This window comes from Equus asinus, chromosome 2 (genome assembly GCF_041296235.1).
Source record: "Equus asinus isolate D_3611 breed Donkey chromosome 2, EquAss-T2T_v2, whole genome shotgun sequence".
Classification (NCBI taxonomy): domain Eukaryota; kingdom Metazoa; phylum Chordata; class Mammalia; order Perissodactyla; family Equidae; genus Equus; species Equus asinus.
Window position 1 is genome coordinate 148,597,206 of NC_091791.1, and position 114,842 is coordinate 148,712,047.

Sequence of the window (114,842 nt, forward strand, 5' to 3'; positions counted from 1 at the left end):
TTTGGTCTGTCATGTTTTGGTATTGAACTTATTCTAGTGTTGCAGAATAACTAAAGAAGAAAAAGAAAGTGTTTTATCTTGCTCTGATTAGCGATAGCTTAAATAGAATAGTAATTATCTTTTCTTTGAAAATTTAAAAGAAGTCACCTAGAAAAAATTCTTTGGGTTTTATTTTGACAATCTTTGCGTTTTATTCTGAAGTATTAGATTTTATCAGGTATTCTATTTCTTGTGTTAATTTTAGTCATTTGTATTTTACTAGAAATTGATATATTTCATTGGAATTTAAAAATTTACCAGTCTAGAGTTTTAAAGGGCGTTGTTCTCCAAAGTTGTACGATAGTTCCTTGCTCATTTGTAAATTTGAGGATTTATATTTTATCCTTTGATGTTCCTTTTTCTATGTTTTTTTTAAGCAATAGCAGCAAACAGCACTTGAGTGTATCAGCTGTACTGTTGTTGTCTTTTCTGAAAATAATAATGTCTAACTCTGAGTTAAGTATTTACCATAAAGTGCTCAGCCAGGTACTGTGCTCAGCTATTAATACACATGAGCTCATTTCCATGCAATAGCCCTCACGGGGAGATCCTCTTAATAATCCTCATGTCAGGTAGGAGAAAATAGATTCTTCAGGAGGCTGGGTAATGAGCCCTCCGCTAGTCAGCAGGGAAACAGACTCACCATCTTTCTCTCTGACTCTAGAACCTCAGCTTTTAATTGTACTTTTCTGCTTTTTTTCCCTTAATTTCTTCTTCACGTTTTCCTGTAGCTACTTTGCACAGTTTCTAACTTCTTGAGTTGAATGTTAACTTTCGTTTGTCTTCTTATTTGGATAATAATAAATAATGAAGTTATTCTGTAACTCTACCTCTGAGTCCTTCTTTATCAGCATGAAATACATTTTGTTATGTGAAGTTCTCCGTGTCATTTTTGCTAAATAGTCTAAAATTGCATTCTTTCTTTCTTTTGTGACCTGAGTTATTTTGATGCTGTTGTTTATATATTTGTAAATGATGTTAGTTTATTGTGATGACAATGTGATATTTACTGTTTCTACGTTTTAGAATTTATTGAGGGGCCAGCCCTGTGGCCGAGTGGTTAAGCTCACGCGCTCTGCTACAGTGGCCCAGGGTTTCGCTGGTTCGGATCCTGGGCACGGACATGGCACCACTCATCAGGCCACGTTGAGGCGGTGTCCCATGTACAACAACTAGAAGGACTCACAACTAAAATATACAACGATATACTGGGGGGATTTGGGGAGCAAAAGCAGAAAGAAGAAAAAAAGATTGGCAACAGTTGTTAGCTTAGCCAATCTTTAAAAAAAAAAAAAGAATTTCTTGAGTTACCTAATATATACTTTGCTTTTGTAAACATTCTATAGATTTCTAAAAGACAGTGTATTCTCCGTGGGTGAGTACTATTATACCTACTAAACCCATTTTTTTTTTACGTAGTTTGAATTCTCCTATACTTGCTCTGTCACAAGTGGTGAGGTAGGTGAGCTGTTTCCCAAGAAAATGGACTTTCTGTGACTCTCTCCTTTTGTTTCTAACAATTCTTGTATTATTTGTGTCAATACTATGCTATTTGTTTACATAAAGTTCCATTATTATAGCTATATATATTTTATAAATATAAAATGATACTCTCCTGTCCTCCCTGATTCTTTTAGTCTCAAACTTTGACATTAATATTGCCAACTCTATTCTTTTGTTTGAATGTTTCTGTATATTTTGTTTATTCTTTTGCTTTTAAACTTTTTTTTTTTAAAGATTTTATTTTTTCCTTTTTCTCCCTAAAGCCCCCAGGTACATAGTTGTATATTCTTTGTTGTGGGTCCTTCTAGTTGTGGTATGTGGGATGCTGCCTCAGCGTGGTTTGATGAGCAGTGCCATGTCCGCGCCCAGGATTCGAACCAACGAAACACTGGGCCGCCTGCAGCGGAGTGCGCGAACTTAACCACTTGGCCACGGGGCCAGCCCCTTGCTTTTAAACTTTTTAATATATAATTTAGAATATGATGCCAGCAGATAAAATAGAATTTGACTTTATTTTTTATTTATTTATTTATTTTAAAGATTTTATTTTTTTTCCTTTTTCTCCCCAAATCCCCCCAGTACATAGTTGTATATTCTTCGTTGTGGGTTCTTCTAGTTGTGGCATGTGGGATGCAGCCTCAGCCTGGTTTGATGAGCAGTGCCATGTCTGTGCCCAGGATTCGAACCAACGAAACACTGGGCCGCCTGCAGAGGAGCACGCGAACTTAACCACTCTGAAAATTAGTGATTGAATATATAGACCTGAGACTTAGGGAAGATCTGAGTTAGAAATATAAATTTGGGAGACATCAGCATGTGGTGAAAGTCAACTCACAGTAACAGGCGAGATCACCCAGAGCAGTAGTTCCAAAACCTTGCGGCTCATCAGTCTCTCTCCCAGAGATTCTAATTTAGTAGGCCTATGCTAATTTCCAAGAATCTACAACCTTTTTAAAAAGCTTCTATTGAAAGATTTCTAAAATTGAGTATTAAGGGAAGAACTTTTAAGACAATACTCCCAGCATGGTCCTATTTATAGAGAAATGTACATGGATATGTTGTAGGGATGGAGGAAGGGTCATGTGGGGGCCTGGAATTGGCTACCCCAAGATATGTCTCTTTGACCTTATCTCTAGAAATTCTTAATCAATGGGGAAGGCAAGGACTTAAATCTGCATTTGTTTATTGTGCTTGTCTGGTAACCTCCTGTAACTGACTCCCCCCACCCCCAACATCCTCCTTTGTCTTCAGCTGGATATGATATTTCAGCTGTGGTGATTTCAGCCCTTTTGGCGAGTTGCTCAGCTTGCCTGAGCAACTCCCATCTATACATCAACAAATAGAAATGGCAAGCAACAGGATGTATTGGAGTACATGAGGAAGCCATTTGGTGCAAACCTAATTTGGCCTGACTTTGCTATTTTTCCAAAAGGGCCTGACTGTGGCCATTGGGCACACATTGTATATCTGCTTTAAAACATTTACTATGGCAAGAACAAAGGCCCTTGAGATAAAGGTGCAACTTCCCTCCTGGCATTTCCTTAAGGATTAAGCATCTTTCCTTAGGCTAGGAACTGATTGCTGCGCTCACCTGTGACCACCCAGTTTGAGACAATAGACTTGCCTCCTGTTACACCCTCCGAGATAGCAGACCCCCTACCTGCTGTGTCCATCAAGTGCTGTGCCGACAGGGCAATCTTGTAACTATTGTGGGAGGGACATTTCAATCATATGTGAAACACCCTGTTTGGGGGTATATAACCACTCTGTGCACCCCACTTCTTCGGTACCCTTTCTTCCTTTGGGAAGGAAGGCCCCGGACCATGGTCCTCAGATTTTAGATAAAGCTTTGTTTAATTTTCTCCTGCTATTCTGTCTCATGTGAATTTAATTCGTTCTCCAGCCAGATGAACCCAGAGACGATAGAGGAAATGTCTTCCTCCCCTACAGTCATCAACTGAAAAAGTGATGAAGATTTTGAAGTTGTTGTGAGGAAAGGGTGGGGATGCTGATGAGAAATGTGCACAGAGTGAGGGGACAAAGAAAGTTGGACACCAATGTACTTTCTCCTTCTTGCTCAGAAAGATGAGTGTAGACACGGAGATGGTAGGAGGTTGGTTAATGGAGTTGAGTGAAGCAAATGACAAGGGCAGGACACTGAGGGCCACAAAAATTGGCTGTATCAGACCATAGCCCCTATCCTTTCAATTTTCTGCAACCCTAACCGATTCCCAATACAGCTGCTCTTGACATCAGAATCTCCAGTCCCTTGTTGCCGCCCATCCCTTTTCTCTCAGTCCATGTTCTCCTCCTTTGTTAACCTGAACCCAAGGGACATCGCTTCAGTCACTCTCTTGCCAGTAGCCCTCAGAAAATTAAGTAACTAGTTTAAGGTCAAACCAGTAATAAATGGTGAGACCAAGATCTGAACTCAGGCCAGTCTGAGGTGTTATTTTACCACTACCATGTAAGATTGACAAGGTGATGTTCCCCCCAGACCCTGTTTAATGAAGGACTTCCTGCTCCAGCAGCTGGGAGTGCTGTCAGCAGACAGACGTGCACACTCAGGCCCTTCAGGGATGCCTCAGCTGCAGAGAGCTGCCTCACCCAAGTTCCCACCCCTTCCTGGGCAGCCAGCATCCAATGATGGATCAGTGCAGGAGTATAAAGGCCTGGCCCTCTTGGCCTTGCCTGGGACTACTCTGAAGGGACTTTCTATATCCAGAGCGCCCTGTTGGGTCGGCTGAGGCTGTCCTTGGGCTTGCATCACAGCTCACCTTTTCCTTCACCCTTCCTGCTTCTGGCCCCTCCCTTCCACAGGTGTTGACCCCAAGGGAACTCCCTAATAACTCTGCTCCACGCTAAATTCTCTCTCTGGGTCTGTTTCCTAGGGAACCCAACCTGCAACAGCCTCTCAGAGAAAGAAGAGCCAGACCTTCCTCTGACAGAAGTCATATTACTTCCCATATTTCCCAGAAACCCCCTCAAGGAGAGAAATGTCAGGCCCAGATGAAGCTGGGTGCTCCTTCCCCTGGTCACCAGGATGGTGTCTAGTCATTTGGATTTCAGGTACATAGGGCTCAAGAGAGACGGTTTACTCCAGGGCTGAGATGAGTGAAATGGGCCAGGATTTGGACTAGGGACAGCCAGCTGCTTAAACTTTGCTGACTGTTGCCCTTTTACTCCCTAGTCATCCTTCTGAGCTGAGTCTGTGCTTGGAAGTCCTAATTTTGAATCCCAGTTTTAGACAACCTGAAGATGAGGTAACTAATTGAAATTTTCAGGCTCACATCTGGTGTACCATCGCACTGTGATTTGGGTGACAGAAAAGTGAAGAAAGTACAAACTAGGCCAAAGCAAACAAATTTAAAGAATGCTTTTATTTTAGGTTTATTGTTTCTCTTATATTTTATCAGTTAGAATAAACAGTCAAAACATAGCAGGAAAAAAAAATCAAACCATCCATCAGAAAAAAATTTTGTTGGTTTTTCAATGTGATTAAGCATTATAGGAATACTAACAAAGATGAAAAAAATCAATACTTGCATATTCCCAATTTTGCAAGTTTCTCCACTTAACATTTTAATTATTCTTTTAAATCCATATGATCACTATATAAAGTCACTAAGTATATGATTCAGGATATATAATAGTTTGAAAATTTGTGGTACTCAGTTTTCAACTAGACGCCTACGAAGATTTCATCTGTGCTAACCGCTTAATTAGAAAAAATATGTAAAGTAATACCATGATGGAAATTTCAAAATATTTAGTGGGAAGGACAATTAAAGTTTATATATTAAGAGTGGAATATATTTCATTTAGTTGGAATATATGTCACCTTCTAATCCAACTGATATAGTTTTCAGTACACAACAAATTAAAGCTGTACATTATCAATGATCTCACAGATCAGTCTAATTATATAATCTGTGTTACATTAAATTACCTTATTTAGGTAACTGCTTTAAACATTTTGTAGACTCAAGTACTTCTTAAAGTTTTCAGTTATTGATTTTCAAATCTTCTTTGTAGGTATAAGCCTCTCAGAAGGCCAAGCATAATCACGTTTCCAGCCCAGCTGGTCTTTTCCTTTGATGACCGCCCCTGGTGACTATACCAGCCCGTCAATAAGCATTAATGAGAACCTGCTGTGGGGCTGAGACCTGTACCAGGGCCTGGAAGCAAACAAAAGATTAGGTTTGCCTGGAGAAGCTTACAATCAAGTTGGTAGTTTTCATGAGCAGAAGCCGGCATGGGTTTGCTTAATTTTCCTGTTTATTAATAGTAATGACAAAAATGTTTTTCTAGTGCTAGCATTGGCTTTGACACCCCCTTAAGCTGATAGGGAAAAAAGCATCCGTTAACTAATAAAAAAAAAAGTGAAAGTTTATGTGGAATCCTGTAGGATAGTCTCCAGAGGTTTGCATATGCATAGATCAGATTTACAGCATAAAGTACTGTTTAAAAAGAGGCAGCAGGCCCAAAACGGAGTCATTTGCCCCCACAACAGCAAACCAAGACTTAATTGCAGTTTCGACCCCTCCCAGAAGTCAACTTGAAATTTCCTGAGTAGCAGTAGTGAGGCAATCTGCATGACAAAATCCAACCCCCCCGCCCCCCCCCCCCCCCCCCCCCGTTGCTTCCCTGCCAAATGGAATGACCTAGCCTGAAACTAACCTTTCTTTTGCTAATAACTTCCTTGCCCCACCCTCCTTCCTATGAAAACCTTCCATTTTGTACAGTTCCTCAGGGTGCACTGCTGTTTGCTAGAGGGGATGCTGCCCATTTCATAGATGATTGAATAAAGCCAATGAGATCTTCAGATTTACTCAGTGGAATATTTTGTTTTTTAACAGTACTGGAACATATTTCTTAATTATCCACATGTTAAGTTAATATGTGTTCCAGTTTTTCATGCTCTAAGAGTAAAATGTCAGGACGTTTTTGTGATTTCCTCTAACTAGCAAGACAGGAGGGAGGTTCTTCGTGAGGATTTCCAGCCAAGCCATGTACAGCCAATCAGATATAGATCCTTTTCTTGCCACTGGAAGGCTCCTGACAGCGTGGAAGAAAAACAAAAAAACGAAAGTGACTACAGGCACTGACATCACTAACATCACTAGTTCTCTGGGCTATTTAATAACCAGTGGTCTGAAACTTTTATACCCCTTCCCCCAAAATGAAAGTACTGAAATTATTTTGAAACAGATATTAAACTGATGTATTTCTCAGATAATGCAAATATCTATAAACCAGAAAAACAGACTTAGGCACTATAGAGTAGAGATAAAATACAACTATAAACGTTCACTCCTCTTTAAATAGAAAATTTGATCAACCAATACCTCTCCCCACTTTTTTGGCAGAAATTATTTTCCCCAATAGTTTAAAGCTGTTATATTTGGGAGAAAGCTCAGAAAACAGCTATTTGAATCCTAGCACCCGGTTCAGGAGAGCTTTCTACGTCTTGGATAGTCCTCCAGTCTAGACCCGGCTAAAGGCATGTTTACCTTCATACCTAGGAGGCAGGTCATGAGGATAAGTGTGAAATGGTTGGAGGTTTTCATGCTTACCTATCAATCTTTGGGTAAACAAACATTAATATTTTCAGGAGGTGCACCCCTAATATTTGTGGAATGGAGGGCAAAGAGTGGAAATGGAAAAGCCCACTGAATTTTTCTCCCACCTAGACCTCTTCCCACGTGGTAAGGACCCTCATGAATGTGCTATGAACTCCATACCTCAGGAGCAGCCACCTGGGGAAGGGGCCCATGAGCCTCTTGGTGGCCAGCATGGGGCTTGTTAGGCAGGGAATTCAAGAGTCAGGTTCCTGGAGCGTGAGGTTCCACGCTCATAGGGGAGTTGGGGTTCTAGGTGGGCACATGTGCCTGGCTCTGTGGGTGGGGCACACTTAGAGGAAAGTCCAAATGATGCCCTCTAACGCCCCTGGGCCCCAGTCGTCAGAATCTGAGGGTGATATTTATTTTCCTTCACTGTCTAAAATCCCACATCTTCTAAATTTTTAAAATCTTCCACCTGAATAGTTGTGAGCTTTTAAATTGATTAACTTACTTACCGAAGATTTCTTTGTAACGTTCTTAAACGTCTGCAATGATACTTACAGGACAATGAGATTAGCAGCTCTTGAGTGCTCCTGTAGGAGTTCATTTAGTCGAACTTGGCGATAACTCTGTGGAGGACATTCAGATTTTGTTGAGGGTGGTTCTCCCAGAATTATGAAGGACAATTTATCTTCCCTCAAATTATGAGCAAGTAGAAAAACCTCACTTTTTAAACAAAATGACAATTATTTCATTGAGGTTTGTAAATTTACAGTACTTTAAAAATTCATAAGAAATTTTATTTATTTATTTTCTTTGGTGAGGAGGATTGGCCCTAGGCTAACATCTGTTGCCAACCTTCCGCTTTTTTGCTTGAGGAAGATTGTCCCTGAGCTAACATCTGTGCCAGTCTTCTTCTATTTTGTATGTGGGATGCTGCCACAGCATGGCTTGATGTGTGTAGGTCCATGCCCAGGATTGGAACCCGTGAACCCTAGGCTGCTGAAGCAGAGCACGTGAACTTAACCACTATGCCACCAGGCTGGCCCCACAGAAGAAGTTTTGGAAGTGTAAAGAATAAGACCAGATTGTCATTGGGCTATGGTGGTTTATTAATTCTAGGGGAAAAAACAAGTAAACAACATGGATAGCAGTAAAAAAATGAGAATGTCCAGTTCTGGGGAACAGGTTTGTAGCTGAAGAAAACTAACCTCATCTTGACACCAATTTGATATTCTAAGAACATAGATCATATCCTAGTCTACCTTTTCTTTAAGCTTTTTGAATATTTTATGTGCACAGGGACTGGTTTCGACTAAAAAGTCACCGAAAGGCTCACTTGGAAAAATAACTACATTAACTATTTTGCTGTGATGAGAGTAATATTTATTATTATATTTCAGTGGTTCAGAAACCAAGGCTCAGATGTGTGATTTGCTCAATTACATGAAAAGTCTTTGTTAGAACTGGGCAGTTTATAACACACAGAGTTTATGATTCTTAGCTCAGTATTTTTTCCACTAAATTTGAAGGGCTTTTAGCATCTCTTGCTCCAAGTTCAGCTCCTAATGGAGTTTATTTAAATTTTGTAATTTAGGGGTGTAGGGGAGGAAGACATTTCCTCTACCCACTGTGGGTTCTTCTGGCTGGAGAATGAATTAAATTCACATGAGACAGAATAACAGGAGAAAATGAAACAAATCTTTATAACATGTATACATGGGAGAGGCTCAGGCAACCTGGGTAACTCGCCAAAATGGCTGAGGCCACCGCCTTAAATATCCTCCTCAGCTAAAGACACAGGAGGATGTTGGCAGTGGGCGGAGTCAGTTACAGGAGGTTATCAGACAAGTACAGTAAAAAAAGATGCAGATTTAAGTCCTTGCCTTTGGCATTGATAAGAGTTTCTAGAGATAAGGTCATCCCCCTTCTTCCTGGTACAGAGAGGGAGACACTTTTACAGATGGAGATTTCCCTTACAAATGTAAATGTCTCTTAACAAAGGGTAAGTAAATTCTACTTTTCAGTTGCTTTCCTGTCTGCAGTTTATTAAAAGTAACCAGCCCCAAACAATCCTCATGCCAAAGAGACACATCTTGGGGTGGCCAATTCCAGGCCCCCACAGGGGTTCTTGAGGTCCTTTTCCTTGAATGTCCAATCCAATTCAGACGTCAATTCTTCTGCCTAATTCTTTTGTCCCTGCCCCTTTCATTATCCTCACTATCACAACTTCATTCGGCTCAGGCCAGAATAGGGTAACTCCCATCTTACGGGCTCTCGTGAAAAGCACACCATTTTACATCCGTCCTACAGTGTGTCCATCCAACTTTCATGTTCATTGTCCCATTTTTAGTTTCTCAGATCTCTTCGTTAGTGTTCATAGCTATCTTCACCAGGCTAAAATTCTTTGTTTTGGGTTAAATCATGAGTCAATCTACCTTTATTTACTTTGCACACATATTGACTTGACTTAAATTATTTTAGACTGATGGGTCTGTCTCCTGTTCTATAAAATTAAATTTAAAAGGAGACTTCACAATATGTATCAATAACCTGTTTTTCTTACCTTTTAAAAAAGAATCGATTTTATCTTAAAAAAATGAAAAGTTTTCTAAATCTTAATATCCAGTAATATGATTGAAAAGCACTTGAAAAATGCAGAAATCCTGGGTCTTGAATAATGAAATTCTGTAATAGAACATTACCTCTTGATCTTTAAATCAACCACTGTTTTCTTTTTCAGCTAGTTAGAGAGAAAAGTGTAAAAATTAAGGAGGACAAGTCCTTACCTTTTCCTTGACTGCTTCCAGTTCTGCATCTGTAATTTTCCACGGAGTTTCTCTCTTTAATTTCTCAGCAGTCGTTAAATCTTTGCAGCTTTCATGGAGACGATATGGTTCAATCATTTCTTCAAAGACTTTCCAGCTGAAATTGGAATTATAAAGGAGCTTCACAGTGGGAAACTAACTCATTATTTCACAGATACTCCAGGTATGACTGGCACTGCTGGCTGCAGAATCAGAGCTGAATGTCATGCAAATCTTTTAAGAATTATCTTCGCTGGGGACTTACTGTGAGTAAAACCATGGCTACAGGACTGCCCCCCTGCCAACGAAAGGCTTTAACACATTTGAGGCCTTGTCAGCTTATTAGGTATTAGATCCTCAATATAAACACACAAACGTATAGATAGTAATCATTCTGCAAATGCATTTTCTGCATAGTGTAGTCAAAGACACAGTTGTAATGTAGACACTTTAGCCCATAAATGAGTTTCCATTTGCTGAGATGAGTTTCCATCTGCCTACTGTACAGACTTTAAGGGAGACATTCGTGACTGAACGTAGGAGATGAACTAGGTTCCTTGGGAATTGGCTAGGGCTGCCCTCCTCCCCTTTAGTCCACACGACAGCTCCTACTTATAGCCGGAGGCTGTGCGCAGGGAGAAGGAGAACAGCAAGTCTAATGGCTATAGAACAATTTGGATGTTTGCTGCGAATAATGCAGCCTTTGTCCTTCTGGTGTCTGCTATTGCTGCTTGAGATTTTCAGTGAATACTGTTAAGGTGCACGTTAGAGGAGGAATAAAAATCATTACTATTTTAATGTCTAAAAATCGGAGGCCATTTTAGAGCAATTAAGAAGAAATCATTGAGTAGCAAACTAGCAGCAGTATCTCAGAGTTGTGAAACATTTTGAAGATTGCTGAGAAATCTCATTCTTGTCTTTCATAAGACTCTCATAAGATTTATTTTTAAAATGAAAGTACAAACAAGGCTTATAATTTATGAGATTAGTTGTCTTCGGAATGCTACTATAAGATAATGTCAAATATGAACAATTGTCTTTGGTTTTATATAATGTAGTTTACTTATAATTTAGTAGCTTTGGAAAGAGCGATAATTAGAAACAATGTGCTGTTAGGTTAAGAAATTAAAATACGATGTGATGAGTTCAATGATTTCATCAGTTGGCCTGATTTAGGATTTGCAGATCAAAATGCAGAGATTACAAAGGAGCAGGGTGTCCCTACCACTGTGCCTTTGTTAAGGCATGAAGAGATACTTAATGCAGTAGATTTCTGAGGCATTGACTTATTTAGAACGGTGGACAATGATAGGCAGGGAATAAGACTGATATGCCCTATTCTGCTTCCAACCACACAGTACATTTATTTGCTATTCCTTCCAACAGTGCCATGCCTTCAGAGACCTTTGGTGGTAATCAGTGCAAAGGTGCTGACTTAGGAGAGGAGAGCCTGGGTTCTCGCTCCAGCTCATACATTGTCTTTCTTGACCTGGATGACCTTGCCCATAAAAGGGGGTAATGATGGCTGTTCAGAGCTGGTGTGGGGATTGGTGTGAGGGTCAGTATGACGATTTGGGTGACAGTGCTCTGAAAAGTGTGCAGTGCCCTGTAAAACAAGGCATTCATTTTACTGAACAGTCACAGGAGTAAGGCTAGCAATTGAGAGGCTATCTGTGTAAGCTCTACGTATATTATTTTGTTCAGGACAAGAGTTCTTTGCATCTCAGCCCAGGTGCTTATTAGAAAGACCAGTTCAAAAAATAGTTTCCTAAGAAATAGAAGGTGGAGTGAAGGTTGTTGGTTGTCTCCCTGGCATCCAACCTATGCTTCCCCACTGTAATTTGGTGGAATGACTCCATCCCCAGCATCAGCCAATCAGCACAATTCTATTCCTTCTGCTAGAGTGATTGCCCAGGATGGGAACATAACCCAGGCAAGCTTGGTCAACACCTAGTGTCAACATGTAGGTCGACAGGCACCTAGTGTTCCACTGATCACAATGAATGGCTCAGGTTGGTGCAACCTGAATGGAGCCCAGAACCTGAGTTCAAGACTGAGGAAGAGAAAAATTTCTCTCAACCAAACATAAATGAGCAAGTATGTAGTTTTAGTTGCTACTGGCAACCATCTTGTTTTTATAAGCTAAATCAACTTTGATTGCTGATTTTGTAATGGAAGGTAGAGTAGAGAGACTGAAAGAGAATTAGTCCTTAATTACAAATTTAACCTTCAAGTTTGCCTGAAAGCCAAAATACACTTGAACTTTTCAGTTATGTTTGATAATAATTTCCATTATTTAAGTCACTCTCAGTTAATTTTCCTTTTACTTGCAATTGAAACGTGCTAGGTGACACAGTAGGTTCTGATGAGGCTGTATTTGCCCATTTATTTTCTCTGAACTCTTACTGCTCCTTGTTCATCTTTGATTTCTTCATCCTAAGGCTCATCCTTGAGCTGGCCATTTTCCATTCTCCTAACTAGGTGATCCAAAGGTAACTCAAGATTTCTATTTTGATTCTCATTAAATCTGATTTTTCTTACATTTTTTAATTGACTCTAGAATAGCCCAAGCATTACATGCTATTGAATATAAATGAGAATTAATTCAATTTAAAAAATTAACTTTAGCTGCCCTGCCTTCCCCATCCTTGTTCCTCATACTAATAAAGTTTAAAAATTTTTTCATTGCATAAAATTTTCCCCCTAAGTTCATGTAAGATTTCTTCTCTCAGATTAATGTACTAGTTGTTTTTGTGACCACTCCAGCATCTTTAAAGTAAATTATCTAGTTAATTGCTTCTAGTTTCTCTTTGATTTCTGTATAAAGATTGTTGTCTTTTTTGCCTATGACTTTTAATTCAGTCTATATAATAAAAAATGAAATTTAACCATAAGAGCTTGTTAGTTTCTCCTAGCTCAATTATTTTCTCATTAACTTTGCTTTTGTACTCCCTTTCACCCTTGGCCCACCATCTTTATAGATAATGCTTCTATGAGAAAATGTTTCCATCAAGACTTACTAATGTTTTATGGGTAGTTGAAAGATTTATTAAAGGCAATTTAAGGGCATCTAACATTAGCCTCCAACATGGAAATCATTGACAAACTATTTTCCACATAGTGTCACTTGGCCACCAAGAAAGAACAGTGATCAGGAGATAGTTGTTAATGGTAGATAAGGGCTGTCTGGCCAAGCAGGCCCATGTGGGAGCCGAAATTGAGCCAGCACTCTGAGCTTTGGGCCCTGGGCCTGGGGCTGCAACAGCCCAGAGGAAGAGTTCTCTTTCTCTAATTGAACCGCTCAGAGGAGTTGCCTCTGTAAAATCATCACAAAGGTGCCAGATGTGCTACCAGTGGCCATCTGTGAGATTTACTGAATGACCATCCTCTATTCTAAAATTTACCTTCATATATTGGAACAGCCATTGCCAACATTCGAAATGTGACTGTTTTATTAGGTAATATGGCATCACTTATAGCAGAAGGCTGAAGAGAGGAGTATGGCACTTCAGCACACCCCTTCTTGGTGGCCTTTTGTCTTCACACCAGGGTACAGTAACTGCAAGGGTTCTTTTATTCCAGTAAGAATGGATTTTTTTTTCTACATCTTCCTCAAGACCTTGAACTATCAGAGAGAAAATCTTCGAAACTGTGAGAAGTAATTCATTTTTTTCCTGAGAAAGTAGAACTTCTCATTGCAGGATCATGAAGATATGCAAGAAACATCAAATTAAGATGGTGTCTAAAATCAAACTTAGATACCAGGACAAAAGCAAAAATGCCTGGTCCTTCATTTCTTAACTACTGTCCATAGAATTTGTTCCCTGAAAGGGGGACACCATGGCACAAAGGTCAGGAGTAGTAAGATGGAGTGTCTAGACCATGATAAGCACTCAAGAATGAAGAGAATGGTTAGTGGAAGAGGTCCGTTGACACCCTTGGTGATAGGAAGGATGGAGATCTAGGGGGTGACCCTGGCAGCTGGGCGGAGACTAGCATGAAAGAAAGGGAAGGAACAAGGACTTGGGGACAGAAAATCAGATTGATGGATGAAGAGGCAAAGGATAAAGGAACAGATTAATCAGCAAGCACAGACAGTCCTTAATTGCTGAGAAGACAAACAACAGCAAGAAGAGTTCTTTTACAAGAAGTAGGTGACTAATGTGTGCCTGGCATTGAGCCAGGGCTTAAAGAAAATCCAAAGTCAGTAGGGGACACCGTGACTACCCTCTAGACAAGAGTAAATGGCCCTCTACTTGCAGAGCACTGGCAGGCTCTGGCCTGTTGCTAAGTGGCACATCCTAGGAAAGCATTGGACCTGCTGTGTTTTGAAAGAGAATGCATGTCCACCAATTACAGTCAGAAGATGAGCCTGTTTGCTCACATCCCTACAAATGCCAAGAGGCACCAACTTAGGAATTAAACTTCTTCAAATGAAACGTGGAAGGCTACCAGAGATCATTACATGACAACGCAGCTCATAACAGAGTGCTAATTCCACTTAGCAAGGAGAATTAGAAATCTGTTCTTAATTTTCTGAAATATTTATAACTGTAGAAATATGGGAATGCAAGGGATTAGTGGTATAGATGATTTGAGGAAATATCACATGGTAATAACCCAACCCAGCTCAACTCTTTCGATTATAGCTTTCTTGTCACAGTTAAGGTGTTTTGTAAAGCCATTTTTAACACAGCCCTGCAGGAATCATGAATACCCTCAAACGACAGGAAATTTGAGGTGGTTGTTCGGTCAGTAAGAAGGCATCTTAAACAGAAATGAGAAGACGTCTGATGGGACAGCGAGGACCTAAGCTGTTCTGAGACCCTTGTGTCCCTCTGTACTCTCACCCTTGGAAGCCCCACTGCACACCAAGCCAAATGCATTAAATTGCATCCAGATGCAACAGTAAATATGATTTTGAACTGTAAACAATTGAAAACATTTTATAATTGCTAAACTATAGCTCTAAGTAGTTAATTTAATTTATAGTTGGCTAGAATTTCCAGACAATCTCCTTATACCTTTGAGAACACCTTTGAATCTCTAATCTATAAATTGTTTCCAAATATCATGAACTTGACAAATTTAACAATTAGTGAGGGTTAAAATGATGTCATGATTTAAAGACATTTATAAACGATTATTTCCATTTTGCCATTTAAAAATTTTGGAGCCAATACATTTCCTTGCCAGGATTCAGATAGTTTTAGACACCCATCAAAAGTTCATAGGCTCTAAGTGTTGGGTCCTTAGTGCCCCAAAGCTAAAATGGCCATGGAGGGTCGGTTCTGTCATTGTGCTGAGAAGACACAAGCTGTTTCCACATCTTCTCCATCAGAGCTCCCCATCCAGGATGCCCCTCCCAGTAACTTTAAATGATGAGAACTTGCCCTTATCACTCACTTCAGAGTCATCTGAACCTGCTACTCTTGCTACCACAGAAGGCAAGAACATTGAAGGGCAATTCTGAAGTGGTAACTAACCTGTGTTTCCACAATTCTCCCTCTCAAGCTCCTCTTCACTGTAAAAACTTTTCCTTCCATTAGAACATGCTTGATAGCTGTATGTCATGATTAATTGAAGTCCCTTTTTATTATATCTTATCAGAAAGCCACTGCAGTAAATACATACCATTTTTACCCTTTAATAATCAACACAAAAGAGAATGAGTACCACAGGTAAACAATGGATCTTGTTAAATGTTTCGTACCTTTCTTTGTTTGGCTTCACGTTGATGTCACCAATGATATGGATGTCTGCAAACTTTATCCTAAATTTGCTCAGAAGAGAAGCCATTCTGAAAACAAGAGAGAAACACGGGATCATCGCATATCTAACTATTTTCAGTTTTGGGTTTAAGATATCGAAAGCAATCCTGTCTTATTTCAGCTTAGCTTTCAGACAAAGGCTTTGGTTGCTGTTTGATTTTCATCATCGCACTTGATGGATTCGCTGAGTGTAGACCACGCTATTCCACTGAAGGAAAACAGCGATTACTGTAGGTGCAGACACTGAAAACAGCAAACCCAGCTCTGCATTCAGGTTTCAGGGGAGGTAATGCAGAGCTGTTCATGCTCATCATTTGAAAAAGAGAGAACAAGTTTTAGTACTGATTGATTATTACCTTGCTGATAATTTTTATAGTGTTACTGACAAATTAATAATTATTATAGATTATATTTTGGAGGTTTTCTCCCCGGCAACTGAAAATTTTGATACAATTTCAAAATTACAGAAAAGTTGCAAGGATAGTGCAGAGAAATTCCACATTCACCGACTGCTTATATTTTGCCCCATTTGATTTATCATTCTCTCTCTTTATATATAACTTCATCTATCTATATATATATCTTCATCTATCTATGCACATCTTTCTTTCCTTTTTTGTTTCTTTTTTTGCTTGCTTTCTTGCTTATTTGCTTTCTTTTTTCTACTTACTTACCTGCCTACCTACCTACCTAGCTGCCATTTTAAGTAAGTTTCAGATATAATGCCCCTTTACCTCTAAATACTTCGATGGATATTTCCTAAGAACAAAGACATTGTTTTCTATACACAGACATCATTGCCAATCTTCCTCTTTTTGCGTGAGGAAGATTGTCCCTGAGCTAACATCTGTGCCTATCTTCCTCTATTTTGTATGTGGGATGCCACAGCATGGTTGATGAGCAATGTATAGGTCCGCGCCCAGGATCTGAACCCGCAAACCCTGGGCTGCTGAAGCAGAGCACGTGAACTTAACCACTACACCACTGGGCCGGCTCCCTACAGAGTACAATTATTTTTGGGAGGAAGATTGTCCAAGAGCTAACATCCGTTGTCAATCTTCCTCCTTTTGCTTGAGGAAGATTGTTGCTGAGCTAACATCTGTGCCAGTATTCCTCTATTTTTCACATGGGATGCCGCCACAGCATGAGCGGTGCTAGATCCGCTCCCAGGATCCAAACCTGTGAACCCTAGGCCGCTGAAGTGGAGCACACGAACTTAACCACTACACCACTGGGCCAGCCCCCAGAGCACAATTTTTGAAATCAGGAAACTTAACACTGATGCCATACTATCATTTAATCCACCAACCATTTTAAAATTTTATCACATGTCCCAATAAGATACTGGACACTTTAAGAAAATATAAATTCTTATAGACATCATGTTAGTTTCCATTTTAATCTGACTCTTTAAATGGAATTGACAATATATAATATCCTCCTAAGAGGGGGGAGAAAAATGTGAAAAATTACTGAATAAAAGCCTGTTGTTATTTTGTGATTTCTGGAAGCAGTGGTTCCAGGAAGGGCTCAGAACTTAGGCGTGCCATGGGGGACCAAGGGCCGCCGAAGGTTGTTCTCCAGATTTCCACCAGAGACCTTCGGAGGCACCACATTCTCAGCATGCTTTTTGCTCTCACAACTACACACTCTCCATGTGTGTCCAGCTTTCCACGACTAAATTAATAAAAAAGATACGCACCTACACTGTGGGACTTTTTAGTTTAATTTTTCAAACTGGCAGTTTTCTCAACAGCCATCCATTTAAACTCTTTCAACTACAGATGAGAAACTGGGGACCCAGAAGTGTGTGGGGACTGTTGCTAACTCCTGCAGCTCGTTGGTGGCAGGGCTGGGACTAGGACCTGGTCCCCACAGCCTCTCAGTTCCCTGTTAAGTGTGCGTGTTCAAGGGGCTGCTGCATATTAACAGGTTTGAATCTCCCAGAAGAAACTATTGGACACAAACTCCTTAAGGCTTTTCCTTTCTTGGACACATTTACTAGTCAGAACAAAATAAACGTTATACAAGATATGGCTACTCTCATTCAAGATGTCAGGTCAAGCTTCAATGCCAGATCCCTTTTTGAAAGCATTTGTGGCAGGGGGTACAAGACTTGAAGACAGTGATTAGAAAAATTATGCAGATAATTTATTGACCAGAAAACCAAGTAAACATGAGGCCGACCACGGTGACTTTGTCTTTAAATCTATTGTGCCTCAAAGACACCTAGAATTTTTAAAATAAAAGCATGAAAACAGCAGACATCCAAAATGTTCCAACACATGAGTGATAAGTTACTTACGCAATTTTTTCTTCTTCAATGCGGTTGATCTTCCCTCCAACATAGATTCTTAATTTGCAGTCTTTCCATTTTTTTCTGAGAGTCAAGATATAGGGAATAAGGAGTGTTAACCCTGAAAGAAGAATAAATTATGACTGAAGGGATAAGTATATCTGACTGAAAGGAAATGAATGGCTTTACATCTTTATTCATTCCCACATTCGTAGCTCCTAAATAATTTAAAATCTTTGGAGAGCACAGAAATGTTACTCTTTAACTGGTATCGTTTTCATATACCTTCCCAAGCAGTTTGTTAGATTTATCAACATAGAAATTCTGCTCCCTAGTGTATATTCTGGAATTTTTTACCTCCATCATCAAACAACCACCAAACATCAATTGTGCCTTTTCCTTGCTTCTTTTTGAATTGGTTGCTGGCTTCCACCAGCTTCTGGTTGAACTCCCCGACATGCATCGACTGGATCGTGTTAATGCTGCTGTCTGTAAGGAGAGAGAAAGTAGTATATCTGTCTTTTGAGGAAAGAAACAAAACAACTTTCCAATAAATCTATTTGGGAAAATAGAGGAAGGGTCATGAACTTGTAAAGTTTTTAATACTTAAAGGTAAATAGCGAGCTCTATTCTCCAAAAAGGGGAGATAAAGGTGGAACCCCACAGTAATCTAGATGACCTTCAATAGTTCAAAGAAATTTGAGATTGGTTTTATGATTACAGTTTTCCTCAGGTCCTTAGTAATCTCTCTCTTCAGTGAAATGAATATTTAGACAATGTAACAATGCAAAATTATCTGATACAATAGTCAAAATGTCCCAATTTTTCCAAATTTCAGATATAACTCAACTTAATCATATTTTCAGATGTACTTGAAAGTGGTACATGTGGTGATCGGTTTTCTAGAGAAAAGCAATAGAATCAGAAATATTCCTTTGATAGACAATTCATTCACTTGAGCACAATTTTGGTGTCAATTCCATGAATGTCTAGATTATAAAGGTTGCCAAGGACCATATACATCTTCACTCTCTGTGACTCTTTGGTCCTAATGTCGGCCTGGCTTACTCCTGTTTTCTTTTTAAGGAATCTTGTGAAGCTAAGAAAAGCCATTTAAGCGATTTCAATCTTGGTGAATGAGATGAAAAAGCCAGGAAACATGGAAGGACAAAATTCCTTTACTTGAGTTATAATTAAGGGCACACATAAAATATTTTAAAAAAATTTTTTTAATGCAATTTCCACCCTAACATGACACAATGAAAGTGTTCTAGGGAACTATGCCAGTGTTTGAATTGGACCCTTACTCCCATTTGTCAGTAGGGGTTTCTTTGCTACACTATATATGTTATTTCTCATTTCCACGTCTTTGAAAGTAGTGACTTCATTGCTCTATTTCAAAGAAATGGTGTTATCATAGTGCTTAGAGCAGAGCTGACAGCCTCCTCAGAGCTTCCTCTCTGATCTAAGAGGTTCTAAAGATGCTTTGTTCTGTCTTTCCCTGTTTCCATGTTTTAGGTCTGTTAATTCTGAAGCAATTATCTTATATTGTTTCTAGCTCCATAGGACTGCTGAGGGAGAAAGTAAATACATTTAGGAAATGGACCAAACCCTGCCCCCACTTACATGCAAACCAAAGCATCGAGAGGACTGTGTATGAGTGCCTGAGGCAGAGTCGGTCCTGACCTAGAACTCAAAAGTTGTCAACCCACGATAAGCCCAGAGCAGTAAAGGGCCCTACTTTAGAGCTGTGTTTGAAACTTAAGGTGTTGGAAATAAAACAGCATTATTTTGTTTTTCTGAATAATGAAACATATTGACTTTCAGAGTAGTACATTTTTGCCAAAAGTATTATGACGCAAAACAGGCTTCCAGAATAAATAACAAGTCCTCCTTTCATTAGCAAGGACATTAATGCTTCTCTCCTCCCCATCAGCTAGAACATAGTATTGGGCTATGACTTCTGCATTTTCCATTGCTTTTCCAGACTGTACCAGTGAAGAGAGCAAATTCAATGGATAGTTAACTCTTCTCACGAATAAAACAAATAAAAAAGAAAGAAAGGAAAGAAAATAGTAGTTAGCACACAGATGGTTTTATTCTGGTCTTATTCTAATGTTTACACCTGAAATTCCTGAGGTACCTCCAACTTCAGATTCAAACACATCATTTTCCTAGAAAATGTCATTTTAAGGGTGGTAATACATAGCAGTCTCTCCTATAGCCCATGGAATATTCCAGGTACCTGAGGGCATCTCTAGTATTTGAAGGGGGGAAATGTTTGGAGTATCCATCATTCTATGTAAATATATAAAAATAGTATATTACGCGTGAAATTTCATCCTTGGTCTATAGCTGGAAAATAAGCAAACAGCACCAAACCTTCTCCAGGGTAGTAGACAGCTTCTTTAAAAGACTGGATTCTGTCAACCTAGACCAGGAGCCTACTACGTCTCGATTTGCATCTTGCTATTTGACTTGGAGACCCTCCCAGAGAAATGATCTTTCTTGAGCCTCACACCAGCGAATGACTTCAGTAACTATAGGATTATTTGCACATGAAGGAAATGCATGTTAACATTCCAACTTTCCACCAGCAGAGGTCGCTGTGGACCTCATTAAACTCAAACCTGCAGTGTTTTGGAAAGAAAGCGATTTTCAAAAATAAGAAAATCAGATTTTTGAATCACCTGTTTATAAAACTTATAAGAAGCTTTCTCATTCTCTAGGTCTCCATTCCCTGGATGTACCGAGACATTCAGAGAAAAGTGTATCACTCAGCCAAAATCTACAGGTAACTAGTATGGATGAAGTTCCAAGTCCAGAATTCTGGTTTGTGATAAAGATGCATTTTTGAAATAAGAATTATAGCTGGATCCCTCATTTACATGTACTTGTCTACTTTCAATCTCCTGAAATGTCTGCAAGGTATATATGTATGGAGAGGTGTGTGTGTAGATAAATTAGTTTGGGTAATCTTAAAATTCTATCCCTTTCCTTATAGAAACTAAGAAATTTGTATTTTATGGCACTCAATCTGCTCCCAAACCAAATATTATACTTTAAAATAAAGTTTTTACCATAAGATGGTACAAAGGGTTTAACATTGTTGATAAATGACAATAGCTTCTAGCTTTTACCCATATCACCTTCTCAAGGGAAATGTCTTCCAGTCCTTACCCACGCTCAGTGCCCCTGACATCTCAGATGCTGACTTCTGACCCCTAGATACTCAAGTAATGGCTCATCTCTCAATATTTCTTGAAAATTTTAAAATTACTTACCTTTTTTAGGAGTTGGCTTAGTAATGGTCAACTTGCCAGCTTTTTTAAATAAGCCTCGGATGCCTCCACTTCCTTCTTCACATTCGTTATCTTTGATAGTGGCTTCCAAAGCCAGCCTTTCCTGTTCTAATTTCTCTAATTCATCTGATGAAAGAAGACAAAATCACTTAACTCAGAGTGACAAGGTTTTTAAGAACACTCTCATAAACTATTCTTTTCCTCTTTTTTTTGAGGAAGATTAGCCCTGAGCTAACATGTGCTGCTGCCAATCCTCCTCTTATTTTTTTTGCTGAGGAAGACTGGCCCTGAGCTAACATCCATGTCCATCTTCCTCTGTTTTGTGTGCGATGCCTGCCACAGGGTGGCTTGACAAGCATAGGTCTGCACCTAGGATCCAAACCAGTGAACCCCGGGCCACTGAAGTGGAACATGTGGACTTAACCACTGCACCACCAGGCTGGCCCCCATAAACTATTTTAATGCTAAAAATGGTGTATATGCCATAAAATCATTATTTGTAATAGGATTTTTCTGAGTGATTATTAAAAGTAACGTATGCCAGGATTTGTATTCAGAAAGTAATAACTAGCTCAGGAAAATAGCTCTATGTGTTGTTGTAATCCATGAAGTCACTGGGTTTTTATTTGTGAGGGCAAAGGGGGCTATGTAATGCCATCTTTATTTACTTTTGGCAAAAAAACAAAAAGGCAGATCCACCGTACATAAGATCTTACACTGTAAACCAGTGACTTACTGACCTAAGCTACTGGGTCAGATATTTTACAAGGATAAGGGACAAAATTACAGAAGTATATGGGTATGTATCAGACACACAACCATGCCTCCTGAATTGAGACATAAAACTAGAGAGCAAGAATTAAGGAAAGATAACCAAATCTTCTAAAAAACTTTATGGGCTCCGAATACAAATTACCGTGAAAAAAATCCACCAACAATTCCTTCTGAGAAGCAAAATATTTTCTGGAGTGAGTGACCAAAGCGAAGGAAACAAAAGCTGAGATTTCTGTGTGCCTGCCATTTCTGAGAGTGCCTGTCAAAGCGCAAAGTGCTAAAAAGGGTTTCACGACACTGGAATCTGGAACAAGAGTCAAGCGGTGCGAAATTTCCTGTCCAGGGTGTAGACCCACCATCCAAGCTTTGGGGTTGCATCTGGCTGCTTTTTATCTTTTTTGGATTCTGATAGTGATGAAAAATTCCCAGCTGCTCCCGAATGCCTCATGTTCCTCTCTGACCTCAACCTGCACGGGTAAATAAGACTTTAAAAGCAGTCGTATGACAGTGCTACAGAATGATGGGCATTCCTGCTTACAGTAGGCAAGGTGGCACTCTTGTCAGCTCCTCTTATCTTATTGCCTGCTGAGAATCGAGCCTTAGAAAATGAACAGTGTTCTGAGGAAGAGAGTAGAAAAGCTAGATTCACTGTTAGAAAACACTGGTAGGGCTTCTGTAAATGTCAACTCTCCAAGGCTGTTGCCTTATCTATCTGAGAAGCGGAGCTATACAAACCCTAGACTTATCAATTATGTACTAACTAAATCTGTCAGGACAGTCACATCCCTAGACGGGGCTGTTACTCAGCTACACAGAATTGTCTGGCCCCTTTCCAGGTCTTAGCAATTAATCTTTTGCCAGTGGCATGAGATTTAAGGTCAAATCACCCATGTGATTTCCCCAAAGCTTCAAAGGTTCTCAAGATCAGCAGCTATAGAAAATCTGAGAAATTAGACTGATGGTCTTAAAGCTCGGACGGGAGTTGCTTACCCCTGACTTTCGAAAGGTGAACATAAGCTGCATCGCACGGGGGGTCATGACCGATTATAGCTCTGCCACTGGCTTTATGTGACATTAGGCAAGTCATTTACTTTTTCTATGCCTCTGATTTCCCATCTGTGAAATGGAAATGGCAACCCTTCCCCTTTCCCACCCTCCTAGCTTTGCAAAAAGAATAAACAACAGTTCCTGCAAAGTGCTTTGGAGCTTCTTAAAGGAGAAAGCAAGGAGTGCATTCTATAGGCAGTGTATTTATGCAACGTCTGGAAATGGGCTTAGTCATGCAAAGGAAATTGAGTATTTTGAGAAGCCTGGGAGTGATCTTAGTGGTTACCATGGATTGCACACTCTTTGGGTGCAAGGGACTGTGCTGCACATTATTCCTTCCCAAATAACTCTGAAATGGTTACTATTATTATCCTCATTTTGTAGACGAAGAAACTGAGGCTCAGAAAGGTTAAGTAACTTGTCTGATGTCACCCAGCAAATAACAGCGTTCAAATGCAAAGAGGTTTGCTCAACTTCAAATCCTGTATGCTTCCCACTATGAAGACTTTTTTTTTCCTGAGGAAGATTAGCCCCCTGAGCTAACATCTGCTGAGCTAACATCTCTTTTTGCTGAGGAAGCCTGGCCCTGAGCTAACATCCATGTCCATCCTCCTCTACTTTATATGAGGGACGCTGCCACAGCATGGCTTGATAAGCAGTGCTAGGTCTGCACCCCGGATTTGAACCGGCGAACCCCAGGCCACTGAAGTGGAACATGCAAACTTAACCACTGCACCACCAGGCTGGCCCCTGAAGCCCTTTTGCTTTTGGCTTATTACTCTTATTTCAGAGTTGTTTTATTAAGCTCCAACTCTTCATCATCAGATGAACCTAAACATGGCACCTGATATAATGCCAAGTTAATTCCCCCAATCCATGGCCCCTCAAACACGTCATTTTAAAGGGAGAACCCTAAAGATACAGGTACGTGAAGCAGGCTGCCCCAGAGCAACAGCATCGGAAGCATCCACTTTTTGGGGTGCTGCAGGGGTCAGCTGTGGAGTGTCCTGCACTTTGCAGTCATGTGGAAGGTACATTATTTGTGAGCTTCTTGGGGGCAACCGCAAGGGCTGTGCTGGGGAGGGAGTTCTCTGCTCTTCCTTTTCTGGCAGCCTCCAGCACACCCTGTGATTACCCATGAGCTGCCATCTTCTTTGTCTTCTAGTTTGGACAAAGGAGGAAAAAAGATAAATCCTCCTTTGTAACAGAGTCAGCTGGCTGAGTGAACCGGGAGCTACTCCAACAATTTGCTTGAAGGTATGTACACAGTCTGTCCCAGACAGAGCAAACTGCAAAATCCCAGGCCTGAGAGACAAAACCAGACTGTGCTGGAATGAGTCAGACTCAGCAGTTCCCTCCAAGACGGCAGAGACAGGCCGAAGACAGACTCCATTGTAAAGGCCAAAAGCAGCTTGCACGGCCACCTCGGATTTTCAGATCCACATAGTGGTATGATCACTTGCACAGTGATTTTGCAAATTCTTAGTAGAGTTAATTCTTAATTATTCCCTTTGTGGGTGATCTAGGGCCTCCTTCTGTGCATCTCTCCTTTCCTCATTTCAGTGCTAAGTAGAAGCGATGTTTTGATTATCTGTTCTTCTGAATTATCTGTCTGGCGTACTGCTCACCTCTGTTTCCACGTGCAATCAAAAGTAGACTTTGTCAAAACATTTCTTTCAACAGGAGGACTGGCTAGCTGACTTGCAAACGTGTACCATTAGCTGCCAGTAGGGTGAGCCAAGGCGGATGAATGGATAGATATAAACTGATTTCTACGAGGCCGAGATTAAAAATTACTCATTCCATCACGGCCACCACCACCACCAGCACCATCACCACCACCACCACGTTTATGATGTTCAGGATTCATAAAGCCCTTTCCACATAGTATCTTGTTTGATCCCAACACCAATACTGGGATGCAGGCAGAACTAGTAGTGTTCTCCCCATTTTCCTGTGAAGGAAACTAGGGTTCAGACAGTTCAAACGATTTGTCCAAGGTTGCACAGCTGGTGACCCAGGTCTTCTGATTCCAAATCTTGTCTTCCTCCCTCTTCACCCCCCTTGTTCAGTGCTGTGCTCTGCCTGCCTACATCTGCCTGTTGAAGGAATACCCAGTCTGCATTTTTTGAAGAAACCATCCCCAAATTTCTCAATCAGAGAAATTTCCATAATATTTTACACTTCTGTAATACTCTGCTTCAGCCTGTATCCCAGTAACTATAACTGTGTGACACAGAATAGAGCTTTAAGATACATGTCTATTTTATCCCCACCAGACTGCAAATTCATGGAGAGTAGCTTCTGTCATATTTCATTGCTACCATTGATTGAGAGGTTATTCTGTGCAAAGCACAATGCTAAACACTTTGCAGCCATCATATCCTTTCATCCAAATCAATACATCTGTGAGGCAGGTACTAGAATTATTCCACTCAAAAATGCGAAAAGTGAAACACAGAGAGGATGAGTAATTTGATTAAGGTCACATAGCCAAAAAGTGTCAAGGTGGAATTTGAACCCAGGTCTGTCTGATTCCAAAGCCTGTGCTTGCACTTCACATACTCCCTCTCCCAGCCTTAGTTGTGCCCACACCTGCCTGCTTTGCCTCCCACCATAATAAACACTCAAGAGGAGTTTGTTGAAATCAAAGAACAGGTCAATGCTGTTCAATGCATTTGAGAGTATTATCTCTACGAAGGAAGAAAAACAAGTGAATCGTTGTCAGGGATGGGGGTGTGTCAAGTATGTGTGTGGGGCTAGGTGCAAAAGACAATGTTTGCAAGGAGTGGAGTTAATGCTCTACCTAGAGTTAAAAAAAGAGGGGTTGATGGTATAAACCAGGCTGGAATGTGACAGAAGGTAGGACAGGCAGGATTAACAGAAGAATGAGAGGCAAAGAGAGGGGTCCTTTCCCTGGAAAGGGCCACCACCTGGGCATTAGGTGGGAATCTGTGTCTTCCGTATTAGATAATTCCATAGTGTGTCATGATTTACAAAGCCACAATGCTAGAGAGAGAGTAAAAGCCTGCCCTTCTCACGTCCCAAGATTAAGAGAATCCCTGAGGTTCTAATGATGGAAGAAAAAAGCTTAGACCTTTAGGTTCTCTCAGCTGAGTGGATTTCTAACCAATTCTTCACACGTATCCCCCAAGAGTTCTCATAATAAGAACAAAGAGTGAATCCTGAGCTGTATCTTCATGTAAATGCCAAAATTACTTGAACGGTAGTTACTCCACTTTCAAGTGCTTTATAAATTGGTTGTATGGTAACTGACTGGAGTGACTATATTTTGAAATTCAATTTAGTTGTCAAGATTGCCTCCAATGTTCTACCCCAACCTTTTTTTTTTTTTTTTAAGATGTCTTTTAGAAATAGGTAGGAGTCTACACATTACAATTCCCTTTGAATCTTAACGATAGAGGGTAGTCGATTATCTGACAACAGAAGGGAGAACGAGGGAACCCATTGAGGACTCGCATCCCCTCCCATTTCACAGCATCCTTTTTCTTTATTAATTATTAAATTATGATTCTTTCCTTGGTCAATCAACTCAAAGCTGTAAATGCTCACATGAATCAATGTGCTGAACCCCAGGTGAAGTCTAGTTGAATTGAAGGCAGGAAGCAAGCCTGCAGTGGTCGCCTTGCAATCAAGTAATTATTTACTACACTGCCATCTGTCTTTATTTTGCTAAGCCACTCCATCAGACACAGCAGAATCTCTGTGCTCTGAGATGGTCATAAATCGTGCAGTACTTACACGGAACACTTGACCGCAATATATTGCGAATCACGTTTCATCGCTTTATTTCCTACCAGTACAATTTGGACTCTTTATTGTAGTTGGCAAACTTGCTAAATACCCCTGGGAAGTCAACAATATGAAATACTGCGTCTTTTGTGTTGTCAGGCAATAAATTAATTTATTAAGAAAAACTATCAGCCGTCAATATTGGATGAATTGCTGCAGTATACAAGTTAGAATGTTATGAGCATCGATCTTCTTTATATAAAAAGTTATTCTCCTCACATAAGCCTGTGACACAGTATAGAAATAATTGTCCTTAGCTGGTAAATTACCTATAAAGCTGATTTCTATTCACTGCTTTATTAACTACAGTATATGGGCACTCTGAATTGCTAATATTTCCTTTACATTATAATCTGTGATGACACTGTGGTGCCTGTGTTGGAAAAGCTGTGATGATAATCATTAACACAGTTGTAATGCAATGCTTAAGATTTATCTGGCTCTTATTAAGCTCCATATTACAGTATAATATAATGAAACAGAAGCTTATTTCTTCCAATTCAAAATCTAATATGAGGGTTGTGTCATAAATTACATGAACTTCAAAACAATGCACGGGAATGTGGCGGAAAGTTAATTTCTATCATCACGCTGTTGTTTTTCTGCATGTTCTTCATGTATTTGTGCAATATTGCTTTCTGTTTACTCTAGATAATTGGTACTTATAATTATTTTATTAGCATCCCACTGTATTTTCCCCTTCTTGACGAAGAGGCAGAAATATTTCAAACATCAAAGTTGATATAAATTGGATACATCCCTTGGGAAATTAAAAGGGGATGCAGTTCACTGCCAGGATTCTTTCAGAAATAACACAGAATTTGCTTGCTGCATTGCTTTATAGAACTAAATTGATGGTGCATTTGGCGGATGGGGCAGCGAGGGGTGGAAGTAATAGTTCTCAGCCACATCACATCCTTCATCTTGAAGAGATCAACACAACGTACAAAGCAAATGTGTAATCTAAATACAAATTATATTTTGTATTCTCATTTTTGAGATGGAAAAACATTACAGCACAAAAGGCAAAAGAAGTTAAAGCAAAATGTGGAAAGTTAGCAACAGAACAGGTTTCTTAATACGAGGTTCTTGTCATTGTCTCAGTGTCACATCTATACTGTAGACAGGCAGGCCGTATGTTGAGTTTTTAAAGGAATGGATAAAAATAGCCTGTTTCATTCCCATATCTCAGATTTCACCATTGCCTTTCATTATGCAAGTCATTGTCCTCTCAAGCTCTCCTTTTTAAATGGTAGAAGAGTGGCTTCAAACAGACACAGGTTTGAATCTCAGCTCTACCAATTACTAGCCTTGTGAATCTTGGGTAAGCTTCCATTTTATTACCTGTAAAATGGGGACAATGACAGTACCTTCCTCACAGGGTAGTTGGGATGATAAATGTCATAATGTGAACATGAAGCTTAATATATGGCACATAATAAGTGCTCAAAGATGTTAGCTATTGTTACTATTAATGTATTATGTTATACCAGGAAGGAATACAAATTAACCATTAACACCAAGTGGGAATTAGTATATCTGATCGGGAGATATAAAAGGTCAAATAAAAGAGAAAGGGGGCATAAAAAAGGAAGGCTGAAAGCACCAAAACTAACCTTTATGCTACAATTTTGCATAGGATGGGTTCTACTCTCAGTTTTACTTTTTAAAGTTCTTCATACATAATCACAGAGTATTTGTATCAGATAGTGGTTCTCTATCCTATGCCAATGCTTGATCTCTAGTTTCTTCTTCTTTCTGCTCCTTTTCAACACACCAGAATGGGTGCATCAGAAAATCCTCCTAATACACTCATGTTCCCTTCTCTTATGATGGAAACAATCAAGAAACCTCTTCTGTTGCTAACTTTCTACATTTTACCTTAATTTTTTCTGCCTTTTGTGCTGTAATGTTTTCCATCTAAAAAATGAGAACATAAAATACCAATTGTCTTTCGATCACACATTTGCTCTCTATGTTATGTAGATCTCTTCAAGCTGAAACAGAACCTGGACCTATCGGGCATCTTACTCTCAAATCCCTCACAGGCCCTTCCTTTCTGCTGAACTCACCCAGAAAACACTGGTCTTCCTCTACCCTGGAGACCAAGTGCCTCTAAAGAAAAACTGGACAACTAGAGAAACTGCTCCAACTTCAGAGAGAGGATTGAGACTATTGTGCCTGATCTGCCTCAGTTTACGGCTCCACGTTTACAAGTCCACAGACCTCATCATCAATCCTCACTTCCTTTGCTCTAATTTCAGAAGATGAAGCATTTTTCTTCTGTTTCAGGCCAACTCTCCCATCCCTGCCCTTTCCTTGGTTCTTCTTGTTCCTCCAGGATCTTACTCCATGGGTCTTCCCTTTTTTACCTTCATCTTCAATCTTTCCCACTCTCTTGGGCCCATTTCCTCAGTGCGGAAACAAGCCTCTCTCTTCCTTTTCAAGGTCTATAGCTCTCCATATAGTAAATCTCCTCAATTTCATTCCTCTCCTTGGCATCCAGACTTCTCATAATAGTTGGCCACATCCACATTCTCTGCTTCATCATCTCTATTCTTTCCTCAACCTACTGCAATCTGGATTCTGTCAATACTGCTCAACAGAAATCATTCTCACTAAGACTGTCTGTGCCATGTCAATTACATGTCATTCACAAGCTTACTGGTATTCTCTGCTGTATTTGATACTGTTGATAATTCTTCTCATTTTGAGCACTCTGCTCCCACGGCCTCCACGACACCACAGACTCCTGGTTCCTTTTCCTTTCCGACCACTCCCTCCCTGCTCCTTCTTTGGGGCCCTATTCCTGTGCCTTGAGGCTCTTGACTACACACACTCTTTGGGTTATATTTTCCAGCGTCATGGTTCCAATTTTCGCCTTAACCATGATGCCTCCTGTATTAGTTTGGTAGGGCGGCCAGAACATATATCACAGACGGGGTGGCTTAAACAACAGAAACTTATTTTCTCAGAGTTCTGGAGACTAGAAGTCCAAGATCAAGGTGTTGGCAGGGTTGGTTCATTCTGAGGCCTGTCTCCTTGGCTTGTAGATGGCCATCTTCTCCCTTTCCTCTGTGCTTGTCTGTGTCTTGATCTCCTCTTTTTATAAGGACACCAGTCACATTGGATTAGGGCCCACTCTAGTGATCTCATTTTACCTTACTTACTTCTTTAAAGACCCTCTCTCCAAACACCTTTGGAAGTTAGGACTTCAGCATATGAATTTTAGGGGGATACAATTTGACCCATAACGTCTCCTAAATCTACATCACCAGCTCACATTTCTTCTTTAAGACCGGGACTGGCTAACTGCCTACTGGACATTCCCTGTAGGATTTCCCACAGGAGATTGTTCAAAACTGAACCAGGCATCTCTTCATTAAACCTACTCTTCCTCTCCTGCTTCCCATTTCCATTGGTAGCCCCACCATTCATTTAGCCAGCCAAGGGCTGACTCCTCCCTCTCCCATATTCCACACATCCAACCAACCCCCAAATGCTGCTTTTCCTACCTCCAAATTACTTCTGTCCTTTTCTCTCCATCCCTAGCTCTAGTTCAGGCTGTCACCTTCTCTTGCTTTGATTATTATAAAATCTTATTGATTTGTCTCTCTATTTCCATTCTGGTCCTCTTTGAGTCCATGCCCTGTGTAACTGAAAGAGTATAAGATCTAAAACCCAAACACGACCATATTACTCCCTCATTTAAATCTCTTCATCGGCTCCTCATTGTCTATAGAATATGGTCTACACTTTTTAACATGACAAATGAGGCTTTTAAAATCAGGCTGTTATATCAGCAGCCTCGTATTTCACAACTGTCTGCTTCATACCTTCCACTTCAGTAACACTAATTTCACATTAGTGTTGGTTGCCCCTACATCCCATTCCTCTGTATTCCCACGTCTTCACATCTTTGCTAACGCTCTCCTCTTTCCCAGGAATGCTGTTCCCCAAACTCTCTCATTCTTCTCTCCCCCAACATTGCCTAGTTAACTCCTACTCATCCACTAGATCTCAAACCAAAGGTCATTTCCTCCAGGAAAGCTTCTGGGAGTTCAACGCCCCTTCTCTCATTCCCATGAGGCCCTATTGATATACCTATTATTACACTAATAATATGCCCATTTCCATTACTAGGCTGTGAGTCTCTTGAGGATACAGACAGACTCTTATTAGTCTTCGTCTATCCGGCACTGACACCTATGCCATGCCTGGTACATAAGACGTACCCAATTATCCTTTTGTTCTAGTGTCATGTTGTCAGTGGACTCTATTGTGAAGTTCAGCTAAAGCCATAAGTCCTGTCCTAGTATATCAGTGACTCTTTAGATGTGTCTTTTATTTTATACACAAGAGGGTGTGTTTCAACTCTAAGACTAAACAAGTATACTAAATCCTCTATAGGGAAAAACACAGCCACTAATCTGAATTAGTGTTTCTGCCTCCGACTTAGATTAGTGATTCACAGCATGATAATTCAGACTCATTTCCACGTTAGCTGCAAACCAGATCATAGTCTCTTAAAAACAAAATACATAGTTTTCCAAGGAAAGAATTAATCTTCATTTTCTGAAACATCTTGCAGAAATTAATTCAGCAGTTCAGTTTACCAAAGCTGTTTCTTTTCAGTGATGCTGGCTTTGTGTTTTTGTGATAAGAAGAATAACTGATGACTGCCCTGGATCATTCTATATTTCTGATTAGGAGGACAAAGGCCACTTGTGTTAGCAATGGGGACAACACTGGGGGAGCGTGCACACCTCAGGTCAGCAAAAGAACAGAAGCTCTATCGTTAGGGGGCTTGGTCTGCACTGTGCACTGCTCCATTCCCCCCCTTTAGAACAATGCCAGGCATGCAGCAGGTGCTCAGTAAATATTTGTTGGTTGAATAAAGAAAGTACATACCTTGCACCTGAAGAACTTGAGAGATGTCAAACCCTTGGCTGATTCTGACTATGACCACACCAATCTCAAAATCAAAGGCATCACTGAAAGTGGAAGAAAAGTGGTTAGTGATTAAATGACTTCTTTAATCCTCAAGCTTTGGACTAATATTAAATTGCTTCTAGGATTTTAATGTAATTAAATGATAAAAATTCACTTCAGAATATAGCCAAGAACTGATGCCTTTTCTGTTAGTTTGTTTGTTCTCCCTTTACACCAGTTAAAAACATTTTCTGGGTAAAGGTAACTAGCTCATTTACTCTGGAAGCAATTTATTCAAATAATACTATCAACTAGAATTTTGATTAAGAGCTTGTTACATAATTTTAAAATAATTGCTTGTTTTCTTACGTAAACAAAACAGTCACTGAAATATTTAGAACAGAGAGTTTCCAGGCTGCAAAGACCCTTTGAAATTATCAGCCAAATTCCCCATGCTTTGAGGAGAAATCCTACAACATTTTTGAGATAAGTTCCCATTTAAAAATGTCCCCAGCTCCTCCAGGGAACTTTCGCCATTGACTGTGGACAGACCCTTTGAGGCAACACTGTTTCAGGGCAACCCTAAGCAGTTGAAGTTGGGTGCTGTGCCTTCTCCACACCCAACCCAATGGAATTAGATTATCTGGAAGGGAAAGAAAGCCTCTCTTTTATCTCTGTTCTTGTAGAATATTTTTTCTCTGGCCCTAAGTATGGAACCAAATCAATTAATACTTTGAGTTCATTTAAAATTTTCTTCTTGGGAGTTCCTCTGTTTAATCTTCCATGGACCTAAAGCCTGGACCCCTTTCCGTTGGGTGGTGACCTTCCCCCAGAAACAATGCAGTTTGTGGTTGTCTCATCATATATCCTCAACAGACACATTTCCAGTAGCCAAAGTAAACCTGGATTTTCAAATAACGATTTAAATAAGTTCAATGTTATATGAATATCTATTCAAAATTCAAACCATAGTGATCTTCATTTAACAAAATAGATGCATTGTCGTAAAAGTTACCACCAAGTAAATTCCTGATAAATCTTGTTTCTAATTGTCCTTGAATATAAAATGTAGACAATGTGTTCCACAAAAAAAATATTTGGATTCTGTATCGGGCAGAATAATGGACCTCCAAAGACATCCACGTTCTATTCCATGCAACATGTGAATATGCTACTTTATATGACAAAGGGGACTCTGTGCATATGATTAGGTAGGACCTTGGGATTATGGAGATTATCCTGGATTATCCCCCTGGGCCTAGTGTAATTACCAGGGTCCTTAAGAGTGAAATTGGGAGGAAGGAGAGGAGATCAGAGTAAGGTGATGTGAGAAGAGCTTGATCAATCAGGGGCTTTGAGATGGAGGAAGGGGTCCATGAGCAGTGGACAGCCTCTGGAACCTAGCAAAAGTGAGGCCAGAATTCTCTCCCCAAGCCTCCAGAAGGAAATACAGCCAAACCCACACCTTGATTTTAGCCCAGTGAGTTGGTGTCAGACTTTTAACCCACATAACTGCAAGCTAATAAATTTGTGTTGTTTTAAGCCACTAACTTGGAGGTAATTTGCTATGGCAGCCAGCAAAACTAATACAGATTCTAATTAAAATTAAACCATACTCAAGAATATTACAGATATGTAAAATTTTTTTTTTTTTTTGAGGAAGATTAGCCCTGAGCTAACTACTGCCAGTCCTCCTCTTTTTTGTTGAGGAAGACTGGCCCTGAGCTAACATCCATGCTCATCTTCCTCTACTTTGTATGTGGGATGCCTACCACAGCATGGCATGCCAAGCAGTACCATGTCCGCACCCGGGATCCAAACCAGCGAACCCCGGGCCGCCGAAGCAGAACGTGCGAACTTAACTGCTGCGCCACCCGGCCAACCCCTAAAATATTTTATTCAAAGGAAAATGGTAAATACTATACCATTGTAATAACACCCCTACATTAACAATAATACTGTGCTTTGCTTTAAGTCATAAAACAAAACAAAACAAAAAATTCAGAAAGAGAAATACAGTACAGTTGTTATGACTGTCTTCCTTCTGTATTGACCCCATCGTTATGGCAGTAAAGTCATTTAACTTTACCAAGCCAGCTAAGTTTTATACTAGTACAAATTTGAGCCACCTTAACATTGAAATTTATTACCAAGAAGACCAATTATCAATTTGGTATAAAAGCCAGAAGTCTCCTCAGATCCATGTTACTGAGTTTGATTATCTTGGTCTCTTTGGATTTCTAGAATGTTTGGGATGGTGGGGAGGTTGGGAGACGATCCTAGGTAATTTTGTGCCAAATAACGGACTCTCTGAAGAGTTACATATTTCTTTCTATTTGCACCACCCCTATTTTTTCCCAAAGGTGAAGGTGAATTTTTTCCCCCTCCACCTCTTTTTTCCCCAAAGGTAAAGATGAAATTTTACTGAAGAATCTGAATAAGAGACAGCAAATCTAATCCATTTCCAAGAAGGTCTGGTCAGCAGCTGACTGTGATTCTAAATATATTAAAACGCTGTCTGCTGAGCTTGGCAAAATTCTGACCCAGATCACCTGGTTTAGCCTTCACCTCCTGAACTGAAAGCATAGCAGGAGCCAGATGGCAGCATGTGGCATCCAGGCTCTGGATGCTTGGGGAGCACAATTCAGGAGAATGCACTTAACATATAGGTTTCCTACGCTGGGAAGACTGTTAAGTGAATTTCTGTTTGTTCAGTAATTATACAATTTCAGAAGATGAAAAGATTATTTTCTTATGCTTCTTTTCAATCAATAGAAGTAATATTAGAATGCTTTCGTTATGTTCCCTAAATCTCCCCCAAATGGACTTAGCTAACATTGCTCCCCTTGAGACAATTCTGGTTAAGTATTTTCAAGCCTGGAAGAAATGCTCCATTTTCTAAAATGATCACTGAGGATACTCTGTGCCTCTCCGAGAGCGTAGAATTTATTTCCTCTTATTCAGAAGGACTCAAGGCAGGTAATACTTTGGGTATGTATGTGCTTTTGGAGGCAGCATAGCATTGTGGTCAGAAGTTCAAACTTTGAATTTGGATGGTCCTGGGAATTCCAGCTCCGTCACTTACAAAACTCAGTCGTTTTCTGCATGTTACTTAGTTTTTAATATCTGTGTCTTGTAAATTGGGAACAGCAATAGCACTCACTCCAAAGCCTTCTTTAAATGGGAGAATTAAATGGGATAATTCACCTTAAGGATGTTAGCCTGGTGCCTACGAGTCCTTTAAAGACTACCATTATTATCCCATCCCAAGACTTTTCCAATATTTAGCTATTAGATGTCATGTACCACTTAAAACTCACTTTCTGTGCATAAATCAACACTGCTACATGTCAGAGGCACCTGGAATATGGGATCCTCATACCAGCAAAGGGAGATTCGAGGCTCTGGGCTAGCGACCACGTTAGCCAAGGCTCAGGAGATGACAATGACTGAATTGGGCATACCAGCCAACCCAAGATTCCACACGTTTTGAAAGAACAATTCCTTCCTTACCCAGCTGTCATCTGCTTTTAATCTTATAGATAGGTTTTAAGGTTGAACTCTTAATATTTACCCCTCTTTCTTTGACACCAAGTTGTCCGCCTCCCCAACCCCCCTACACTCTGATTCCCTCAAGTTCTATTACTGGCAGTGTTTTTTCACTTTGTTAGAATTCAGAGTACAGGGGAATGTCCTCTATCCAGGCAATTTAATCTGGTACAGCAGTGTCAGTTATGTACTGCCCTGGTTAATGCTTTATAAACACAAACACGTCTTGAAAGCCGTCACTTACTGTATGATTCCCACGTAGTTTTCAATCTCTGTCAAGGGAGCTTTCCTCCAGTTTTTTTTATATCCAATCACCAGAGTGTTTGGTTTCATTCGTCCTAAGCCCGAGGCCTAAACAGAGGAGAGAAACACACAGGCAATCCTTACCATACTGGGAAACCACCACTGCAAATGAGAAATAATGTCCAGAAGAGCACTGAAGTAATGTTCTGAAGCTCCTGAAGATTAGATTACATTTTCGTGCATGTCCTTCATGCCCGTACCCAAGCATAAAATAGAAAGATTAGTTCTAAATCATCTCAGCCATAAATGGATTTTAGATGACAGAAATGTAGCTTTTCTAAATTAGCAGTCATTTGCATTTCTTCTGACATACTCATTAAAATGGTTCAATAATTTAAAATCAAGTGAGGGTTGGTTTAACTGTTGGCATACGTGTTGTAACTTAGCGGTTCAGAGCTCATTTCCAACTGTTATATCCATAATGTCATTAGCAATAAAATCCATGTTTGGAAAATTCTTATATACAAGGATCACTGGAACTTCTCCTTATATTATTTATTGAAGAGTAACTGAGCTATGTTTCCAGAACCTAATCCTACATGACAGTATCATTAATAGCCATCTTCCATGTCAGAAGTTTCATGCCCCCATCCCCATTAGATGACAGGATATGGCTTCCAGTTAATTAAATTTAATTCGGCAATATTATCGAGCACCTATTGATTGCAAGGTGCTATGTTAGGTGCTGTGGGAGAGTAGTGAGGCATATTCTCTGGCCTTAGGGAGCTTAGAATAAGGCAAAGGAGACAAAATATACACAAATAATTTTAATTAAAGTACAAATGCAGTAGGAGCTCATATGAAAGCATAAAGGAAGAAAACTTGAATTTCAGATGAGGATTCATGGACAGCTTCATGGGAGAAGTGGCATTTGTTCTGGATCTTTCAGGTTGGTTAGATGTTGACAAGTAAAGATAAGGAGAGCAGTGGGAGTGAAGGAAAGATATCCTGGGTCATAGGAATAGTGAAACAAATGACCAGAGTCAGACATTTTAGAGGGGACAGTAGCAAGTAGGAGACAGGTATTGATGGAGGGTTCCTGAAATAAACTTTGCCTCCACTACATTTGGTGTATTGCTCTTAGAAGTGCACAGATAGCAGAAAACAGCTCTTTAGAGCTGTCATTTTGCTGTCGGCAGATACACGGCAGTGTGGATGCAGTCTTTCCTATGACTACGGTTTGAGGATGTGGTCATTCATACCATAACTTCTTAGATGCAAAGAAGCCTTTATCCAAAATGGTGCAACTGTCAATGCTCCCCTTTAAGACCACTCTGTCCTGCCCTTTTGTCATGACACTCCTGTCCTCCACTTTTCTTTGGAGAAATTCAAGCTTCATGCGTTGTCAAATTTTTTTTACAATTTCTTTTGGATTAATATAAGAATTGTTTTCTATACCTATGTCTTTTCTCTCCCTGCTCTTATTCTATATCTGTCCTCCCATTCCTAGTTGAAAATTTTATTGTTTTACCAATGTCCCATGATAATTTTACATTAAACTTGTAATCTTCCCAACGTATTTAACCAAAGAGCTACTGAAAAGTAACTGACTACTGAAAGAAAAATCAGCATCTTGCAATGACACGTATTTCCATGGTTTAGAAAATTAATGACAGATGAAAAGAGGCTCATTGGAGGTAATAGGTCTTTCAGAAATGATTTCTCTGCGTGTGCAGCTACTTTGATAGTGTTCTTTGGGGATATTAGAGACAGTAATGAATCAAATACTCTTAATCTCCAAAATATTACAGCTTAATCAATATTTTTCCTTTCCCACCTACATAAACATCAGAGTTACTTGGATGCAGTCCTGAATTTTTACATAACCTGTATATAGCAACTGTGAAAGCTAAATGCATCATCCGGTGTAGTACATAGAATCAGGACTTCTCAACCATATTAAAGCCAAATGATTACAAAGCCAAGCCCTACCATTTCTGAGGGTCTCCTGGATTGTTTTAAGAATTCTCGGGCACTCTAAATTACGAAGATCAGAAGGATTCTGTGTGCTTACTATAGAAGGGGAGGAAGAAGGAAAGAAGAAGGGAGAAAAGATGGGAGAACTGTGGGCTTTCATGTTGAACCACAGAGATTATTACATTATATTTAACATTCTGGAAGTAATTTAGGAGGATGGGCATTTGTCGCCCAGATAATCACAGGTTTATTGAGTGGAGTCTTGCAGCCGCCCTCACACCATTTGCAAAAGAAAAAAGGAAAAGAATGCCTGACTTGAGCATTGCCATGTGCAATATGAGATGCAAAAATAGTTTGAGGTTTTAATAGGATCCTGAATGTCGCCAACCATCAGAACAAATTTGCATTTCAATAAGTACGGGGACAGAATGTATGCTGGTGGCCAAAGGCAACTTTATTTTCCATTTTCAGTGTATCACTCACAGTTCATTGTAATAGAACCTTTCCGCTCTTGTTTTAGCTTTGCCTGATTCCTAGGAATTCAAAATGAACCCCTTAATCATCTGCATTGATCTCTGACGCTGGACTGCCTAACTAGAGCCGTTCACTTCAGGAGCTTTATTAACATGGAGTGCTAATTGCCTTTGCCTCCGTACTCATTCCCTCAATGCCAGCCTTACCTGAAGGAGACTTCGGACACCATCTCGGAAACAATCTGCTGCCACTGCAGCATAAAAAGCCTTAATTTTGTTCTTTATAAGCCAGGCCTGCTTTTTTGCCATGCCACTGTTCATCTCTTTAACACACAGCTTGCGTGGTCCCTGTACAGCACAATGAAATATTGGTTAGATGCCCTGCTATTACACATCGCACTGCTGTTGTTTTCTAAAGGACACAAATAGCCAGCAATGCCCCACTGGGTTAAGAACTGGGAAAGAGGGAAACACACCTCACTAAACAGGGTTCATGCAGATTCAACCTTTTGGAGGGGACCTGTGCTGCTCATATTATTCACTTTCCACACAGAATGTCTAGGTGTGTTAACACCTGCTTAATGAACTGCCTCATGCTGAATGAAAGAAAGAGCTGAGGGCATCTGGCACATGAGGAAAATACTGAAAATGTGATTGAAAAAGTTCAGGATAAATACACAATCAACCTTTCACTCAAAGGCGAGAGTTACCTTTAGGATGACCAAGGAACTCTAATCTAGAGCCCAATTTCAAGAAATGGACAGCACTCTTGGGAACCACATCCTGGAGAGCTGCAAATCGTGCCATGAACTACCACATCTTGATAATTCTATTAGGCCCATTCCTTGCTTTTTGTGTGTGGTCAAAATACCCTTGCACCACTTTTTGTTGTATAAGGTTGACATATTCCCATTCAAATAAATTAACATTTCCCTTTCACTCATTTGGTGGGAACAAAAGTTCATATACCTATGGCGCAGGAAGAACAGAAGAGGTTAAGAGAGAAGGAGGCAGGTGTTGTGGTGTTAGATGACACGTTTTATAATTTCAAGATTTGAGTTCCGGAAACTCAATTTTAACTAAAAATTCCGTTCGTTTCTCTCCTTCTTTAAAGGTCCAATCTAGCTCTTTTCTTTGTTTATTTCAAATCAATCCAAGAGGTATTTCTGATTATCTACCATGTACCTGTCAGGCACAAATCTACTATTTTCCTGGGAAATTCTTTCAATTCATGGAAGATTTGGTATTTTGTTGCATTGTCTTAGATTTCTTACAAACTGCTTGGGATCTTGATAAAATGCAGTGTGTAGGTCTGGAATAAGGCTCAAGATTTTGCATTTCTAACAAACTCCCAGGTGACATGGATGCTGCTGGTTGCCAACCAAGCTTGGAGTTGCAGTCTTAGAGGATGTTGGACTGAAGAGAAAAGATGTCAAACTGGTTTCAAATCTAAGCTTGGCCACTTTGGAGGTAATTGATTATCTCTGAGGTTTGATATGTTATTCTGAAAACAGGATAAAAATCTCTCTCCTGGAAGGCTGTTTTAAGTAGTCATAAGAAAGTGCTGAATTCGGTATCTGGAATACAGTAGGTAGTGATCCAAAGTTGATTTTTATTATTGTTTTGGTGAGGAACATTGTCCCTGAGCTAACATCTGTGCCAATCTTCTTCCGTTTTGTATGTGGGACGCTGCCACAGCGTGTCTTGTTGAGTGGTGTGTAGGTCCACACCCAGGATCCAAACCAGCAAACCCCGGGCCACTGAAGCAGAGTGCACAAACTTAACCACTATATAACCAGGTCAGCACCAATTTTTGTCATCTTAAATGAATGCTCACAATCTCAGTGAAGCCCCTGACCTAATTCTCCCACTGTGTTTGTTCTACAACAGAGCTAAAAGAACGCTGACTGGAGCCAGAGTATTGAGTTTAGATCCAGCTCTGGCATTGATCAGCTAATACCCTGGGTCATTTGTCCTCTCTTGATGTAGGTTCTACATCTATAAGAATAAGGAAATTGTCTAGGTCATCACTGCCCACTATGACAGCCCTTACCCACATATTGCTATTGAGCATTTGAAAGGTGGCTGATCCACATCGAGATATGCTGGAAAAGCAAAATTCACACTGGATTTCAAAGCCTTAGTATGGAAAAAATAATGTAAAATATCTCATTAATATTTTTATATTGATTGCATATTGAAATAATATTTTGGATTCACTGCATTAAATAAAATATATTATTAAAATTAACTTTACCTATTTCTTTTTTTAAATTGGCTACTATAAAATTTTAAATTACATATGTGGCACATATTATATTTCTATTACACAATACTAGATGCTGTATGAGATCTTTTTATTTTAATGTTATATTTAAATTGGATCATATTCTTTATGCACTTATTTTTACCAGTATATTTTCTAGAGCCTGCAGGTTTTTCAAAACAGTTTGGATGACTTACATTAAAGTTAAAAAACAAGAACCTTCAATGAAGATGGAGAAGGTAAAGTTACAGAGACAGTAGTTATTAAACCAGCAGATCTAGCCTGAAGAAAGATACGTCATTATGGATCAAATTTTGCTCAGGGTTCTAGACCGTCAATGCCTTTTGAACCATTAGTCGTTGTTGAGCATTCTAGACTTCATCAACTGCAACAGAAAGATGGAGTATTTTGTTCAAGGAAGCTCAATGGGAACAACAGCCAGGAGACAGAAGAATAACCAACAGTTAGGAAAGGTATAGGACTGTCAGTACATTGAGTTGTACCACACTGACTGTAAACCCTAGGAAAAGTGGCATTTATATAAATAAATACAGTCTAATGTATGTTTATTAGTATTACAAAAATCCAGATTAAACATTAATTGTGACAGAGATTTACTTTAATGCCTAAATTTGCCATATTGAGAAGTCATAAAAATATTTCATGCAGAATCTCTCTTTGCTAAAAGCCATTATAATATCCTTATAGCACATTTATTAATGTGAGCAAGGCTGCAATACAAATGTGGTAAGAAAAAAGTAAACTAACAAAGAAGGGATGCATACTGGAATATAATTATTCAACACTCAAGTAGCCATAGTCACAACACTGGACTTTACCACTCAATTAAAATATTGTAGAGATTAGCTCAGTTAAGATTCAAAATATGAGTACATAAATTAATTCAGGATTTGAACAAAGAAGCTCTAAAATCTTGTATATATTATAACTTTGACATTGATTGAGAGTGGGGTAAAGAAATTCTAATTATTTAGTCTGGGGAAGAAGTTGATATGATGCTACTTCAAATAAATGAATCTTATGAAAAAGAATTTGCAAAGGACTTCCAATAATCATTAGGATCAAATACAGGAATTTGGGCCAAGGACAGTGTTCTTTCCAACTTTTATTCTTCAAAACATTGAGTCTTACTGCTCTGTCTTTGCTTTCATTGCCGTTCTGGTTGGAACTGTGGGAAAGAGAATTTTTGCCTTTCTGAGTTGGTCTCACTAGGCATCCTAGTGCCCATTTCATTTCATTCTTCCTGTATTTGGTCATGTCACTATTTTATTAACATCATGACAGAGACTCACTGACTAAAGAAGAAGAGATGCATCTAAAAGAAAATGCATTTTCCTTTTGGTAGACACAAAAGTCGAGATTAAGAGGAGGTTGGGGGCCCGTCCAGTGGCGCAGCGGTTAAGTTTGCAGTTCTGCTTCCCAGAGGCCTGGGTTTTGTCGGTTCAGATCCCGGGTGCGGACATGGCACCGCTTGGCAAGCCATGCTGTGGTAGGCGTCCCACATATAAACTGGAGGAAGATGGGGTACGGATGTTAGCTCAGGGCCAGTCTTCCTTAGCAAAAAGAGGAGGATTGGCAGTAGTTAGCTCAGGGCTAATCTTCCTCGAAACAAACAAACAAAAGAAAAGAGGAGGTTGAAGATAAAAGAAAAAAATGAGAATTTTCATTTTCTCTGGGTTGTTTCTGCTTGAACTGCCCTCCATTGCGCCATAGAGTTAGGAGTTAGAGCTTCTTTGTATTCAAAGAAGGTTTAGGTTTTATAAGATACTTTATAAATTTTCAGGAAAAGAGAGAGGAAAACAGTAAGGGTGAAATTTTGTTAAAAGGAGGAAGATGATCAAAAGCTATCCCCTTTCCTCCTTTACAACAAGAGGAGAGGACAGGACAACCAAGATTTAAAGAACAAAAGAGCAGGAAAACATTAATCAGGACAGATCTACATCTTGGTACATGTATGTGAAATGACTGTACTCCCAATAAAACTCAGATAACATTGCCTTTGGAGAGAGAGAGTGCCATGGAGCTAGGTGGTTATAAAGGAGACGTTAGCTTGATCTGTAATGGTTTATTTCATTTAAAAAGTGAGTGGAAGCCACTATGACAAAAATATTAACAGTTATTATTTAGGAGAAGTAGAATATGGGTGTCATTTTATTTGATTTAATTTGCTCACATGAAATTGCCAGTGTTCAATAGTTTTTGACCTACAAAAGTATAAATTTCAGCCTCATGTTCTTCTTAATGTTTCAAAATAAAAAAGAGAAGCAATCTAAAAAAAACCTTTCTTTTTTAGCCACCAGCACAACACAATGTACTTAATAAAAGATGACGCTATAAACTTGAAAGCCTTTTGCAATTTTAGGACAAACCAAATTTAGAAAAGAGGTATGTGTTGCATTTCTGTCAATGATGGCTTTATCTAATTTGCATTCTAAATCCCAGATCAACTGGACCAAATTTCCATCTTTAAAGCACACTTGTTTTTGATTTGTTTTAAATAAAAAATACCCTGCCTTCAAACAAAAAGTTGAGAAGTATATGAGAGAGTGACTATTGAGAAAGATAAGTATGAACTGGCCCCATGAGATTTTAGAACAGAACCCAGTGTACTCAGAGAATTAAGAGGACATAAATCCAAACTAAGTTATCTGCAATGATTGGTTTTACTATCTTTCCAACTGCTATGAATAAATTTGGAAAACTGATTGACAAAGAAAGGCAGTGTTTTTTTATGCCATGGTACACAGGATAAGAATTGGTGGAGACTGCAACCCTTAATACATGCCTTTTGCTGAACACACTGAATTTGGCTGTGCTTGGAAATATGAGAGGGTACCAGAAGGTAGAGTCCTCCTCCCTCTAGTCTTCCTACGATGGTGGGAACGAGGCACAAAAGAAGAAGAAAATTACTTACGTGGTGAACGTACAGCCTCTTGGGATATGAGTATGTGTCATTGACTTATTATAGGGTAATTCAAAGGAGAAGAATAGACATTATTTTAAGTTACCACACTGGATTCCTTAAAAAGGATTCCCAAATTTGTCTTGATAAAGGGTTCCTCATTTGAAATCTTTAGGCTGAGTAGGAAAAAGGCAAGAGGGAGGAAGAGGCTCTGATGGGTGAGGGTAAGAGTTCGTTGGATAGCCGGCAGGCTGCAGTGTGGGCTGGAGGCCAAGCAGAAAGAATAACTCAGTTTCAATTTCAACAACTTTGAGGGCCATGATATCTAGTCCTTTAGACCTCTGTTGCAGGAGGTGGCAGCTGTAGCCCCATGTTTTTCATCTACCCACTAGCATTGAAATGCCAGTGAGCTCTGAGTTTTGTTCGTTCCTTCTAAGTGTAACAGCACTTCAAGCTCACACTTCAGATAACTAAAGGCCAGCGGAGGGCCAGAGCACAGAGCCTGCTGCCCTGTGATTACTCGCACAGGAGTGCCTATCTCACTGCTCCATCATGATCAAGCTGTTGGATACCTAAAAAGTCCAAGATCCACTGTCTGGACCTGGTTTCTCTAAGAGAGGGTGCTTTAGGGTTCTGTTGAAGGGGATATATTTTTGGAATGAAAATGGCAACTAGGGAATACCAAAAATAATGATAATGATAATAGCAATATCAAAAATAACAACTAAAATTAGTTGAGCGTTTACTATTTGACAGACACTGAGCTGAGCACTAGCAAGCTTACCTTAAGGAATTCTCACAACAACTCTGTAACATAGGTGCTATTATTATAATTATTATTCCCATTTTATAACTGAGAAAAGTGAGGCATAGGGAAACTAAATTATGTGCCTAAGGGACTCATAGCTGATAGGTGGCAAAACTGATTCAGAACTTGACTGTGTGTCTTGAAAGCCCATGAGCACCAGCTCCCTAGAGTTGAAAATTAAATTGCCGTCTCTTAACACCATCGTTACTATTTAACCTTTTCCACCAGGTTGGCCTAACCACCAACTACTGTGCTTTTGGAAAACATTTTCTAATGGGATGTCAACTTTCCCCACATCCCCTTCCATCTGTTTCTTTGCAAAGATGATTGACGACTGAGCATGGAGGTGAAAAATGCTGACAGCATCTGCAGCCCTGGGAGCTCACGGAAAGGAACTAACTGGAAAGTCGTTAACTGATGCAGTAACTATTCTCTGCCCCCAAGAGAACCTCGGCGCCCGGGAGCAAGACTCTTGGGCCTTATTTGGGGAGACCAGCACAGTGCTATATAACAGGTCAATATACATGTCAAATAACCAGGCCATTGGAGGCACAGATTTAAGTACCTACTTCACACGAAATGATATTCCAGAATCATACTCTTTTATTATAGTTAAAGCAGCCAAGGGTTAATTAAAAGCAATATCTCCTGTTTCTATAAAAAGACCTTTTCTCCTTTGCCAGTATATGACTGTTTATACTCCTGACTCATTTCTCCTGTCCTAAAGATATTTTATTGCCTGCTAAACTAAGTTTTCTCTAAATTGCTAGAGAAGAAAAACACCCCAAACTGCTTATTCCATCAAAACTCGCTCCTGTATTATATTGGCCAAAATGAAATCCACTAATCCAGGGCACCAAAGTTGATAATACGAAGGAAGGGTGCTTGATAAGATTTTAAAAAATTCTCTGGAGTCATAGTTGGTTATTACTTAACCTGTCAATCTTATGTAGTCAGTAGGATTCCCGCCACCTCCTATCAGATAATTGCATTGAGTTATGTTGTCTGCGTAACTATCATATAAGCACTGAGAGGAAAGAGAATATGACCAACTTGCCTCATATAGCATTTAGAGTGTTGCCAAGTGTAAAAGATGCTTAAGCGCTGGTCATGATGACATGTGGTAAATTAGTCCTTTCATCATGGCACAGTTGCCTGGCCCCACGGTTACACAGCTCCCTCACAGCCCTATTCCCTGGTGTGTATTAGAAGTTTAGGTAGTGGCACCCCATTCTAACAGCGCTTCCAGGGCTATGAGTCTGCTAAGGGTTTCTCCTTATGATTTAACACAGCACAATTGGGTGACCTGGACCGACATCCTGGTTCTGGCACCTTCTTGTCATGTGACCCTTTGCAATAATTTAATTTTCCTGAATCTCACGTTTCCAATCAGTAAATTGAGAACAGGATTTCTTTTTCCCTTCTGCCTCACTAGGCTGTTTACATAGATCAACTAAGACAAACTGTAAGAAAATGCTTTGAAGAATAGCTAAGTACTCTAAAAAGACATCTAAGTAGCTGAGGATTTTGAGTGGGGTGTGTGTGCATGAGAGAGACAGATGGAAAGTTATGGGAACATAAGTAGAGGCAGGCTGGTGTAGAGGACTCAGATTTATTGTTTTGTTATAATTTTAATACTTTCTCCTGACTTTAGAGATTGGTCAACTAAATTATGGTTAAATTTTTAGCATCTATTTTGAATACCTCCTGGGAAAACCACCAATAAGTTATTAAAAGTCTACCACATATTTCCTGAACAAAAAGGAACTCATTCAGCTCTGGATGTTTATCTAAGGCAAGGAAAACTTGGTTGAATTACCTAGATATCTGTAGTGTCATCAAGGTTATCCAAATATTTAATCTAAATTTTACGTGCTGTCATTTAAGGCCATTATGTCTAGTTCTCTCCTCATCAGTTAATCCATATAATAGTGCTTTCTGATTCAGCCCATCCTTTTATCTTTCTGTAGACGGTTATCACCCCAAATGCCTTCATTTTATTTCTGAGCCAGTTCTCTTTTTCTTGACTCAAAGACCATCATTTGGAAATATTTATCACTTTTAGTTGGTCTCCCGTGAAATCTGAAACACATTTTATCCACTCGTTTAAATTCAGGATCACGGGCTCTTGCTAGTCTTTGCTGTATGAATCAAGGAAAAGCGCTCTTGTCCACACTCCCTTGCCGGTCTCCTATCACTACATGCAGCTGCTTGGCTCACGTAAAACAACACAAGGTGAGCAGGGAGGAAAAAGCACCTTTCTGGGAGGAAGAGGCTCTTACCACGAAGACTTCACAGCAGATGCAAAGGCCACTGTTTTTGGTAAAGGCATGAGTTATGTCCAAGAGAGCAGGTCTTGTCATGGGACCCCCTGTTAAGACAATGCACTGGGGCCTGGAAGTGGAGAAAAGATGTGAGAACTGGCTATCGCAAGAAGCCTATGAGCCTAAAACCACCCCATGTGGCACAGAAAGTTGTGCAAAATGAGACAAATTCTCCCCTAAATATTTCTTGGGTTTCTCACCAGAAGTCTTGAATCATCTTGCCTGTCCATCTTTGTATTCTTAGTTTAGTTGGTGATGACAAAAATGTGAAGGAAAAGGTAGTTCCCTGTCTTTTGTTCTCTGGACACTACCCTATCCCAAATCCCCAACACAACCTGTCCTTCTCCAACCAGTATTTTTATGTTATTTTCCTTTATCCTTCTTGAAAATCTTGTGTTTTGAGCTTCCATTAAAAAATGAGATATAACTAATGAAGAGCTTAAAGCGTAACTTCTCCCGAGAGAATTCAATAAACCACCAAGCTAAAGCCGAATGGAGACAGCAACGATGATTAAGGTGTGTGGGGATTTGGGGACATCACCCTGACATCATGTCACTTAGATCACCTCTCTATCTCTGTGCATGGAACGTGACTGCCAGCACTATGAGGGTTTGTAGTTGGGGTGGGCATAGCTCAGAGTGGAAGCAAGGAAGTACTCATCATGAAAATGTGGCAGTTTTGTATGACTGCTTATTCTTAGAAGATACTCATAAAGCATATAACTACTCTAATGCATTTGTGTCCCATAAAGGAAAGCCACTTCTAATGTGGAACACCACAGGATGCTTGAGAAGCCAATTTTACCTGAAATTTTTCACATGGTCTTCCACTGTAGTTAATTCCAGAGCGTTGTCTAAAGCGCTCACGTAGGAAAGAGCCTGTGTGGAGGAGCCCCAGTTCACATCTGTGGATGAAGGAGGAATTTGGCATAAAAAGCATTGACCTTCCTTCTGTATACTGTGAATAATTTTTATAAGCCATTCCCTTCCACGATTTTTCTTGGCTATGTCAGCAGTGACAAGTGCCCGAATTAGAGAAAACATAATGTAGTATTTCCTGGAAAGAGCATTGTGTGTGTCCTTCTACGGACACTTCGTGAATTCTTGGAAGTGAGACCTCTCCTTCCAGCTAAGGATTATAAAGCTGCAGCTCTAGAAATCTAGCCTGTGGAGAGAGGCTGTGTGATAACGACATCGCAGGCAGACAGACTTGGGGAAAATGGTCAGCCCCTGAATAAATTCAAGGGGTCTTCACAAATACCTAATCTGAAAAGAAAAGACGCATTTCTGCATACACAGATAGTGTGCAGTAATCTTTGTATTTTCAATAGTAAAACTGAATAGCTCAGGAATTCTTATTTCTGGATGTCCATGAAGAGGGTCAATCTTTAGCAAGCATTTTAGTCCATCTTTTAGAACTTAATCTTCATAATAAGGAAGGGAAGCACTATCATTCTCTGCCATTTTTTAAAACAAATTAAATATTAGATGGATCCTCTAAATCTTCTAAGAGAAAGTCCCCAGTGGGAATGTGCAGATTCATCCCAGATGGCAGCCAGAGCCATCTCCCCAATCTTGCTTAGAAGAGTCAGGGAAATGATGTGGGATAATGATCTGGAGATAAAGAAGATTAATATTGATTAAGTGCTGACTATGTAGGAGGCATTTAGCATACTTTAAGTTGTTTTATTCTTAAAAAAATCCTACCAGTCAATTGGATATTTACGTGTCAAACATAAATTTTGAACCACTCCTCATAGCATACACAAAAATTAACTCAGAATGGGGGATAATAGACATCAATTTAAAATCTAAAGCATTGAAACTTCTACAAGAAGTTTGTGACCTTGGATTAAAGAAAGACAAAAAATGATAAATTAGACTTTATGGAAATTAAGGATGTCTGCTCTTCAAAAAAACTGTAAGGAAAATGAAAGGACAAGTCATAGAGCTGCAGAAAATATTTGCAAAAGATGTACTGCTAAAGGATTTGCAACCAGAATGTATAAGGAACTTTCACAGCCGAATAATAAGAAAACAGACAACTCAAAAAATAGGCAAAACATTTAAACAGATACTTGACTAAAGAAGCTATATGGATGGCAAATAAGATGTTCAACATCATTAGTTATTGGGAGAATGTAAACCAAACCACAGTAAGATAGTACTCTACATCTATTACAATGTTTTTAAAAAAATCAACTGACAATACTAAGTGCTGACAAGGAAGTGAAGCAACTAGGACTTTCATTCATTGCTGGTAGGAATGGAAAACAATACTGCTACTGTGGAAAACAGTTTGGCAGTTTCTTATAAGGTTTTATATATATATATATATATATACTTATTATATAATCAGAAATCCCACTTCTAGAGAAACGAAAACATAGGTCCACATAAAGTCCTGTGTGTCAATGTTTACAGCAGCTTTATATGTAATCACCCCAAGCTGGAAACAACCCAAATGTCAATCAACTGGTGAAGATATTTTTAAGAAATTTGAGATATATTCATACAATGGAATACTACTCCACTGCAATACAGAACAAATGACTTATACATGCAACAACACGGATGAATCTAAAAGCATCATGCTAAGTGAAAGGAAGCACACACAAAGGCTACATACTATATGATTCTATATAAAATTCTGGAAAAGGCAAAGCTATCGGGACAGAAATCAGAAAAGTGGTTGCTGGGGGCTAAGTTGGGGAAAGAGGTTGACTACATAGGAACTTTTAGCGATGATGGAAATGTCCTCTATCTTGATTACAAGTGGTTACAAGACTGCGTAAGTTTGTCAAAACTTAGAGATAGTACACATAAAGGGAGTGAATTTTACCATACGCAAATTGTGCCTGATGTTAAAAATGCATAAAGTGATAAAGAAAAACAACAATGAAGCCACTTTGAGGTAGTTAGTGCCTTCTCTACTTTACTTGCAGACTACACGCAAGAGGAGAGGGAGGGTGGCTCGGCACCTGTCTGGCTCCTGAGACTGGACCTCTCTGTGCTACACTCTGTGGTCTCTAGCCCCTCCCAGCTTCCATGCATCCTTATCACTGATTCTGAAGCTAACATTCAAAGTTCAGATCCAGTTGAATAATTTATGGCAGCTTTCTGTTGCTCACAATATCCAGAATCTTTTTTTGTTATTACCATCACCAATATATATATATATTTTATACTACCATTTTTTTATTGAGGTATAATTGACATACAACATTATATTAGTTTCAGGTGTAGAACATAATGATTTGATATTTGTATATATTGCAAAATGATTACCACGGTAAGTCTAGTTAACGTCTGTCACTATACACAGTTACAAATTTTTTTTCTTATGATGAGCATTTTCTTTTGCTATTATAAATGCTATTTTTTTAGATTTTAATTTTCAATTATTCACTGCTCATATATGGAAATACAATTGATTTTTATATATTGACATTGTATGCTTTGACTATGCTAAATTAACTTACTAGTTCTAGCAGATTTGATTTTTTTTTCAATTATTTTATTGAGGTCATAGTGGTTTATAATATTGTGTAATTTCATGTGTGTACATTATTATTTATCGGTTTCTGTATAAACTGCATTGTGCTCACCACTAATAGTCTAATTTTTATCCGTCACCATGTATATGGATCCCTTTACCCCTTTTGCCCACCCCAACCCCTTTCCCCTATGGTAACTGCTAATCTATTCTCTTTATCTGTGTTTATTTATCTTCCACATATGAGTGAGATCATACATGTTTGTCTTTCTCTGTCTGGCTCATTTCGCTTAACGTAATACCCTCAAGATCCATCCATGTTGTTGAAAATGGGACAATTTTGTGTCTTTCATGGCTGACTAGTATTCCATTGTGTATATATATATACACCAACTCTTCCTTCTTTAGCATGTCATTTAAATTTCTTATTTGTCTGGCCCCAACCTACCCTTCCAGGCTCACCTCCTGCCCATTGTCCTTAGCACTCAAGAACTCTTTCCATGCTAAAGGCCTTGAAGCTTCCTAAATATGTCATGCACTTGCATGCTTCCTAATTTCACTCATGCTTTTCCTTTTGCCTAGAATAACCTTCCCTGCTCTATCCAATTAACCAACCCTAGCCTCTTGCCTTATTTTTTTTTAAAATAGCTTATTTGTTTTTTCAAAACATATTTATTAAGTTCTGACTGAGTGTGTGGCCCAGGAACAAGCCATGAGCCAGGAAAGTTTTCTCGGACAACTCTAATCAGAGTTAATCACGCCCTCTCCTTTTTTCAGTAATTCATTCACGTCACTCTCGTGGTGCTTACCATATTGTATTATAGTTAGCTGCTTCTGTGTGGGTCTGGGAACTCCTTGAGGACAGGGATGATATCTCATTTATAAGACTTTAGAAGGTGATATATTGGAAAGCTTGTGGGGTTTGGTATCATACACACTCTAACTAAAATGTTGGCTCAGTCACATCCTGACTGTTACCTCAGCAAGTGGTCAACTCTTTGAACTCCAGTTTCTTCATCTGTAAAATGGGACTAATAGCACTTAATATACAGCATTAATGTGAGGATTAAATGAGTGCATGCTATATAATAGGTGCTCAACAAGGTTAACTATTGTTATTGTTATATGACATTATATTATTACTATCCTCCATCTACATGTCATACATAAGCACACAGAAGCTGCTCAATAAATGTTTGTTGAATGAACAGGTGGCTGGAGTGCTTTGGAAGCCCCTTCCTATACAGTCCTTCTTATCTTACCTGGCTTCTTATAAGTCACATAGACATAGAGGAAGAACTCAATGACATAGGTGATGACAGCTGCCCACCAGTTGATGACAAACATGACCGCACAGCACAAAACAGCTCCAAAGAGAGACACCCACATATTGTAAACTCCATACGCAGGTCTCCATCCTGAAGGTAAAAAAACCCAAAAAAACAAAAAAATACTGTGTGCACAGGAAAACTTCCACACTACCACTATCATATCATTGCATATTATTAGAATGCAGGCAGTATGTTTTTTTCTAGCATAAAAATCATAACTTTTAGGTCAAGTTTCTAACTCTGTTATTAGTTTTCTGTGATCTTGGGCCCCTGGCCTATGAAGGTGTAATTATACCAAATAATTATGCTGAGAAATATAGAAAATGTGTCACTCGTGGCCCCTCCACACTTCCTGCCTGCCCCTGGTGGTCTTCTCAAACTATGAAAACTTAAGCATCTGATACCTATGCCATCAGGAGTTGAAAGGAGGCAGGAGGGATGGAAAGAGTGGGGTCTAGCAGGGAGGGGTGGAAAGAACTCCTTGGTGTCCCAAGAAAGAGAAGGTTAAGACGATGGGCTTATGTTCCCATGGAGGAGGCAGAGTGGTCATCACAGTCATCAAAAGTCAATCCACTGACCTCCTGCTGGCTCTTCCTTTACCCTTAGAGCACAGTGCCTGCCCTTTCAGAAATAATAATTTATGTGAAAAGAGGGAGACAATTTTCAGCAATGGCTTCTTAAATCCGATGCATTAATATGTCATGCATTTTGCAATGAAAATATTTCTCTCAAGGTTCATATATGCATGGGGGTTTCCGTGTCCTATTAGTTCCCCGAAATGAAAGAAGCTGGGAGACAGTACGATCAGGATGGGGAGGCTCTGATTTAAAGGGCACGTTTGGTCTGTGGGGGAAGTACGTTTTAAACTGGAGTTGCCAAAACACAACAGAGCTTTCAGAATCTTTAAGAGCAGTTTCCTAAATGGCCACAAGATGGAAACAGCATTTCGAGAACATCAGTGGAAATGCCTGTATTTTAATCTGAGTCTGTCTTTCTCTGTTTGTGTGTGTGAAAGAGAGAGAGAGTCACCTTCTGAGTCTGTGTATCTGTGTGTCTCCCTCTGTGTGTTGTTCTATCTTTCCTCTCTCTTTTTCTCTCTTCCTCCTTCCCGCCTTCCTTTTCACTCTTTCCTCTGCCCACTTTATCACTTCACCTTGTTTTTAAAAAGTGAACATAACATGGCATGGAGGCACACATTTCTATGATCTGTTGTATTCTCCAACTAGAACTTTCTGTTCTCTGCTTAAAACAAGACAACAAAACAGAAACAAAAAGTCCTCAGTATCTTCTGGAGCCTAGTGACCTTGGGTGAACAAAGGCTTCCCTTCCATTTGTATTTGCCTTATTGGCAGCAGGTTTTCCAAAGGAAGCTCGAGATCACGGCAGGCCCTCAAAGAGTGGCAACGTTTCCATCCCTGATAAAAGTCCTCATGGTGAAGAACTTTCTGAAGGTCGATAATGACAAGTCTCTATTCTGGTGAAAAGGCAGAAGAAATTCTATTGGCCAATGGAAGCAAAGAAGAGGTGGGGGTGACCAGACAGGCGAAGGTTCTTTGGTGTGAAATTTTGCACCACTTGAAACCACAGCCTGAGAGTGCAGGAATGCCACCAGCTTCAACGTGAATCTGCACCAACTACACTCAGCAGGTAATTATGGGAACTACTCATTCTTCTCTTCTGCACCACAGGCAGAAAACAAATTGATAGTAAGGAAGTTTCAAATACATACATTTATTCCACTTCTGTGGTCACTTTCACCCTGGAAATAAATAGAGGTGTTTTTCTACTGCTGAAATAAATGTGGTTTCTCTTGCAATGAATAATTTATTGCCGCAGGAGAAAATTGACTTTACGGTTGGTCAAAAAGGCCATTGCTCAAATGATTCTTTTTCTATTTCAGAAGTCACCCCCCAACTCACCAAAATAAAGTGGATTACACTGCCCACGAGGATATAAGGAAACAATAAACACAGATTGATCACTTTTTGACGGACTTCTTTCATTTCATTGAGACAAAGTAACTGTTTGCTTAGGCTTACTTTAGTTTTGAAAAGTCAGTTTACCTGGAGATTTGGCATAAGAAGCATGGAAGCAAGAGAAATTAATAAGTGCGTACGAGGCCAGGAAAAAGTTGGAGATGATGGGCGCGATGGTGTTCAGTTCCGCTGTGAACAAAGCAGAATTGAGCATGTAGATATGAGTGAGGAGACTAGGGGCTGAACAGCTGTTATAGCCTGGAAACCTGACTTTATTTGGAAATTAAAAACAGCTAGCATCTATTAAAGTTTAAGAAATTAGTGATTTTTCTTTGGGGATGCATTCATTTAAAAAATATATTCTTAGCCAGAGTTTCTTTTCAATAAGGTGAGAAGCAAGAGAACCTACCAATCAGAAAATAGACAAGAGCTCCACCTACAAAAAATTCTAGTGGAGTGGGTAGAGGGTTTGGGGACTGAGCAGACGATAAATTCCCTTATGGCTATTCCAGAGGCACCAAATGCTGTGTTCTTCATCTACTATGTATACAAGCAAAAGGCTCTGGAGGGCAACACATTAAATACTGGTGCACCAGGAACACCTGCTTGGAAATCTCTCTGCATGTAACAACTTGCTCTCTCTGACTTTCAGAACTCTTGTTAGTCATTTACACTTTTCTACATCTCTAGAGAGTTCTACCTCTCAACATTTGCCAAGAAAGTTTTACCTCAGGAGCTAAATATCCAGGATGATTTAATCCCAGTTGGATTATTTATTTTGCAATATAAGAAATGATTTAGAGACCTTCCTATTTATCTGAAGGTCAGACGTCTATTAACCTCAGTGATGCAAATGCAGATAGATGGCAGCTGGGTGTGATTCTAGAACATGGATGCCAGCAAGGACGTAGGCAAAAATAGCTGCCACAAAGCTGGTGCTGTGAAGCTAATCTGTGTTGTTGTGAAAGAGTGATTTTTTTTAAGGATATTATTTATTTTATAAAACTTTTGAAACTTGGGCTATTTGATTACTTAAATGCAGTATGGGGCAATGACTTGAAGTCTTAAAGCTTTAATTACATAATTGAAACTTATCTGTACATAATTATTTCTTAAAAATCTAACAAACATAGGGAGTCATGTTTTTCCCTCTTCAACCTTGTAGAAATTTCATGAGGACTCATGAATTAGCATCACTTCCTGAATGTATGTGATGAGGAGGAGTCCTCATTGTTTGGCACCACTGGGCTGGGGAAGGCTCTGCTCGCCTGTGCGTAATTACCAACCCATCGTCCTTGCCTATTGCTTCTTTTCCTCTGCTATGCTCACCAACAAAGGTGGTACCTTAGGGAAAAGTAAGGAATGTGCAGGCTAAAGTTGATAAAGGTGCCTCTCCAAGATTATGTAGCAGTTTCTATACTGCTTGGGGAGAGGAGCCTGAGATTATAGTCTAGGTAGGTGGTTCTCCAACATTAGTGGTCTATGAAACTCTCAAGGAACCTGTAAAAATGTGGATTCCTTATCCCCAGAGATTCTAATTCTAATTCTGGGGTTAGGCTTGAAAAATCTGCACTTTAACAGGCCTGCAGGTGATTTGAATTCTGACACGTTTGGTCAACGGACCACATTTTGAGAACGGACACTTCAATTCTGCTGGCTGCCAGGCCAGGAGATGTAAAGACAGGTGGCAGCTAAGGGGTACTCTGCTATTAGACAATATCAGGCAGGCTGGAGGAAGGATTCAGTTGCATTTGGTTGGATGGATTTCCAAGATTCAGATTCGAAGACTACCTTGAGTCCTCAAAGGCCCTCTACACACCAGGATTTCTCATTTCCTTCTTAGACAGACTCCAATATTCCCCAACGGCACATTAAACATAAAACAGGTAATTTCTTAAGCTAAAAGAAAAAGCCTATGAGTAATCAGAAGAATTCTTTGGCTTTCAGTAAGAACAAGAAAACGACGAACCAATAAGAATGAAGGCCATGGCTATGACGAAGGTGAGGATATATCCCCTCAGGGGTTCATTGTTCTTCCCATAGCCCTTTGCAAAGAACTGGAGAGCTTTATAGATGTTGTCCTTGCACAGCGCCTAATGGAAAAGAAGAGGAGAGATTCGTCATTTCTGTCTACGCATAGTCATTTTCTCTAGGTGATTCGAACGAGAAGATCTGGGCAAAGATGAAGTGATACACAATATGAGGCACAAGTTAATACTGCAGTTCATCACTCTTTGATTATTTGAATCGATGTTGACTATGTGGCAGACATAGCATTTGAGCCAGATGCAAACATTAAACTGTTTCAGAAAATGATGGAAAATGATTGCCGGTGAGAATGAGTATTTCAGCTTGATGGCTGTTCAGCGGCAACGGCAGTGGGGAGAGCGCACGCTCTTGTGGCTGCATCACCTGGAACACCTTGGGTGCGCTGACGAGGGAGGCCAGGGCCGAGGAGAGCGTTGCAGAAAAGATGCCAGCAGTGATGAGGGGGCCAAACCCTGACACCATGCTCATGACCTTGAGAAGAGAGGTTCAAGTAAGAAGACCCATCCAACAGATGATTAAAAAAAAAAGTTCAGCCAAATTTTTATGCAAATGCTTCCCTTTCCACTTCCTGTGATTTGGAATCTCCCTTATAAGCAATTCGCTTCAAACCAGATTTTTTCCCCCTGTTTCATTCTCAAATTCTTAATATTTGTCTCTTCAAAATGGAAATGGCCTTTTTGTTATTGTTGTTTATAAAAATAATAAATGCTCACCACAATAGATCCAGAAGATTCTGGAAAGAATAAAGAAGGAAATGGTTTCAAGGATTCTGACAACATTTTCCCCCTCTGTCCTTTGTGGCATATGTTTCTTTGATTATGGGAAATTCTATCCAGCAGAAAGTGTTATTTTAATAAGGTTTGAGGAGGGACTCAGCTGTTTACTAATCTTTTTGAAGGCGTTAGCCTTTCTGGTTCTTCCTGCACACAGAGGCTTTTCAAAGCTTTACTTTTTCTGTGCTCATTAAACACAATTTTAGATCTGAGCCATGATGAGATTCTATCAATTTAAGTCATATTTTGGAGTAATGACTTCAGCTGAGTTAATTTCTCTTTGTTGGTTGTTAAAATAGATGAATGAAGCCTTCACATAAATTTGCTTCTCCTTCTGCTCACCAATCATTCAGACAAATTAATGTTTCAAGTCCTACAGTTTTCCCAACTTCCCTTGTTCCTTCCCCTTCATTTACCTCCCCCTCTACCACTCACAGTTTCCCTCTTGGCCTGGCCTTATAGGAGCTCCAGGACCACCACTCAGGCTTTTCCTAAGCTGAAGCCCGAGCTCGAAATGCATTCCAAGTGCTAATGGATCTAAGTCTCTCCTTCCTCCCACCATGAAATCTTGCACAACTGATTGGAAGTTACATAATGTCGGGCAGTAATCTTTCCCTGGTGATGCAATTCATACAACTGCCTATTCTCTCCCCATCACAGTAAATGCAACCACAGGATGTGCTACCACATAACGCCTGAATGATTCCCTTCCCTCCCACGGGAATCACCCCTTGCTGAATTCAAATCCATTAATAATCAATCAGTTGCCAAGTCAGAAGTTTCATTATATATGATGTTCTAAAAATGAAACAACAGCAATAAACATTATATATTTATATTTTTTGCAGTTCGAACCTGGAAATTGTTCATCAGCCCGTACTGACATGGTTCATGTCGACATCTTGAGAAGTCGTAGCCCAACACGCAGGCTGCTGAACCATTGCAGTTAATCCCAGAAATGATGGTGTCATTCAGGTTCCCAGTAGCATCGCGGACCACACAGGCTCCTGGGGAAATAACAATGGCTTGTCATTTCTTTATAGGAAGGATTCTGCTCCCTTAGGGTTTACTTTGAGTCTGGGCAGGTCCGCTGCCTATTGTGTCTTCACTCTTAACACTTCCTGGGATGTGGTACCTGCAGATTCCTATCTTCTGAGGCCTGGGAGTGCCCCCTGTCTCTAAGAGGCTGCCACTTCTGCTGCCTTGGGTGGTTTCGGTCCCAACTCTTGCCTGCCTCTGTAAGACACTTGGGGGTTGGGACCCTCTTACTTTCTGATCTCTTCAAATACACATTTCAGCGCTTTGCACATAATACATACTCAATTCATATTTCTGGCTTAGTGCTACTGACTGGGTGTTTTTCAAGTAGAATAATTTATTTTCTCATCTATGAAAGACCAACGAGATAGCATTATTAAGTTCTAGCAATTAAGAGAACTGAATGCTTGTTTACAACTAATGATATTCCTTGCATAATTTTTTAAACAGTTATAATTCCACTTTACATAACATTTTAATGGTTTAAATACTACAGAAAATATTTTGGGATAAAATATTAAGATTTCCTAGGTAACATTAATGGTCAAATAATATTCTATCAAATATTTATCTCAGTTTATTCCATTATTTTTATACATTTGGGTATTTCTGTTATTTTCCTATTATAGGCATTCTATGAAACGTTTGTACATAAAATTTTTCTTTTGTATTTCAAAGTATTTCTCTGGGATAGATTCCCAGAAATGGAGTTATGAACTTTTTAAAGATCTGATATATATTTTAATCACTGACATTCCTTATGAATTTTTCTAACTGCAATCTCTGCTATTATGTATTTGATAAGATTATTGAAATATATGAATATAAGTGTGAAATATATACGAAATTTTCTGAACTACCTGAAGGATAAATACTTTACAAACTAAATGCCAACCAATAAAACCGTTTATTTCGCTTTTCAAACTCCAGCCAGGGTGAGTTCTCATTTCTTGCTGACAACTTTAAGAGAGGTCCCAGTGACAAGTACTAAAGGGACCCTCAACTTTAGCTATGGAATTCATATTCTTTGAACCTTGGGAAGACCTAAAAATCATAGAATCTTCGAGTTGAAAGAATCATTTAAAATAATCAGTGCAAGAATCGTTTTCATATAGCCCTGAGATGTGGTCGGCAAGCCTCTGCTTAAACACTAGAAATTATAGATGTTGGTTACCAAGCAAAACTATCCATTCCAGATTTTACCTTTTTGCATTCTTGATTCACGTTGAGCTGAGTTTTCTAAACTATGTATTTTGACTTCTGGATAATAGAACTCCCCAAATTCCCATGAAGCCATTATTGGCACCCATCAGGGGCAAAAACTAGAAGAATCTCTGAAGTCAGCCTATAACTTTACCTATTCCTTCATTTTTACTTTGTGCGAGAAAGAAAACCATTTGGGGAATTTAACTTTAGGTGATTTCAATGTCATTTAAAAACGTGCTGATTTCCTAAAGCATTGAAATAAAATCTCTTTACTTGTAGCTCAACTTGGAAATGCATAACAATACAGTTAACAACATTATCCAATTTCCTCAAATAAGAAGCAGTGAGAGAAGTGAGAATCTAAGTTAATTGTTTTGCTTTTTTCTCTAGAAACCAACTCAAGATATATGTACTTTCCCAATTTCCTTCATAGTAAGATGAGGACCACTGGGATGTGCCCTTTGGTAAAATGGTCATCCGGGTTTCTGTGGTGGTCCAGCCTGGAGCTGTATTCCCTAGTGTGCACAGAAAGAAGTTTTCTTGTCTGAATGTTCCACATTTATTTTTCTCCTATAATGCATAAGCAAGAGGTGACCCCCAACTAGGAGGAGGTGTGGCTGCAGGCAGCAGGTGGAAAAAAAAGTCAGCTTAGGAACAGCAGGCAAATCCTTCTATTTTCTGCTCACTGAGCAATGTGGGGGCTGGCCGCCCACAATGCTGGCAGCTGGCTCTTGTTCTGATTTCTTGCCAATTGGTGGCAGTGACATTTCCATATTAGGGACAGCAGTGCAAGGAGGAGGCACAGTCATCAATTCTACATCTTTCATACTTTCCTAGGGCTTTTTTGGTTGTTTTTGTTTGTTTTGGGCTTTTTTTCCTGTTGTTCTGTTTTCCACCTGTCTCCCAGGGCAAGGGAGGCGGGTGCTGGAAATGGTGGCTTCCTTAGCAGTGGGTTTATCACCCAGAGTAGCAAAATGGGACCCTCTTTGTGTTCAGGTACAATGACAATCTGATTAGTGCTACCCTAGCCCAGATCCAGAGACATCTGTGTTACAGCTTTATTGCATTCAAACACGTAGAGCATCCAAGAAGGGAATTAAAATTGTTGCCTTTTAAAATACTTTCTACTTTTGTTCCATTGAAAGCCCACTGGACATAAAAAACAACTGCACCTCTTATAATTCTGGCATTTTGACACCAGGACACATACAACTCACCTACACAAATGGCAACTCCTAAGTAGGCGACAGTGGTGATGAAAATAGCCAGCATGGTTCCTCTGGGGATGGCATCTTGGGGATCCTTTGAAAAAAATAATGTGGAGGAACAAGGAGACAGGGTAGGATAAGAAACAGAGATTACTTGGAGTTATTTCCATATTTTCAAATTTTTAGGCTACCCTTCCTGAGGCAAGTTCTAAAGAAAAGAAGCAAATGACAGTGGTGAGCTCGAATTCTTTTTGGACAAAGACAAGGTGTTTAAAGTGAATAAACAAATCTGTAGAACTTGGCACTGAATAGAAGAGATCTCTAACTGTCCAGGAGGGAGGTTTTATAGAAAAATATATGAATTAGTTCACTCACTAACCTCTCTCCCTTCCCTTTATCTCCTGTGAATTTCATGCAGATATGTCAGACCTGAAAGTATTAGGGGAAATATACCAACATACCCAGCACATTGACGATATCTGTGTGTACACATTTGTTTTCTACTAAGCTTACGCTTGCCTTTACAAAAAAATCACTTTTGACTGAGCAAAAAGGATGACCTACTAAATTCTCCAATCCCTCAAATTTCCCATTTGAGATCCGGTTCAGGAATAACTGCAATGGGATCTTTTTAATTTCCATAAACAGGCATAAAGAAAGAGGCAAATTTAAGGTTATACCAGAAAATGGGTTTTTCTCTTGCTTATAAATATATATAAATTCACTGAACTGAGCTCACATCATATATAATATACCATTTTATATCCTATCTTGGGGGCTAAATGGTATCATAATCAATTTCCAAGGAGCATAACTTCTGAATAACTGAAGTTAACTTAATGGGGATTATTAAATAGAGATTTTAATGTATTCATTGCTTATACGGGACAGTGCCTGGCATACAGTAGGAGTCAATAAATATTGTATTGAGGGAAGCACAATCTCAGTAGGCATTAGTTCCCCCACCAGAGAACCTGAGACTCATCAATACAAAGAAGCAATCAATGCAGTCAAACAAAGCTTGAACCTTCTTTTTTTTTAATTTAAATCTGCTGCTCAAATCCACCAGAAAGGTCAAATCATGCTGAATGTAGATTCAACCTGACAGCTAGAAATGATAACTAAACCAAGCGAATCTGCCCTCACGAGGGAGTAAGCCAGCCCTGTGGAGCCACTGTGTGATCATTAATTCCTTCCCACTCTTCTGGAATACCTGCACACGGGGTTTGTTCTGATACATACATGCCCAGCCTGTTCCTTCCAAACTATTGTCTCCGAAAGTGTGCAATTGAGCAGCACATAGAAGGAAAAAGAAGGCAATCGAGGCTGCAATGAAGTCCGCTCAATCTCCCAATTCATGATATGTTTCAAATTTTATTTTATTGATTAAGGGTTTCTTGGGATCTGAGTGAAATATGAAGAACTCATTTAAGTGGGAAGAAAGGAAATATATATAAAGATAAGCAATATAAGAAGGAAGGCAGTCTTGTACCTAAAACACAAAAACTTCATTTTTATTTACAACTATCTGCTGCAAGCTCTAAAATTACTTTTTTAGAACACACATGAGGGCCTAATTTGACCCAACATAAATTGAGATGCCAATATCTTACTGTATGATCATATCTTCACGTTGTCTAGTCTGGCTATGTCTCCCCCAGACAGAGCTCAGGACTTTGACAAAGTCTTAGTTTTCACTCTAAATATTAGTTTCCATCTCCCCAGCAGTAACACACAATCTAACTTTCTTTCATCTTTCTTCACTAAATATTATATTTTTTTTTAAGATTGATTTTATAAGCAACCTATTAGATTGCTGCTTTTTCATGTCAATCACGTCCTAATCTTGCATCCCTGAAACTGCATCTTGACTCTCTTGATTAGACTTGGGTATCTCCCAAATCTTTTCCCAGGCACATGTTTACAGATCATCAATTGATGTGTTAACAAATAGAAGGTTCAGGAATTTTGCAGCACCCCCTTGTGCCAACCCTCATTGACTGTCACTGGCAACCTGAAGTGCCCTCTTGGGAAGGATTCTGAGGTTGTGAGCAGAGGTAGCACCTTGCATATCCCTAGTATGTAAACAATAAATGTTTGCTAAGTTGAACTGAATCAATTATGTTTTGATTATTGCTAGTTTCACTCTGAGAGAGAAATAATATCTATAAATACTGAAGCTTCCTTGTCGCTTCCCAATATGTGGTCACCTCTCAGTCCTCAACGTGCTTGACCACTCTGGCTTTCAATCATGTTAATTATTACTTCTCAAAGCAGTCTCCTTTCTTGACTCTCATGATCCCACTCTCTCTTGGTTTCCCCTATCTCTTAGAGAGCTCTTTCTCTTTCTTCTTTCTAGACTCCTTTTCTACCATTAATATTTGAATATCTTTTCCATGGTTACTGCCTCAGTCCTCTTCACTCCTCCCTCTTGCGTAGACCTGGATAAACTCATCCATGCCATGCCTTCTAGTCCTGCCCTAGTTCCTTTCCAGAGCTCCAGACTCACAAATCTAGCTACCCACTAGACATCTCCACTCTGATGTCGTTCTGCCATTTCAACCTCAATGGCCAAATCCAAGCTTCCTTTTCCTCATCTACTACACCATGCAATCAATTCAGGAGGTTGCAACCAGCATTCAAAGAATACAATGGAATAGAACTGACGTGAAAATATCACAAGACATCGTTTGTAATAAAGTAAAGAACTATTTGGGGAAAATTTTGTATGTGTTCACTCGGTTGTGATGTATGATGTTTTCTTACTGCAGAGCATAATAAAAAACATGCCTTCCATTTCCTCTCCTAACTGTAACAGAAGCTGATCGCTTTGATTCATGTCCCCTGCCATGGCCTTAATTCAGGTTCATGTCATTTCTTGCCCAGACTACTGTGATATCTTCTAACTGATCCTTCTGCCTCCAGTCTCCCTACCTATCACCCTGCACCCTCTAATCCATCCTTCACAAGCTGCTGGCAGGCTCTCTCTAAAACACATATCTCATCTTGGTACTCCCTGATCTCACCTCCTTAGTGTCTCTGGCTAGTTTTGGGGTAATATTCAAACTCCATTGTCTATAGTTTAAAGGATCTCTGAGTTCTTTTCAATAGTATAGAAGTGTAGGTGCTAAAAGTTAAGCTTAATTGCAAAATCACCAGAGTATTTCTAGATAGAAAGAGTGTAACTTTTTACAATAACACTATGAGCACATGTGCCCTGAAAATCATTACAGGACACATTCTGCATTTTTTTGACGTGTAAACTCAGAGATGTCTCAGTACTAATTGATAGATAAAATAAAATTCTTTACTGATATAGCAACCCTAAATTAGGTCAGCATTTACCTTGGAAGAAAGGAAATTTAAGTCTTGTCTTTTTAGATAGGAATATCTTCTAGTTCTTTGCTTACTCCCTGAGTGCCTTGGACACATAGAGGATCCTTTCTAAATATGTTTATTAATACAGTGATGAAAAGATTTGCATACCCCACACCACATGTAAAATAATTTCCATCATGAGCATCTTTCTCTGTGACTTTTTACATTCCACGCCTTCTGTTCCAAATGTCCCTCTCTTCTTTGTTCTGCTGATGAACTTCTATTCATCCCTTGAAATCTAGATTGAGTTTCCCCTCCTCTGAAAGCCTTCTCTTACTTCTCTGGGGACAGACAATTACTGTTTCCTCTCTCCCTTGCACATGATTCTGTTCTTGCTGCTTATGACTCATATGGGGTTAGTCTGTCTCCCTCTTAGACCATGAGCTCCTTGAAGGAAGGATCGAGCTCTTCCTTGCTTCTCTAGTGCCTGGTGTCAGTAGTAAGTATTGGCTGAGCTGAACTGACTACGAGGCGCCTAATAATAAAAACTTGTTTGTAAGGAGTCTAAGGAAAGTACAATATTCTTTATTTAAATGTGTGCTTACAGTTTGCAGAAATTTAAATCAATGACCCCTGATACATTTCCAAATCTGAGAAACCGGAAGCTCAACGTCTATAGCTAAATTTCATTAAGCAGTAATACTTACCACTTGAATCATTTTGAACAAGTTGCTTAATTTTTCTGAGCCTCAGAATAATCTTTTTTATGCCATATCTCTGCTCAAGAATTTGCCATGGCACTATGGTCCTTAATATAACAAATCTAAATGCCTTTATACATTCGCTCAATAAATATGGATTGAAGCCTTGCTACCTCCGAGGATACAGCAACAAACGAAGCCAAAGGCATAGTCCCCTCTTTCAGAGGGTGATAATCCAGGACAAGCACCTCTCGTTCAGCTCCCTCCAACGGCTGTTTCCCTTTGCCTTGTAAGGTTATCCAGCCTCATTCAGGCCTTTTCCAGTTAAACCGTGAGAGACTTTTGTCTTCTCTGCCTGGAATGCTCTTCCAGTTCCTGACCAATTGGCAGCATCTAGCTTTTGCTTTAAGGTCATGCTCAAAAGTTCCTTCCTTGAGGAAATCAAGGGATTTGGAATCGATCCTAACAGAAGCAGTATTTCTGCTCCGTGTGCTGCTCACCAACCATACCACCACCTCCCAGAGTGCCTTGGACACACAGAAGGTCCTTTATGGATATGTTTATTAATACAAATGCAGAGAAAACAACATACCTCCAGATCTCCTGAGATATTGGCACCTGCGAGAATCCCAGTAGCTGCTGGGAAGAAAATGGCAAAGACAGAGAAGAAGCCTTCGCCTTTCGTGAAGCTTGGCCCAAAGTTTTCCGCAAATATTGATGCTGCAACACAAATAATGAGAAAATTATCATGTAGACTTTCTTTACAGAGTAAGAGATAAAGTTCCCTTTGGCTTCTATAGCCCCAAATGCAAATGTGTCCCTACATTCTAAATGGAAAGAACTTGAAGATGTTGGCGTACTCCCGATGAATCTCATGTTAATATTTGCCAAGAGTCAAAAACATGTATCACAAGGTTTTAGATCTCTAGGACATAGCTCTGAAAATTCAGTTACTTTTGTGCCAACAGAGACCCAGGCTGCCTGACTTCTTCAAATCTAGAAGATTCAAAAAGAAGGAAATGGAGAATTTTCTCATGACCATGTTGGCATACTTATAAAAATACCACACACATAATTGCCCTACACACATACAACTACATATTCACATGCATAAATACCTGCTTTCAACACACTGCTTTTCTATGCTTTTTTTTTTTTTGATCGGTGGAGAACCTCATGGGTGAGTTTTGCTACTAACGTTCTAACCTCCTCGCCCCTCATTTCCAGAGATTGGATCTTAAATCCTTATACCAATGTCTTACGTCTGAGAGACTAATATCCTGAGAAGCTTTGGTCATAAGATAATACTATCCCACAGGCTGTCATCAAATTACTTAAATTAAGAGGAAATAATCTAGAAGAAAAACAGAAAGGAAAAAGAAGAAGGAAAGAAGAGGAAGGAAGAAAAATGTGATCAAAAGAATGTAGGATGATGCAAAAATAGGGAAAGAAAATTTAAATTATCAGAAAAAATACAACAGGAGCTGGAAGGAGGGAAAAGAATAGAAAGGAAAAGGATGTTAACATGCAAAGCAAAAAAGACAATCTTTACAAAGAAAAAGAATTGAAGAAAGAGGCGATGTGATATAAAAAGGAAAGAAATACTCACAACTGACTAAATAGTGAAGAGAAATATAAAAAAATCTCAGCAGTGGATTCTGGGTAAGCTAGAGTGGAAAGCTAGGAAAGAGTGGATAGGCGGAGGAGAATGGGCGAGAGAAGTCAGATTTCATGCTTAGTGATGTTATCACAGGATGCTACACTAAGTAACTCCTATGATCTTTTATGCTTGAAAACCTGACAGTGATGCTTAACTAGGTGATGCTACAGGAAAGCAAGGTGCAAAAAGGCCTAGCAGGAAAAAAAATGACTGTGTTTGACTTTAGTGCTGTCAATGGTTGAACAAATTGTCTGAGCTGTGTTCTCTTTCCTTGCAGGTGCACTCTACTTCTACTATTTGACAGTGACAACAATTTGTCCAGGACTTCAAGGTTTTCAAAGCACTTTTACATCCACTATCTTATTTACTTCTCAAAAATCCCCTCAGGAAGTAATTATTATCACCCACACTTTAGCAGGAAAATCTGAGCCCCAAACGTGTTAGGTGACCCATCTAGCTGATGAGCATCAGGGTTTAGACTCATTCTGGATCTCCTGACACCAATGGAGGCTATTCCCTGGACCACACTGGGATTCCAGTGGCTAGAATGGGGGTCACAGGGGTGGTAATGGAGGCAGACAATGGAGAATCATTTATTGCAACTAATTTGTCGTACATACCTTGGTAATTAAAGAAACCTCTGGACTTCTTCTCATTGTTGGATGGAATGACTGTTCCAATGAAGAAGTTTGCAATAGCAATGAGAAGAATGATCAGAAGAATCACCTGAGCCTGGAATGGCAAAGTAAAAGGAGGCCAAATTAGATTTCTTTAACTACTTTTTATATAATTATAAAAGTTATATGTTCACTGGAGAAAGACTTTACCCGATTATTCTAGTTAAGATTCTACTATCCAGAGTAGGTAGTAAGTGTAACCTTATAGAATGGCGTCTTAATAAGCCTTACTTGACCTGAGAGTAGATGTTACATTTTCAATGAGAGCATGTGGTTGGGCACTTGAAGGTGACATTTCAAGAACACTCCAAGTACTAGGTGGGTAACCTACTGCAGTGTCCTCAGGAATATAAATGAAGCCAAAAGTTTCAACACTAATAGAGTTTATTTCTTTTCTAGGCAAAGCATCTATGGATTCCTCCTCTTCTAAGTGGTAACTGCAGAAGGAGTACAAGAACACAGAACGATTCATAGAATTCCCATGATGCCTAGTGCATCAGATGTTGGGTTACCAATGTGTGCCCAGCACAAGCAGTCTGCAAGGCTGACCAGCCAGATCATCTTTTTTTAGTCCCTCCTACATTTCATGGAGTTTAATGGCTTGGCCTTGCCATATGCCGTTCTCTCTGCTGGGAACGCTCTTCTCCCTTCTCTTTGCATAACTATCTCCTTCTCATCCTTTAAGTCTTAGTTATCTCCTCAGAGAGTCCTTTCCTGACCTCTGAATTTAAATAATAACAACTAATGTTCGCTGAGGGCTTACAATATGACAGATGCAGATTTAACTTCAGCAGTGCAGTAGTTCCCTTATTCACAGGGGATTCTAAGTGACTAATGGGCGGGTGGGCAGCTAGCATATACAGCGTGGATATGCTGGACAAAGGGATGATTCACATCCTGGGTGGGATGGGGCAGAACCTCGAGAGATCTCATCACAGTATTCAGAACAGTGCCCAAGTTCAAAGTAATGAATTCTTTATTTCTAGAATTTCCAATTTAATATTTTCAGACCATTGTTGACCAAGGAACCACAGAACCCTTAACTGAAATCACAGAAAGTGAAATCGTGGATAAAGGGGAACTACTGTATTCTTTCAGATAAATAATACCACCAATAACCACAGGCATTAGGTAACATGATTAGCATCATTTTAAAGATAAAGAAACTGAGGCACAGAAAGGTTAACCAATTTACTGAAGGTCATATGGATATAAACCATCTTCAAATCCAGGCTCTCTAACAACAATCCTGGAGCTTTAAACTTTACCCCCTACTGCCATGAAACGACCTTTTCTCCCTAAGGAAATAAAGTCACCAAAACTAGGTTCCCCGTTATTTTCTATCTCAGTGCTCTGTTTATTTCCTTTACAATTTACCATTTTATATTTACTAGTTTATGTACTTGATTACTACTCATATCCACATAGACCATATGCTCAACTAGGACAGGGATTGGCCTATTTTCGTCACAGCTGAATATGCAGCGTCTGGCAGAATGCCCAGCACATGATAAGCACGTCATCAATTTTTGTTTAATGTGTGAATGCATAATCCACAAATAAGTGCCATGTAGGAATGTTTCCTATCGCCTTACACAGGTGGGAGCCTTCGCCCATCTTTCCATTTCTGGTGACCACTTAGGTCTAGTCACCGCATCTCCAGGCACATATGACCAGTTTCAATTGCACGAGTCACTGTAGAGAACTACAAAGCCAGCAGAAGACATGCTCCCCATCCCTCAGAAATTTACTGACGGTATTACTACTAGCTAAATCCAGATATTCTCTAGTTCCAGGGCCTATGATATGGCCTCAAATTTGTTGCTGAAGTACTGGGTTTCAGAGGAGAAGGATAGTTCCTGCCTCTATTACCTTCTCCCAACACACTTGTCAGTTCTTTTGGGCTTCAGCACCCACAGCCAACTTGACAGGGGATACAGGGATGTGACTGAGAGACACAGGCTTCCAGCATGTGCTCATCATAGGGGTCTGTGAGTGAATATGGCAGCAACCTTGGTGGCTGTGTCACTGTGATGGTAGCAAAAGAAAGACAAAGCACAGGCCTGATCATGTGACACATGAGCTGTGAGTCATGACTGCCTGGACCTCATGCTTTGAGGGCTTGATGTCCTACCTAGCACTAACCTGCAACTTTTGCTATAGCAAGTAATAACAGCAATTCTTTCCGAATATAGGGTTCTTTCTATTCCTGCAATTTGTTCAGGACCTGACCAGCAGTTGTTGGTAACATCATTTTGAGAAATTTACCTTAGCTTCCCATTCCATTCCAGCTACTGAAATTCCTAAAAGAATCACCACTGTGATGGAGCCTATTATCCGAATGTCATTGGTTGGATCCACCATCATTGAATCAGTCTCCTGGAACAAAAAATTACTAAAATAGTTAGAGATGGAGCTTTTTTGCCTATATGTCTTATTGTAGCATTTAACAGTAAGAAGAGATATTGTTTACTAACATCTGGGACCATACAGGATAATAGAAAAATAAAGTGCTCACAAATTTGAGAAGATAAGGAGCTAACATTACTTTCTACTGTGATAATAGGCCTTTGATAGCCATGATTATGAGTTGGAAATTTTAGAGATTCATTCTAGTCACAGCTTTTGAAGCTACTGTAGCACTAAGTAAATGTGTGTGTACATACATATATCATGTTTTGTTTCAGAAGAATGACTAGGTATTTTTGTGTGTCAAGAGGAATCCCAGAGAAACACAAATGAGTGCTTTCCAATGTGAACATTGGAAAATAAGTGCCATCCAACTAAAGAACAAACTATACAAACCAGATAATGAATGTCTTGAAGATAACATACCTTGTGAACTATACAATCCACTCATTTATTCATCTAACTTTCTAATAGAGGTACTGTTACCAATAGAATTCAGCGAATGCTATCACTACCAGGAGAAGAGGACTAGAAGGTAGTTCATATACCAGTCAGTTAATGTGCTCACATGTATACCATCCAGCCGGGACACATAAACTAAGAAACACCTAGTTTTCTGCAGTGAGTTATTCTAATGTTTGGACTTTCCTTCCCTTTGGAAATCTATAACCATAATAGTAATATTGCTGCTGATAATAATGCCCATTATTTCTCTTTTGTTTCATATTTTATGCAGTATTTCATGTACATTGTTTCATTTGATTTGCACCACATTTCCATGAAATATGTGGCACAGTATTATGAGCCCATATTAGAGATTTGGAAAACAAGATTCAGATGAATAGAGGGACTGGTCCAAAACCTCTCAGTTGGCAAATCTGAGAGTCAGGATTCCAAGTCAGTTCTGATGTCAAGCCTAGGGCTCCTTCAACTGTATTCAACTTCCACATTCTGCAGAATAAATCTATTTCCTCTCATCTTGTCATAATGATATCCCCTAGTGCCCTGAAAGAGCAAGTTGACCCAAATTATCTTGCTTGGTTGAAGAAAAGAAAAGCTTTCAATTACCTTAAGAAGGTCTACCACAGTCTCAGCAAATCCCACCACATACATAGCAACAGCCACTGCATTGGCAAAAGCAAAGATCAAGCCTATAGACCCACCAAACTCGGGCCCTAAGCTTCTGGAAATTAGATAGTAGGCCCCACCTGAAACAAGAAATGGACATGTTTTACAGGGAGGAACTGCCAAGGGATTTAGTTTATATGATCAGATAACTTTGAACATTTGAGAACATTTGAAATATTAACTATTCTAATATCTGTATTATAATTTCCTAATAATTTTAGGAATCTTGTGTCACCTGAATAAATAACTTAGCCCTTCCTTGTACTCTCTATATAATCTGCAATAGAACTATCCTAACTTAATAAAATCCAAGTTTTTGAAATTTAATTGAGCACAAATGCTACAAATAAGAATACAGCAAACTTTACCCCAAAAATGCTTTGTCTTTAAAAAAATTCATTGAAGAGTTCAAATCAATACAGTAACTGAAATAAAATTTTATGTCTGAAATTTCCAGGAACAGGCAGGCCTAGGCAAAAAATGCAGCAGGTGAAGTTTATCATTGTTCTTCTAACTTCTTTTCTGGTGTAATTGTCTAGTATATATTAGCTACATATAAAGGGTATCTGTATAGTGCTTTGTATTATCCATCCTATAAATCACATTTGGTTTTCTATGTTTTTAGTTCAAGAAAGCATGATTATTGCCAAATACCCATACGCGTATGGGGGTGGCAAATAGAAGAAAGGTGGGGAGGGCTTGGAACAGTTGCTTCTCCCTTGGACCTTGAAAAGGCCGTTCTATACATGGCTGTGTGCTTCTGTGCACATGAAAGACTGAGCTGGGCTCGTTAACTGCCTAGAGTGGACTGAGCAGGTTACTGAAGGTAAAAACGACTAGAAGTTGAGAGGCCTGGATAGCTAGATGTCATCACAGACCATAGTAAATTAACGACTTTCTATACGGAGCTAGTCTTAGAGGTGGACAGAGTTGGTAGGCAAATGACACTGTAAAAATACCTGAAAACAAAACAGAACTATCTTTTACTGAAAACGAATTTCCTCCACTATAGACATGCCTTTGGGTTAAAGGGTCAAAGCCCTCTCTAACAATGTAACCTATTGTTTGGGTGGGGCATATCCCATTATTTCCTCTGTCCAGATTACATTCAACAAATTAGTTAGCCAGTCACTCAGGCTTGGTCAAAAGAAGAGCCAGGCAGACGCTGTGAGAGGCATATGTTGTAGGCAGGCTGGTGTTTTAGAAGGCCCAGGGCAGGGAGACCTGGATAAGGTAACCCAAGTAGAGACTTGAGGAGCCAAAGCAGAATGCAAGGGGGAAGAAAGGAAGTTAGAACAATAATTAACTTCAGCCACTTCATTTTCTGCCTAGTCCTGTTTGTTCCTGGATGATCTGAAAGGAACTCTTTGTTTTGTCTATTTTTATTTTCTTTTTAAGGATCGTCTCCTGCTTGTTGGCCACCGGGACCACAGTGTTGGGGTGAAGTCTGAGGGTTGCTGAGTAGAAGTGTCAGCAGTGTCAGCTGGGGCACTGAGAAGACCCATGCTGAGGGGCCTGGGAGAGAGCCAATGGGGCCCATCCAAGGCACAAAGAAACCACTTATGTTACTGTAATACTCTATGCCTTCCTTCTAGACACATTCCTTCCTCTCTACTTTATAAACGTGTTGAATCACAGGAAATGGATCAAAGAAGTCCTTTTTGGAGATCTCAATTTTCATTGAGAAGAATTTTGCCTTGCTGTCTAAATTTTGGGTTATTTTATTCTATTTTCAGGTTTTGGGGAGTAATTATCAATATAAAACTTTTACTTTCAATGTTAAACCAACTCTAGACATTATCACATAATCAAAGCTTGTGGTCATAAGTAAATGAATTGGCTTACCTCCTCTTACTACTCCATTTGTGCAAATAGCAGACATAGAAATACCTGTGAGTGTTGTCACTACCACACTCAGTCCAATGATGACGAATCCAAGACCTGCAAAATCCCCCAAGAAAGGTGTTTGGCTCCAATACTTCAAGAAGTCACCAGTAATTCAGGAGGCAGCAGTCTGAATCTTGTCATAGAAAGATCAGGCTCCCCACGAAAAACCTGAAATGTTCTATAAGATCTCATTCCGTGAAGGTCTAGGAAGCACCTGAAATGTACTGAACTGTAAAATTAAAGCCATGTCCAGGAATCATTTTCCAGGAAACACGAGCAAGAGGTGTGCAGACTAGCCTGAAAAATAAAACATTTACCCAAGGAATTTGAGCATCTGGAAACCATGACCTGCAACGTGCCAGAAAGGTCCATTACAAAAGAGACCATATCTGACCAGAGTAGACCAGGACCACACTCACAGTACCTTATGCTTCCTTTTGCATCCAGCTCATCCAAATAGTTAGCCAGGCTTCAAACATTGGGCTACTTTCTTGTTCCAATCAAAAAAGAAATATATAAAAAGTTTTTGCCTACCCGTAGCAAGTGATGAGAGCATTAGATATCTTAGAAATTTTACCTCCACGAACAAACCCGTTAGTTGCTATTGCAGAAGTTGACAACCCAGTAATAGAAGTTACCATGGTGGAAAGAAGAATTATGAGAACTCCAAGACCTGTTGGTAACGAAAGATAGAAGATATTATGTTTTACTTTTCTTCTTTGGATTCCCTACTGCTGTAAACTATACTGCCTTTAATTTAAGTTTTCACGTCCATGCCTTGGGTCCCCACAGAGTTCCTTTGTGCTAAGGAGAAACTGGTGTGCCTGGCATAAAGATCAAGTCGGAGAACTGCTCATTATGATGAAGGATGGTTTCCAAAAGTAAACACAATCTGAAATGCAGCCCTGGAAAGGAAAAGTTGACTTGTGCTGGTGTCCTGGGAGAGAAAATACCCTGGCTGTGAAAAGAGAAAACATGGCATTTGACCTTCTCTCTTGCTTGAGAGGAACCTGAATAAGAAAGTTGGGGGTTTGACAAAGGTTAAATCCTTCCCCATTTCTCTTGCATCTCTCTTGCCTGGGGAGGAAAAAAAGGAACCAACTTGGATTACCTTTGAAAACACTCCAGAAAGGTCAATGGTGAACTATTTGAGCCTGTGTTGCCTTTACCTTACAAATGATCGTGCGGGTCCCAAGTTTAATTACCTCCTCTGACATATCCATTTGTGGCAATAGCAGAGGTGGATAAACCAGTGATACCCGTCACTGTCACGGCTAAGCCGATGATAATCACACCAAGACCTCAGTTGAGAGAGGAAAAATAAAGGCAATTAAACAGTGGAACAATCCATTAGGTGGTTTACATCAAAGCCAGCAAGTCTAAGGTAATCACCAAAGGGCCGCATTTCAGTTAACAAGATGGCCTGGAAATCACCATAGAGTAAATGCTCAGCTTTGAAGTTTTCTACCCTTAGAATCAGAGATCCTAGAAACTCAAGGGCTAAGATGCGCAGTGCAAAGCTGCACACAACTGGGCAACTATGGCTGGTCAAAATTTAATTCGAACCCCCTATTTTTGATGAAGTTCTAGACACCTATAAACATAATAATTGGGCTATAGAATTCCAAGCTGTTAATATAACTAGAGAGTAAATGTTCATCCTTCCAGGTAACTATCTTTTTATGTACATTTGGTTGTGTAGGAGTGGAAAATGACATACAATATAGCAAATTGTTCATTGTTCAAGTGGAAAGAATCAAATTGAACTACATTCACTTATTGGCTATGTGACCTCTGGCAAGTTACTTATTTTCTGAGCCAAAACTGGCAATGAAATTAGAAAGAAAATGTGTAAAGTGGCTAGCGTGGCAGATAAAACACAGTACATTATCAGTGGCACTGCTTTTTTTTTTTTTTTATCATATCCACAATAGTCATAACAGCTATTGTTTATTAAAAGCCTACTATATATCCAGCTATGTGTTTAGGTAGTATGAGAAATGCAAGGAACAGACGAAATGAAATTTTAAAAGCTGCCCTCAACGATCTTATGTGTAGAAAGTCAGTGATTGTGAGAGGGAGGGAGAAAGTGGTAAGCCAGAATTCAGAGGTGGGCAAGGCTGCTTTTAGCTTCAAGAAATACACAGCCAGGAGGATAGTGAGGGGTCGAAGAATATACCACCCCAAAATATGCCACCTTAGCATAAAGATTATTTTGAGTTAAAGGGAATTGAAAAGAAGCAGACACCTCCCCCTATTTGCCTAAAAACAGGGCATAAATTTATAAAGGTGTCTCCCTTTTCCCCTATACCAGTAAGAACAGAAGTTAGTCACCAGAGACAATTCTAGACCCTTATCAGCTGGAGACAGCACCAGAGGAACCTACGTAACGAACGTTACTTATCTTCCATTAGTTCTCCCATCTACTTGCCTTCCCAGGGTTTGTCGCCCTAGAATCTCAGTCCTTTTCCTCTGCCTTGCACTTCTCTAAAAATGCATTGTTATCTTGTTAAGATGCTATACAGGCCCAAGTTCTAATAACCACTCTGAGTTACTTATTGCAGTCTTCCCATGTGTAGGCATGATGCACATGTTAATAAACTTCTGACTGTTTTTCTTTTGCTAATCTGTCTTCTGTCAGTCTAATTCATGGGGCCTTAGCCAATGAGCCTAATATGGGTAGAAAGAAAACAGTTTTACCTCTCCTACAATAGCTTCCTCAATGGAGGCTGACCCAGAATTCAGGGAGAAGTTGTGGGGTCACAGGCACTGAAATCACCCTGGCTTCAGCCGGAATGCTCTTGCCTGGGCCTGTTTGGTATGCTCTCCTACATAAAGTGGATGCTTCATAACTGTTATTGGTAGGCTTCTCGTCCAAAGGATGATTAGAAGGGTAATTAGCCAGGAGAGGCTGTGATCTCTCTGGCCATCCCCTGAATGAAGGCAAAGTGGAGGGAGATTAAGGACAGAAATGGGAACGAGGTACCAGAGGCTGGCTCTTTGGCTGCTTCCAGCTATATCTTGGCTCTAGAGGAAATCTCTAGGCTATTTTATAGGTTAAAGTGCAGGGAAGTGCACAATTAGGAAGAAGCTTACTGTGGACACAAGGTGCAAACTTGGACCACATTGCTTTGGCCCCTATGGACTCTTAAAAGTTTGGTGTTGTAAGAAATAGTTGCCGTAAATTCTTCTTATCTATTGCAGGGCTCCTGTTGTGAGCATCACCTCTACATTACCACGTGGCCTCAGTTCTTTGTACCCCTAAAGGTGATTTCTTTTTACTTTTTGCACACTATTTTGTTCTTGACTTTCTTTTGAAGAAGTCTGATATCAAATGTTTAGCTCACTCCAGCAACTGTACAGAATCATTTAGTTTGCATTTCGGGACATCAAACCTACTCTGACTTTATTATTTCCCCACCCTTATTTTCCCTTTGCCTCTATTTTCCCAGTAATTCTTAGTTTATCCTTCTGCATTGTATACATCTTTGTAAACCATTTGAAATCCTGGAACAAAGTTTTATACATTTAAATAGCAAGGGATTTGCTTCACTCTCACAACCAAACATAAACTCCCGGGGTGAAAGGCAGCTTAGAGAACATTCACTGCATAGTTTTCTCCAAGTTTGGTCCTCGAACCACCTGCTTCAGGAAAGGCCTGGGGTCTTTTTTAAAAATGCCCAGACCTACTGAGTTTGGATCTTTCCAAGTGAATCCCAGGATTCTGCAGTGTCATAACCTAACTTCCCAGATAATTCTTATGCACCCCACAGTGTGAAGACTATTGTGCTGCTCTCAGCCTGTCTCAGTTTGTGCCTGCCTGTTCAGCAAGGTTCTTTAGATTTATCTTCAGAGAATTGGTTGGGAAACAATCCAGCCCCCTCATTTTCAGATGAGAAAGTGAAACTCACGGAGCATAAATGACTTACTTCAGGCCATACCTGCTTTTCGTACCCTTCATCCCTGTCTGATGAGTAAGTTTATTGGAAACCTTTTTGCTCCAAGACAGAGAAGAACAACTAGACGGCATTATCGATTCATTCTACCATTTGCTTTTGGGGACAAGACAACCAAAACCCATGGCCTCAGAATGGTTACTCAAGGGCTGTGACCATTTACTATTTACTGTTTACTCCTGGCTCCAGCTTCCTTCTGGCTTTGTTTCCAGGGTCTGGGCTGGAAAGTGTATTCAGCTTTCTTCCCCAAACTAGCCCCAAAGCAAGAAGAAGCTATTTGTATTTGTTTCTTTTCTTACCTAATAAGAGAACCCAAACGAGACCCAGATGGCAACTCAGTCAACTCATTTAGCTTTAAGTTCACAGCCAAGGTCAGTAAAACTGAGTGAGGGTGGTAACAAGTTTCTACTACTCACTAAAGTTTATTTTCTGAGATTTAAAAAACAACAACAAATATCTCCATTCAAAGGAAACCCACTGGACACTCATTTAGGGAGAACTCTATACCCTTCTAAAGTAGGATTTGACTGCTTAAATAAAAGGACCTTATTAAAACAATACTGATCTCTGAAAGTTCAATAAACACTGTAGCAGAAGACAGGATTCTTCATATTTCACAATTTTGCAATAAACATGAAAGTGGATTGACTGTGAAGAGTAATGTAGGATCTGATTAAACTTCAGATTATTGCCCAAACATATGGATGTTAAATAAGTTGCATTAAAAAGAATTACTCTTGCCCTTGGCTATGCTCACACCTCCAAACAAAGTAATGTTTCTTGATGATCTCAATAAGTTACTAAACTGCCCTTAAAAACCTAATTTTGCATGAAACCCTGGAGCTAAAACTTGGCAATATTAAGCTGCAGGTTTTCCACGGAACAGCATATACTTATTTTGGCCCCTGCGGCTGTGAGCACTCATTTGCTATGCACCATAAAGCCGGCAAGCAGCCCTTTGTCAGGAACCCAGCAGTTGCCAAACACGAAACATGGAAAAACTATGGGAACTGGTTCCAGATTTTCAATTTACAACTCAGCCCTTTATTTTTGCGAGTTAGTCTTCTAGTGATTCTGAATGTGTTTAGGAACGAAGGCAGTAAATAATGGCCAAGTACCTTTTCAGTGTGAATTGAAATACATTCTGGCATATCTGAATCTCCGTTCTTGATTCTAATGATTTATATGTCTTCCCTAAAAGTGAATCTATACTGTATTTTCCATAGATCGAGCACTACATCATTCATTTTTATCACACCAAATCAAGATCATTGATAAAATTCAAATAAATCTTTCATACAAATTTTACTAATATACTCTTAACAACAAAGATTTGCCACAGGAAATAATACTTTAAATGGAATATGCTATCTAAAAACATTAAATAACTGATCAAAATAATTTCAACATCATCCATTTTCCATTTAGAAAAATTATCTTAGTCATCTTATCTATCATTTTAAGCGTCTATCTGGCAATACTTTATTATCCTTTGTTTTCTTAGTGCCGATACCTGAAAGTAACACAGTTATTTTCTTTGGAAAATGTTCAACCATTCAGCATTTTTAGCACTCAGGTCACATTTTCACTAGTTTTCCCACAAGTTATTTTTGTTTAGTGAAGCTTTGCCGATAATCATAAGGGAGATACTCTGATAAATGTCAGTATGTCCCAAAATATGAATACTATTATTTAAAATGAACATGTCTCTATATACTTGTACATGTACAACTCTATGAAAAGAGAGAAATATTTACTTGAGCTTGCCTCTGGTTGGCAAGCTGGAAAATTCCAGTCTCCTGGGAGTTAACGCTTCACCTTTACTCTCTGACAAACATTGTCAAGAGGCCAAGTAAAAGAGCCTCAGTGCAGACCATTTCTGTGACCTTCATCTCACATTCAGCATTAATGGTGAAAATGAGCTGCCTATTGAGTTTCCATCGAAAGTTATATAGGAGGGAAAAAATGCTCACCGATTCCAGCTTCTCCAACAATCCAGGAGAGGCGAATGAAGAGCATGACACCCCAGATATTCAGCATGCATCTTACCTGTGGAGTAAAGGATCATGGAAAGGGGCATGAGAAGTGACAATGGGGCAAAACCCAGCTGTCTTTGTAACTCTGGTGTTCAGGCCTTGCTAACACTTAGTTCACCAGAACATTGAATGAATAGTTCTCATTGGTAAACACAGGAGCTTTCTTACCAGCACACCTTTCACCCATCCGAACTTCACGGCACCGCCTTTATTTTCTTCTTCCTTGTTTTCAGCTTGTTCATCTCCAGGCATCCCATCACCGTTAGCAACCCTGTCGGCTGAACCCGGGGCCACTGCCACACTCTGCATTTTCACAGAGAGCAAAAAAAGCACAGTACTTGGTCAACAAACACATGGTTCCATAAAACTTTTAAAGGCAAATCAAAACAATTGACATAAAACTTTAGACAAAAAAAGAAAGCATGTTCTAGTCACTTTAATAAGATAGTATTTCTTGCCCTGAGAGCCGATGGGTTTGTGTTGTGAGTAATTTTAGGCACTGCTAAGACTGCAGGGGTGATGAAGGAGCTTGGTCAATCCTTCCAGCGTGAGAATATTACCTTAGGGGAAAATGGTCGGATTTGGATAAGTTTAGAACACAAAGGGAACAAAAGAGAAAAGAAGGGGTGCAAGGTAGGGAGGAAAGCCTGTCAAGAGTGAATGAGGGTCTTTTAGAAGGCAGATAAGTGGTCCAGAAAGTTAACCTTCCTCACTAACGCAGAGTGTCTAGTCTTCTTTCCATTAACCTCCCTGGTGTTCATTTTCTTCATCTAAAATAATGATGATAAAACTTCTCTACTCACCTCAGAGTATCTTTGAGAAGGATCATGTAGAAGTGTTTTCTTCAAAAAAAAAAAGTTTAAAGTATTCTAAAAAGATTTAAAGGCATTGCGTGGCTACAGGAATGCCTTCCTGTAGGGGAAGTTTCTTTCAGATTCAAAAAGTTTTGAATTTGCCTGAGAGTTGTTGGATGTGCTAGTAGTATTGTAGAGAAGGGAGTAAGTGTTATGACTGACCACTAGAAAGATAGGCAGAGTAGAAAGAATTAAGTAATATTAAAAATTGGTTAAAATGTTTATTTAGTTTTTTCTGCAGCCTCCTTTTCCTCTCAGTGAGATAGTCTCTGAATTCAATGGGGGAGGAAATAGCTGTTTCCCTCAAGTTAAGAACAATTCTCTAATTTCTCTTTTAGATATGACTTTGGATAATTTCAGGAGTACCCACTTAATTTAGCCTATCTGGCACCAATGTGACTCATCAATGGTTAGACTCCACCCCATTGAGCTCCCCCAAAGCCATCTTTTCCAGTAAGGGTTTTGAAACCATTGGGGAAGTCTCTTAGATTCAGCATTCAATTATCACAGTTAAAGAACAACTTTTTCTTAAGTGGACTGCATTGGTTTAAGCCTAGAATGAGATGTTCTGATGTTACTAGGGTAAGAGGTCTTGGGCAAGGCATTTTTTTTTCCCCTCTAAAATGAAACTGGTATAAAATAAATATTCGGTATTTATTATAAGGACTTTATTTGGGGAGGGTCTAAGTTCTTGCCCTCGCCACACTGAAGGACTCTGGCTTCTTTGGGCTTTGGTGTACTATTAGCACGCCCATTGTAATTGACTTGTTTACGTGCTTCGGGCAGAAAACCCCAATTTTGTGCAGTAACAGTGTGACACTTGGGTAACCAATGTAATATAGTGTGAAAAGAGTCCTAGTATGACAGCTGAATTGGAGGAAGACAGGGGTGTAAGTTACTTTTCAATGCCAACCAAGGGCCTGCCATGCAGCAGGTCATTGATAATCGACATTAAATCCATAAAGTGGACTTGAAGGCCACCTGATCAATACCACTTAGGGGCAGATGGCCTAGTTTCTCATCCATTCTTGCCTCCTATTTCTTTTCCCTCCCTTCCTTATTTTGTATTCTTTTTCTCATTGTTTCCTCTATGCAGCCCACATTAAAAAAGAGAAAGGAAGGGAAGGAATCCCAAGCCAGATCATCTCATTATTTTCTAACAGCATTGGGGAAAAAACTGAATGACAAAGGAAACTGAAATTAATAGTTAAAATTTAGTTTTGAATTACCTGCGGAATATCTTAATCTTAGGCATCGTCAGTCCCTATTTGCACAGATAATTGAAAGCTGACATCACATATTCATATCAATGTAGGATATGGACAAACAAAGTCCATAGAAATTTAAGCTGAACTAGCAGGGCAGAAACCGGCCATCTATACCAGCCGCAAATGCAAATCATGTATATAATTCAAAATTTTCCGGTAGTTACTTTAAAAAAAAGTAAAAAGAAGCTAGTGAAATAACTTGGGTACAGATATAGACCCTTAAATGTTGAACATATATTAAATTTTTGTAGAATGTCATATTTCTAATATTTGCAATGTAAATATTCATTAACAGTAATGGTACCCCATCTTGTAAGAGGGACCTGAATCATGACTGTTTTAATAATATATTTTACTTAAGTATATAAAATATTATCATTTCAACACATGATCACTATAAAAATATTAATGAGATATTTTACTTTCTTTTTTTCATACTATGTCTTTGAAATCCAGTGTGTATTTTACACTGACATCACATCTCAGTTTGGACTAGCCATGTTTCAAGTGCTCAGTAGCCACATGTGACTGGTGGCTACCATACTGGATGGTACATATTACACAATACAGCCAATTACAGATGGGTGAAACATTTGAGGTCGTTCTCCAATCAATTAAAAATTCTACTTTTGTTTGAAAGGATTCTACACACATAAGGCAGCTGAGTGGGTCAAATGGAACTTTCATTTTCCATAACTGAAAAACAGTGAGAGTAGGGAAGTGTTAAAATGTCCATGAATGTTGAAGAGATTATTTTGTTAGGAGATTCATTTATTTGACCTGCTTTGAGAAAAACTTCGTAATTTGTAAAAAACAATGTTCTAGTTAATCAACATCCCACGGCCATCAGTAGCTACTCATTCAGGGAGAAGGCAATTTCCTTTTCCTGAATTAATTGGGGATCTCGTGAGACAGAGCCTTAATCATTTGCTTTTTAAAAGCAGTCTTGGGAATAAAATCTATGTTTTCTGATTAAACCTGAACTTGAGGGTTTGGTCCAGGAAATTGATCTGCCCTCTGATGAACTCTGATGGTAACTGTGACCCTTAGATCTAGATGAATGAGAATACCAATGACTGTAAAAAACATCTTACAAAGTTGGCTAAAGGATGAATAGGATATTTAAAATTTCTCCTTAAATCAACATTTCTATCTGATGAATGCCCTTGTGGTCACAGTTTAACAATTCTTCAATTTATCACCAGGACATCACAATATGAAGCAAAAAAGAATATTCTATGAGGGCATGTCAGGGAAATCATTATACATGGAAATTAGTAAGGCAATAATTTTCTAAATTATTTAAAAATAGAGTCCATGTCTAATGTTCAACTCTCCCTTAGGTAAATATGTTCAACCTGATACAGTTTCAAAAATTTAAATATATGTATATCATAGAGGGGAAAAAACTCGTGAATGTATATTTCTTCTGTTGACTATAAAGGTCTGATAGTAAATTTACAAGTACAAATCTGTTTCTATTGCATACTCTCGTTGGGATGTGAAGAATTGCTACACGACATAAACTAGGAGTCTTGGACTCTAGTTTTGGCTATGCAATTAGTTCAGGATGTGTCCTTCAACAAGTGACTTAACCTTCCCTGGATACTGCCAATGAGAATAAATCCCATAGGTTTTCTGAAAATCTTCCTTTGAATCAGTTTACTCTAAGGCAAAATCATTTTTCTATGTTTGCCATCTTCCTCTTCTAACAAGGCAAAGCAAAACTTGATTTCACTCTTTAATAAATGCCTCCTTTGTAAGCCCAAACAGCAATTATAAAGCCAACTTATCATCAAAGTACTGAACAAGACTTTGGGTCGAGAGTTTGTGGTGATTCGATGGCTGTGAGCTATAACCAGCGGCTGGCAGACTCCTGGCTGATGCATGTTCTTGGGACCGAAGTCTTAAAGACTAAAAGTTTTATGATTGCTGCCTGAAACCAGTTTTTTCATTCCCACTTTGAATTAATTTGTTGGTTCACACTCTATTACCATAAATGATGACCCACAACCTTTCATAAATGCATTTTAAATTGCATACCTTTAGGGAATGGCTATTTATTTACCAAGAGTTTCACCTGTGCATTAAGCATTCAGAGAAGCTAAAATAAAGTGCATTTTAAAAGAAAGAAAGAGAGAGCAAGAAAGAGAGAGAGAGAAAGAAAGGAAGGAAGGAAGAAAGAAAGAGAAAGAAAGGAAGGAAGGAAGAAAAAGAAAGGCTTAAGGGGTAAATTCCTAATGGGTTTTTCTAGATGATGAAAGATAATTATTTTATTTAACATAAAATATATGATTTTTCAAATCCCAGAAAAATAACAAATGCCTTTCTAGCTATCATCAAAGCAGAAGAAAAGAAATGTACTTATTCTTTAAGTTCCAACTAGATGATACTTGCTACTATACATGTTTTCAAGTTTTCAGCCTTTAATCTCAACATGGTAGAAATCTTAGACCATCATTAAGACATAGTTCCATAAATATTTAGGTCTAGATGATCCCTTCCTCATTGTTTTAAACTTTCTTTTATTATTGACATATTTAAATAGTTGTAACAATAGGGAGAAAAATATATTTCATGTACCCATCACTCAGCTTCAACAATTAGCAACATATGGGTCGAAAGTATTCCACTTAATCCTCTCACACCCATGCCACTGGATTATCTTAAAGCCAGTCCCAGTCAGAACCTGATAATTCCTAAGGTTCATTTCAGAATGAAAAACATATGATTCTAATCATCTTTGTCTTTCTTGTTGATCAATGTTCACACATTTTTAACCCTTTGTTATAAGGTGGAGTATTTTAAATAATGAAAAAGAGAGGATTTTTTTTTCTTGTTTTAAAAGTTACTATAAACCGTGCCTCTCAATCACTACGAACGGTCACAGTTTATAATTGCAGTATTCTCACTATATCTGAAAACATATAGCTCACATGCAAGTTGGCTTATATTTTGGATAACTTAGGCCAAATGGTAGCTATGTGTAATAAACCAGCATTAAGACTATAAAACTAAAAGATTCTTAATATTTTCGAAGTCATACTTTAAGGGAAATCTCACTCTACTCACCATCTATCTCTGAACTATTTATAATGAAAAATTAATCTTTCTTTTGTTTTTTGTCTTGTTTCTACAGATTATTTTAATAGTATGAGCTCCCAGATGTGGCCTTGGGTGCTAAAAACTCTAACGATCCCTAGAATGTCCCTCTAGCTGCAGAGTTTCACTACAACCAATATTTTAGGCGTGGCTTCTGATCATCAATGGTCTTCAAAGCATTTGTTGCCTCAATTTTAATGTCTATTTTATTTAGCTTGGTGACTGTTTCTAATTTTGGATATCCCCAATTTGAGTGCTAAAGTTCCAAATTTGAGCTTTGAAACTATTTAGAAAAGATTATTTTCTAGAGAACGCATTTGTAAATTTTTGGTTATCTTTTTACAGAAGGTAAGCATTTATACATTGATCTACGTGGTTTAATGTTTGTTAACCTGACGACATGTTCTTTAGCTCTACCCATAACAATGACATTTGACTGACAATATAAAATTCTAGAGAGTAGAGGTCAAATCTCTTTAATTCACTTTATATGGTAGCTCTTGTAAATAAATGGCTAATAAATTCTTTTGATGACGACAATGAAAATAATTGAGACCTACAATTAATTCTGTAGGAGAAGCAACATGATCTCTTGGCACAGTCCCCAAAACAAGAAAGGAATTGGGATCTCCTGCTCAGTGCCTTGTGACGGGGGTGCCATTTCTTACCATTTTCTATAATGGTTGAACAAACTGAGGCAAAGTGCTGTGGGAGAGTAGGCTGAGAATGGAAAATAGTGATAAAGAACATGGACTCTGGAGTCAAGCAGACATGGGCTCAACTTATTAGCCATGTGACCTGGGCTTCTTGGCCTTGGAAGTTTATTGACTTCTCTAAGTCATTATTTTCTCTTCTAAATGATCCATAGGATTTTACAAAACTTTCGCCATCAATAAAACAGCAATGGTAACAGTACCTACCCTGAAGGACTGTTATAAAGATCGAATGAGAATTTGTCAGGTGTGAGCACTGTGTCTGACACATAAAAAATTCTCAATAAAAAGTTTTTATTATATCACAGTCACTCCTAATGTTCTTATTTACAAATTATTTTTAGTTGCTAACAGGCTAAAGACCCAAATATGAAGTCATTTCTTTATTTTGTTTTGGATCAGTTTCTAAACAGTTGACTTCTTTAAGAATAATATTTGCATCTTACTTTTTTTAGCATTTAATACTTTTCATAGACAGTTTATTTCAATGACATCAGAACACTGACTTTGATAGAAAGGCTATATATTTTCCTGATTCCTTTGTAATTACATTTTTCTGAAATGCTGACAACAATGGTAGTTAGCAAGGCTGAAAAGGAGTTCCATTTTGGTTAGCCCTGTAGTTAGGAATTGTGTATAAAAAGGTAGCCACAAGAACTAGGCTGGATACTAAAAGTAGAATTATTTTTACAAAGTAAAAATACTAGATTCATTTTTGCCAGATGTCTAATAATCATTATACATGTTTTGATATAGAAAGATCTCTAACGCATATAGTTTAGTGAAAACAGTAGAGTGCAGAGCAACATTGTAAAACACGTCCCAATATGTGTTTGAAAAAGGATACAAACAAAAAGTTAGACAGATAGAAATATAGATATTTATAGGAGTATATGTATGTTTGTATAGGCATAGAAAACTTCTGGAAGGATTTATAAGAAACTGTCAGTAACATTGCCCCAGAGGGAATAACTAAAAATTTATGTTAGGTAAGAGACATTTCCTTATATACATTTTTAGCACTTGTTAAATATTTTATCAGTGTATATTTTACTTTTTAAATAAAAATTAGCTAGCATAAAAATTACCATCATCATCATCAACAACCATTTATTGAGCTCCTACCCATTGCAGGCAATGTGCTAGACATCATAATATAAACTCTAATATTCACAAGCATCCTGCAAAATCAGTCAAAGTTATATAGCTTGTACAACATTGCAGAGCATGTAAGGGATGGTGTCACTTTTTTCTGCTTTTAACTAGAGTCTTCAGAAATCTGTAATTCATAGTCACTAGTATAGGCATTTAGCTCTTTACTACATAGAAAATGAAAAGGATTTCTTCAACTATGATCTCAAATCATTGAGATTACAAATTCTGTCAATATCCATCACTCCTAGAGTTCCATTTAAGGTAAAGATTTAAAATAATGTCTTTCAAACCTATTTTTCATTTTACCTATTAGGACAACCTTGTCATGTAATTTTTTTTCTGTCTTTGAAGTTATAACCAGGATTTGCACAAAATCCAACTGCTTTCTGACAAATATGTTCTGTCATTTAGTATGAATGTATCATTTTTATATGGTTTTTAAAGCATTATAATCAGGGGTACAAAAAATATCGCCTAACCTGTACTATGTCAATTACGTTCTACTTTTAAATTAAGTAAACACTGTTATTTATAATTTTTTTGTATCCAAAATCTGTGATGTGTCCAAATACAATGTTTGTTCTACTGATCATTTCTAGTTGTGATTTGAGGAACTACCGTAATGTGTCAAGGGCCACAAGGAGGTGGCAGCATAGCTACCTCACATTAAAGGTTTTCATCTTTTATTTGGGGGGGGAAAGCAGGAGGAACAGCAGTATCAAATTCACTAGGAAGGAAGAAAGAAGCGAACTGAAGAAGGTCCGGACTGTGAATGCCTGAAGGATGGCACAGACGTAGAACATGTGATGGATTGGTCCCTACAACTTTAGTGACACCGAATGGTCCTGGCTGTAGGAATGTGCCCATTGTAGATTCCGTGGTCGTATTTGAATTCTGCTCCCAATTTGGCCGTGTGGATACTTCTGTATGATTTAATCAAGATGAAGTATCCTAGGTAAGTAAGGGTCCAGTTCATAAAAAAAAGAGTAACTTATTACTATGCTCATTCAGAATGATTATTCAGGGCATTGAGCCTAAACCTAATTTTCAATCTATTTAATTTGCTGTTCCTTTGTATCTGAGAAAAAAAAATGCTTTAAATCTGGGTTAAGTCCTTAATCTCATTTTATCTTTTCAAAAATAATATGATATTGCAAACAGCTGTCAAATCTGTCAAATGCTGCTATTGCATTCCTACTGTGTGGATATTCAGATGGCTTCCTCACATAGGGCCCACAGAGCTTTTCTCCCCTTACATAAAGATTTATAGAAGTCATGGCTTTAGAAATTATGTCAGCTACTTTTCTCTCTCTAGAATATCAGTCCTAAGAACAATGTGAGTTTACTCCATTTCCTTTTTAAAGGAGTTAAAATTTTATTTTCCGTTCTTGTAAGTTGAGAGAGGGGGAGAATATTTGTTTTGATCACAATTTTAACAAAGGATATGGCTTTAAAAATTACCATGTGTAATGAGGTAGAGTATGGTGGGATCGAATTTCAGGTCTTTTTTTAGAAGACTTGGGTTCCTTTCCCTTCTTCAGTATAAATGGAAATCTCTTCATAATACCCTAAATCTCTCTTTCTGCCTTTCCTACATCTGGGAAGCTCCTTGTGCCCCCTTCTCTCAACCTTCTTTTTCCCCTCTTCCTTTTCTTTCTTCTCCTTTCCTCTCCCCTTACACAGAAAAGGAAAGCGACACCTCAGTCTGATTTCAGGAGCTTCAAATGGGCCCCCTTCTCAAAAATCTTCATGGGAGCTGCCACTGTGTCTGAAATTACCACATTGCTAACTTCTTTTGGTTAAAGCACCAAATATCCAGAAAAAGTCTAAATCTTATGCCTATAAAGAAACCAGCCATTTAGCAGTGTTGCCTATATAGTACCTAGGACAAGTAACTTGGTGGGGAGAGAAGATAAGGGAACAGAGCCTGGGCTTCTCCTCAGGAAGTCACTCAATCTCTGGTGGTAGGACCCAGAGACAAGCACCCTGAGCAGCCAAGGGCTGTAAGCTTTGGAGAGGGGTTTCCCTGGGGAAAGAAGGATGAGCAGAAACTAACGAGAGATTTTCACCTTTATTAGCATCTTTTGTGAGAGCGGTATTCCTAGAATCCCCAGGGTGAGCAATTATTTAATAATAAAAGTGTTGAATGAACGAACGAATATGAAAGAAATTGCTCCAATCCATTTTTTTTCTTACCTCAAAACTTGGACAAGAGTAAACTACATTTGGATATGTGACAGCTAATTATTCTTCTCAGCAAGTAATTATATTCTATAAAGAATGATATTCATTCCAAACGGTGTTCCAGAAGAGCAGGAAGATAAAGTGCATCAATGTATTTTAGAGCAAGTTATGGAAGAAGAAATCTACTTAGCTCATAAATGATTTGCCACATGATTGGAAAAAGTGCTGCCTCACGCTTCTAGCTCATTTGGGAACCCTGGCTATATTCCTTAAATAATGAAAAGTTTAGCCACTTCTGCTGCTTCTGTACTTAAATTTAATTTGTTACTTTTATATGGTTAAGTGCATTCAGGAACCACAGGCAAAGTTTTGAAAGGGAAGGGATAAAATGCTGAGTCTTATAAATCTCTGCTCTCGCTTTAAAGAATATAAAAAATACCCATGTGCTCTAAAGGCTGGCACCAAGCATTAACGATGTAAGCAACAGTGATTTTTTTTTTTTTTACCACTGTTGTGGAGGCATTAATACTAAGGGGAAACCAGCTTAGTATTCAGTTTGACATCTTTAACCAAGCATGAATTGAACAGACTATAATTGTAAAGAAGATACAATATATTGCCTAACTTTTAGAGTTAATTCTTTAGTTTCCTGTGCTCAGTCAGTAGACATCGTGGAATGCTTTTTGTGTATTTTCTGTTTATTGGGAACTAGGGATTGTCGTGTAATTAAGATGAGCCATTTGGAATAGACCTATTCACTGGATGCTTTTACATTCATGGTGTTACTAAAGAGCAGGAACTCACCTGAAAGAGTAAGAGAAGATACTTGCCTGTGCCTTAAGCTTACCTTTGCAAATTGCTCATGAATCTCCAGCAGGCTGGGTCGGCTGACCTTGGGCCCACTGACGCTGCCGGTGTTGCGATAGTACTCGATCTTGGGAATGGCATCCACCGTGTTGTGGCCAAAGGTTTGCAGGTAGTATGTGTTTGTGTGAGAATCATAAGCGTGAAAACTGGTATCTGTTTTAGCAGTTTCTCCATTGTGGAGGAAATTGTCATAGCACTCCTGGTTCCCAGGCCTAAAGCTGACTCTGAATCTGTTCTGGGCTGCATCCCCAAAGGAGGTCTCCTCGTAATGTGGAGGGTCGGCGTTGTCCTCCGCGGCCGCACTGCTTTCATGGCTCTCATTTATGACATTAACTTGAAAGCGATTGGTATTACTGGGCACTGAATCCGGAAATACACTGGAAGAGTTGTTCAGTGACATCTTCCAAAATGGGTTTTTTTTACTAAGCTTTCTACTTTATGCCTTTTTTTTGAAAAAAAAATCTATTTTCTCCTCAGAATAAACACTAATGTATTTTTCTCCTAGCTTTTGTTCTAGAAGAACTCCATAGATTCTTGATGTATTGTCTCCTATACAATCTTCAGATTGTTCTTCAAAGCTGTCATTGAAAAGGAAAATTAAACTTGTTTCAAGTAAAATAAATAGACTTAAGTAGGGGTAGGGATGTGAGGAACAGTTTTCTTTCACAAGACGTGCGATTTAAATTCATTTCATTAAAAATTACCTGTCTAGGAACCTAAGTCACCTGAGCAATTAAATCCCATAATAAATAACTGGGAACCTGCTTCAGCAAACAGAGTTTCCAATGGAGTCATTAAAAGGTTGCCTGAGTTTGTAGTCTTTGCCTGGACTCAGTGCAGTTGGAGTCAATATGACTTTAGAAAAGATATAACTACTAATTGAGTAGAGTAAGAGCTGAGGAGAATTTTCTTAGCCTAAAACACAGTTCATCAACAGTACTAAATGTTGAAACTGCAAAGAATTTTATGATAAATGTCAATATATTATATGATGAATAAAATAAAAATATTTTTTAAAAATACGTTCTTGTTAGTTTATAAAAATATGTCCTGGCAAGAAGATGTCTTTGTAAATTCCTGGATCTTTTGCCAGCCTTCAAAATGTTTCATTTGCTCATACATTTGTTGGTTTTACAAATGCTGTTATGGAACCTTTAAACAAAGTTTGAGAATTCAGAGTAAGGGAATAAGTCACAGCCCTTAATGAAGTCGTATGCTATATTTAAGTAAAATAATCATGCTCTTCTGATTCCTTTTAATGAAATATTGTCAATATGCATTGAGAGGTTTACATTTGACTGTGAGATAAACAGACTACATAACCATTTTCATGATATACATTATGAGCCCACCTTAGAACAGTATTTCATTAGAATAATATCTCTTTATTGATACCTTAAAATTTGGCTTTTCAAGGAAAGTTCTAGAAAGATAGATAAACGCAAACAAAAACTTGCCTCTCTCTTGTAGTTATTAAAGCTATTTCTTTGAATTAAAAGAAAATCTCAACTTCAACTCTCAAATAAACTTTCCTGGGGAAATCGTAAGCGAAGCTGTTCTCTCTCTAGTTTTTACAGAACATCCCACTTCGCTTTGTAGTCCTTGACATCTTTGCCTTTACTGCACACCTTAGAATCAACTTTATGACATAATACTAAGTGTGATTTTTATCCTTCCCAGAAATGTTTAACTTACCGCTCAGGAGCCTTCCCAGAAAGCGTAACCTGCTTCAGCATCACCCAGGCATATATGTGGCCCTTAGCTTTCAGCCTAGAGCCTTAGATTTCCTCTTATTGGTTAGAATCTTCCTTGAGAGAGATCACTGATCAATGATTGGCTTGGAATAATATTGTAGGCTCCACCCAGTTATTAGCCCTGAGAAACCTTAGGTACTAAATCAACTAGTAACTAGTAGTAAACCATTAATCCTTTTAGACAGAAAGTAAAATAAAGTTTCTTTAATTCATAAGGGAAGTTGGATTGCTCAACAGCAATCATCCCACAAAATAGGAGCGGCACTTCAGTTGTTTGGGGATAAATAAATTGAATTCCATCATCTCATTTCACGTGATTCCTAGTGATCTCCTATTGTTCAGTATGTGCAGCAAAACATAGTCCTCCAGAGATGATTTCTATGCTTTGTAACTAGAAAAAGGTATTTGAGATGATTTTACCTTGCTTATAGTAGATATTACCTTGACTCTTCTCTGCTTGGGAGGTGAGTAGATTGAGAGTAGAATCAGTGACTTATTAAAAATATTTCTACCTAGAAGGAAAATGTTTCAAGCAGGACTCCAGCTGTGGGGAAGTTTCCCAGCGGCACTGCTAAATGACCTGTTCGTCTCCACCTGGCAAAACGTTTTTATCCAACCCAATTTTTGAGTTTTGTTGAGGGAAAGGTTTTGCTCATATCTGTGTGGTGGTGATTATTAAGGCAGCACAAACAATTCCTGCGTGCAGGTTCTGTCATTGGTTTTCAGTCAGGATGATTGAATGAGTCCTCCTGTTTTATAAGAAACTATCCAAGTGAGTTCCAGTTGCCTGAGCAGCACGGTTGTGGGATCATAAGAGAGGGTAGGAGCAAGTCCCTGGAGTCAGGAATCTCCATTCGCAGCCCAGCCCTGTCACTTCCCATCTGTGTGAAGTCTGACAAGTTACTCAGACTTTCCGTGTCTTAACTTTCTCATTTGTGCAGTGCAGTTGTGGGTAATAACGTTACCTATCTTGTTGTAGAGTTATCGTGAGGATTAAATGAGTTAATTTGTGGATAGGATTTAGAATAGCACCAGTTTGTACTTAACATTTGCTTTTACTATTTTGGCAATGTTTGCAACTGACTAGTGACTTTTACTTAGACATATCCATGATTCTTGGGTGAATTATTAGAGATTGGAATAGGTACTATGCCTATTAAAATGGGGAGGAAGTTTGGTTGGTGAACAGATACTGGATTGTAGAAAGGGATCTGGCGGTACCTGAGTAAAACCCCTTTGATGTTCTTAGGTAAATGCCACGCTAATCAGTCAGGCTAATGTCATGAGGCTGTATCAGAAATAGAGACAGAATTACAGTATGTGACCGTAACTCATTCTGCTCTTAATGGCCACTGATACAAGGCATTTGTTTGAAAAAGGCTTCTGACTCTCCATATAGAAAGTGGTCAGTCAGAGGAATTAGTCACATTTTAGATTCAATTGGGTGAGGCTGGTTATTCAAACCAGCTACGAGGGGGCTGTGGCCCCAAAGAAGTCCCATTCACCAGCCCTGGCCAACAACTGTGAATTTCGCTTGCAGTTATTTCTGCCATCTCTAGTCTCCCCTTTTGAATCAGTCCCTGAACCCCAGCCCCCTTTCAGGAGCCCACCTATTTATTCTTTTACCTTTTTCCTTGACCGAAGACTGTGAATGCCTGCCTCTGAGAGCAGTCAATTTCCTTTTTCCTTGCTGACTGACTGCCTGACTGCGGTGTAGTGTGAATTAGTTTTAGTCCTGGTCTTACATCAACCAGACTTTTTCATTCTAAGCCTTTTATCTCTAACTGTGAAATGAAAGTCTCTGGTCTATTAAGGGGATTCACACATTCTGGGGCAGATGGGAGATGGTTTTGGGAGATGGAGCAAATTGCACCATCTATAAAGCCAACCTTGAAAGGTAAACCTGATTTAGGCCTTTGAGACAGGAGAAGAAGGTAAGAGGGGGAAACCGTGTGGAGGTATACTCCTCCTTTACCTTTGCTCTTGTCCTCCCTGACAGGGCTCTTGGGAAGGAGCAGCTGGGGGTTGACCTGGCTATGACATTGGACATCTATTCCTAGAAGGATAAGCACTTAATGAAACTTCCATGTTGTATCTGTACTATAACTGTCCTTTGTAACTTTTATATTGTTTCTGTTTCTGAAAATACAGAAACAAAAACTCCTCTTCCCCGTAAAAAAGTCTAAGATGCACAATAGGCCATGAATAAATGTCATGAATGAAGACACTTTTGGTTGAAATAATTTCTCTTTACTGGGATTGGAAATAACATTATGGTGGAGTTGGTGACATCTGAGAAGCTTGTGGGTGTTGAACTTTCAGAAACAATGCTCATATTTCATAAAAGTTTCTTATCTTTCAGTTTTGGGAGCCTTTTTTTCTTTTTGAAATAAAGATCTGGCCTTGTTGTATTCTAGTCACCAAAATGGAGGGTCTTGTTGGATGTCTTCTCTAGGAGACAAATGGAGCATCTGGTACTTGAGCGTATATCTTAGCGAAGACTTTAAAAGACTGGGTCATAGAAGAGGTACCTAGTGTCCTGAACATATACAACTTTCAGTGTGTCCAGCTGACTTGGCTCAATGAGATGCTCTTGGGGCAAGTTGCTAACTGGCTACAAGATGTCCCAGGTCAACACTCCTGTACCTACTGGGGTTTAAAGAGCCTCCTTGTGGTATGGGTTTGGTCCAGAAAATCCATAGCCTACTCAGAGTTCTGAATCTACTAGGAGATGGAAAGCATCAGGGAATTTCACTGAGACAGCTGGTTTTGGAGTGCCATAGACCTGAGCAGCAATCATATTTGTAAGATATGTAAAAGCACTGAGGATAATGTCTGGGAGTACAGCAGGATGTTTAAAAACAAGGACTTTATGGGGCCGGCCCCATGGTCGAGTGATTAAGTTCGAGTGCTCTGTTTTGGCGGCCCAGGGTTCGGATCCTAGGCATGGACATGGCACTGCTCATTAGACCATGTTGAGGCGGCATCCCACATGCCACAACTAGAAGGACCCACAACTAAAATATACAACTATGTACTGGGGGGATTTGGGGAGAAAAAAAAAACAGGAAAAAAAAGAAGATTGGCAACAGTTGTTAGCTCAGGTGCCAATCTTTAAAAAAAAACAGAACTTTGATGTTCGACTGCCCAAGTTCAATCCCTAAGACAACCACTCCCCAGCTTGGTGACCTTGGGAAGTTATTTAATCTCTCTCACCTTGACTTCTTCATCTGTGAAATTGAGATAATAAAATGGAAATAATAGTATTGAACTTGAAGGATTGATAAGAGTATCAAATCACATAATAAATGGAAAACATCTAATTTAGTGCTAACTCTCAGTAAATATTAGTCATTCCTTTTTGGTATGTTTGGCAGTTCTGTGTTTTCAAACAACACAAATATTTTTGTTTTAATTTATCTCCTGATATATTCCTCCAATCAGTGATAATGGACAGTCAGAATTTTGTAGCCGGAAAGAATTTTAGAATTATATAATACTATCTTTTCACTTATCAAGTGAAGAGAATGAAGACTGGGGAGGCTGAATAACTTACACTAAGCCGTTGCTTCTTAAGGTGTGAGAATCTCTATTACGGTTACCAACGAGGAGAAGAAATAATGATAGCAAAGTATGTTTACAGTGTTCGATGGTTTTCAAATTGCTTTCACATTCATTACATGTCACTTGGTCCTCTCAACATTCCTGCAAGATAAGCAGGGTGGGTTTCTTTATCCTTGTTTTGCAGATGAGGAGAATAAGTTCCCTTAGGTTACTTTCTAGGTCATGACGCTGGTTCTTGGTTAGGCCAACATGAGAATTCAAATCTCTGAGTCTCCTCGATTGAAAAACTTTTCATGACTTCTTAAATCCTCATTTATCCCAGATCTCTGGGTTTACAAATATGTTTGTAGAGTTCATAGGACACAGAATTAAAAGGAGCTTTAGGGGCTGGCCCCGTGGCCGAGTGGTTAAGTTTGCGCGCTCCGCTGCAGGCGGCCCAGTGTTTTGTTGGTTCGAATCCTCGGTGCAGACTGCTCATCAGACCATGCTGAGGCAGCGTCCCACATGCCACAACTAGAAGGACTCACAATGAAGAAGATACAACTATGCACCGGGGGGCTTTGGGGAGTTGCAAAGCTCTAACGGTGACAGAGTGGAGACTGGACTTCTTGACTCTGGTAGAGCACCCTTTCCACTCCCTTTCTAATGCTGCTTATAAAAGGGAAGGAGGAGTGAGTATTAGTATGAAGCAAGTCTGGTATGGACCCCAAGCTAGGGAATTTTATCGCAAGAGATCCTAGAAGCAGGAGAATGAGAAGGGTCAAGTTGAGAGATTTGGGCAACTTTAGGGCCTGTGGCTACTTGTAGGGTTTGTGTGTTAGTTTTTCGAGATGTCTTTCATCTGTGAACATTTTCGATCAATGGCTATTACTAGGAAAATCATGTTCTGTTTGTTCTTTGGACTGAAGTTCCCTTATGTTTAAGACAACTGATTTACTAAAGCTGGGGGACCAAGGTCAGGAATGTGGAAGGGTATCTGGGCATTGCAGAGGGGCAGAAGGGAGGAAGCTGGGAGTCTCTATTGCAGTTCATTGGTACAAAAAGGAAGCAGAAATTCAAGGCAGATGTTCGAGATAAGAATAGAGATGTTATATATGGCTGGAGCAATCCTTACGCTCTATTCATTAGAAACCTCGATATGGGGACAGAGGAAAGTGAAGAACCCCAACAACAGCTTATCATACAGCATGGTGGTTAACTTAACCACACACATTTATTGAATTCAATGAGTGAAATGACACTCTCCAGCACACTCAAGGTAATTACAATTGTGTTCACCACATGTCCCAATGGCATAACCCTAAAAAGCATAAAGCTGGTACTCTCATGCAAGTGCATATTCAAAAGTCCCTTTATCAAACTCTTCAACTTCATCTTCCCATGTAGAGGAAGGCATGCTACTGTATGGGTCCAAGAGGATTTTGAAGCATCTGATAATAAGAAGTCCCAAGAAGATACACAAAATCCCAACAAAAGCAAAGCCAGTTTTTTGCTCCAGAGTCAATGAGAAAGATGATACTTCGTTGACACTCATCTTAGCCGAGGAGTTGCCACAGTAGGTACTACTCATTATTCACTGTCACATCATTGTGGCTCTTCAGAATTCCTGCTGGAGTCGCCTCTTGGCCTAGATACAAAATTGGACTCTGTATAGTTTTATCCACATATGGTATTGGGCAGGTAATTGTTTTACAAAATCTGGCATTTTTCAAACTCTCACAAACTCACAAAAGATGTTTGAAAGCACCATCATATACGGATCAGAATCAAATTATCATTGGAGATGCTACTTCTACTTAGTAATTAAAGAATTGCCTTCAAGGACACATAAAACTGTACTTACATACTCTAAGTAGAAAATCAAGGAAGAAAGTGAATATTCAAATAACCTTAAAAGCTTTTGATTCATTTCGAGATGGTTAAGTCACTGATTCTTTGACCTGAATTGTCATCTAGTTTTCATTTCATTTTTGCACATGTAGTTAATGCCATAAATAATCATAGGGTGTGAGCTGGTCAAGCTCTCTAAAGTTCATATTTCAAAGTCTATCTCCAGCGCCATTTTATCTAATACAGAATATGATCCTTTTAAACAGGTGTAACATCCTCTCTCTTTTTCACTCCCTTAGCTTTTACACTTATGTAATTGTATTTTCTTTTTCACTAACACTCCACACACTAAATGTCAATTTCTTAAAGAGAGAAATTGTGTTTTAAAAATTAAGTTAACAAAAGCAGTACACAACATAGCAGCTTGCAAGTAACAAGCAGCAGTAGCTGTGGGTCATTTGCCACCTCCTTACTGTCACCATTAGCTTTCAGAACACCCCTAAAAAACACAAAAATACTAGTTAAACAGTATATTTTCTATGCAAGTTCAGCTTAAAGATGAGCTCCACAGTCTCCTTCCCAAAGAGGTTCCCATTTCTGAGTTCCTAGTACATTGAGATTCTAAAACCACAATAAAAGTGTTCAGAAAGTGTATGTTGAATTGAAACAAAATAGTTTTTTTCCCATTTGATATCTTAATGCTAATTAAATGAGAAAATTAAAAATTAGAATCTCTTAATTAAATCAAATGATTACTAACCCAGTTAAAAATTAGAATCTCTTAATTAAATCAAATGATTACTAACCCACAGCTACCCTTAAGAGGACTGGCACCAAGTAGCTTGTCATCCAATAACTGAGAATGATAGACTGTTGGTGTTTTTGTTTTTGTCGTTGCTTCTTCTGATAATTTCTAAGAATTATATTTATTAAAATGACTGACCCTCAGATTTTTTTGGATTCAATTTTCAGAAAACGACTGAGACAGAACAAGGGATGGGAGATAAGGAGTGGAGAAAGGGAGTATTAATAAGAAAAAGCCTTGTAGCTTTCAAAATTATTCACCAACTAATACGCCAGCTAATATCAAATAGTATTTTATTTTATAATGCTTTGGATTTCAAAAGAGCTCTTTTTTCAAACCTTAAGTGTCAAGAATATTCAATACATTCTAGGGTATGCTGATTATTTGACTTTTTTTGTTTAATAAAAGGAAAAAAATATAGTTTCAAGCTCTTCTGTTGAATTTCTTTTCACCAGATCATTTTTCTGCCCTAATAAGTACAGTATGGTGAATATAAATTTTTTTTAAATTAAGGATCACTTAAGTGGTTCGCAGTTATTTTTCTGAAGATCGATTTCTTGTTGTAATATTTATCTTGTAGAAGGATAAATATATATATTTTATATATATTTATATTATATATGTACCTTATGATATTACTTTAGGCTCATTCAGTTCTTTAGACTTCCTGACAAACAAAAAGAGGAATTTTCTAGCTTTAGCAATAAAATACTCAACTCACTTTTCACTATTAAATTAAAACAAGGTATATGCCTAGTAAGAGATACAAAATACCTTATATTTTATATTACAAGTTATCTAAGATATACAAATAATGCTTTGTTCTTAGAATCTTAGACAATCTGTAAATTAATGAGTTACTTATCATTTTTAATGGAAAAATACCTACTTCTCAGGTAGCGACCAGAGTTACTGGCACACTGTAGGTATTCAATACATATTTAAATTGAGTTAAACTAAATTTATTGAAGAATATAATTTTTGATGAATAAAGTTCTGATTTAAAAAAATATAATTTTTAAACTTCCAGAAAACATGAAAGTGTATTTAGTTAAAATGAAGTGAACAGGAAAACTTTTACTTAATTTCAAAACTTAGCCTTAGGGATAAATAACAAAATTCAGCATCTCAGAGTTCAGTGTTTCCATTCTGTTTTATTGGAATGATTAATATAGCATTCCCAGAAAGACTCACAAGATTTGTAGAATTCAAAGGTAGAGAAAGTGGATCTTTCCTAACAACATTGTGAGTTTCCTTTTATTGTCTAAGGAAAGGTATGTAGCCATCATATTATTTTGTCATTGACTCCCAGGAACTACAGAGTTAAATTCTGTACTCAATCGTAGTAACTTCGGTTAGCTTAAGATTTCTGGTACTGTATAATTTTCCCTTCTTCCTCTGCCCCTGTCCTCTTTATTACTTGTCTGCTCCAGTTATCCTTAGCTAAGAAGGGTGAGATACTTCAAAGATGCTAAGCTAGGGTACCTCAAAGGCTTTTGGAATCAGGTGGGGGCACAAATAATGAATGGATACACATAGCCTCTGTTAGTAAGTGAATAAAGTCACTATTTTTTATACTATCTTGCAGGAATGGATAAATGGCTATGTCAAGGATTTAAACATAATTTATAACTTATTTGGCTCTCTGCTGTCGGTACAAATATAGAAATGCAGTGTAACTAGGACAAATGTTGAGAAGTGACCAAAGAGTTTAAGCACACCGTCAGGAAGTCTAAACAGGGGAATGATCTTAGGGTAATACATTACAATGAATATAACAATACTATTTTAATTATTCGTTGAACAGGTATGTATTGAATATCTCCTATGTGTTAGCACTGTCTTGATGCTAGAGTATAGTGGTGAACTGGACAACAATGTGCAGCTGCCATAATGAGTGTTGCACCCCTATGGAGGAGACTGACACAATTCTTTTTAAAATGTCTATCTATCATCTATTTCTATATATTATGTCAGGTAGTCATAAATGCTATGAAAGAAAGCAAAGCAAGTTAAGACAAAAAAGAACGATGGTGGATAAAGGTACTTTTTAAATTAAAGAAGTCAGCAAAGGCCTCCCTAGGGAGACAACATTTGACACGAAGTCTGAATGTTGTCAAGAAGGGACCCGTGAAAATATCTGGAGGAAGAGCACTGAAGTTTGAGGAAACAGTCATTGCAAAGGCTTTGAGGTGGGAAGATTTCATAAACAGTATGTTCAGGTCAAGAAATTGACCAATAAGGACTGGCCCAGTGGCATAGTGGTTAAGTTCATGTGCTCCACTTCAGGCAGCCCAAGGTTCAAGAGTTTGGATCCCAGGTGCGGACTTAGCACCAGTGGTCATCAAGCCATGCTGTGGTGGCATCCCACATAAAATAGAAGAAGATTGACACAGATGTTAGCTCAGCGACAATCTTCCTCAAGCAAAAAGAGGGAGATTGGCAACAGATGTTAGCTCAGGGCCAATCTTCCTCAAACACGCACACACACAAATTGACCAATTAAGGATTAAATGTCCTACTGCACAAGACAGTTTAATCAGATGACAAAGAAAAGCAGAAGTACTTGATCTACTTCTGTCTTTTTAATCAATGTAGAAGGGTCTTTAGAAATGACAAAAAAATCAAACAATAAAAGGGGACAAGAATGTAGTAGAATAATGTTTAGCCACATTAGGTGAGTTAAAACTCCCAGGATAGGATGATTTGTAACCTGCATCTGCAAAAAACTTTCAAAGCCTTTGAGAAATACCTGACCATGAGAATGCTGCCAGAAGTATGGATTTGGACAGACAAATGCCTCAATTTTCAGAAAGGGTAACGGGAACTATGAAAATTATATATGAGTAACTTAGAATTCATCTTTGTTACAAGACCATAGTTAATTATTTGAAGGTAATTTGTCGGCATTTAAGAAGTCACTAAAAGTTAATATGAGTTTGAGAAGAAGTAATGCCAAATTCACTTCCTTTTTTGAAAGTTTCCTACTAACATGGACAATCAGGGAAATAGCATGGTCATGGTTTGGTGATTTGGGCAATGCATTTAACAGTCTCCCATGATATCTTCTGCGTGAGTATGTCTGTATAATAGCATTTTTATGTAGATTCACAGTTCACTGCAATGCCCTAATAAATATTGGGTTCTGTAATCATAGAGACAGTTCTCCAGGATAGTATCACAAAGATCTGACTCCATCTGCATCCTCTTCAGTGTTTTTGAACAGTTACTAGGTTGAAGACATTGAAGTGATGATTATTAAATTTGACACAAAGCTAGGCTGAAAACTATATGATAGCTCACAGAATCAAGATTCAAGACAATTCTGATGACTGGAATTCCTGATTGAAACCAGAACATAAAATCTAATAGAAACACTTCTAAAGTCCTGTGTTTAAGTGGGAAAAAAGAGATTCAAAGAGGAAAAACAAATTTAGATGGAATAGAGACTTCACACATTTAGGAATCAGGAAAGTTTTTCTTGTAAAAGATTGTATTTGAGCTAAGTCTTGAAAGACAGAGGGTTTAGATATGTGGCGAAGGAAATGGCATGACAATAAATATGAAGGCAGGAAAGTGCTAGATTTGTTCAGAATACAGTGAGCATTTTGGCCCAAGCAAAGGGAGTATGGGAAATGAAACATTGGAAAGGTGGGTTGAAGCCAAAATGTGAAATATCTTAACTCTCAGGCTAAGAGTTTGAAATTTATTTGCCTTTAGGCCGAGTGGCTTGATGACGAGACTGAAGTAGACATAGATTTCAAGGAGGGAACATTGTGGGAAAGAAATGGTCCAGAGAAGCAATGAGGGCCTGGACTAGGGAGTAGATGTGTGGAAGAGGGCATCAGTTTGAAAGCTATTTATAAAGATATGAGGGATAGGATTTAGCAACTGATGGAAAGTAGTGGGCCATGGAGAGAAAGATAATTCCACTCTATTAAACCTGGACAAGCGTAAAGATGGTGGTTTCATTAACTAAAAGAAAGAAAGTTTAAGCAAAGTGTAAATTTAGAAAGTAAATGAGTTTAGTTCTGTACGTAGTGAATTTGTGGTACTCACACCTGGCACATAGTAGACACTCAATGGGCAGTTTTACATAAATTAATCCAGATCATTTTGTCCATCTTGTGGGGAGAATATCTTAAGGGTATTATTGTCAAGCAAAGTTTGTATAGAAGAATGCATCCAGGATGGAGAGAGTTCAGTACATAGAAGCATTTGCAGATCTAAACTTAAGAGAAGGAAAGAATTGCTGAGTTTTGCCTAGAAAGGGGAGGACCAAGGAAGACAAGAGCTGCATTCAAATATTTGAAGTGTTCTCCTGTAGAAAGCCAGATTAACTCGTTCTGAATTGATCCAGAGGGCAATTTTGTTGTAATTCCATTAAGGTTCTATTTGCAGTTACCAGAAAGGATTGGAGATGGAAGAAGGCTAGCAATGAGCCTCAAAGAATGCCTCCTTTACAAAGAGAAAACAGGATTTGCTAGGAGAGTTGGATGAGGAGTGGTGAGAGTCATCAGTCAGTCTGTGGCAGGAAGTTCACCTGGAACAAAGAAGCCTAGTGTTTCTAAAAGGTGGTGGTAAACAGTGTCAAATTCTGCAAGGGTGATAAAAACTAAGCACTGAAAAACAGGCTCTTGGGTTTGGCATTCAGAATGTTTTCATCATTTTAAAAATTTCAGTTGAATGTCCAGGAGGGGCACTTCATTGAAGAGGGTTTAAGAGTGATGAGTAATGAGAAAATGGAGTCAGGTAGGAAAGGAAACTTGGCAGAAAAGTTTTCCCTGCAGAAAAGTTAGAAGTGCAGAAGTTTAGGTCATTAGACTAATTTTCTCCAATAATAAGGACAGTGCTGTATATTCCATTTTAAAAAATAGAGCCAAGTAAATTCACTTGCAGTTCAAAAAACTATGAAATTTCTATTTTTAACAAAAAAATTGGACTGAGAAGAAACAGCTGTTTAATAACATCTTATAAGGAAGAACTTAGGCATTTATATTCATCTTAAAATTCTACCTTATACTAAAGATGAAAACAAAGCAGAGGTCAAGGAGAACAACTGAAAGGGTGACATTCAAAGGGTGAAAAAAAGTCTGGCCATTGCTGCAGGCTCTGTCTACACAAGCAAATAAATAAAAAGTTAAGCAGTTGCCTAATAATATGTTCAGCAATTAGTTGCTCTTGGTAATTTAAGCCATGTTTGCAGCAGCTGAAATACCAGTATTTTCAGGTCTAAATTTTTCAAATATTTGCACAAACTTTCCATTTTACTTGCTCTGTGAAATGAGCAATTTGTCTCATTTCAACACCAAGTCTAAAGTTTTTGAGAATGTACTGCTCTGTGCTGACTTTAGTACCTTTCTATTGATATAGAGCATAATACAAGGATTGTTAATAACAAAATATTGAAAAGGATGAATAGTTCAATTACAACTTTGATTTCTTCAAAATTAATAAGGTAACCAAATTACTCAATAACTGTAGGTAAAAGATACTTTTTCACCTTCTCTACTCCCTGGAAGAGATGGGAAAGCAAAAAAAAATCAGCAGGTTCTGCATGACAGACATTTTAATGTGTACCTCAGAAGGAAAACATCATCTTACTATCTTGTTTACCGGGAACCAAAACCGAAAGAAATATAAGAGAAATTTAGACCATGAAGTTACAGGACTATGAATAAATAAAGTCTTGCGAGAAAAAAATAGTTGAGAAAAAAGAAATGAATTTTCAAAAAAAGAGTAGAATGTAAAATTTTGTGGTAAAAGTTATTTTAAATATACTACACTACCAAAAAAATGGGTAAAATTGTCAACATTGTACAGTTTAAATATCAGTGTCTATATATATTATGATTAAAGTATTGAAGTATACTTTCATAATACTATGGCAAATGATAAAATATTACCTCAAGCCATATTCACTGGAATAAATATTTAGATACTTTAGAAATGAGCAATGGAGTTGAAAATACATCATTTCCTTCATAGCAATTGTCAGGAACTGAGATTTCTAAGTCCTGATGAGTCATAGAATTGGGCCAAGTCTATACCTTGAGAGAGCAAAGGCCCAAATCTCACTGAGTTAGTAACCCATAAATAAACAAGGTCTTTCTATGATTGGTCATACAATCATATCATTGTCAGTAGTCAAGCAAAGATAACAGTATTTTTACCTGATATATAGCCTTTCATGTACATGAATGTTGTGTGTGATTTGTTTCTTCTGTGAAATAAGTTTACTGCTTGGAGATATAAAAATTCACTATACAGAAACATGTAGCTATTTAATTTGCATTCAACAATGTGCAATTGCAGAAACCAATATTGAAAAGTATGTGCCCATTAAAAAACAAGAACCTTCCTGTATCTCCTGTATTTTATTTTAATCAACAGGATTTTTTTCTCCTGTTTATTTATCTATTAGTGATATTCCAAACAATAAATCTGAAATAACAACTATTATAGTGGAATATGGTGTTCTGTGTGAAAAGTATTTTGATACTGGTCATTAGATATAATAATGTCTAATGATAATGATATGAACACTCATAATTTCATGAAATGAGACATATACAAAAACCCAAGCTTAAAATATAATGAATTCTCCCATACACACACCCCACCAAATATCAAGGTTATTAAATCCCATTAAAAGTCAAGGGGAGAAAGAAGCACTACTGAGGCCACATCTGCACAGAGCTAGTTAACCATTAGGAATGGAATGTGTTGGGATCCAAGGAAAATCTTAAATTACAAACCCAGATGTCTTCATCATGATGAAGTGCATAAATTGCAGGTCTTCCCAGGGATCCAAAACCTTAGGGTCTGCCAGAATCCACCCCCCAACTCTTCAGATTTCAACCTTAAGGGAATTTTCCTCTTAAGAGAGTCTTTGGATGGCTCCCCGAGGACTGTGACATTCGTTTCTTTCAAAGCACTGGAAACCTGGTCTGAAAATTCTCAAAATGTCTCACTAGAGAAACCTAGATGTCATTATCATTCTGTCTTGTTTGTCCCCAGTTCTCTTTGGACATATTAAACCGAAGAAGCATGGAAACCTCTTACAAAACATTATAGGAGAAGCATCAGCAAGCGGACTACACACACACAACACATCCTCTTTTTATTTTTTCTTTTTGGCAGCAGCAGCAGCAGCCGCAACAGAAACATTAGGGCTCTTTCTCCTTTAGAATTTGAACTCACCAGACCAGCAGGCTCCTTACCCCCCACCTTCTTTCCCGCTCCCTGGCTTCAGAAATACAAGAGGACATGCTTTTCGTCTGGACCTGCACTGGAATCCTGTCAGCTAATGCGGAGGGTAGGGGGAGAAAGTTACTTCGCAGGCAGCGATGTCTCACCTTCCATGCTTGTTGCCATGGAGATGAAATCCAGCGAGTAGACTTAAGTTGGCAGGTTTGTCTGTGTTCGCTGATCGGTTCAGCAACAACGTAAAAGGCGTGTCCTGGGAACCTGCGTGGAGTCACAGGATTAGCGCTGTCCTGGCCTACGTGTGTAAATGTCTGTGTCTGTCGGTGAGCGATAGGGGACGTGAGCGCCCGCGAAGTACGTGTGCGTGCGCAAGTGTATTTGCGGGAAAACGTGCATGAATTTCTTCCATGTGGCAGTGTGTAAATATTTGCGCCAGCGCGCTTGTGTATGTGAGAGCGTCTGATCGTGTGTGTATGTGTGACCGAGAAGAGGTGGGTAAACGAGAGGGGGAAGGGAACCCACCACGGCAGCAACAGGCTCGATCTAGTCCTCAGTTCTGTTAAAAAGAAAAAAAAAATAGGAGCTCCTTTTTACTCATATCACACTCTGTATGTTAGCAATCGGAGTTCATCATCATTTGGCTTTCTCTGGCAGTAGGGGTTTAATTAATTTGTTGTGAAAATCCTTGTTTTCCTCTCCTCGCTGCATCAGTGGCTGTGCCGCGGGCGTTTTGCTGTACTCGGTGACCGCAGTCTCAGTTGAAGAGCAGGCGCTAAATTCTTACGTCTTTCTTCTCTTCCGATAAGGGGAAGACGGGACTGAAAGGTGTATTGGTTTAACTGGGGACTGCATGCGTCATTTAGAGTCATTTTCCCCTACTCTTCGCTTTTTCTCTTCTACATGAACCCAACCGGATCCTCTCCTCTTCTCAGGAGTAGGCGCCTAGGCGCTGTCCGTAGTGCTGAAACATTGCGTAGTACCACCTCGCTCCCATATACGAGGTAGAAGACACCAAGCGAGGAACGCTCTGATAAAGCCCATACACAGTTGTGAGGCAAGTCTTCTAAACAGTGTTGAATATATAGAATTCAAACCTAAACAGAACTGAAAGCAAAACAACAACAAAAGACCTCTCTCCTCATCCTTACTTAGGGGTTTTGTCGTTCTTCAAACTCAGTTATAAGGTTCCAATTCTATTCATGTTTGGATACTATATCCAGAACCTACAAGTTGCAAACACCTGTAGATTCCCCAGAAACTTAACTATTGTCCATATTAATTATTAAATTGTCAACGGTTTTGGAAAACGTAGGTGCAGAACTGGGTCATCGTTCATGTAAAAAAATGCTGAAAACATAATGTAAAGGTGTGTTATAGTTCAATAATAAAGTAAAGAGTATTCACTAATTTAGGAAATTTCATGGTTTTACAAAAACTAGGCAACATATGTCTGGGAGTTCATACAAGACTAAACTAAAAAATGTTATTATTTTTCATTTAAAACTATTAAACCCCATTATATAGGAGAAATAATTGTTCATCAAGGAAGAGAGTGGCAGAAGTATCTTCTTCCAGTAACATGTTCCTAGGCATAGTTTTATTGACTCTTTTTTTAAGTTCACAAAGGGCCACATCCTTTTTTTGTACTGCGTGCTAGAGCAGTGCTTCTTGAAATTTAACGTGCTGGGGATCCCTGGGGATCTTGCTAAAATGCAGGTTCTCATTCAGTAAGTGTGAGGTTGCATCTCAGATTCTTCATTTCCAACAATATCCCAGGTAATGCCAGAGGTTGCTGGTCTCAGGACCATGCTTCAAGTAGTTAGGGTCTAGAGATACCATATTCTGACAATGCAGTCATTCCTAGAGTATAGGAAAGGAGAATATTTTCTTCTATTTTTATTCTCTATATGTTTCTAGACTGTTGCAAGAAGAATATTCTTCTTTTAATATTCTATTAAAATAAATTCAGAGGTTGACTATTTTACTTGCACAATGTTAACAAACTGCTTATGAATTTGATCTTTTGATTTTGATTTTGACATTGTCTGGACACATGCTACAGTTCACTCCACTCTATATTTCCATAGTATGATCTGCAGTCACCCATTCTCTTTGCAAGCCCAGCTCAAGGAAGCAGAACTAAGTTATGTGATTCTTCTGCTGATATATGGGCTCCACTCTAGGAGTTTGTTGTCATGGTTGGAGACTGATTTGTCATTTTATGACTTTAAATATGGCTCCATAGTAAATGCTCATGATGCTGATTTAAAAAACCTGAATGTTACAGATCTAATTCTCACCCAGTTTAGAAGGTGGGATAGAGTCATTGTTTCATAGCTCATTTGAGTGCATGCTGATCCATCATGTCATTGACATAATACACATATACTTAGATTTTGAAGGTTCCTTTGGACAGTTTTCCAGTCTTTTAAAAAATCCATCCTTACATCAGTTGATACAGTGCTTCCAGTTAATGCTTTTGAATTGATGCCAAGGGAAAGTTTTAACTATAAATTAGGTTCCTTGGTGTTGGTATATGACCTTGACCTTTTTCAAGCTATGTGGACAGTGGTGATGTCTGTAAGTCTGCCAAGTGGCTTATTCAGAAAAGCATAATGGATTTTTAATCCATTATGTTCCACTTCCTTTCCTGGATGCTAGGATACAAAGATAGATGAGATTTGGCTTCTGCCTTTGATGAGATACATGGCAAAACAACATAAGTTCTGCAGAGATCTATAGAAGCACAGAGATTAATAATTTATATTTTATTTTCCATTGCCAAAGAAGTGATGAAGAATGGAAAAATAGATAAAACCCAGAATACCTGTATTTCAGGTCCTTGTCCATGTTTTCTGCCAACTACTATTAAAAAATTGTTGAAAGATATGAAATATATGAATTCTCTTCTAAAGCACACATAGTTAACCTATACTTCTCGATAGTCTATGATTTTTTTTCAGAGCAATACAAATTATTAGAAAGCTAAATATTTGAGTGGCATTGTTAACACCTCCCTCAAACAGAGTTGCCTTTTTTATGCTTTGACATTGCACATTCAGCTTATGTACAATCATTCTATATAAAACTACCCTATATGCAGCTCCCACAATCTGCTCTATGTCTACTATAGCGTTGTTACTAAATACTTGCCTAACACATCATTTGCTATTTCTTATATGACATCCTTGCAAAAACATTTCTTTCAATATCAAGTTCATGAATTGAACTCTCACACCCTTCCTCCTCACTTAAACCATCCCAAGGTAAGTGGTGGGTTCTCTTCTTGTATTCAATGTATGTCATTGTAGCTGATCACACTTGCCTTTTCTTTTAGTTACCAGGGATAGTAAGAGGCAAATTAATAGCTAAAAAACAGTAACTATACAAAACTTTAAGGCCTTTATATTTCTGTTCTTTCTCTAGTCCTTGACTACTGCAATTTTGTTTTTTCAGGTATTGGTGTATTGTTTTATTTTAATCATCTGTTTTAAGTGTGTCCTCATATAAATGTCCTCATAAAATCAGAAATGGAGTACATAAATAAAAAGTAAGTTAATTAATTACTTAATTAATTAATATACTTTTTGACCAAAAATGTTGACTACTGGGTGTATATGTATGGTTGTTTTATAAATTTGTTTTTAACAAGATACTAAAATATGGGAAAAAGCAATCATCTAGTTAGCTATGAAGATAAAAACCTAATTTATTGTGATGAAACAATAAATGTTAAGCTAGCAGAACAAAATTTCAATTTATATAACCATAGATCAGCTTTATTTCAAAACACTTTGTTTCCCTGTTTCTCTTTCTATTCTCTAAATAATCTCACTTATTTGATTAGGGATTTTTGTCACGTCAGAGAACAAAAGTGTTATGTTAATTATCAAGCCTGGCCCTGTGGCCGAGTGGTTAAAGATCTGCATGCTCTGCTTTGGCAGTGTAAGTTCACCGGTTTGGATCCTGGGCACAGAGCTACTCACTCACCAGCCAGGCTGTGGAGGTGTCCCACATACAAAAACATAGGGGAGGGTTGGCATAGATATTACTCAGGGCTAATTTTGCTCAGAAAAAAAAAAAAGTGTTAATTATCTGTCTTGTTAGAAGACACAGAAACTATAGCAATTTAAAGAGCAGGACAGCCCCCCTCTAATGAATGTATTGTAGACTGAGGGTGTCACAAATGAGCTGAAAGCAAAAATTTCCTCTAACAAGCCAGCTCAGGATTCTCTTCAGAGGAAAATTTTGCTTGCTATGAATTCTTGCCACTCTGGCTCCAGGTGACTTCTTGCTCCCAGATTTTCTACAGTGAGATTGTCTCTTGAATTTATTAGGCCAGCATGTTACCTTCAGCTTTTCATGGAAACTACATCTTGTCTGGCCAAAGTTTCATTATTCTTTCTGAGCTAAAATGTTTTAATGTAGCTGTGCCTTTTTATTTGAAATGTTGCTATTTATTCAAACATTGGATATTACAACTTTCAAATGCAAGACTTTTTAGAAAAATCTTAAAGACAAATATAAATTACTTTTGTTATAAATGTTTTAAAAAATTAATCCAATGTTTACTTGTCTTTAGATGGTAGTAATAATTAGCTATATCCAAAAGTCACCTGTGTAGTTTTTAAAATTGCATTCCTACCTATTTTGAGTATTATTTTTAGCTACCCATGCCTTTTCTGCTACATAGGTAGTTTTGATCTTATTGGAGAAACAAGAATGATTTTGAAATTCCAATAAAAAATATATACTCTCTCCCTAAAAATACATACATGTAGATAATTTTGCTCAGAACTCAGGGAATTCATGGACCCTTGAAAATCTATTTCTATAATCCCAAAGTAATCCAAGGATTGATTTAAAAATTTCTGCTATAAATGAATGGTCCAAGGTCTCATTCTCAGTATTGCAACTAAATTATTGACTGGCTTAAAGTCCTGTATGTTTTTTAACCACCCTATTAGTTTTCTATTTTCTTTCCTTAGAGTTCTTCCTCTAGGTCATTTTACCATCTGATCTCTAGAGAGTGGCCAATGCTGAATATGCTGAAATAGGATTAGAGAGTTCAGTAATGGGATGATTAGATCTGATTAGAAAATGACTGTCGGATTTTTGTCAACAATAAAGAAATTATCTAAGTAAGTGGACTCATAAGTGAATTGAACATGATGACACTTCAGTGCAGATAATGATCTAGTGGTGGCCTATTTGATGAGTCTCATTGAAAATGAGATGTTATGTTTTGCTGGTAAACTTTTCTGCAAAGAAAAAATGCACTAAATGTTTCAGTTCATAGTGATCTATTTAAATGAAGTTTCATTTAATTGGTTTTAATTTTACTGCCCGTGAGACTTAAATTGTTTCATTTAAAGTGTACTTCAAGCCTCTACTATATTTACTGTTGAATCTAATGAATATGATAGGGTACCTTGGGCACAATTGCCATGAATGTGTGAGCCATAACCACAGTATAATATATTTAATTGGCGTAAGTTATTTTGCTGGGTTAAAGAAACAGAGAAACAAAAGCAGTTTATTCTGCTACAGTGTATGTTTCTGTAGTATGAATCAGTTAATACGTAATTGGCAAAGAGGGATGTTAATAGAGTGTGGAAATCAATTGGTTTATACACGATTTTCCTCAATACATTAGTGTTTTGACTATTAAGTAAAAACAGTTTAACCCTAAGTCCGCTAACACAGCTGAATGCAGTCAGTTTTGGGGAAAAGCAGTCCCATACACAGTGCCCATTCACTTCTCCTTCTTTCTTTGACTCAATTTGGCCACACGCTCTGTCTTGAAAATGCATACTGAACAGTTCTTCCTGATCTTTGTACATTTTTCCTTGTTTTCATAATTCAATTTAATTTAAATAATTTCCTTACCCTTTTTCATCATTCTTTCTTAACTAAATTTTTTTGTGAAGTTCTAGATATATTGTATGTATATTTTTAACTTGCATTTTTAACTGTGCTAGTATTTTCATTAGATTTGTAAATGCTTTTGTAGTGATCTGGTTATGAAGTTGCATAGGTTTTACATGGGTTTCCCCCAACATTATTTTTTCCCTAAATCTTACCAGTTATTTTTTTTAAGTTGAATGGACTTTATTTTTTACGGCAGTTTTAGGATTACAGAAAATTGAACAGAAAGTGTAAAAAGTTCTCATATACATCCTTCCCCTTTCCCCCACGGTTTCATCTATTATTAACATCTTGCACTAGTATGGTACACTAATTACAATCAATGCACCAGTATTGATATATTAGTATTAACTACAGTCCATAGTTTACATTAGAGTTCACTCTTTCTATTGTTCAGTGATATGGGCTTTGGCAAATGTGTAATCTTATGTATCCACCATTATAATATCATAACAGAATAGTTTCTCTTCTCTAAATATCACCTGTGCTCCACTTATTCATTGCTCCCCTTCCTCCCAAACCCCTCATGAGGCCCTGGAAACCACTGAATTTTTTACTATTTCTATAGTTTTGTCTTTTCCAGAATTTATGTATAGCATCATACAGACTTTGTTACCTTTTCAGATTGGCTTTTTTCACTTAGCAATATGCATTTAAGGTTCCCTCATGACTTTTCATGGCTTGATAGTTCATTTCTTTTTATTGCTTAATAACATTCCACTGCATGGATACACCACAGTTTGTTTAGCCAAACACCAATCAAAGCACATGTTGGTTGCTTCCAAGTTTTGGAAATTATGAATAAAGATGCTATAAACATTCATGTGCAGGTTTTTGTGTAAACATAAGTTTTCAACTCATTTTGGTAAATAACTAAAAGAGCGATTGCCAGATTGCATGCTAAGATTACGTTTAGCTTTGTAAGAAACTGCCATATTGTCTTTCAAAGTGGCTGTACCGTTTTGCGTTCCCACCAGCGAGGCATGAGAGTTCCTGTTCCTTCACATTCCTTATCAGCATTTGGTGTTGTCAGTGTTTTCTAATCAGCTATCCTAATAGCTATGTAGTGATATCTCGTTGTTGTTTTCACTTTCAATTCTCTAATGACATAAGATGTTGAACATCTTATGCTTATTTTTCATCTGTATCTATTCTTTGGTGAGGGGTCTTTTCAGATCTTTTCCCACTTTTTAATTGGATGGTTTGTTTTCTTATCATTGAGTTTTAAGAGTTGTCTGTATATTTTGGATATATGTCCTTTATCAGATATGTGTTTTGCAAAGATTTTATCCCTATCTGAACTTGTCTTTTCATTTTCTTAAGTTGTCAGTTAATTTTAGTGCATGATTTTGTAGAACGTGAGTTTTTACAGGAACGAGTACCTTGTTAAAGAAGAAACGCTTGTATACTTCACATCAGATTTCTAAAACTAAGCTAGCCAAATAAAGTCATTTGTCTCATATTTTAAGCAAAACTAAACCAAATGAGTGTTTAGGAAGATACAAAGTCACTTTAGGCAATTATAGAACACAATTGAAAATGCCTATGAAGGGGCCTTATCTTTTAATACTGCCTAAAAGTCAGTATAAAATAAGTTGAAGTTAGTGGCTATTGTATAAAAGAATACTTAGAATGCGAAGATTTTAAGGAGAAAGTGTAAACCTGTTTTGAGGACTGATTAATTTTAATAATTTTTCATAGTATTCTAGATACACAGCAGTTCTTATATGACTGTCCCAGGACTTTAGGTGATGCTCAAAGCAACAAACAGTTGGGAAGAATAAGGTCTGATATTTCAGAAGTGTTTTCGACACTAGTTTCCAGAAATATTAGGAGTCCAGATGAAGAAATCTAGGTTGGGGGCTGGCCCTGTGGCAGAGTGGTTAAGTTTGCGCACTCTGCTTTGGCGGCCCAGGATTTCGCCATTTTGAATCCTGGGCATGGACATGGCACTGCTCATTAAGCCATGCTGAGATGGCATCCCACATGCTACAACTAGAAGAACCCACAACTAAAAATACACAGCTATGTACCGGGCACCTTTGGGAGAAAAAGGAAAAATAAAATCTTAAAAAAAAAAGGAAATATAGGTTGAAGTAAATGGACACTTATGCAAGCATATATTTCCTCAGTCACTTTAAGACTGTCAGAACATGTGTCCGAACACTACCATGCAGTCTGCTTACTAGTCTGAAGGCTATCTCAAGGAACTTAACAGTTGAGATTCATTAACAGAGTCAAGAGAATAACCTAAGTTACAAGTGTTTTTGCATATTTAATCTTATTTTGAGGTGTAGGCATTCCTAAATCTAACAGACACAATGGATGAATGAATGAATGCACAAATGAATATAGTGATTCTCTCCTTTGTTTTGCGGTACCTCAGAACGTATGCCAAATGGCTTAGACACTGTGCCAAATATTACCCTATTGATACTTAGCATCATCCTAACCTTTCTAAGCTCTCTCGTATGAGACATTTCTCAGACTCTGTTGCCAGTGATATTCCAACCTAAATTCTACCCATGAGAGACACTGGTGTAAAATTTAAGAGAAGGAGAAGAAGAAGACACCATTAATCTCAGCAGCAGTAACCTTGTGGGTATCAGCAAATGGCAGATGAGATGTTATCCCAGCAGCTTCCGGGTGTAAGGAAGTTCTAAAACTCATGCTGCTGCCACAGGCAACGAAGATCATTAGTTACAGTTCTCCATGACTCCTGCTCTTCCTAATTTTTCAAGTCCTAGCAATAGCTCCTAGACCTTTGCTCCCCAAGCCCTACTAATTATTGTGTAAACCTCTAAGTCTTCGTGCATTAAATCCTACATGAAATATCTACAGTGTTGGGTTGGGTCAAAAGGTTTCTCTCTTTTCCTAACTGACTACTGAATAAAGTAACAAATGGAAATATATCTAATCAATTTTGTTTGTATACATATATATGTATATACATGTGCACATATATATATATTTTTTAACACATTGAAACAGTTTGTGAATTGAAATATAATGACATGAAATGACTTCAGCATATCATTCTGCAATACACCCTGAAATAATGTATTACATTTGTATACTACTAAAAACCATTGCTTCCAACAAATTAGGCTCATAAGCAGCCATTAGGAGTGGTGTGATCCTTGTTAAAAAGGGTTGCAAAATGGTAGAATTTTAAAATTCTGTTCAGTTTCATGAAACTGAGTTAACAGAAATCCAACGGCAATATCTAAAGGCAATGAAAGTTATTTTTCTCCCCAAACAAGAAGTTTGGACGTAAGCAGTCTAGGGCTTACACAATGGCTCTGTGAGGTCTTCAGTGTTTCAGTCTCCTAATTTTCTGATCTATCATCCTTAGCTTGTGACTTTTGTCCTCTACCTGTTGCCGCATGGTTTCTAGAGGGATACTGCATCCGCTAACCTCACAGGAAAGAAGGCGGCAAAGAACTTATTAGGAATGACCCTTCTAGACTCCTTAGCATATTTTTCCTTACAACTTCTTGGAGAAAATTTTGTTCTGTGGCCATTCCCAGTATTTTAGCTGGGCACGTTGCTATCTAAACAAAATTGTGGTTCTGTTACTAAGGAAAAAAGGGAGAATGGTTATCTGATAGGAAACTTGTAGTGTTCTATAGCATAAAGCAAAGGAACAAACAAAAACAAATATAAATGATGTCTTCAGAAAAAAATATTTTTAAAGTTTGTGTGACCATAGTGTAGAAGAAACTATTGAAGCAAATCAACTTTCAATAAAAAACAATGAGCATCAGGATTAAGTTCAGTTGTGTATAATAGAAAGACTCCAAATAGAAGCAATTTAGTCAGGATAGAAATTTATTTCCTCCTCTTGAAAGCAACTTTGGGGGAGGAACGTGAGGGTTGTTACTGTGGCTTCATGGTATAAGAGACCCTGATTCTATTTTCCTCTTCTTCCATCCTCAGCACTTAGCTTCCAATCACAAGGTTCCTTCATGTTCCAACATGGTTGCTATTGCTACAGACATCATTTCTCCATTCCAAGCCAGTAGCAGAAGGAAGCAAGAGAGAGCAAAAGGGCCATTCTTCCAATTAAGTCAGTTTCTTCTAAAGAACTGCCACTTGGTCCTCGCATCTCTGCTTCTATCTTACTGATCAGAACACAGTCATGTGGCTGTGCATAGCTGCAAGTGAGGCTAGGAAATTTGGACTTCTGGCAATATACAGAGTCACTTTAAATTAAATTTCTATTATCAAAGAAGAAAAGGAATATGGATTGTGTTAGTTCTTATCTCTATCATGCCCATTTATAGAATTCTCTTCAAATACGCAGGATAGCACGTGGATTGAACTTTGTAATTAATCACTGTTAAGAAACCTATTTTCTCTTCCAAATATTGTAACTGAAAACTTGGAATGATATTGCTAAAAAGGGTAATTATTTAAATGAAAAACAATGTTTGCTATAAAGTAACTCTTTTTATTAGTACTTTTTGGGTTAGGATACCAAACTCAGAATAGTTAAAAATATTACCATATGATATCCATGGCTTTGGACTGAGGAAGCCCAGTTCATGGAATTATTAAAGAGAAGGGAGTAACTATGTCTATAGGAAGGGAAGTAGGGAAATTTGCTCTTCTGATCCATCTTTTAATGCAGTTACTGGGATGAGATGGAGGAAAAGGCAGGGTGATTTAATTTAAGAAATTAGGAAGTGAAAAAAATGAGACTCAAGGATATATCTAGGAATTACAGGAGTCTTTAGTCCTCAAAGAAAAAAAAAATGCCCTAATATTGCTTACAAAAATCAAAAGTAAATCTGTTATTGGGCAATGATCCTAGTATTGAAAAGTTGAAAAATGAAACAATTATCTAAGGAATTCAAGCAAAACCCTTGGTATTACCTGAATTATTTGAATAATTGTGGTGAAAGTGGAATTTCTGCCTGGATTATTCATATAATTGCCTTAATTCTAATCTTCACTTGGCTGGTAGAAACCTTTCTTCAGGATGTATTTTTAGAATGTTAAATGCTAAAAAATAGACTCCTAAATTAAGCAGCACAATAGAAGGAAAGGAAGAGAGAGAAGAAATAGTAAGTAGTTGATTGTCAGAATAATCTATACCTTTTTTTCTAGTGACAATAACCAACATCCACTTTTTAATTATAGAATGAACTTCTTTAGCAAAAAAGGGAACTATATGTAGATTTCAAGTATAACCCACGGTATTTTTTAAAGTTATAAATTCCTTTTTAAGTTTCAGTTCTCTAAAATTTCAAAACTTAGTGGCTCCAAATACAGCAATTTAATTTTATAAAGCCAAGCAAATTGACTTAAAAATCTTACTGTACTTTTTGTTTGACTTTCTATTGTTGGTCTTTGCCTTCAATTCTTAAAGGCAAATTAAAAGGATGACCACATCCTGGTTGTCATTCCATTCTCTTCTTTGGTAGCAGAATCTGGGCAGAGAACCTGGCTGAAAAATTACATGCCAATGTCCCCTACAGCTGGCTGTGTCATGTGACCAAGTTCTGGCCCATGAGTGGAAGTGTCATGTGAGACTTCTGGATAGGATCCTTCTTTTTTGGACTGCTTCTGGCCTCCAACGCAAACAAGATACCTAGATGTCCAGCAGTCATCTTGGCCCACATGGATACCTTAACAATGGAAGCCACACACTAGGATGGTGAAAGATTAAGATACAAGGAACCTGAGTCCATGATGACCGTACAGCTACTAAACCTGCTCTGGGATCTTCCCTCCGCACTGCATTTACTTAAGAGGGTAACGACTTTTATCTTGTTTACTTAAGAGGGTAACGACTTTTATCTTGTTTAAGACACTATTGTTTCTAGCTTCTGTTACTAGAAGGTGAATACAATTCCTAAATGATACATGTATGAAAGCATTAGTTGAAAATATTTTGGAATTTTAGGGTTAAATTTCCAAATATGTATAATGGCCTCTTAATCTTAATCTCTCTCTCTCTCTCACACACACACATTACAATTTGTAAGAAAGAAAACTAAGTGGTTATTTGAAGTTGTACCAGTAATACAATTTGTGCAATTGCAAAGGATAACATTTGCAGTGGAGATTATGAGAAGATAAAAATTAAAGCGTTACTCAAAAATATTTCAGTGTGTAGATATAGACTTGAAAAAAAAAGAGAGAAAAGAAGGAAGAAAAATATAGAAAAGGAATGTAGCAATAGGATATTTGTAACTATTTTTTATGTTTTTGCAGATTTAGCTAAGTACAATATTAATAGTAAGAGAGGGAGAAAAGATCGGTCTATAGAGCATTCAGATGGAGTACTGAGGATTAATCATTTTCTCTTCAGAAGCTGCCCCAACTCTCTCCATGTTTTAAG

The 114,842-nt window shown here is 38.5% G+C and overlaps 2 protein-coding genes across 6 annotated transcripts; both read right to left on the reverse strand.

Moving 5' to 3' along the window:
- Positions 1-4,903: 4,903 nt before the first annotated feature.
- SLC12A1 (solute carrier family 12 member 1) lies at positions 4,904-89,202 on the reverse strand. 4 transcript variants are annotated; one of them, XM_070501985.1, is made up of 28 exons: positions 89,099-89,197; positions 87,384-87,981; positions 77,429-77,563; positions 77,198-77,273; positions 71,846-71,941; positions 71,227-71,322; positions 69,322-69,461; positions 68,113-68,223; positions 65,788-65,899; positions 64,100-64,227; positions 59,498-59,582; positions 56,892-57,043; positions 55,627-55,734; positions 55,184-55,307; positions 53,302-53,403; positions 51,170-51,325; positions 47,217-47,316; positions 46,370-46,481; positions 38,298-38,438; positions 35,642-35,748; positions 31,828-31,910; positions 21,265-21,408; positions 18,338-18,469; positions 17,990-18,101; positions 15,627-15,713; positions 9,896-10,031; positions 7,668-7,735; positions 4,904-6,600 (listed from the first exon to the last, which is right to left on the reverse strand). In XM_070501985.1, the coding sequence occupies exons 2-28, from the start codon at positions 87,801-87,803 to the stop codon at positions 6,465-6,467; spliced, it is 3,399 nt and encodes a 1,132-aa protein (XP_070358086.1). In that variant the 5' UTR covers positions 87,804-87,981; positions 89,099-89,197; the 3' UTR covers positions 4,904-6,464. The 4 variants fall into 4 exon arrangements, with proteins under 4 accessions (XP_070358086.1, XP_014708382.3, XP_014708391.3 ...); XM_014852896.3 differs by lacking the exon at positions 71,227-71,322 and having other exon boundaries at positions 89,099-89,202; XM_014852905.3 differs by lacking the exon at positions 71,846-71,941.
- Positions 89,203-93,928: 4,726 nt separating this feature from the next.
- CTXN2 (cortexin 2) lies at positions 93,929-102,851 on the reverse strand. 2 transcript variants are annotated; one of them, XM_014853041.3, is made up of 2 exons: positions 102,715-102,851; positions 93,929-94,348 (listed from the first exon to the last, which is right to left on the reverse strand). In XM_014853041.3, the coding sequence occupies exon 2, from the start codon at positions 94,289-94,291 to the stop codon at positions 94,046-94,048; it is 246 nt and encodes an 81-aa protein (XP_014708527.1). In that variant the 5' UTR covers positions 94,292-94,348; positions 102,715-102,851; the 3' UTR covers positions 93,929-94,045. The 2 variants fall into 2 exon arrangements, with proteins under 2 accessions (XP_014708527.1, XP_044621764.1); XM_044765829.2 differs by lacking the exon at positions 102,715-102,851 and adding an exon at positions 102,560-102,688.
- Between the last annotated feature and the right edge of the window lie 11,991 nt (positions 102,852-114,842).

What these genes read in the sequence shown, in the direction of transcription:
- SLC12A1 (XM_070501985.1), bottom strand. Translation starts at nt 87,803, where the DNA reads ATGTCACTGAACAACTCTTCCAGTGTATTTCCGGATTCAGTGCCCAGT. An exon ending in AGGTTTCTTTAATTACCAAG is followed by an intron (nt 64,228 to 65,787) that starts GTATGTACGACA and finishes TTTGTGTTGCAG; the next exon opens with CATCAATATTTGCGGAAAAC. An exon ending in TGTGACTTATAAGAAGCCAG is followed by an intron (nt 47,317 to 51,169) that starts GTAAGATAAGAA and finishes CTTCATCCACAG; the next exon opens with ATGTGAACTGGGGCTCCTCC.
- CTXN2 (XM_014853041.3), bottom strand. Translation starts at nt 94,291, where the DNA reads ATGAGTAGTACCTACTGTGGCAACTCCTCGGCTAAGATGAGTGTCAAC.